This window comes from Mesocricetus auratus, unplaced genomic scaffold, assembly GCF_017639785.1.
Source record: "Mesocricetus auratus isolate SY011 unplaced genomic scaffold, BCM_Maur_2.0 Super-Scaffold_100676, whole genome shotgun sequence".
Lineage (NCBI taxonomy): Eukaryota > Metazoa > Chordata > Mammalia > Rodentia > Cricetidae > Mesocricetus > Mesocricetus auratus.
The window spans coordinates 28,923,196-29,067,374 of record NW_024429266.1 but is presented as its reverse complement, the minus strand read 5'-3'; the positions used below and the strand labels follow the sequence as shown (position 1 = coordinate 29,067,374).

The window sequence follows — 144,179 nt, the reverse complement described above, 5'->3', positions numbered from 1 at the left end:
TTTTTTTTGGTTTTTCAAGACAGGGTTTCTCTGTGTAGCTTTAGAGCCTATCCTGGCACTCACCCTGTAGACCAGACTGGCCTCAAATTCATAGAGATCCGCCTGCCTCTGCCTCTCGAGTGCTGGGATTAAAGGCATGCGCCGCCAATGCCCGGCAGACAGACATTCTTTTTTTTTTTTTTTTTTTTTTTTTACGAGACAGGGTTTCTCTGTAATGTTTTGGAGGCAGTCAGTCCAGCCTGGCTTCGAACTCACAGAGATCCGCCTGCCTCTGCCTCCCGAGTGCTGGGATTTAAGGCGTATGCCACCACCGCCCGGCCCTCAGCAGACATTCTTTAAGTTATGATTGCAACATCATCACCATAAACACCACCATCAACATTACTGTGTTTTTTAAAGACAATATTTCACTGTGTAGCCATTCTAACCTGGAACTCATTACACAGTTCAGCTATCATGGAGCTTGCACTGTCCTGTGATAGCCTCATGATGCTGGGATTATAGGCATGAACCATGAGTCAGCACTTTAAAACATTTTCTTTGTGGGCTGAAGAGATGACTCAGTGGTTAAGAGCACTAGGATGCCCTACCAGAGGATTCAGATTCAATTCCCAGCCCTCACATTGCAGCTCATAACCTTCTGTAATGCTAGTCCTAAGGGAAGCTGATACCCTCTTCTGGCCTCCATAGGGTACCAGGCATGTACATGACCCACAGACATACATACAGATAAAATACTCATTCACCTAAAATTAACAGATATTAAAAACACATTATTTTCCACATTAGAGTAAGTTTCTCTGTCTACAATCTGAGTTATAAAATATAGTTTTGAAAGTACGTTTTTCAATAGCAGTGATACTTAGAAAAAATGACCGAATAATTCAATAACAGTGAAGTCATCTGTTAAAAAACACGTTGTATACCTAAATAAATACTTCATAGAGATAGATTTATGTCTTCCAGTGCTCTTGCCCTAGCTTGATCTAGACACCACAATTTGTACAAAGATCTCCAGCTAGCTTATTACATCAACCACAGCATCAAATCTCCTGTAAGTAAATTGAATGGCATGGAAAAGACTTCCTTGGAAGAAAACTAATGGTGCTTAAAAGAATTTTGTTTTTGAGACAGAATCTGACTATATAGCCCTGGTGGGCACCAAATTCACAGAGCTCCTCCTGCCTCTGCCTCCTCCTCATGATTTAAGGTGCTTGGCGCCACTCTCAGGTTTAAAACGTTATATATAATATTAGAGCTCCATGAGTTTTACAAACTTCTTGAAAGCATGTAGAGCTTTTATTGTAAAATGTTACCATGACCCACCAAGGAATGAAGCAAGTTCCCTAGGCATAGGTTATAATCTACAGTGGATGCTGCAAGACACTTAATCTTCAACAGCTATCTCATATTGCCTGAGGCACTTACCCTGTGCATGGTTACTGCCACCAAGTCCCACTGGTCCCTTGGTAGTGCTGCTGAGATATTTACTGTACAGCTGATTTTGTCCTTCAGCTTCACCAAATGAGGCAAAATGTCAAGGGACACTAATTGTTTTTTCTCAGAGCACAGTTATGAAGTGCTACTCTCCATACCCAGTGTGTTCTTATTTTGTCCTGCTGGAGTGTTAATATATCTTTATTTTCTTTAAGCATACCTGTCTACTTGACATTACTTTGATGCCTTGATTATTAAAAAGTATAATGCAGTGTGATACTTAAATCTTGATTATATCAGAAGTCAAGTAAAGCACTTATCCAGGGAGGTCTGGTCTATGAGGACATTTCAAACCAGGATTGGCTTTGGGGAGAGACACCTCTTTGGGGTAGTTCAAACATAAAGAGGGTCCACGAAAGATCCGTGTTTAGTCCAAATGCAATGGTAAATTCAATTTCTGGGACACAAGTTTTATTGAGATTGTAAAAAAATGTTGCTAGTGGGGCACGCGAACTTGATTGAAAAGCAGTGATTGGAGACAAGCGGCCAAACAATCAAGATTTTCATAAGAAAAAGGAAACCAGTCCTTCTTTAATGTTGTTTATTCACCTCCAGCAAGACTGCCTCTACTCTTCTATTAACTAGTTTGAAAGGGTACATAGTCCATCATGGCAGGGATGTGTGTGTGTGTGTGTGTGTGTGTGTTTGAGCATGTGAATGCAGGTCCCTGACAAAATCAGAGGTGTTGGGTCCCCCTTGGAGTTGGAGTTACAAGCAATTTTGAGCTACCCCATGTAGATACGGGGAATTGGATTCATATCCTCTGGAAAAGCAGTTTATGTTCTCAACCATTGGGTTGTCTCTCCAGTCCAGCTATGATTACTTTTGATTGTTCATTGGGAGTTGAAATTAAAAATAAGTAGTCACATGATTTTTTTTATTTTATAACTAGGTAAGTTTGGAAAATACTTCCTCCATCTGTACCTGAGTGAAGTCAGGTGAATATAACAACAAACAGTCTCATAGAAACACCTGAAGTCAAAGACTGTGGGCAGAGGAATTCCTAGTGGCAGGAAAAGACCTTAGTGTTGTGGACAGGTTAGATAACTAAGAATCAATTGTCCTAATCACCATGTGTCAGAACTGCTCCTGCTTCAGTGAATCACTGTGCAGGCAGTGAGAGGATGAAATAGATGTGCCAGAATAATCTAATTCTCTTTCTGGGCTGCATATATCTTTGGAAAATCCTGCCAAGCTTTGCTTCGGAGAATGACAACCTCAGCACTGTGCAGCATCTGTTGATGCTCCTGATGTGAACTCAGTCTATATCAGAGTCACTACTGGCTCCTGGATTCAATGAAAAATGCTTGTTAAAATTTCCAGGAGTCATCAGTCAACTTAAACTCACTTCTTGTGAATGTCTTGGATGTGGTCTCACAGGGAATACTGTGAGACCTCCAAGGAGCACCTTCGATGACGTAAACAAACTGCAGTCATGGGAATACCTTTGCAGCAATTCATTAGTGAGCTGCTGCTCCTTCTCCAGAAGGTAACACTGCTGAGAGGTGGGGAAGAAGACTTCGTGGCAAGCAGCGATGTTCTTCTACAGGCAGCAGAAAGAGAAAAGTATGTGGCCAGTTGGTGGTGCTTTAAAAACGAGTTTTCTCCATCTGAAGCTGACTTGGAACATTGCTACTCTGGAGATATTCCTGCCTCAGTCTCCTGAGTGCTGAGATGACAAGTTTGCACCACCATGCCTATCTGGCATGTCTTTATTTAGTAAGTATTTATTGACCTCTATTATGTTCTAGACATGGTGTATATAACCCCCCAAGAATGTTCTGATCTTTCATTATGGTGTAGGAAACATACTAGAAAAGTGAATGTGTACAGAGATATTTTAAGATGGCGGTGTACAAAGTGCCAAGCAGGCCTTATTACAAACATAGTGACATCCCTTTGTGTCTGTGGGTTTTGCACCTGTGGATTTAGCCAACATGGGATCAAAAATATTGGAAGAAAAAATGCATTTGTATTGAACATGTACAAGCGTTGCCCCTTTCCATCATTACTTAAAGTGCACAACACAGTGCCTACTTACATAACATTTATATTGTATTGAATAGAAGACACAATCAAGGGTTGACTGAGAATATAAGGGAGAATGCACAGGTTATATGTGAATGCTATACCACTTTATTATATAAGGTACTTGAGCAGTCACAGATATCCCCAAGGGTTCTTGGACTCTGAGAGGTGGCTGTACTTATGATTATTTGCATTCTTTTCAAGATTCCTATTGATGCTGAGGCAACAGTTTGCTTCAATTATGTTCTTATCTATGAAAGTAAAATTTACAAAAAAACTTAAATTTCAATTACTTTTGAAAGTTCATTTCTTTCTTAAAGAATGAGAAAATATGAATGTTCATGTGCAAACAGCTCACAGTGTCAGTAAAGAATATGCCATCACGTTGGGCGTTGGTGGCACAGGCCTTTAATCCCAGCACTTGGGAGGCAGAGGCAGGTGGATCTCTGTGAGTTCGAGGCCAGCCTGGTCTACAGAGCTAGTTCCAGGACAGCCTCCAAAACAATACAGAGAAACCCTGTCTCGAAAAAAAAAACCAAACAACCAAACAACCAACCAAACAAACAAAAGAATATGCCATCAATACTTAGTACCACAACTTTTACACAAGAGCAGGTCTCAACCGGGTGAGGGTCTAATAGTTTTGGATATTCTTGCATCCCTAAATAACTTAAAACTTCATCCATGATTTCTTGAATTGTTTTTTATCTACTTGCTCATTATTTTCATCCCTTATAAGGGAGTTGGAGGTGAGAGGATGATGATGATGATGATGATGTGATTATGTGTGTCCGGTGGGTTATTTGTATATAAAAATGGCATGCTGAGAGTGTAAGGATGGGTGTTGTGTCTAAGTTGAAGGTAGCATCAGATGTATGAGTGGCTGTGAATGTGAATGAGAGTATGAGTGTGTATGTGAATGTGTGTGTATGTGTGTGTTGTGAGTGTATTTTCCTACAGGAGTTGACACATAAGAGGAAAATCAGTATGACATCCATCAACTATTGTCCAGTGCGTGCATCTCTTTCTGCTCCTGTCACAAAATCCCAAGGGGCCATGAGAAAACGGTCCTGTTAGCTTGAAGCAATTGCCCTAGAAACTCATTAAAATAAAAAGGGTTCTTGGGGAAATGGATCAGCTCTTAGAGGTTAGGCTCACAACCAAAACATCAAGGATGGATTCTCAAACTGTTACTTCTTCAAAGATTTATTTATTCAGGCTGGGTTTTATTGTTTTTTTTTGTTTGTTTGCTTTTGCTTTGTTTTCCTTAAAGGAAGCTGGGAGAAAAGCTGTTTACAGCTAAGATAATTTAAATCCCTCAATAAAAAATTTAAATGTTGAAAGGGAAAACCTTTTAAAGAAAAGTTAAACTTTACCATTAGTTATACAGTTAGTTTCAAGTTAAACACACTTTGTTGCAGGATATTTTATCACACTGTGAAACCCAAGATTGTGTTATTTACCTGTTTCTAGTTGTGTGTGGTTCAGCCCTAGCACACACCTTTAATCCAAGAGTCTTCTGATTACTGTAAACAAGATTAAATAAAATCAACAATAGGTCAAGAGGCAGAACAAGCAACTAAATTGACAGGAAAAAAAAAACAGAGAGTAAGAGGGAGGCAGGAGTGTGGATAGAGAGACACAGAGGAAGTAGAAGGGAGGGATATTGATTTTGAGGAGTCTTGCTTGAGATGGTGAAGGAGGAGGATTGGGATGTTAGCAAAGGAGGAAGGTCAGCGGATGCCTTCTCTGCTTCTCTGAGCTAGCAGGTTTTCATCCCAGCATCCGGTTCCTGATTCTCTATAGGTAAAATTGAATGATTGAGATTTTGATAAAAACAACAGTGTTCACTCCCAGTATTGCTTTAAAGTGTGATTTTAAGACAAATAGTTGACACAATTTTCTTTTTCATTTTTTTGAAGTACTGATGGGCCTCTGAAAGAAATCAAAAGTTAATTTCGCATATTTTAGTTCATAACAATTTTTAGGGTAATGTTTTTATGCCTTTCTATTCTCTCTTTTTTTTTTTTTACGAGACAGGGTTTCTCTGTATTGTTTCGGAGGCTATCGGTCCAGCCTGGCCTCGAACGCACAAAGATCCGCCTGCCTCTGCCTCCCGAGTGCTGGGATTAAAGGCGTGCGCCACCATCGCCCGGCCGCCTTTCTATTCTCTTAATTTGTTAATTGAGTGTGCCACCCTTTTACATTGTTTGATTTTTACCTACATGAGACTATTAATCAAATAATCTATTTCTTGAGATAAACAGTAGTTTTCACTGAGTTTTACCTTAATGAAATTTGACACTCTAAGAAACAGACATCTGTGACCTCTTGAGTGAAATTTGTAGGACATTTTCTTCTGAAAAACTTGGAAAAGCTTTTAGGAACCAGGATCATTTAAAACTGAGTATTATTTCACTAAGAGGAACATCAGAAGTTACATTTGTTATGCTAGCAAGTGTGTAATCAAGCTGGGGGCCTTAGGAAGGAGTATTGTTCAAGGCCGGCATGGACTACACAATGGACTGTCTAAAAAAATACTGTGAGTCTGGAAATCTCCATATCGATATTGTCAGTTGACACAAACACCCTGGGTGACATTTATGATACTGAAATGTGAAGTGTGTAGACTTTAGTATTCTACTTATGTTCTTGCTACAACTCTCCTTCTATTTCCTTTTTCTAAACTCCACAGAATTGAAGTCATTTAGTTCATCTAGTGTTTCTGTGTGCATGGATTGTAGCAGAGCCACCAAATTCTAAGAAATGAGTAAACAAAATTACCTTAGCCCCAAATGGACTTTACAAGACACATGCAGGTTCAGGATTGGCATTGAGGCTGACCTATTTTAACTCCATAGTTCTCTACCCCAGTCATCTAGACTTGATTTTCAGTTTTTACTGAAAGGTCAGAGGTTTCCCTCTCAGATAACAAATGTGCCAGTTAGCATTCTGGAGCTTTGAAACACTGATGGACATTATCTAAATATTATCCAGGGTAGCATCACTCACACTAGAAACAGCCACAATCATTTACCTCTTATTATAAGACCAGGAGGACATGTCACTGCTGCAGTCGTTACAAATGACATTGAGATCACGACACAGCTCTCCTTTACTTTGCTTCTAACATTTTGGCCCTCTTGACATGGTGTCTTCAAGAAGTAGCTATACAGTTGAAAATGCCTGGCTCCCGAATGCTGATTACTGCCTAGTGTCTCTCTGAACACAAGTGAAACATCTGACAGAGTTGTGGGCTAAGGGAGTTTCACTTACTTCTTCCTTAGTCTTTGGTGGCGCTGGTACAATGCTTGGCACGCAGAAGCAGATGATTAAATATTTGTTACATGAGAAAGCAAATGTGTGAAGTTACATTCACTTGTGCTTAGCTGAGTCAGGCGACCTAAATAACTGTGAAGAATCCCAACAGATGGAAGAGGAAGCAAGTTAAGCTAGGAAATTTGCATATGAGTTATGCATGCTGCTTGATGAGCTCATTAGATGATTCAGAAACTGTTTTCTCAGTGTTCCTATACTGAGTCAGATGTCGGTAAGGGCAAAACTTATCTCTTTCCAGCAATTTTCTTTAAAGAAAAAAAGAAACAATCATGAAAATAGAGTGTGCTCACTTCAGAAAAATCTGAGCACTCCTCACAGCTATGCTTAAAGACTACTTAAGTCCCTGTGATCTCACCAACTAGTGATGTCACAATACAGTGGGAACATCTCTGTAGTGTCATCAATGATTGTCTAAAAGTGACTTTAGTGATGTGATTGTTCTCTTGGCACACACACCAATGTCCCTTCATTAAGCTGATGATCTTCTGTCATTGGACATGCAAACAGTTTCCAAATGTTCCCTTTGATTTTATAAGCATAACTTTAAATGCATCCCTAACACGTTCCATACTCAAAAGTCCTAAATATAGTCCTTCATAAGGATATAAAAAGGCCAGAAAAGATATACCACATTTATATAAAATAGCTTACAAGTAGAAATCTCTACGTTATTCTAAAAGTAACATATAGTCACAATATATTTTCAAAATTCCACGGGAATTTTGAGAGCTGTGAGAAACAGTTTGTAATACATACAAAGAATAGCAGATATTTTGAGCTCTGCTACACCCCATAAGTTGCAAAGTTAATTGCAACCTGAGACATAACCTCTGACACTAAGAGACACATGAAAGGGAACCATTGTGTACTTGGCATAGATAAGGTATTAGGGAGGGCAGTCTGAAAAGCACACTGTCAGTACAGAAACTTATAGGTTTAAAACATAAAGACAGACATTTGTTTTTTTCAAAGAAGACTGTCATAAAGCTAGTTGACAGGAAACAGCTAAGTAGAGGATATGCCAGCCTGGAATGATAGCACACTTTGGAGAGGGGGGATGGAAGACCAGGGATTTGAGGTTACCCTGGGATACAAAGCAAGGTCTAGGCCAGCCTGAGTTATAGGAGAGCTTGTCTCAGAAAAAAAGCTTGTCTGTCATCTCTAACGTTCTAGAGGTATACAGAAAATACAGAGAATTTCTGTAAATTAATAAATAAAAGACAGGTCAGGTGGTGGTGGTACACACCTTTAATCCCAGCACTCAGGAGGCAGAGGCAGACAGATCTCTAAGCCTTAACGAGGCACATGAAGGTTCAGGATTTGGCTTTTAGGCTGACCTATTTTAACTCCGTATTTCTCTACCCCAGTCACCTTAGACTTGGTTTTTACTTTTCTCTGGCTGCCTCTAACTTGGAATTCGTTCCCCTGTGTTGCCACCTATAAAACTGCTTTTTACTCCTCACCACTTTTGAGAACTTCTCTGATTCCCTTACTTCCTCTAACATCTTGTAGCATAGACTTGATACAACCTTACTGCTGTCTTTGTTTTTTTAAGTCATTTCTTGCAGAGGTTAAGATGGTATCTTGGTTGCTGCCTATACTAAATACTGTATTTCTGGCCTCACTGGATAGGAAAAAATGTAATTTAAAGCACCCAGGTTCTGAAAAACACAGTACTACACTTTCACTCACCTACTCTGTCCACTTGGAGAAAGCTAGTTTTCTTTTTTTGGTTTCTTGAGACAGGCTTTCTCTGTGTAGCCCTGCCTGTCCTGAAACTTGCTTTGTGGATCAGGCTGGCCTTAAACTCAGAGATCCTCCTCTGCCTCTTGAGTGCTGGGGTCAAAGGCATGTGCCACTACTGCTTGCAAGAAAGCTGATTTTATTAATTCCCATGATGTCTTTCAGTCATCAAGCTTTGCATCTCAGGCTAGGCTCCCCTCTGAATCTGCCTGTTCCTACAGGGTACCCTAAGAAACAGCACAGTGTCTGTTTTAAAAGGACAGGGAAGTCAAGGCCTAGAATTACCTAGTAAAGCTTCTGGGCATGCTCATGAGGAACTATTTAGATTAGATTAGTGGAGATGGGAAGACCCACCAGAATGTGGGTGGTATCATTTCATGCTTTGGAGTCCCAGATGGAATAAACTGACTACAAGTGCTCATCTCTCTCTGCTTCTGGACTGCAGATGCAGTGTGACCATCACTATGTCTACCATGATGGCCTCTTCCTTTGACTAGGAGCTGAAATACACCCTTCCTTCCTTAAGTTCCTTTGATGGTGTTTTAATGACAGCATCAAGACAAGTAACTTACTATTATGAGGAGGAGGGGAAAGCTTGATCGGTTTAACTCTAAGGAGTCTGAGATTCATTGTTAGTGGGAGGGGAAGCTAATGCAATGTTTTGAACAGGGAAATGTATGTTTTTGGTAGTATGGGTTTTGAAGGGAGTGTGGATTTCAAGTGGGCAAGGGTAGAAGCAAGGAGACAGATGCCTTAGCTCAAGTGGGATCTGAGTGTGGAGATCTGTTTCTGTCAGCATGTTATGAAATCTGGAGATCTTGTATTATATGGGAGGTGAATAAAGAAAGGGACTAAGGATGTATTAGGTTTTATCTTGAGAAACTCAATGGGTAAGATGACTCTAGCCCTGATGAACTCCTGGGAGAACACGAATAATCACTTTACATGTAGCTTGTTCTTTGGTTTGAATTCCTAGGAAATTTGTTGTGTTTGGATTTTTGCTTTATTTTTGTGATTATAATATAGTTACAAATTTCTGCTATCCCCTTCCTCCCTCGAATCCATCCCCCCCATGCACCCCTCCTTTCTTCCTCTCAAATACATGGCTCCTTTCTCCCCTAATTGTTGGCACATGCATATATATGTGTATATGCTATAAACACATTCCTAAATATAACCTGTTCAGTCTGTTTAGTGTTACTAATACATATATTTTCAGAGATTTTGAAGAGATAGTTTCACTAAGAGCTCTGGAAAAGGCTTTTTTCTGCTTTTAGGGGCCTCCTGATGTTCTCTAGAGCAAATGATACCCTCTTACCTCCCATACCTCATCACCCTCTGCTGTTACATCCTACTTATCAGTGTTGTTTTTAGAATGCTTCTTAGAATAGACATGGTATTCTGAGTGTGGGTGGGAATGACAGTGCCCTTAAGCTGTTACCTTTTTTGATGTAGAAGCTGCTCTTATTTGTGTTTCTCAGTTTGTGGTAAGATAATAATTCTGGAACATTTCCCCTCTTGGGGTGATATTGTGACAATTCTTCCTACAATTTTATACTCACAGAATTGTATATTTATTGAGTATGACTGGTCTATAATGCTACAATATCATTCAGACTAACATTTTGTAGATAGGAAACTCAGTTCCAATTATAATGTTATACTCTATCTATATAGAATGTTATAAATGTAATAATATTTTATTTATCATTAGTATCTTCATGCATTTGTATGCAAGGCTGTGTATGTTTCTAGGGGCACATGTACATGTGTGTTTACACACACACACACACACACACAAGCATGAGAAGGCTAGAGGTTGATGTTAGATGTGGTTCTCCTTTGCACTCCACCTTAGTTTTTGAGATGTCTCACCCAAAACTTACCAATTCAGCTAGATAAGCTGGACAGAGAGCTTCAGGAGTCTGCTTGTCTCCATCCTACCCAGTGCTGGGGTTACAGACATGTGCTACTCCACTCATATTTGTTGCTTTACATGGACACCAGGAGTCTAAACTCAGGTTCTCATGTTTTTTTAGCAAGTCTGATATCTCCCCCATCTCATTTGTTATTTAAAATTAAATATTGGGCCTGTTTAGAAAAGCTAAAGGCTAATGAGATCATTTGCAACTAAGTCATTTATGGCAGTAACTATAACCCTCCCATTCCTTCTCAAGTTTGAACAATTCTAGGGCAAAAGGACATTCTCCTCTTACTTTTGAGGGTGAGGATGTGTATTTACATAGGACTTTACTTAATGCTTCATAGTCAAGAGCCTTGCCTGGGCCTGGGTCTAGACCCTCTGGAGCTGATCTATTGTGACATTTGCTTTATTTTTTTCACTATTACATTTTTATCTGAACCTACTAGGTCATCCTAGAGTTCATTCCATCTTCTAAAAACTGTTCCAGTCTGATGGGAGCTGTCATTCTGTAAATCTGTCTCTTATTGGTTGTTGAATAAAGCGCTGTTGGACAATAGGGAAGCAAGATAGGTGGGACTAGGAGTCAAGGAGGATGCTGGAAAAGAGAGACACAGGCAGACACAATGTAGCCACCAGAAGAGTAGAAGGTTCAGACCCTTTCTCCGGTAAGAGGAATACTTAGATTAACAATTATGGGTTAAATACTTAAGTCAGAGCTAGCCAGTAAGAAACAAGCAAATGACCAACAGCTTCATAATTAATATAGTGTTCTGTGTGTTATTTGGGGGTTCAGACAGTGCAGCAAGGCCTAGGTGACTGGCGAGGAAGACTACACTCTACACCAGTCCACAAAGTACTTATTTTTATATCTAACACAATTTTAAAAAAGATTTATTTATTTATTACATACACAGAATTCTGTCTGCATATATGCCTGCACACATGAAGAGAGCACCAGATCTCATTGTAGATGGTTATGAGCCATCATGTGGCTGCTGGGAACCAAACTCAGGACCTCTGGAAGAGCAGTCAGTGCTCTTAACTGCTGAGCCACCTCTCCAGCCCTATATCTAACACAATTTACAGTTTGATTCTATATACATTATATGTATGAATTTCATCAGATAGATTCTGAGGATTTACCTCATCTTTTGTCCCAACACCTAACTCTCATAATCTGACATGGTCACTCCAGATTTGGTTAAAGCCAATAGCTTATAGCTAGCTGCTGCTTGCAAGACCATAAATCCAAGCCACTTACCTTTCATAATGGCAAATAAACACCAAGCTGAAAATAAATAACTAAAACAAGCTTAATGCAATCAGTGCCAATATCCTCTCTCACTATAACACCAGAAGAGCAATCTATTTTCTAATTATAGCTTGAAACTAAATTGGGATATTTGTGGTAGGAGTATGAACATTTTTATGAAACTATTGTTAACTTAGGGTAATTTATTGAGTTTGCCTTTGGTTGTTCAAGGGGTGGGGTGAGAACACACACACACACACACACACACACACACACACCACTCACACAGGCACACACTAAACAAAAATGAAACAATCTATTTACTAAGTATCAGCTTCCTAAACACCACAACTGTAGGATGATTCTTATACCTAGTCAGGTCTTCTAGTCAGGTCTAAATACTGCTTCCTCCCATTTCTCTCTAGATAAATTAACACATTATCTCATTTCTGTTTCATCTCTTTGTTACAGATGGTGACAACCTTCTGATCTAACAAGTTACTCATGCCTCCCAACCTGTTTCCTGCTTTGAGTTGGAAGAGTCAAACAGTTAAGACCACAAACTGTGGAATCAGCTGGATTTAGATTTGAACCATGGTATGCTACACACACATGTTTTAAGTCACCTAACTTCTTTGGAACTTTATTTTCATGTCTGTATATGGGGACCACAGAACTTATTATAATACTCTGGCTTGAATGAAACTCTGGAAGTATGGACTCAATGCACAATCCTGTATCCTATTTGATTAGAATTACAGCAGTAGATGGAAATAAATGGGGAAATCCAACTCCAATCCTGTCTGTCCCAGAAGCTGAAACCCTTCTTTCAGATAGCATGTCCCAATAAATAAATGTGTGGTAGAAATCTTCTGTCTATAGGCCTCTAGGACATTTGAAAAGGCTTGTGGAATAATGGTTTCTAGTTTGTAGCACTTGGCTTGTGCTTTTATTCTGTTAACACAGGACCTAAGTGTGATCTCTGCTCTCTTTTAAAGGCCAGTTTTCCATTGTCACAAACCACAGACCCTTTATTTATTAGCTATTGAATTTAGAATTCTTGCTAGTAAGTTTGTGCCTGGATAAATTTCAGCTGAGGTCTCTCTGGTAAATTTCAGGACAAACAGGAGAGATGTAGATATATTGAGCATGGCTGCACCCACTTGTCACCTGATGAAATCACATAGCTAGCAAGGACAAAACATTGAGGCTTTGGATCTTTTCTTGGCCTTTACCTCTGTGCTCAGGGATCTATTTTGAATGCACATGCTTAGATTAACATAACCCCCAGAGCTCATGAAGCTAATGTAGAACCTGACCTTAATAGCATCATGTAAGTCAGAGTCAAAGATAGTTTATTTAAAGTAAAATATTGTGTGATGTAGTCTATACTTCTCTCTTAAAGTAGCCATTTCATGGGTTTACCTATCAGCTCTCTCAACAATGCACATGAATGTTGCAATCATGATTTTTATTTTAGGAACCACTACTGCCTAGCTACTATAATCTCTTACTGCATTTAATTTCTTACTGCATTTTTCTTACTGTAAAAAAGAATGTCTTGGCTGGGCAGTGGTGGTGCACGCCTGTAATCCCAGCACTCTGGAGGCAGAGGTAGGCGGATCTCTGTGAGTTCGAGGCCGGGCTGGACTGACAGCAAAACAATGCAGAGAAACCATGTCTCGTAAAACCAGAAAAAAAAGAATGTCTTAGACCAGTTTTAGAGCATTGGCTAACACTGTTGTGTGTGTTCATGGAAAGGAACTATATTAAGGATGACATTTCAAAAATCAGTGGCTTTTCAGACCAATGGGGAACAATGAGATGTCCAAAAATGCTTTTAACACCTTTTTATTTATAGAAAGAAAGAGTTCATTCCTATCTCACATAATGAATTACACTAATTTCAAGTTAGTTAGAGTCTAAGTATAAAAATTCATACAATAGGTGCTAGAGAAATAACTTAGTGGTTAAGAACAAGCACTACTCTTTCAGAAGACCTAAATTTGATTCCCAGCACTTGTGTTGGATAGCTCACAACTGCTTGTAACTCCAGTTCTAGGGGATCTGATGCTTCTGGACTCTGCTTGCACCTGCACTCATCTGCAAATACCTCACCTCCATACATGCAATTAAAAATAATAAAAATAAATATTTTAAAGAGTTAAAAATCCATGCCATAATGTACCAAATTAAAACAAGTCTTATGTCTTAGTTAGGGTTTCTATTGCTGTGAAGAGACACCATGACCATGGCAACTCTAATAAAGAAGAACATTTCATTGACATAGCAGCTTACAGTTCCAGAGGTTCAGTTCATTATCACGATGATGGGACATGGTGTTGGAGAGGTCTCTGAGAGTTATCTTGCAGGCAACAGGAAGTGGACTGTCTCACTGGGAGTGGCTTGAGCATATAGGAGACTTTAAAACTTGCCACCACAGTGACACACTTCCTCCAACAAGAGCAGACCTACTCCAAAAAGGCCACTCCCTTTGGCAGACATTTTCTTCCAAACCACCACATTTTACCTTAGTCATTTCCTGGGAAAGAATATGGGAAGTGAGACACAAGCAAGACACCACACCTAGAAGCCATGAGAAAAGTGGGCTCACTAAAAACCGAGGGTTACAGTGGTGAAAATGACCATAAACAAAGCTGGGCACATCCAAAATCCAGCTCCTAGAGGCTGCTGTAAAGGTTACACAGGACCTTATATATAGGTGTTAGGAACTTACCCCAGAGAAGAATATGTCCACATACTATCTAAATATGGCAGCCTTACTCACAATAGCCAATGTCTGCAGACAACCCAGGTGCTCATCAGCTGGTGAATGGAATCAGCGTGTCTTATGTGTACCACGAGATGCCTTTCAATAGTAAAGCTTGGGAAATTATCAGGGCACCCTGCAACACTGATGGCACTCACAACTAACCAACCAGATACAAAGGTCTACATAACGTAGAACTCTATTTAGATGAAATTCTAGAAAAGGCAAACGATGGTACCTTAGTCTGTTTTCAGTTACTATAACAGGACACCTGAGAATACACACCTTACACAGAAAGAGACCCTTCTAGGCTCATAGTTCTGGAGATTCAAGAGCAGGGCACCATTATCTGTTTCTTTCAATGAAGACCTCCCGATAGATGGCAGCATAATAGTGGAAATGTGTGCCAGTGAGAGGGTAGTTGGTGAGACAGATAGCAGGAGACCAGGGAGGACCAAGTTTATTTCTTTGTAACAACCTCCTGTGACTTATAACCCACTCCTATCAGACCTGATCCACTGCTGAGACCCAGCATTAACAGATTCACAGAGGCACAGTCCTCATGACCTATTACCTCCTACTAGACCAACCTTGGAAACATTTCAACACTTCAACACTCCCACACTGGGACCAGACAAACCACTTCCAGGCCCTATCTATGGAGTTAGAAATCAAATCAGTGGTTGCTTTGGGTGAGAGGTAAGAAAACAAAGGTGCCCAGGATACCAGGGCACATTTTGAGGTGACAAACTGATGCTTGACAACCACATAAATTAATAAAAAATGTCAAACTGTATGCTTAAGTTGCACCATAACTAAATAATAATTTAGTATGATGTTAAAAAGTCCATGTAGTTTAAAATTTTAGAAATATTAAGTCATTACTTTTAGATTTAGGCCAAATCAGAAACACTAACCATGGCCTCTAAAGTTTTGATTTATTTGACTCTAACCTGGGGTCTTCTGATGTCCATCATCTTGTCCCCTCAGCAATGTGATAACACCATCTTTTGCTCAGGGACTTCTTACTGTCCTTGATTTGTAACCCCCTACTCCTCCACTTGGTATCCAAAGAGCAACTATGTCTCCTTTGTCTCCCTTTAAAGGCTCACTTCCCCGAATGCATTCCTCCATACACCCTTTCACTAAATGAGGTCCCTGGGTCAGTCCCTACTGTACTGCCCCTTCAAAACCTATGGTTTGTTTAATTTTTATCTTTCTACTTGAACATAAGCACTAGGACACTAGGGCTTATTACATACATTCATCTCCAGTGTGTGCCTGTCTACTGAAATAGTTTACATAAAATGAACAAGCAGGATAGTTTATTTACTCAGAATTTCTATAGGTGGAAACTAGAATATTTAAAAGAGTTCCCCACAAAATACTTGACTACTAACATAAAAATGAGAACACTTTACAGAAATGGTTGTCTCTTCTCCCTTTCTCATCCTCTCCCTCCTCTTCCTTTAATTCTTAGTAGCTGAACAAATTGAGATCCTGAGCTCAGAGACTCTTCCAGGCTTAAGCTATTTCAGGAAAGCATATAGGAGAGAAATTGGGCTCCATTGTTCTCCAAATGCTTGTGTATATGCTGTGAAACTGATTGTCAAAGTGTACATATCCTCCTTTAACTGCCCATTTCTCCATAGGGAACAAACTCTTCCCCAAAACTCCCCGAAGAGGAGTAACTTTCAGGGATGATCTCTTTCTGCAGTTTGTTCTTGTGCCTGTGTGAGTTTGTGTACCACATGCATGCAGGAGCCAGCAGAGGCCAGAAGAGGGCGTTGGATTCCCTGAAATTGGAGTCTCAGACAGTTGTGAGACACTGTGTGGGTACTGGGAACTGAACTCTAGTTCTCTTTAAGAGCAGGAAGCACTCTTAACGGTCTCCAGCTCCCTAGGTAGACTTCTAAACTCTCTGAAGCTGTCCTTCCATCAGGAGCCTGTTTACTCACATGGGGCTCCTTTGGTCCCTCCTAGAACCACTTTTAATGACTTGTATCATAAGCTAACACACAGAGCCACATTTCAAGACACACGCTGTTATGGATTTATTGTAGTCACACGTGATGTAAACTCACCCTTGCTTTCTTTATGAGTATTCACTTTCTCTCAATGGTCCCCATGCTTGAATATTCAGCTACCTACTGTCTATCTGAAGTTGGATGATAAATTACCAGAGTGAGAGTAAGCAAGATGGCTGACTCTACCACTGACTCATGGAATTCTTTTATATTAGAGTTTATAGGAATGATGACTTACACATTTTTAGCACAGTATAGTTTTTTTCCAACAAACTACTAGTAGATGGATGCAGAGTACCCTTAGTATGTGCAGAACATCTGCCCCAAACAATCCATGTCTTGCCTTATGTAGTAAAAGATGCCAAAGTAGCCTTTCTGAAGTTAACTCCTTAAGGTGACTTCATCTTGGAACAACCAATTTGCTAATCCAGCATGATCTGATATAGCTTCACATGGCCAACGGTCTTCAGAAGGCAGAGTAGATTTTCCCCTCAGATACTAAGGAGATAGCAATACAGCCTTCTGTGGTAGTCATGTACTGTGGATAAACATGGTCTGTGGACAGAACAGTTATTTTTCTCTTGAGGAGTCATCCAGTGTTCTTCTGGCTTGTCCATTAATCCCATCTCAGGACTTTTCAAGAGCATCATTAAAAACCAGGTCAGGAGATCTTGCCCCATTCCCCTTCTCTGGGGTATCTTAGGAGCACGGGGCGGGGGAGGTGAGAAGGAGCTGGAAAAAAGAGAAGGGGAGAAGAGGAGGGGAGAGGGGAAGATGGGGAGCAGGAAGGTTGAGTTGGGGGAAGAATAGAGGAGAGCAGTACGAGAGATACCATAATAGAGGAAGTCATTATAGGTTTGAGGAGAGACCTGGCACTAGTGAGATTTCCAGAGATCTACAAGGATGACACCAACTAGCAAACTAAGCAACAGTGGAGAGACTACCTTAAATGCCCTTCCCTGATAATGAGTTTGACTTCTTCCTTGTATGCCAGCCTAGAACCTTCAACCAATGGAAGCAGAGGCAGCATCCCACAGCTAAACACTGAACTGAACTCCTGGAACCTAGTGACAGAGAGGGAGGACTGATGAGCAAAGGGGTCAAGACTGGGCTAGTTTAACCCACAGAAACATCTGCCCTGAACAAGGGGGGGCTCTTGGACCCCAGATTGATGACTGGGATGCCAGCATGGGACTGATCTAGACCCCCTGAATGTGGATGTTAGTGAGGAGGCCTAGGCAATCTATGGGGCCTTGGGTAGTAGATCAATATTTATCTCTGTCATACAAATAAACTTTGGGTGCCTGTCCCACGATGAGGGATGCTCTCTCAGCCTGGACTCTTGGAGGAGGGCCTAGGCCCTGCCCTGAACGAAATGACAGACTATGGATATCGCCCATGGAGGGCCTCACTCTCCCTGGGGAACGGAGTGGGGATTGAGTGGAGGGCTGGGGGTGGTGGTGGGAGGGCGTGGGAGGAGGAGAGGGAGAAGGAGCTGGAACTGACATGTGAAGCAACCTTGTTTCTAATTTAAATAAAAAAATATGAAAAAAACGAGTCAGTAGGGGGAGCTGTTTGCTAATGTTCATTTGTCCCAAGTGGGGCCATTTGCCGCTTTCCTTCAGCATGGCTAGTGTGCTAATATTAAAATCTGGGCAGAGCTAAAAATTCATTCTTTCCTCATCACCTAACGTTTACCCTTTCTTGTTTTCCATTCTATGTCTGTATGTACGTGGGTATATTGTGTGTTATAGGATAGGATCCAAATATGTAAGAGAATATGTATGCACACACACACACACACAAACACACACACACACACACACACACACACACACACACACACACACACACACACACGCAATCTCGACAGCCCTGAGCACTGACCAGTCTTTCTGCTGGGATTGTGGGAAGAAGTATATGGAAACAAAGCCAAATGCTGGCCCAGCCTCACTGTGTAGTCTCCATTGTCCAAGTGTGGGATTTCAGGTATCAGTGATTGCTCCTGCACAGCTCTTCATAAGTTATTTCATTTGTGTTTTGGCTTCAAATACTTTTCATATGCAAATATCTCCCAACTCACACCCCCAACCCCAACTTCTCTGAGCTGGACTCTTCTATGTCTTTGCATGATAGCTCACTATTGCTTGTAACAGGACATGTAAGCTTCACATGTCTGAAAGAGAACTCCAGTGTGCTTGAGACTTTTCTCACTTTCTATTTGATGCAGTGAGCTCTTGCAATCTAAGCCTTCAGTTTTCTTGGGAAGATATATTTTTTCTTTGATATTTTATCCTGATTGTTCTTTCTGAAGTCCTCTTATTCAGACATCCAGTTTCCAAGGAAATCTAATGCAAGGTAGAATGCTTGGCCATCATGAGTGAGACTTTAGACTTGATCCTCATTATAGACAAAAGCAATAACAAAATGAAGCAGACAAACCAGAAACCATGTTCTGCTTCCTAGAAGCATATCCCCATTCTTAGTTTTCTTATGATTCATCATTTTATCTTTGGTCTCACTTTCTGTAGAATCCCTGAACTTTTCTTTCAGTCCCATTTTTATATTCTATAGGCTCCTTTGTGTTGTTCTTAAATAATAGTCAGTTCTTGTTTCGTGGATGCAATGATATGTTACCCCCGGGAATACATAGATCATAGTTCTTTTGGTGTTCACGATGCACTGTTTTCATTTGTTTGCCCTTTCACCCAGAATTTCGTGTAATCCAGACTAGCCTCATGTTCACTATGTAGTCTTGGTTGGCCTTGTACTGCTCGCCTTTCTGTCTCTACCTCCCAAGTGCTAGAATCGCAGGTATGCACTAGTCCACCTGACTTCAGCCATAGTTTTTGCTGATAGGTTTCTCAAGTATTATCAAGAGTGGTTTATTTCTCCTGTGTGACTAAGGCATCTCTGCTGTCTTAGCTGGAGTCTTGGCTTCTCTCTGTCTTCCCTCTTGGCTGCTCCTCTTCTCTGATCTTGCATACTAGGATATTTTTTGCTGTTGCCAGTGGGTCATTCTACCTTTTGTACAATTTGTCACACTCCAGGTAAGATTCTTTGAGGTGGCTGAAGGAGACATCTTTGCTACAAGTTAAATGACCTCAGGCGTAAATGTGTATATATTTTTGGGTCTCTTCTGCAGAGTTAATGGCTGCACTATGACTATCACTATGGAGGCTTACCCTGAACACATCTACTGAGCCCAGTTTGGAAGGTTGAGGTGTTAGAACACATATGTGTATGCAGAAGAAAATAAAAACTAAGAATGAGGGTACCCTTCTAGGAAGAAGAACATGGTTTTTGATTTATCTGTTTCATTTTGTTATTACTTTTTATTGTTCTTATATAATATTCAGTTCTTATCTCATGAATGCAATATTTTACCCCTCAGAATACATAGATCATAGTCCTTTTGGTGTTAACGATGCCTTGAACTCCTAGTCTTTCTGCATCTACCTTGTTATTATATGCACTTTTGTTAAAGCAAAAATGCAATATTTGAAGCTTAGCATTTTTAAGAAAATGAATTTTCCCTTCACTTGAAGGGTTTTCTTTAGAGCAGATACGTTTTCAGAAATTGTGCAGGGAGGGTGTGTAATAAGTACAATGCCGAGCTTTGTGGTAGTAGTATGATATTGAGCAGGAGATTTTTTTACAATGGTTTAATTTTAATTTCCATGGGTGTGATCTTGCGAGGTTTGGTTTGGCTCCATTCCTTGATAGTGCATGATTTCATTTGAACTGTGTTTATGCTGAACTCCGTGTGGATTCTGATTACTGACAGGAGACAAAGTGATTTTAATAATGTAATGGGTTTCTAGATTATCCTGGGAGTCTTCATCCTCAGTGAGGAAGTAGAAACATTCACAGCTTCTTTTCTAATCCTTTATAAATGTCTGTGATCAGGCTCAGGCTCAGACTGGATAATAACCTCTTGCCATGACTGTACATACTGCACCCATGTCTGATTGACCCTTTTCTGACTCCATGGTGTGTGGAGAAATACTTGATCAGTCAAGGTCAACTGAAGTGGAGTAGAGTTTCTCTAAGAAGACTGTAATAATAATTTCTCAGTTATTAGGATTAAAGGATTCCAGAAATTGGATCCTAAGCTCATCCCAAGCTTAAGTTGACAGCATATGGCCTGCAGGCCACACTTCACTTGTCACTGTGGTAAATGGTTGAAACTGAAAAATCTGCCAGGAGAATTTCAAACCCCATGCTTCACTCCCTGCTTTGCACATAGATGATGGGCATGCATACTGAATCAACCTGTCATTCCAATTTTTACCATTATTTTAGCATATGGGTGCATGTGTGTGCTCAGATATACATGTACAGATGTGGATATGTTTATGGGGGTCAGGGAACAACCTTGAGTGGTGTTTATGAGCTATCATCTACTTCTCTTTAAGACAGAGTCCCTTACTGGCCTGAAGCTTGGTAAGCAGGCTAAGTGGCCTACTAGCCAGACCCATGGCTTCACCAGTCTCCACCTTCCCAGTGGGCATGTTACAAACATTCACCACTACTGGATTTCTAAACGTGATTTCTGGGGATCAAACTCCGTTCCTCATTCTTGCAAGGTAGGCACTTTACAAACTGAGCCATCTCCCTGACCCTCATGCTGATTATTTTTATTTAAGGTTCTTATTTTGTTTCAGTATTGGAACCCCGGGTCTTACATCTTGTTTAGGACAGAATCTATGCAAGAATTCTGTCATAGAGTAACAACCTCCGCCTATTTGAACTTCCCCCTCTGTCTGATTTTTGTATGTTAAAGTCAATTACCTAAAGAGATATGGCTAGGGAGATGTCTCCAGTTCTTAGTCAATAATAAAAAAGCATCTCACATATGAGAATCAATTTCATGTTTTAAAATCCACTCTCAGAAAAAAATGTGTGAAGGTAATGATGAGGCTAATCCTATGAGAAAATATTTGTAGTTAAATGATAACTGTTTTTTTTGTGTGTGTGTGAAGAGTTGAGCTGTGTAAATGTTATAATTACAAGACAGAAAGGTTGAAGGGCAAATGCAAGCATGAAAAAGTAATGAAACAAGAGGCGGCCTTGCTTTATGACAATCCATCCTATGGAGACTGATTCAAACTATTCTGTAAGTTGGACAGAGGCATTATGTGTCAGTGGTGGTGTGAACTCCATGCAGAAGAAAACAGCAGGTCTGAGCCTTAAAGTAAACCCTGGAGAACTATCTTCATTTCAGAGGCTGACTTTCAAGGTGTAAATAGCAAGCTGTCACTCAGTTGAAACAGCAGCAAGCACTAGGACATCTGGTTCATTAATGACTGCCACCAAGGGGAAATCTGCCCCTTTAGTGTAGTTTCCAGTCACCAGAAAATACACATTTTTTCTTCCACAAAATTCCATTTTGATGATCTTTGTGAAGAGTTTAAGGGAGAGGTAAAAACATAGTGCAGCTGGGCATGGTGGTGCATGCTTTTGCACTTGGGAGGCAAAGGCAGGTGATCTCTGACAGTTCTGAGTTCAAGGCCAGCCCTGTCTATATAGTGAGTTTCAGGTTAGCTAGCCAGTATTACATAGCCAGACCTTGCCTTAAAAAACAGTTTAGTGAAGTTTGGAAGAGAGACAAAAATCTAGCTCCACTTGTCCATCCATCCACCTGAAAATCACTCATTCACTCCCCCACCTACCAGCTTGCCTGTCATACATCTTCAGCTGCACATTTTCTTTAATAATTCAACACATATTTATTGAATTTCATCTTTGTAAACTGAATCAAATTCTGATAATGTATCAGGAAGAAGACAGACACAGTCTTTGTCTTAGTGGCACTTTATAGCCTATTAGTTGTGATAAAGATTAAGTAACTGATGACTATAAATTAGTACAAGAAGGGTTTTGATGCAAAGTCACAGAGTACAATGAGAAAAAATAATGGAACACTGGACCTAGTCTGTGAATTAGGACAACTCTCATTAAAAGAGTTCCCCATAGCATTCACATTTATTAAGCATTAGAAACAATGTAGAGGTGCTTTAAAGTATATGGGACAGTATGTACCGATTATAGACAAATTCCATGCCATTTATTTTGTGTAAGATACTAATGTGGCCACAGATTTTGGTACTTAATATCTCATCAATCATCTGTGTCTGATTGCATGGTAATGCAGACCATGTAATGGAAACTGGTGACAAAGTGCCATTGCATAGCTTGCAAAATGGGAAGGCTTTCACAAAATTGATGACGTTGACATTGGAGAAATGCTAAGCCATTGGTAAATTTGAATCTAGCAAAATTAAGCCAGATAAGAAAATTTTTCCATGTTTTCTTTTATTTAAAATAGATTCTTTTTGTCTTACAATATATCCAGATTATAGTTTCCCCTCCCTCTTTTCCTCCCCACCTCTTCCCACCTCCTCTCCCCTCCAGATTCACTCCTTAGAAAAGATCAGTCTTCTACAAGATAACAACCCAACATGACAAAATAAATATAATAAAATGAAGCAAAAACTATTGTATCAAAGTTGGACATGGCAACCCAACAGGAGGTGAAGAGTCCCACCAAGAGCAGGCACAGGGACCAGAGATTCATTTGTTTCCATAGTCAGATGCCCCATAAAAATACTCATCTAATATGCAGAGGGCCTGGCGCAGTTCTATGTAGGCCCTGTGCTTGCTGCTTCAGTCTCTGGGAGTTCATATGTGACGTGCTTAGTTGATTTAGAGGGTCTTGTTTTCCTGGGGTTCTCCATCCCCTCTGACTCTAACAATCTTTCCACCTCCTCTTCCACAAGATTCCCTGCGTTCTGAGGGGAGGGATTTGATGGAGACCTCCACTGTAGACTGTCTCTCCATGTAATGTCTGGGCTGTGGGGCTCTGCATCTATTGCCATCTGCTGCTAGGAGAAGCCTCTCTGGTGATGACCCCAGGCTGCTTGATAGTAGAGTATCATTAGGAATCATTTTATTGATACATTTTTTAGACTAGTAGTAATGTTTGGTTTTTACCCTATGTCTCTGGTTCTTGTTAGGGTGGAGTACCCTTTGGGTATATGCCCAAGAATGGTATAGCTGGATTTTGACCTAAATCAATTCCACAAGTAAATGAGTTCAAAGCTATTCCTCTCTCCCCTCTTCTTTCAGGTTCAGTGTATCTGGTTTTATGTTGAGGTCTTTGATCCATTTGGAGTTGAGTTTTGTGCAGGGTGTTTGGGTCTGTTTGTGTTCGTCTACAGGCTGACATCCAGTATGACTAGCACCATTTGTTGAAGAGGCTATCCTTTTTCCAGTATGTGATTCAGGCTTATTTATCAAAAATCAGATGTCCATATGTGTTTGGACTTATATTTGGGTCTTTAATTTGATTCTATTGATTCATGTGCTTCATGGCATGCACATGTACACATACAATAAATAGTTTTTAAATACTCATTTATCTTATATTCTAGTCTTGAAAGTAGTGTGAAAGTTGCTGTCATATACATTCTCACACAGGTACTCCCTGCTGTCCTACAATACCAGTTATAATCAATATTTTGTTAAATAAAAGGCAAAGCACACTTATTTTCAATTTAATTTCTGATGTTGAAGTCTTGGTCACACCTATTATTACTATGAGATTTTGATTCTCATTTAAACATGGTTCAGTTGTGATGGCCATTTCCTGGTATCATCTGTCCTTTGAGCATTGAAGTCATGACATGTGGTACCCACGGAAAATTTAGAGAGTTGTTCAAAGTGTAGAGTTAGCAAGGAGGAGTGAGTAAGCAGGGAAGGCTCCCTGGAAGAGGCAGTGCTAAGGAGTTCAGGTTGGGGCTTCAGTGACAGATAAACAGAGGTGGCTAGAAGCAAAGCCCCTCAAGGCAGCCAGTGAGATAGCCTGAGCTTTAGGGATTCAGATCCCTGGGTTCTCTCCTTCTTGCTGTGTGAACCAGGAAAAGTTACTTCTCTGACTCTTTGATTTCTTCTTTGAAAATTTTATCTAAGTTCTGATAAGCTAATCAAGACATCTCCTTTCTTGTTCCCTCCTCGGGGACTTGCAGAGAGACAGCAATAGCATAGGTAAAGACCTTTATTGGTGGTGGATCAGCTTTGGCTGGGTTTGAAGTTGCCCCTTGTACTGGGGAGTTGTCAGTAAGAACCTAGACACATTAACCAATCATAAAATAAGGGCCACTTCAAACACTTGAAAATACATTCTTATATAACACAAAATAGCACCAGGGAACACAAAGTAGTTTTCTAATCTTTTAATTCAGAGAATGGAGAATAACTTTGCAACAATCAGCAGTTAGTTTGCTGTGAATCACACATTCTGCCTATTGTCAGTACCACCATTTTCTGGATGATGACACTGAGGCTAAGGAATTTGGCCAAGGCTTCAGAGCTCACAAGGGAGCTGAGACCGAAATCCAGGTCTCATTCCCACTCCTTCTAGTTAGCTCAGATTCCTCCTGCTTAGTCATCTTAGGCAGTACATTTGTTTCACAGTGACCAAGCAGTTACAGTTCTTCTAATTGCCGCATGGATTGTCCTTTATGTAAAGAGTAATCATTGGTAGCATGTCCTTGCTTATTTAAAAAAATTAGTTAATTTGAGGTGAGGCATTTATGTTGGCAGAAGGATGAGGATAGATGAAGACAGGTGAAAAATGTCAGTCAGTGAAGTCACTGTTTATTCGTCAAATACTCATATATTTATTTAGAAATGTTTTGTATTGAGCAATGCTTGGAATAAAAAAGGATTCATCATTTATTATGAGATATAAAATGTCAAGTGATAGCTGGAGTTGGTGGCATATTTTTTAAATTGCATCCATCAGGCAGACTGCTGGATGAGTTCAAGGCAAGCCTATTCTGCATTGTGAGTTCCATAATAAAAAACAAAACCAAAAAGACTCCCCAAACACCAGGCTCCACAAAAAAACAAAAACTTCCCCAAACAAAAAGACATGTGATTTTATGTATGATAAGTGTTCACAGTTGTCTCTTTACAGAACTTAAAATCACCTTGAAATAGAATTTCAGTGGGGAATTGGCCTATGCATATCTGTGAGGGATTTTTATTAATTATATAGTGAGGTGGGAAGACCCACTCTGAATGTAGTTAGCACAATTCCATGGGCTGGGCCATGATCTGTATAAAAGTAGAGAAATCTAGCTAAACGCTAAACATGCATGCATTAATTTCTCTCTGCACCTGCTGTGGATGTGACCATTTTAAGTTCCTGAAAACTTGACTTTTCTGTTATAAATTGTAATGTGGAATTGTGAGTAAACACTCCCCTAAATTGCTTTCTGGTAGTGTCTTTTATCACAGGAACAGAAATGAAACTTGGATACCATAGTAAGAAAAGAGAAAGAATAGTATGTGAGGTGTGGTCACTGCACAGGGATGATTCGCTGTGTCTCGAGTTTCAGAAAAGTCCAAGAACACAGCAGGATAACCATACGAGATTGTTAAGCAATATTAGTGGGAGGACTTTCCCTCTGGGTTTTGGTTGGATTCAGCAAACAAGGAACATTGCCAAGGGATTGATTAGCAAAGAAAGAGACTTTATTTCCCCAGGTTTTGCCTTTTTTGGGGTCATCTTGTTTTGTCTTTATTGCCTGGTTGAAGAGTACTGCAAGTGTTAGGCAGCTCTTTCTATTTTTTTTCATTTTAATGATTTATTTCTTCCTTTGCTTCTTCAGGTTCTTGGATAGTAAAGTCATTGTTACCAGTCTTAGAGGGAAGGTATTTCATTATAATTTCCCTCCACTGCCCATATATTTTATCGTGATTTCTGTATTAAAACTTCACAGACTGGTGAGATGGCTCGGCAGGAAAAGGCACTTACCTTGAAAGCCTGGCATGTACTATATTCAATCCCTTGAACCCACATAAAAGCAGGAGATAATCCACTTTGCAAAGCTGTCTGTTGACCTTAACACAAGTGCCATGGCACACATAAGCCCTTTCCACATTATGCACACACACATACACACAATAATAAAAATAAATAATTCACAAAAAAGCCAATTGGAGTTCCATCTTGTTTCTACCAGGACCTTGTTAGAAATATTAACCATATGTTTGTTTGGAGCAACTTTAGATAGAGGGAAGACTCTGCATTAGAAAGCGATATGAGAATGAAGGTACTGAGACCAAAGCAGAAAACCCTGGGATTTGGGTAAGAGAAGGCTGGACCTGAACTTGGAAGATGTGATGGGAAAGAGAGGAGGCATACACAAGGCATTTGAGGCACTTTGATGCAGCCCTTACAACCCGTCCTACTAATACTCGGCAACCAGACCTCCCAGACCATTTACCATCACCACAACAGAATACATGAAATGGGTAAAATAAAAGAAGTTTATTCTGTTCATGGAATTGGGGTCGGAGAGTTCAAGGACATAGTGGCAGGTTCTAGTGAGAGATTTGTACTACGTCCATATGTGGTAGAAAGGGCAAATAGATGCACAAAAAAGTGATGAAACAAGAGGCAGCCTTGTTTTAAGGCAACCCACCCTATAGAGACTGATTCAGTATGTGAGAGCAGAACCAATGTATTTACAAGGGTGCCCCCAGATACTTCCTCCATTGCCACACTGAAGACCAACTCATGGGTTCTGGGGAATGAACCATAGTATACGGTTAGGGAAAACTCTTCCTTGTAGTTTATTTTGCACCAGTTTAAGAAAAAGTGAAGATTTATAGAAAAGTATAAGAGAGGCGAGTAGAAGAGGTGTCCCCCAAACTTTTAGATAATGTGACAGAGAGGCAGGCTTAGAGGACTCAGGAACAATTCGAGTTTTCATTGGTTTTATGGTCCTGTCCCACTGGGTCAGGATGGCATTTCTGGCTCCATCCCATTTTCCAGGGCCCATTAGGCGATATTGGTAAGGGGAACATGGTCCAAAAAAAACTTCCCAAGCTAGCCTTGGATCCTTGATGAACAGAAGTGGAATGTTAGGTTTTGAGCCTATGCACTGAGCAAGCTCATCCATGTAGGAAATGAAGTCGAGTTTGTCTTGACTGGTATCTTTAATCACACCCCTATGGGCAAAAAATATAAATGATATTCATTAACCACCCCCTGTTCTGCATTTCCTGATTTATAAGATTTTCTCCTTGCCCTACCATTTTGTTACTACTATGTTAGAATCAAACTTGATTTTGGGAAAGGTTTTCTATGTTGGAAAGAAAAAGTATGGGGCGTTTATTTAGCAAGCACATCTTCGAGGGCAAATTTGTTATAGGAAGTAGAAAGGAAAGCAGTTAGGAAGCAAGCCTGTGGTGTTGAGCATGATGAGAACCTTAAGCCCGGTCTGTCCAAATAAGATGTTGTTAACGAGTGAACATAATCAGAAAGCATTTCATATATGGACAGGGAAAGGAATAATCCCAGTTACGGGGGAGGTCGAGGCAGGAGGATTAGTTGAGTTCAGGAGTTGAAGCCCAGCCTAAGCCACATAACAAAAAAGTTCATGTATAGACTATAGACATAGTTATCTGATAGGCCAGGATGCGGCCATCCAGGAGTGGGATCTAATTTTGTGACTCGTCAAGTTTAAGGAGTGAGGAAGATGAGACAGAGCAAATGCAGACGAATATTTGTATATTCACGCATTTGAGGTGGAGAGTAAATGCATACAGAATGGATTTTCTGGGAAGACAGGGTCAGATGCACTGAGTCATAGGTAGTCAAATAGAACTTTTGAGTATTTCCCATATAGCAAGCTACTTCTCCATACCTTTTAATGAGCTGCTCCTTTTTAGTGGCTTCGGCCATCAGTTTCTGGGGTGGAGGTATGTTACAGAGTCCTGTGAGGAAGAGCAGAACAACAATAAACACATTAGCTTTTCTTTTCCTTAAATTCTGCATCCTCTCATTTCTGGCCTCCCTCTGCTCCTGCCCCAGAACTTAGTGTGGAACTACACCACACAGGGAACTTCCTGGAGGTGAAATCCTATTAACTAGGGAACTTCATTGCCAGGCTCTCAGCTGTGGCCACCCAAGGCAAACATCACATCTGCTCCAGCAGTTGCTGGAGTTCTATCCATTGTCATGGTTCCCCTTCTCCCTCTAAACACGATCTATATCTTATTGTGTAACCCTCCTGTATGATTCGCCTGTGTGTGTGTGTGTGTGTGTGTGTGTGTGTGTTAAAGCCATTAGCTGTTTAAAGAGAAACATGTAGAGCACCACTTTTGTAACCCCGTGAAGTCAGATGTGTCATAGGAGATAGTTTTGTTATTGGAAGTCTCATGGGCTCAGTCTCAGCCTCAGAGGAGCTCTCTCTTATGAGGACAACCTCTGTAGGATCATGGTCTGGGAATGGAGTAGTATATGGAGAATTCTGAGTTCTTGGGAGAACACTCCAAGAAAACAGGAGTCTTGTGACCTTTGTTTCTTCAAGACATGGAACTATTCTTGGGCATAGTTTCATGCTCCTCCCAGGTGATAGGAGTGAGTTTACTTCAGATTACTCATTATTGCTTGCTGCTGTTATTCAATTAAATGTTTAAATGATCCTTTATATGCCTCTATGGAAAAATTAATTTTTGTCACTTGTGGCTCATCCTTGTGATGTCATCCAGCTTCAACTCACAAGAACTTTACTCACGTGACTCTCTCTCTCTCTCTCTCTCTCTCTCTCTCTCTCTCTCTCTCTCTCTCTCTCTCTCTCTCTGTTCTTGAGATAGGGTTTCTCTGCATAGCCTTGGCTATCCTAGAACTCACTCTAGACCAGGTTGTCCTCACACTCAGAGATCTGCCTGCCACCACTGCCCAGCATATGTGACCTTTCTTAACCCTCAGAGCATAAACTGTCTGAGGCTTTGAATAAAGCTGGTATGGGAGTTAGTCCACCTTATTTATCGGCTCCATTCTCCCAGGTCCCATCACTTCTAGAGCAGTGACAAACTTCCTTCTTAGGACAGTGACAGAACTTGACCTCTGCCCCTACTCATTCTAATTTTAGCCTATCCAAATGGACTCTGACCTTTCTCTCTCTAGTGGCTCAGCTCCCAATGTCTAAAATCTCATTCTGTCCCTTTGGTTTTCTGGAACATTACCTTTACCCACTTTATATAAACCTACTCCTCCCACCCTCACCCGCAGCTTCCCTAACTTGCCCCAGGCTACTTGTGACCTTGAGAATCCACCCTGTCCCCCATCCTATTCTGGCCAGTCCTGCCCTGCCTGGTACCAAGTGGCAGCCCTAGGGTGTGGTGTAATATTCTCAGAGTAAGTTCTGACACAACTCTGTGCTTTGTTTTCTGCCAGGGTTTTGTTATCTTGTAAAAAACTAGCAAGACTGTTTGCTTAGGCGCCTCTTGGAAGCGCTCTGGTGGACTACGCAATTACTTATGTGGTCTGAGCCAATCAAGCTGTGTCTTGCCAATTGTATTGTTTTAATAAGTATTTACAGCTCATTAAACATAAACAACACTAGGTATTAAAGGGTCTTCTGTGGTTTTAATGCAATTGGATAGTGCTGTGAAAGCAGTTTAATTGGCTTTAAGGAAATACAAATTTTTGATAATTTAATGAAGGGTTGAGATTATTTTCCTGTAATATAGGATATTCTAAACTGGCCTTATCCTCTCCTTTCATTCAAATAGCATGTTTGCAGTTGGGCCTTGTGGTGCAGGCTTGTAATTTGAGTTGCTCAACAGTTTGAGGCAGGAAGATCACAAGTTCGAGGTCAGCTTGGAAATTTTAGTAAAAGCCTGTGTCAAAAAAAAAATACTGAGAGTGTAGCTCAGGGGTAGAGTGTTTGCATGGCACGTGCAAGACTCTGTGTCTAAACTCCAGCACTACAAAACCATATTAAACAAACCCACATAAAAAACCAAATAAATAAATACATAAAAATTGAATATTAATTAACTTAGGAGAGCACAGGATGCTGTAAAATATTTATTCTTTTGTGTGTATGAGTGTCTTGGCTACATGCATGTGCTAGATTCCTTGAAATTGGTCATAAGCTGCCATATAGGTATTGAGAAATGAACCTGTGTTCTTTGCAAGAACATATAGTTCTCTTAGCCTCTGAGCTATCTCAAGTAAGGTGGGTGTCCTATTGCAATTACAGTGTGAGGTTACTCGTGGTGATTTTTATTTGTTAAGGATGCTATCTAGATGAAGGACCTGAGATCTTGAGAGGTCTTTACAAGGCTAATAAGTTTCAGTGCTGAGACTGGACCCTACAAGCTGCGTCTCCAGGACCCTTAAATTCTTGAAGCTATAATGGACAGCGACTAATGCTCAGGGTCAAATATTTTGATAAGCATGTGTGAACAGTTATGAGGACGGATAGGAAAACGGAAACTTATGGGGACATGGGATCTGGTAGAGGCCTCTCACCAGATGAGAATCAAGAATTACTGCACAATTAACAATTGCTATGAAAGTTGCCCACATAGACACAGAATTCCTTTTACACAGAAAAGAATGTTAAAATAGAAACAAACCGTGCTTTAAAGTCTAAACCTATATCACTTTGAAGTATGGCTTTGCTCCTTTCTGAGATATTTTCTGGGAAGATCAAAGACAAGACAGTTAAAATATCCCCCATGCATCTTCGGACCTGGAGCTTTTCCTCATTAGCTGTAATTCTTCTATCCAAGGCATAGGTCCCACCCTTTGAGTTCATTCAGACTCCCCTGCAACCCTTCAAGATGAAACTTAGCAAGCCAACTCCCCACCATATATGACTACCGTAAAGGTACTTTTCTGAGAAGCCAAGATGTGCCTTACTTTGTTCCCAAAATCCCTGTTTAATCAACTCCAGGCCAGCATTGGACTGGCTCGCCCTGGAATTCTTTTCTGTGGTGAAGCCAAGGATATTTCAGTCCCTGATTGGTGGTCTCTGGGATTGAGGGAAGAGCTGAAGCTATAGGCTGGAGTGTGGAGCAGTGTCTCTGCTGTGCTACAACTGATAGTCACTTTCTTAAGCTCTCCATTTTATTCACAGGATGCATTATCTCAATATCATTCTTTAGAAGCAATACAGAATTCTGCCTTTAGTGACAAGTGATAAGACTTAACTAGAGTAGAATGGCATTTCTAAACTTCAGTTAATCTAAAATATTTGATCAACTCTGTTGTGTAATGTCATGCTGTCAGCATAGCTCACTCAGTCAGGTGGAGTAACATAAGCACATCTCTAATAATGCCACACACATGTATAGTTAATGCTCACTAAGTTGGCATCTAGTATTTTATATTACTTTAGCTCGTGTCTGTTTGACTAGGTAAATGACAGGTCACAATTTTAAGATTGATGACAATTACGTTTAAATAGAGCAAACACACCTTTGAATACTCTTGTAGCCCATCGTGCTTGGAGTTCTGTGCCTGCTAAGATAGATCCCGTAAGGCTGATGAGGCCAATTATGGCCAGTGTTGTTCTCTCCAAACCTGGGGGAAAGACTTGCTTGTATAGCATGATCTTCTTTGAACAAAGGCTTTTGAGAGGTTCTTCAAAAAAGGGAAAAGAAAATTCATATCCTGTAGCAAAGATCACCACATCAATGTTGGTTTCTATTGTCCCATCTTCAAAGATGATGGAGGATTCTGTAAAATCCTTGATGCTAGCTTTCATAGTGACTTTCCCGCAAAGGATGCAGGTTGGTAGCTCATCATTCACGATAAACTTTTGTTTTTGCCTTTGAAAGAGGAGAAAAATAATCACTATAGGTATTTATAAGGGACTTGAGCAAATGATTTCTTCAGTCAGTTGAATTAAATTATCTACCAAGTCAAGGAAGTGAGTTGACCAGTGTCTAATTTGAAGTTGGCAATCTGATAAACAATCACTGTGTTTATAAAACATGCTGTCTCCATGCTCTCTGTAGAAAGGCATGTGGAAAAAGACTCTTTTTAACTTGGTTTACAATTCCATTTTAAAAAATTACACACACACACACACACATGGGGAGAGGGAGAGAGAGAGAGAGAGAGAGAGAGAGAGAGAGAGAGAGAGAGAGAGAGAGAGAGAGAGAGAGAGAGAGAGAGAAACTGGTCATTTCTATTGTGTGTTCTGGGGACTGCACTCAGGTTCTCAGCCTTTGTAGCAGGCGACTTTACTCCAAACAATGTCATCAGCACTTTATCCATTGGAATTCACTTCTAGAACAGTGATTTTGTTTCTTTTTCTTCCTTTTTTCCCCTTTTCTACTTTGGAGATTGAACCAGGGGCCTTACACATGCCAGGCAAGTGGCTTACCACTAAGTTATATCTGTAGCATAGAAATGTTTAGAGTAAAGGTAGAATATGTAACTAATGATTTAATGATCAATTTGGGGTTTCTTATCATCCAAATCCCCAGAAATTATAATAGGTCAAGGGGAAATCTGAAAGAAACTATTTGTCTAAAAGTAAAAACTATTAATATATTTACACAAATGGCTATTTTCATCATTTTACAATCACATCATATATATGGTCTTTATAAAATTGATAAGGCGTATCATAATCTGCCACTTGTTTTTCTTATACTTTAAAAATAGATGTGCTAAAGAATGTTTGTGTTTGGTATATAGTATAATCACATTTAGTGACATTACATGAAACTCAAAGTTTTTTTCCCTTAATATATAATTCCATAGAGTAGTATGTTAAAAACATTATTTCAGGAACTCCTGTTAAGAATTCACACTTCTAATTACAGTTAGACTAGACATTTATTACCCATACATAGTGAGAGTCAATCGTCTGTGTTTGCTGATGCTGTAAGAATTGTATTAATAGCTGATTGTCATTTCAAGATGTCTCAAAGCCAATTTAAATTTCCTTTCAAATTGGAAATAAAGTTTTCATCCTTGACTTTATTCTAGCATTGTGAATTTACTACTGTTGTTACTAGACAGAGAATATGCCTACTTCAAGAACTGCTGTGGAACTTTATGGACAATGTCTCAGGAAAATAAGTTTATAACAGGAAATACAGTGCTGCAGTTACTGAGCATGTAAAGTTCTGAATACAGAGTGAGGAATGTTGATTTATAATTTCCCATCAAAAATCCAAATTAAACTGATAAGATGCTATCTCACTCCAGTTAGAATGACTATTTTTTTCAAAAGAGAATGTGAGTGAAGATATGGGAAAAGAGGAATACTTGCGTCCTTAGTGGGAATGTAAATTATTCTCCAGCCTATATGGAGAATAGCATAGAGAGGTTCTAAAACAACAAGAAAAAATAACCAAACAACAAACAAATTAAGACTAGATCTATTGTATGATCTATCTATCTCAATTCTGGGCATATATCTAAAAGTAATAAAGTCAGCATTCCAAAGAGATCTCTGCATGCCCATTTTAACTGCGGCATTATTCACAATAGCTAGTCAGCCTCAATGTTCATTGTTCATGAACAAATGCATGGATAAAAGTTTCTCTGTGTTTCTGTCTCTGTCTCTCTGACACACACACACACACACACACACACACACACACACACACACTCACACAGGGCTATTTTCAGTCTAAAGAAGAATGGAATCTTCCAGCTATAGAAAAATTGAGAGACTCAAAGTATATGTTACACGAAATACATAAAAAAGGTAAGTGTTGAACTTTCATTTCCATATGTGGAAGCTAAGAGCAGAATAGTGACTATTAGAGATGGGAAAGATATCTGGGAGAAGAAGGATGGAGAAAAAAAGAAGGTTGGCTTTGAATAGTAGATGCTATAAGCACGTATGGAACTCCACTAATATGTGAAATTTACACTAACGTAAAAATAGTTAAAATGAACTGAAGACTTCGCATGAAATAAAAACTTAAGTACCCTTTTGCAATTTTTAATCCATAATTCTCATGGTTAAGTTGCGGGTTTTTATCCAAGTTTATAAAATATGAAGGCAGAACTCGTGCAATAAAATTATACCATCTTCTTGTTATCATCATATTGAAAGGGTAGCCACCACCTGAAGAGCGACTTAGAATCCAGGTGCCAGTTCTAGTGCTGAGAAACACCTGAAAAGAAAAGTGAGAAGGAAAACACCTTGAAGTATTTTTCTTTGATGTGTTTCAAATTATATTCTGATTTTACTAACACAGATTTACATGTGACCATATGTTCTTGCTGCTATAATTATCCTAAAAACATATCGCTTAATTTATATGTTAAGTTTCTTCATTATATTATTTATGGAATTAGGAAAATAGGATTGTAATATTTTCAGTTATATATTTGTCTGGCGATTCTATGTGTGTTTGTGGTATACATGGGTGCAGTTATGTGTGAATGTGTGTGTACATATGTGCAGAGGTCAATCTCTGGTGTCATTTCTTTTTTTATTTATTTAAATTTGATACAAGCTTGCTTCACATGTCAATCCCAGCTCCCTTTCCCTTTCCTCCTCCTCTCCTCTCCTGCCCCCCCCCCCACCCCCATCCAATCCCCACTCTACTCTCCAGGGAGGATTAGGCCCTTCATGGGGGATCTCCAAAGTATGTCATATCATCTGGGGCAGGGACTAGGCTGAGAGAGCATTCCTTCATGTGGAATGGGCATCCAAAGTCCATTTGGATGCCAGGGATAAATACTGATGTAGTACCTGAGGCCCCAAAGACTGCTGAGGCCTCCTCACTGACACCCACATTCAGGCGGTCTGCATCAGTCCCATGCTGGCCTCTCAGCTATCAGTCTGGGGTCCATGAGCTCCCCCCTTGCTCAGGTCAGCTGTCTCTGTGAGTTTCACCAGTCTGGTCTTGACCCCTTTGTTCATCAGTCTTCCCTCTCTGCAACTGGTTTCCAGGAGTTCAGTTCTGGTGTCATTTCTTAAGAGCCATCTAACATTTTTTTTTTTTGAGTCTGGATCTCTCACTTGCAACTTGGGCTCAAATATTAGATTAGACTGGCTATCCAGTGAGCTCCAGGAACCTGTTTCCCACACATGCTGAATTTTTATGTGGGCCCTGAGTATGGAACTCTGATTCTCATACTTTTGTAGCAAGCATTTATTTGTATGACTGAGCTAGCTCTTCAGGCTCCAGTGTGGCAATATTTTTTAACATATGAATAATACAAAATTAAAAGATTTAGAACCAAGATCGTAACCAAATTAACTATAAATCTATTCTTTTGAGATCTAATAATTTTCTTATAATATATACATGTGAAATAGGTCTCTAACTTGTGAGTTGTTTAGAATTTCTAAAATCATGTATATGTACACATTGAAGATTGATTTTATATTAAAACAAAGAACAGATCTGATTTCTAGTGCAAGAGTTGGAGTCTGTGGTAATTTGAATGTAACTGGCCCCCATAAGCCATAAGGAGTGGCACTATCAGGATATGTGGCCTTGTTGGAGTAAGTGTGGGGGTGGGCTTTGAGGTCTCCTATGCTCAAGCTAGCTACACCCAGTATGGGCACAGACTACTTCTGCTTCCTGTGGATCAAGATGTAGAATTCCTAGCTCCTTCTCAAGCACCATGTCTGCCTGCATGCCTCCATGTCCCCCAGGATAATAGAAGAAACCTATGAAAATGTAAGCCACCCCAATTAAATGTTTCCTTTATAAGAGTTTGTTGTGGTCGTGGTGTCTCTTCATAGCAATAGAAACCCGTAACTAATACAGAAACATTTGGCAAATGGGGTTTTGACAGAATTACAGTTTATGTAAACGAAAGAGTTTGGGAGTCTGAAGCAATAGTTTAATTAAGGTTTGATGGTGCTATAGTAAGATCCTATTTCAATAGAGAAACAGTTGTAGGGAGATGGAAAGAGAGTATGTGTGCAGAATGGGGGAGATGAAGGCAAGGAGGCAGAGAGGGAGGGGAGAAAAACAGGGAACTAGGAAGAAAGGATATGAGTGAGAGCTTTGCCTTCTGTTGAACAGTTTGCCTAATTGGTCATATTCCTTAAAATCACTTTTGAACAATGTCTGTGATTAGGTGTTCATGTAGTTTTCTTGAGTCTTCTGGATACAGTAAAGTTCTATAAAGCATATCTCCTGGCACAGCAGACCAAGAGTAGTTTTGGGGATTTTCCTCACTTACTTCATGTCAGCTTAATTTGCCAATTGGGAAGGGGTTTATCATCTTGACAACTTCTCTGTAGCCATTATCCATGCTGCTAAGAGTGGAGACACAGATTTACAAATAGGGTACCTGAGCAGCTGTTCTACTAAGCTCCACTGCAATGTCTCCTCCAGTGTTCCCAAGACCAACCACCACAATGCGCTTGCCCTGAAAGGCATCTGGAATCCTGTACTCTTGACTATGTAGGACCTGTCCTTTAAACTTATGGATTCCTAAGGGAATGGAAGGAAAAAATGAAATGTTTAAGCCATAATTCTGCAGTACACAATGGTAGGGAAGTCCCAGAGACATAGAAGCACATTGCTTTTCTCACTACTTAAGGAAGGAGAAGCATGAAGAACAAGTCTTCAGGAATTCAGTGAGCCCAAGTGCAGATCTCTTACAAGCTTCTTTGTTAAAAATCCTGATCAGGACAAGAGAGATGGCTTAAGATGGGTGAAGGTTCTTGCTGATAAACCAATAACCTGGGTTTGATTCACAGAAACCAAATGGTGGAAGGCAAAAACTGATTTTTGCAATTTGTCCTCTGATTTCTGTATGGACACTATAGTATGCACACTGTGAGTATACATGGATATAATCAAGTTAGTATAAAATAAGCCCATGGGTAACAAACATCATATAAAATAGGAAGAAAACTGAAAGCATTCCCATACATCTGGGACAGAGCACAAGTGCCTGTAATTTCTACTTTTCAGTGTACTACTGGAATTCCTAGCTAGAGCAATACAGCAAGAGAGAAAGGATAAGAGCATTCAGTTTGGAAAGAAGAAGTTTTCACTGTTTGCACACAGGATGATTTTACATACAGAAAATTCCATAGATTCCCCAAGTCCCCATAAGACTAATTAAGCAAAATTGTAGGATACTAAACCAACATACAAAAAACCAGTATTATTGCTATATATTGATGGAAAAGGATCAGGTATAGAAATAAATAAAACAATTCCGTACATAGTAGCTACCACAGAATAGCCTGAAATAAGTTTAATCAAAGAAGAAAATGTATGAAAACTTTGATGTGGAGTCATTAGAGGTTGCAGTGGGTTAAGGGACCAGCCATCAAAACTGATGATCTGTGTTCAATTCCTGAGTTCAAACCTAGACACTATTAAGAATAATATTGCTTCCTGAGAAATTGTGGGCTTAATTCTCACTCAATTCCTATTCCTAAACACAGATTTTGAATAGTATAGTTTATTTATTTGTGATTGATTTTTATAAAATTTCCTAGAGATGGCTTGTTATGCAACCATGATGACTTGAGTTTGGATCCCAGCATCTGTAGAAAGCTGGATGTGGCCTCACCTATGCCTGGAACCCAGACGCTGTTGGAGTCGAAGCAGGATGCTTTCTGGGCCTTGCTGGCTATCAACCTAGTGGAAGGGCCAGCGAGAGACCCCATGTCAAAGGAACAAGGAGGAGGGTGATAGAGCAGGACACTGAACATCCTCCTCTCACCTCTGTGCGTCTGCACACGGCACCTGTACACATGTGTATATGCTATACAACAAATACCACGATCACATGCACATAGGACGAAGCAACAGAAAAAAACCAAAACTTTACTTATTCGCTGCTTTCAGGGTCACTAAGAACTGACAGAATAGGAGCAGTAATCCTTACTTCCATATTTTCATTTGTCACACTTGAATTTGAGTGGATATCAGATTTCTAAATAACTAATTAGACCTCAAAGACGAAGGTTTGCCAATCATGAGTAAATTAAAAAGAACTGTTTTCAAAGTGGATTTCAAAACTCCCTGATCTGAGAGGTGTCATAGGCAATTTTAAAGAGTGAACTTATTCATTTAAATATATAATTTCTGACTTGTTTACTTTGAAGACTACCTGTCAAGCTTCTGTATTATTTTACTTCAAGTTTTTGAATCAGAGACCAGCACTGATTCAAATGACCTATAACCTAACCCCCTGCATTAAAGCCTTTTTTAAAAATGACAGATCTGATACTTTAAGTCTTATTTGATTGTTGTACTGAAGTGGACATGTATGATAAGGCTTCAACCACAGTATTTATATTAATACAGAAATAGTAAAACTGCATACTGAAACAGTAATTTTTACTATTCAAAGTAATTTTCAACATGTAATTTCCAAGCAAATATAACATTGCCCATAAGCCTGCAGAAGTATTTTCAATTACGAGAAAGTCATTTTTCTTCTAGAAGAACCCAAAAGAGTATTGATGGTCTCAGTTAGAATCTACTCACCAGAATAGGACTCCAGAGGTAAATGGGGGCTCAGGAATTGCCCAGTACAAACCATGACAGCATCAAATACAGCTCTGTCCTGTTTGCCCTCTGTCTCTGTGACAACATCCCACTGGCCAGTTTCAGAGAAGTCTGGGCGTTTTGTTACACTGCACACATTAGTCTATAAGCACAAGACAAACACTTCCTTTGACTCTCACAGTGTGACTGGTATAATAATCCATCTGCTATTTTAAGTAGACCAACTGATGATATAAACAAGGTTTGTAAATATCAGTTATCTCATTCTTAGAGAAGTTAACATGTAAGTTCTCACAGGTGCACCTATGTGAACCAGGACTTAGGACAACTGAATCCTTTCATTGAAATGACAAAGCGGGAATTTTTTTCTTGGTGAGAAGAAAATGAGTTATAATTCCTGATGGGTTGGGAAAATCCAGGAAAGCAAACTCTCCTCTACCATACTCATTTTTTAAAAAAGTATTTATTTATTTATTTTTATTTAAATTAGAAACAAACTTCTTTTACATGTTAATCCCACTTCTCTCTTCTTCCCCTCCTTCCCATCGACCCCCTATCCCATCCCTTTCTACTCCCCAGGGAGGGTGAAGCCTTCCATGCGGGATCTTAAAAGTCTGTCATATCATTTGGAACTGGGCCTAGACCCCCCCATGTGTTTAGGCTGAGAGAGTATCCCTCTATATGGATTGGGCTCCCAAAGTCCATTTGTGTACTAAGGATAAATACCAGATGTCCCATAGATTAACCAGACCTCCAACCTGACATTCTCATTCAGGGGGTCTGGAACAGTCCTATGCTGGTTTCCCAGCTATCAGTCTGGGGTCCATAAACTCCCCCTTGTTCAGGCCAGCTGTTTCTGTTCTACCATACTTTCTGTGTTGAAAGTTGTAGTTATTTCTTCCCAATGGGTTTCATAAATAGAATTACTCTTACTTTATTCTCAGGAAAAAAATTCTGAATCTTATCCTAAATGAAAGTGTGGTAGTTTGAATAGGAATGGCCTCCATAGACCAGCGTTTGAATGCTTGGGCCACAGGGAGTGATATTATTAGGGGGTGTTGGAGTAAGTGTGGTCTTGTTGGAAAGAGTGTGTCACCATGGAGGCAGGCTTTGAGGTCTTATATGCTCAAGCTATGCCCACTATGACACACAGTCTCCTGCTGCCTGAGGATCAAGATGTAAAACTCTCAGCTACATGTCTAGCACCATGTCTGCCTTCATGCCACCGTTTCCCTCCATGATCCACTAGGATGGTAATGGACTAAAACTCTGAAATTGTAAGCCAGCTCCAATGAAAAGTTTTCCTTTAAAAGGGTTGTCATGGTCATGGGGTCTCTTCACAGCAATAGAAGCCCTAAGACAGAGAGTTTGACATTTAGTGAAGGAATCAGGAAATTCAGTATTTTAATGATTTGAGTAAGGAACAGTGAGGTAATTACCCATCTTATTTCTATCAAGATGAAAATGAAAGAAAAGTTTAATCATCTCATTTCCATTAGATCACTGCTAGGCTAGCTTCCATTCCTGAACTTTCCATAACCCAAACCATCTTACCTTAAACCGAATATATTTCAGGAGGTCAAAGTGCTCAGCAAATTCTCTGAGATACTCCCAGAATTTCTCATGGTCCATGAAATTGGGATAATCTTCTTGGTATGGGAAGTCACTGTAACATGACATTTCTTTGCAGACATTTGTCACTAGGGACCTGTAGACCCTGGTCATCCCATCCTTGGGAGTTTCCTGTAGTGGAGGTATAATTAGTATGGAGGAAAGAAGGAATAAATTGGAAGAGAACTTCAGTTGCCCTCGTGCTTCATGGGTGTCCAGCTGAAAGGGGTTCAGAGCAATTAGCATTCTATTTTTAACTTTAAAGAGTTCTTGTATACCCAGCATTGGGTGCCCATGCTGTCATGATAAGATATCCTTATTGGGACTGGAATAATTAAGTGCAGTATCTTTTCCCCATCATAAACAAAGAAGCTGATGACAGCACAAAATTGTCTTTAAATGATTCCATAGTCATAAGTCTCATGGTCAGTCTTAGCTGGCTGTTCCTTCTTCACCTGTAGTAGTGACTCCTTCCATTCACTCTGGACATTTCTCTCCTTGCCTTTCTCCAGGGAACTGTTTGACAGTTTTCCTCATTACCCTATGTGCATATTTACTGCTTATATTCTTTCCATTAGCATAAAATATCAACAATTCTAATTTTAGGAACAAAACCCAGCTCCCTGCCCCCCTCCTCCATTAGCCTTTTCTTGACCCCTCCCTTCTCAACCTTCAGGAAAGATTCATCATGTGCTAGGAACCTCTGTTTACTCCTGTATTCCTTAACCCATTCTCTGGTCTAGATCTCTATCACTAAAAAACAGAACAACAGAAGCATCTATAGTCTAGGTACCAACGAACTTCGTATGTCTGAAACCAATCTCCATTTCTCTTTCAAGTTTCTTTCTCTTAGAGGCTTCTGGGACTCAGGGGTTTGCAGACAGTAACTGTTGGGCCTCTTACAGATTCTCATGCTACAAGACAAGGACCGCTTTACTGTTTCTGTCCTCTCAACTATGTGGAGGGTGGTGGGGTCCCTGCCTGCTTTGTGCACCGCTGCATCCTGGCAGAGGGACATGATAAGTGCATATTGAATGAATGATGCCTTCATAATATCTGAGCAGTGTCTGGGAGTTGGATCACCACTACTTTACTCCAACTTCATCCTCACAAGTGTGCAGTCCTCTCTTTATTCCCCAATACGATCCAGCTTGCAGGATGTGACACTCCTACCGTTAGAATTTGTAAGTCCAGAATTAATCACAAACTTACAAACTACATTGATATTATCAAATCATATTGCACTCTTTTTTCCATGTTCTTGCCCATGCCTTGCCCATTTCAAAGGCTCCTTACATCTCAGACTACATCCAACGCAGTGTTTATCATGGTACCACACACATATATAACTTGATGCAAGGAACTCCTGTTTTGATCACCAAAGCAAGCTCATGCTGCCACAATTAAGCAGAAGCATGTGACTGGATTATGATTGCTGAGCTAGGGAGATGTGTACTACGCACAGCAAACTTCCATAGTCCTCCGAAGTCATTACTTCTCTCAAAGCAGGTGGGTTCCAGGTCCTCATCCAAGCAGCACTTGAGAGATGACAGGCCACTCACGCCGGCTCCAATTACTGCAACTTTCTTGACCATGGTATGCTCTGTATGAAGGTCAAGGAAATCTTGGTATGGCAATCAGAAGAGAACCCTTGACATAAGGCTCAACCTCTGTAGTGTTAGAAGTATTCTTATTTACTCTTTGGTTGGAAGTTGAATCATAGTTTGATTGAAAATTGCAGGTTCTGGAATTGGACTGTTTTGATTTAAGTAATGGCCTTATCTCTGTTTAGTTGTGTGACCTTGGAGTAGCTTGACAGCTACTCTTCTGCGTGCCTTGCTTTTCTCATCAGGAAAATAGGGGGGATGATGAGGATCACTAGAGTTTTTGTGAAGGTTAAATGACTGGTATTTGCTGGAAGGGTTCAGAAGTACACATGTTACTAGTAAGTGCTCAATTAAATCCAGTTTTTGTTTTTATTACTGAGTGTAGCTAGTACATTTTACCCCATGGGACTCCTACAACCTTTCAGCAATAATGGGACGTTTCACTATCATGTTGCTTTTCCAAATATTCTCTTAGAGAGATGGCTCAGTGGTTAAGAATACTGGTTCTTCCAGGGAACCTGGGTTCAATTCCCAGCACCCACATGATCCCTCACAACTGTCTGCAACTCCAGTCCTGGATGATCTATGTCCTCTTTTGACTTCCTGGGAAGCCTGTCATGCACATACTTCACATACATAAATGCAGACAAAATGTTCCGCTCATATATATAAAATAAACTTCTAAAAATAAAATAAGGTTAATAACCTAAAGAAATATTTGGAAAATACACAAAATACTCCTATGCTTAATATGTAAAATAAACTTATAAATAATAGAAAAGAAAATTTATATGAGAAAAGAATCTACTTTCAGTAAAAAGGAAAAAATAATAAAATACCAATCAGGAAAATTGACATGGATGGACAATGTATACAAGAAATGAATAGCATTATTCAAGAAGTACATGAAAACCTGTTCGATCACATTAATAATAGCAAGCCTGAGGTAATGTTTTCTAGCATTCAAATATGAAGTTTGGAGAACAGGGCTATGTTCAGTAAATTAATACATACTACAGTAGAGCAACTCTGTATGCATGCACCATTCATCACAGTGGAATTTGTCTTGGGCAATCATGAAAGTATGTGTATATGTTACCTACAGGTCCAGCAAAAGCATGAGTGGTCCTCACTGTTGATATCTGCACCACTCTGAGAGGTAGAGTCTGACCACAGGTGTGTTGCTGGTGCTTGAACCAATGTGGGTATGCTGCTGAGCTGAGGGCTTGAGGTGTCCTGTGACCATGTCCTTGAGGCTCTCTCTTCCCCTCTGCTCAGGTTTGAGGGATTTCTCAGGGTTTCCTGTTCCAAACGTACTGGTGTTCAGCCTTCCGTGAGGTTGGGTGTCTCCATACCTGGCTCATTGTGTATTTCCAAATCATTTCAACTAAGAGAGTCTTTTATTTAGAGAGAATTAAGGTGAAAGGAGAATGGACATCAGAAGCAGCAAGATAAGATTTGAGCTTTGCTGCTGAATAAGAATGGACCCAAACTGACTGCTGAGAGGACAGCATGGAACTGATCCAGACCCCCTAAATGTGGGTGTCAGTGAAGAGGCCTCAGCAATCTATGGGGCCTGGGGTAGTAGATCTATATTTATCCCTGGCTTAAAAATGGACTTGGGGAGCCCATTCTACATGGAGGTATGCTCTCTCAGCCTGGGCACATGGGGAAGGGCACAGGCCCTGCCCAGGATGATATGGCTGACTTTGGAGATCTCCCATGGAGGGCCTCACCCTCCCTGGGGAGCAGAGTGGGGATTGGTGGGGGCATGGGAGGGCTGGGGGGGCAGGGGATGAGGGGAGGGTGAGGGAGCTGGGATTGACATGTGAAGCAAGCTTATTTCTAATTTAAATAAAAATTAATAATAATAAAAAGAGAATGGACCAAGGGAGGAAGTGTGTAGCTGGGGATGACTTTGAGGTTTCAAAAGCCCATGCCAAGCCCAGAGTCTCTCTCTCTGCTTGTTGATAAGGATGTAGCTCTCAGCTACTGCTCCAACACTTGCCTGCATGATATTATGACAATAATGGACTAAACCTTTGAAACTGTGGCAAACCCTCAATTTAAATACTTTCTCTTAAAAGAGTTGTATTGGCTGACCTTTAATCCCAGCACTCAGGGAAGCAGGACTCTGTATGTTCCAGGCCAGCCAAAGCAACAGAGAGAAATCCTGTAAAAAGAGTTGCCTTGGAGAGGGAGCATGGTGACAGCCCCAGTCTGGCCCAGAAGTGTGTGTGTGTGTGTGTGTGTGTGTGTGTGTGTGTGTGTGTTTGAGAGAGAGGGAGAGAGAGAGAGAGAGAGAGAGAGAGAGAGAGAGAGAGAGAGAGAGAGAGAACAGAGGTAGCCATGGCAGCGTGGAAGCATTGACAGCAGCAGCTTCCAGAAGCTGTATTAAGAAGTCCCTTTGGGAAAAACACCTGTGTCCCAGCCAGCATCCAATGCCATCCTCTGTATGAGATACCCCACTGCATCAGCGACCACCGGAGCCACAGACCTGCCTACACCTGGAGGCATGAAGCTCTGCCCTGCTTGCTTCTGGAGGAGCACAGCCACTAACTGCACCAGTTGGAGGAAGAGGGACCCCCTGAAGCATAGGTTCCACCTGTACAATTGGAGGAAGAGATGAGTAGACAACAATGCAAGAATACACTCAACAACACAAAGACCAACATGGCACCACTGGAAACTAGTGGTTCTACAACAGCAAGATCTGAACATCTAACACTGATAAAGCAGAAGAAAATGACCTTAAAAATAATTTTATGAGGATGATTGAGGCTTTCAAAGAGGAAATAAAAAATTCCTTTAAAGAAATTGAGGAAAAGACAAACAAAAAATTGGAAGAAATCGACAAATCCTGTAAAGAAAACCAAGAACAAGCAACCAGACAAGTGAAGGAAATGATTCAAGACTTGAAATCTGAAATACACACAATAGAGAAAACACAAACTGTGGAAATTCTTAAATGGAAAACTTGGATAAATGATCAGGAACTACAGAGGCAAGCATAAACAACATAATATAAGAGAGACTTGTAGGTGTTGAAGATCCTATAGAGGGAATAGATTCATTGGTCAAAGAAAATGTTAAAAATCAACAAATTCTTAACACAAAGTATCCAGGAAATATGGGACCCATGAGAAGACTGAACCTAAAAATAAAAGGCATAGAAGGAGAAGTCCAGCTCAAAGGCACAGAAAATATATTCAACAAAATCATAGAAGAAAACTTTCCCAACCTAAAGAAGGACATGCCTATGAAAGTACAAGAAGCTTACAGAACACCAAATAGATGAGACAAAAAAGGAAGTCCTGTACCTTTTCCACATAATAATCAAAACACTAAGATACAGAATAAAGAAAGAATATTAAGAGCTTCAAAGGAAAAAGACCAAGTAATATATAAAGGCAAACCTATCAGAATTACACCCAACTTCTCAATGGAAACAATGAAGCCAGAAAGTCTGGGACAGGCATTATGCAGACACTAAGAGTCCACGGATGTCAGCTCAGACTGCTATACCAGCATAGCTTTCAATCACCATAGCTATTCCAATACAAAACCAGATTTAAAAACTACCTAGCCACAAATCCAGCCCTACAAAAAGTAAAGGAAAACTCCAACCCAAGGAAGTAAGCTATACCAACAAAACACAGGCAATAGATAATCCCACACTAGCAAATCCCAAAGAAGGTAAACACATACATAATAGGATCACCACCAACAAAAACAAAAATAACAGAAACTAGCAATCACTGGTCATTAATAACCCTTAATATCAATGGACTCAATTCACTTATAAAAAGACACAGGCTAACAGATTGGATACACCAACAAAATCCATCCTTCTGCTGCATACAAGAAACACACCTCACCCTGCTGCAAAAAAACAAAAAAAAAGAGAAAAAAGAAAAAAAAAAAGAGAAACATACCTCAACTTCAAAGACAGACATTACCTCAGAGTAAAGGGTTGGGAAAAGATTATCCAATTAAATGGACCTAAGAAACAAGCTGGTGTAGCTATCTTAATATCTAACAAATTAAACTTCAAACTAAAAGAAGTCAAAAGAGATGAAGCACGCCATTTCATATTCATAGCAGAAAAAATCCATTAAGATGAAGTCTTAATTCTGAACATCTTTGCCCCAAATACAAGAACACACACATTTGCAAAAGAAACATTGCTAAAGCTTAAATCACACACCAAAGTACACACACTAAAAGTGGGAGACTTCAACACTCTACTCTCACCACTGGACAGATCTGCCAGGCAGAAACTTAACAGAGAAATAAAGGAACTAACAGATATTATGACTCAAATGGACTTAACGGACATCTATAGACCATTCCACCCAAATACAAAAGAATATTCCTTCTTCTCTGCACCTCATGGCACCTTCTCTAAAATTGACCACATGCTTGATAACAAAGAAAACCTCAACAGATGCAAAAAAATTGGAGTAATCCCCTGTATCTTATTGGGTCACTATGGCTTAAAGTTAGAATTCAACAACAACACAGATTCCAGAAAGCTTACAAACTCACGGAAACTGAATAACATCCAACTGAATCACCACTGTGTTAAGAAAGAAATAAAGAAATTAAAGACTTTCTAGAATTCAATGAAAATGAATGTACAACATATCTAAACTTATGGGGCACTATGAAAGCAGTACTAAGAGGAAAGTTCGTAGCACACAAATGGGAGAAATTCCATAGTTGGGAATTAACAGAACGCCAGAAAGCTCTAGAACAAAAAGAAGCAAGGAGGAGTAGATATCAGGAAATAATCAAATTGAGGGCTGAAATCAATGAAATAGAAATAAAGAGAACAATCGAAAGAATCAATGAAACAAAGTGTTGGTTCCTCAAGAAAATCAACAAGACAGAGAAACCTTTATGCAAACCATATGCAAACCAATCAAAAGGCATGGAGAGAATATCCAAATTAATAAAATCAGAAACATAAAGGACACATAACTAGAGGCACTCAAATGGCCAAAAGACATTTAAGGAATTGACCAACATCCTTAATCATCAGGGAGGTGCAAATCAAAACGACTCTGAGATACCATCATATACCTATTAGAAATACCAAGAACAGTTCATGCTGTAGAGGATGTGGAGTAAGGGGGAACACTCCTCCACTGGTGATGGTAGTGCAAACTTGTATGTACAGCCATTCTGGAAATCAGTATGGTGATTTCTCAGAAAATTGGGAACCAATCTATCTCAAGACCTAGTGATACCACTCTTTGGCATATAGCCAAAGGATGCTCAATCATACTACAAGGATACTTGCTCAACAATATTCATAGCAGCATTATTTGTAATAGCCAGAACATGGAAACAACTTAGATGCCCCTCAACTGAAGAATGGATACAGAAAATGTGCTACATTTACACACGGAATATTAGCTATAAAAAACAATGATATTATGAAATGCAGGCAAATGGATGGAACTAGAAAAAAGCATCCTGAGTGAGGTAACCCAGACTCAGAAAGACAAACATGGTATGTACTCACTCATAAGTAGATATTAGATATAAAACAAAGGATAACCAGACTACAATCCATAGCTCCAGAGAAGCTAGAGCCTTCTTTCTTCAGTAATTGATGGAACCAGATGCAGAGATCAACAACCAAGTACCAGCCCCAACTCTTGAAATCCAGTCAAAGAGAGGGAGGAAGGAATACATGAACAAGGAAGATCAAAATAATGACTGAGAAATCTACAGATAGCTGATTCTTGGGAATTCATGAACTCTGGACTGTCAGCAATGGAACCTCCATGGGACCGAACCAGGCCCTCTGTATTCAGAAGACAGCTGTGAAGCTTGGGCTATTTGAGGAGTCCCTGGCAGTAGGACCAGGATCTATCCCTGTTGCATGAGCTAGCTTGCTAGAGCTCATTCCCTATGAGGGGATACCATGCTCAGACTTAATGCAGAGGGGAAGAGCTTGGTCCTTCCCCAACTTAATGTGCCAAACTGTGTTGATTCCCCATGGGAGCCCTTACTGTTAGGAGGAGTGGATGGGAGTGGGCTAGGGGTTGGCAGGGGATGGGTGGATGAAGGGGAAGATCAGGAGGAGGTGTGGGATTGAGAGAACTTTGGAATGTAAAGTGAAATTTAAAAAATATATAAAGAGTTGCCTTTGTTATGTAGTCTACTCATAGCAATAGAACAGTGAATATAAAAGTTACTGGCAAGTTATTGGACTCACACCCCCAAACAACAACAACAAAACTGACCAAAACACTCTCAGATATACTGCTGGTAAAATAAGAAAAATATCTATGTTAATGGACTGTGTAAGCAATATACATAAAAGGATTCTTCAGAAAATATTTACATGCTGTTCATTCTGTACATGACAATTTCCTTCCTTTTGCTCTTTCTCCCTTGGAGAGATAGTCCCTGTGGACAAATTTCACCAACAGGTTTGGAAACATGCAAACATGGCGAATGTACCTGTGGATTCTCTTGAGTCAAGAAGAACACCTGTACTGCTTCTAACCAGGAACAAAAGGCCTTCACCAAGAAGAACACTTGAATTTCTAGGCCACTAAGTGAAGGTCTGAAGTTGTCCGATCTCTGCTCTGCTCTGTCTTGCAAAGACATAGAAGTGCTTGTTGGTTAAGTTGTTAAAGTGACGTATATGCAAGTGGAATAGACTAGCAGCAAAGGAATCAACCCACTGGGGCACCCTGGGGGATCTCTCAGAGGGGGACTGAGCTGAGAGTGGAAATCCAAATATGACAGAGACTCAGTGACTACATCTGAGAAATAAGATCTTAGAAATAATAAAAGCACTGAGCCAGTGACATGACACTAGAAGGAGAGAGGCAGACATGCACATGTCACACTTGGTAGGTTCTGCAACAGCACCTGGCCCTGGTAAAATCCTGGCAGAGTGTCCTTCAGTCTAGAGTGGACCATGCGATAAAACTGGACTGCAGTACCAATCTTTTCAGGGCTGATTATTAGCACTGGCAACAGAGACACATTTGTACACTTCAATATCATTATTTAAATACCTTGATCTTCTGTTGGGGGTAGCCATTAGAAAATGTGCTTTATATCAGTAAGAGAAGGTCATGAGGAAGATGGAAATGGCAAGACCTTAATTCTATTTCTGTTTCTGCCTCTAACAAGGTATGTGACCTTGGCCAAAATTCTTGAAAAGTACAGTTAAAGTAGCTTTCTCTTTCTATAAAGCTTGGAGTGCCTGAGACCAAATAACTCATAAAATAAAAACAAATCTACAAGAAAGAAAGAAGGTAAGAAAGAAAGAATCAGTACAACCCCCCAGGCAAAAACACAACAAACAGCCAAGCAAAATCCAGAGCTAAACAATCGGCTGTGAACTCAAACTTGAAGGGCTAAGAAAATGCAGGTGTGCCATCTCTGTCAATTATAAAGAACACTAAAACATGAGAAATGCCATGTTGCTCTCTAGCTAATAAAGGAGACCAGAGTTTCTGAACTTGGACCTTTGTGCAACAGCAGAACCCCACCTCATATCTGATTGGCCGGCAATCTCTCCAGGGATACGGAAAGACACATGCAATTAGCAGATTGTGAATCAACTAGGGTTTCTGGGAGAGGGCCAATTCGATTTACCCTCATTGTGCTCTGTTGTGTTTTTGCTTATTTGGGCTCACTATTGTATCGTTCTGAGATCAAGCCTAGGCAGAGTAGGAGGACTGAAGGCCCCATGGCTGTGACTGAAGGCTTATTTGTCCTGCTTTCTGTCTCCTTAACTCTATCGCACTAAACCCAGTCAACAGGTTTCAGGAGTAAAACACACTCCTACAAGAACACACTCTCCATTCACCCTCTGCAAGAGTGGTTTCTGGAAAAATTTCTTCTTAAAGACAAAACAATCCAGGAGACTTACCTTGCAAGCATACAGCAGATTATTTGACTTAAAGTCAAAGGTGAGAAGTCAAAGGTAGTGTTTGTTTTAGGACGCAGGAAGAAGTTTCTATCTCGGAGCCCTGCTTTAAGAAGAAAACCAAGGGTGCTGAATTTGATCAAACTCTTCTTAGCTTGACACAAAAACCAGTTGCTTCTTCTACCATGGTGTTGTATTAATACAAACTTGACACTTCCGCTATCTCCTGGGAGGGCTGAGTGACGACTAAGAGCAACTTTCAGATTGGAAAGAAAGGAGTCCTGCCCCTTTCTCCACACCCTTTTCAGGTCTTGAGCCAAAACTTCCCTTCACTGAAAGGTCGTGCTGTTATCACTGCTGCCTTTAGAGGGCGCCAAACTCTCATCCTTCTCGGGGACACCCTGACTTCATTATCTGTCTTAATTATGTATTTTTATTTTTGGAGATTTTTTTTTACAAACATTCAAATGAAATATAATCATATTTGCCTACTAATCCCCACCAACTCCCCACATCCTCCCAACACATTCCAACATAATGGCTTCATTTTTTTTGATATTATGAATTTCTTTTTTTTCTTTTTTATTATTTATTTTTAAGTTTAAATTTAGATTAGAAACAAGGTTGCTTCACAAGTCAGTTCCAGGTCCCTCTCCGTTTCCCTCCCCTCCTCCCGTGCCCTCCCCCCAGTCCCCACCAATATCCCATCATTTCCCAGGGAGGGTGAGGCCCTCCATGGGGGTGTCCATAGTCTGCCATTTCATATAGGGCAGGGCCTAGACCCTCCCCAACAGTTCAGGGTGAGAGTGCATCTCACATTGTTGGATGGGAGTCCAAAGTCCATGTGTATACTCAGGATGAATACTGATCTACTGCCCAAGGCTCAATAGATTACCTAGGCCTTCTCACTGACACCCCCATTCAGGGGGTCTTGATCAGTCCCATGCTGGATTCCCAGGCATCAGCCTGGGATTCAAGAGTTAACCTTTGTCAGGTCAGCTGTTTCTGGGGGGTTAAACCACCCAGACTTAATCTCTTTGGTCATCAGTCCTCCCTCTCTGTTACTGGCTTTCTTGAGTTCAGCTCAGTGCTTAGCCATGGGAGTCTGCCTCTTCTTCAATCAGCCACTGAATGAAGGTTCTGTTTCCCAGACTCTCTGGCCATGGGACTGTAGGCTGGCACTCCCCAGATCTACGTCTAAAATCCATATATGAGAGAGTACATAATGGCTTCATTTTTAGTTTGATAACTAAGTATGCTTAGTACTGTCCATATGTAGATGATTAGATGATATGGGTTCATTGATTGGAGCATGGGAAACCTACCAGTGGCTACACTTTCAAAGAATTATTCTCCTTTTAAACCAACACAGGAACTATGAAAAAAGTAAAAGAAGTAAAATAAAAAGGAAAAAAATAATCCAGGCAGTTTCTCTGTCTCTGTCTCTCTGTCTGTCTCTGTCTCTGTCTCTCTCCTTTCAATCTTTTTTTTTCTTTTTCTTCAAGACAGGGTTTTTCCAGTCCTGGCTGTCTTGAAACTCGGTCTGCAGACCAGGCTGGCCTCGAACTCACAAAGATCTGCCTGCCTCTGCCTCCGGAGTACGCCACCACTGCCTGATGCTTGTTGTTTTCTAACTCCAGGTCTGTGGTCTTGACTTTCAGGGTTCACAAGTGGGTGTGCCCCTTAGATTGGGTCAGCCCAGAGGTCTGGTAAAAACTGAGGACATAAAATCCTTTTTAGACATTCACCTGGTTTCAGGAAGGGCAACTGATGAAGTAGAAGCAGTAGCAATGCCAAGGAGTAAAGGCTCATTCTCACTTCCTCTCAATGCTTGGAAGTAACCATAGTGATGTTGGTCCATATAGGCTTGTTGAAGGATGGCAACATGAATAAAGATGAACAGGCAAGACCTGACTGGGAATCTCAGTGGTCTGCTCAGTTTAGCTAAATGCTAAATCGGGAGCAAGCGTCTAATATCTCAAGGCTCTAGGCCCTTTCTTTCTTCTTTTTGAGACAGGGTCTCTCTCTGTGTTCTGTCTTTTTAGCCTTTCAAATTGGCTATCCTTTTGTGTGAACTTCCCAAGTGCTGAGATTACAGTTACACAACACCATCCCTGGTTTGCAGGTAAAATATGTTTTAGCAGCAGGATCTAGCTGTACACCCCTCGGTGATTTCTGTATGCAAGCGCTACTTATCACAGTGGAATTTACCTGGGGAAACTAGGAGAGCATGTGCGCATTGTGCCCATGAGCCCAGCAAGAGCAGTGTAGCATGGACATTCCTCATTCTGATATCTGCCATGCTCTGAGAGTCTGCCTACAGCTAGCTGCACCTATGGTGTGGGATCCAGCATGTCGTGCTGCTGAATGGAAGGCTTGAGGTGTCCTGCGACTCTGTCTCTGAGGCTCTCCTTTCTCCTCTGCTCAGGCTTGCTGTTGCACCATTAGGTGGGCTTGGGGCTTTACAACTTGCCCCACAATCATGTCAGAAGCACCAAGTACAGAAGCAAAGTGGATTTACTGAGTAAAAGGAGCAAGGAGAGAATCTGAGTCCTGAACGTCCCAGACTCCGGTGGCTGCAGTGAGGAATTTCTTAGGACTTTCTGTTCCAAAGTTACTGGTGTTCAGTCCTTTGTGAGGTTAGGGTGGCAGGGTGGAGGGTCTCCTGGCCCATTGTGTATTTCCAAATCTATAGTTCTTCTATTTCAACTGAGTTTATTTGGAAGTCTCTTAGTTTAGAGTGAGCTAGGGTGAAAGACGAATGTACCTCAGAAGTAGCAAACAGCATTTGAACTTTGATACTGACTAATCTTTGGACCCAAAGAAAACTAGAAAAACACTCTGAGATGCAGTACTTGCATAAGAAAAATTCCGTTGCTGAGAGTGATGATGTAGAACTGTCATTCCTGCACACAGTTGTTTTGGACTATGGGGTTGTAGCACATTTGAGACCAGTGTGGATGACAAAACTAGTATCAAGCTACATAGCAAGACCCTGTCTCAAAAAAACAAAAACAAAAACAAACCAAAAAACAAAGAACAGTGAAATAGGAAAAGAAGAAAAAACCACACTCAAAGGTTACGTATTAAACAAAGTACTGATCACAAGAATGTTTACTTGGTGTCCATTCTTTGGTCGCTCAAGCCCTACCTCCTCTCTAGGCAGGGTACTTTACAGACTTACAGTTAACAAGGAATGGCAACACAAGCAGGCAAACACAACTGCAGATTCCCTTCAGGTGAGAAGGAGACGCAGATCACTTCTGTGCTGGCTGGGTCAACTTTATACAAGTTAGAACCATCAGAGAGCTAGGATCCTCAATTGAGGAAATGGCCTCCATGAGATCCAGCTGTAAGGCATTTTTCTCATTTAGTGATCAATGGGGGAAGGTCCAGTCCATGGTGGGTGGGACCATCCCTGAGCTCATGGTCCTAGGTTCTATAAGAAAGCAGCCTGAGCAAGCCCGGGGAGCAAGCCAATAAGCAGCTCCCCTCCACGGCCTCTGCATCAGCTTCTGCCTCCAGGATCCTGTCCTGTTTTAGTTCCTGTCCTGACTTCCTTCAGTGATGAACAGTGATATAAAAGCATAAGCCAAATAAATCCTTTCCTCCCCACCTTGCTTTTTGGTCATGGTGTTTGGTCTCAGCGTTAGAAAAGCTAGCTAAGAGAGCTTTTAAACCAGGAACAAGTGGCCTTCACCAAGAAGAACACTTGAATTGCTAGGCCACTCAGTGAAGATCTGAAGCTGTCGATCTTTGCTCTGTCTTTCAAAGATAAAAGAGAGGTGGTTGTTGGTTAAATTGGTAAAGTGGAAAGAATATGAGGGGAATATAATAGCATCAAAAGAATCCATCTACTATTGTGCACCGTGGACCTCTTGGTGCAGGGAGTGAGTGTGGGTTCAGAGATGACTGAGACTCAGTGGGTAAATAAAACTATTCATATCTAAGTGAGGCAACACCCTTGGGAGCAAACTGTATTAAGTCACCAAGTACCAGGTTCTGGCTGCTACTAAATCCTCTCTGAGAGAAGAAAGTATGCATGCCCAAAGCATTTCTTTTATCTTCGTGATGTAAACTATAGTCTTAGTTGGGGTTTTTATTGCTGTGAAGAGATATCATGACCTTATAAAGGAAAACATTTACTTGGGGTGGCTTACAGTTCAGAAGTTTAGTCCATTATTGTCATGGCAGGAAGCATGACAGTATGCAGGCAGACATGGTGCTGGAGAGGAACTGAGCATTCCCCATCTTGATGCACAAGCAACAGGAAAAGAGATGTGATCCACTAGGCCTGGTTTTGTGCTTCTGAGATCTCAAAACCTGCTACTAGTGACGCACTTCCTCCAAAAGAGCTACACCTACTCCAACAAGGTCACACCTCCTAGTAGTGCCCCTCTCTATGGACCAAGAATTCAAACACAAGAGTTTATGGGGGGACATTACTATTTATATCACTGCACTAATCATGGCCCAAGTGTCACCATCAATTATTTTTCCTTGTTGAACTATGGCCTTCAACTAAATATTCTCAGAAGCATACAGTTTGAATTGAACATGCCTGGGAATGGGCTGACCACCAATGTGCTTTCCTACATGACTCTGTCATGACTCCTTGAATAAAATCCTCATTTTCTTTGTTGGAGGAAGACATTGTGTTGAAGCAACTTCCATGTTTTCCTTACCTGCTACAGCTAATAAAGCCTTTTCCTGTTCTTTTATTTCTTGGCTGCCTTTGTTTTAGCTTTGAACTCATCCAGGTGTGAGCCTGGTTACAAGAACGGTAACATATGGAGACAAAGCAAAAGATTTTAAGCTGTATGGAGAGAGCCTGACCTGAAAATGATGATGTGGAAACCCTATAGAGTCAGTGCACCCTGGGTATGAATGTTGTCAAACTCTCTTTGCCCCTGTTTAAAGAGTTGTGGAATAAATGGGTCTATTTTTTTTAATCCAAAATGTGTTTGTTGAGGTAGTTTCCTGCTCTCCTTGATTCAGGGTGCTTTTAGTTTGCTTCTTCCTAAAGAGCCAGTCTTTTTATAAGCCTTGCTTTTCTTCCTGAAGACTGGCAAAGGGCAGGGAAACAATAAAAAACAAGGCTACTATCTTGTTTTCTGTTCTATTACTGTGAAAAGACACCATGACCAAGGCAACTCTTATAAAAAACATTTAACTGGGCTTGCTTACATTTTCAGAGGCTTAGTCCATTATCATTATAGTGGGGAGCATGGTAGTACATAGGCAGACATAGTGCTGGAGAAGTCCTGAGACTTCTACGTCTGGATCCACAGGCAGCAGGAAAAGAGTGGCAGTGGACCTGATTTTGGTTTTTGAAGCCATCCCCAGTTACAAACTCTCTCCAACAAGATCACACCTCCTGTTCCTTCTCAAATAGTGTCACTCCCTAATGACTAAGCATTCAAACAAATGAGCCTATGGGGGCCATTTTGTTTTGTTTTGTTTCTGTTTGAGACAAGGTTTTCCTGTGTAGCCCTGGCTGTCCTGAAACTCTCTCTGTAGACCAGATCACAGAGATCCTTCTACCTCTGCCTCCTGAGTGCTGGGTTTAAAGATGTGAGCCACTACTGCCCTGCTTGCCACTTTTTTTCAAACTTCCACAACTACTGTTTGTGTATGACTAAAGATTGTGGGGATTGTATAGCATCCTAGACATTTCATATTCACGAAGTAGGAATTGGAACTTTTCTGGAGAAAGATGTAGGAGATCCTTTGTGGGAGGCATGTTCTCATAGGTAGGCATTCACCATTGGAAAAGCTCTTTTGTTCTTGTAATGCTGGAGATTGAGCCCAGGCTCTCACACATGCTGGATGGAGACTGCCACTATGATACATAACTAGCCCTTTAAACAATTATTTAGAGACATAGTCTCACTGTGTTACTCATTCCGGCCTCTGGCTTCAACCTCCTAAATAGTTGGGATTACAGGCATGTGCCTCTACACTTAGAACACTTTGTGTTCTCTGTGTGTTTATGTTTGAAAGCCAGAAGACAGCCTTGGGTGGCATTCCTTAGTCACTGTCTTCACTTACCTTCTCCAGTCCTCTAGTGCAAGCCACACCCCTACTCCCACTCCACCCCCAAGATTGGATCTCTCACTGGTCTGGAATTTGTCAGATAAACTAGGCTAGCTGGAACATACAAAGCATTGGTAAACTTTCCTTGCTGTCTTTAGAGGGAGCCAAACTCCCAATCTTCTTAGTGACAGGTACCTTGTTGACCCACCCAGTCTTTTACTGTGCATTTTAAAAGCTGTCAAAAGGCTTCCTCTCTGGGATCTCCTGGCCTGGGAAGTGCCACCAGGTTGACTCACCACCCGAGGACCAAGCAACCAGGAGCCTGCTGAGAGTGCAGGTCTACCCTCACCCCTACTCAGGGCAGAGGTGAGGGAGTGCCTCAGACCCACCTGCATCCACCGTGGGACCCATCAGAGTATTGAACCTGCTTGCACCCACTGGAAGAGAGACTTGGGCCCGTACCCACCAGGAAAGGAAGAGACCTCCTGTACCCACTGGAAGAAGGGATGGGAAGACGAAAATATAAGAACACATTCAACAACAGAAAAACCAATATGATGCCACCAGAGTCTAGGGACTGTACACCAGCAAGACATGAACATTCCAATACAGATGAAGCAGAAGAAAATGACCTTAAAAACAACTTCAAGAAGATGATAGAGACCCTCAAAGAGGAAATGAGAAAATCCTTTAAAGAAATGGAAGAAAAGACAAACCAAAAATTGCAAGAAACAATTCAAACAGTGCAAGGTTTGAAGCTGAAATAGAGACAATAATAATAAAAAAACCAGTCTGAAGTTCCCAGCTGTTGTAGCTATCTCAGTATAGAACAAATTAGACTTTAAACTAAAATCAATCAAAAGAGATGAATAAGGTAATTTCATATTCATTACAGGAAAAATTCATCAGGAAGAAGTCTCAATTCTGAATATCTATGCCCCAAATACAAAGGGCATGTTTGTAAAAGAAGCATTACTAAAACTCAAATCACACATAAGATCTCATACAGTTGTAGTGAGACACTTTAATACCCCACTCTCACCACTAGACAGGATCACCAGACAGAAATTTAACAAAGAAACAAAGGAACTAACAGAAGTTATGATTCAATTGGGCTTAACAGACATGTATAGAATATTCCATCCAAACACAAAAGAATATACCTTCTTCTCAGCACCACATGGGACCTTCTCTAAAATCGACCACATACTTGGCAACATAACAAACCTCAACAGGTATGAAAAATTGGAATAACCCTGTGTGTCTTATAAGACTACCATGCTTTAAAGTTAGAACTCAACAACAATACCAATTGCAGAAAACCTACAAACTCATGGAAATTGAACAAGGCACAATTGCCCCATTCCTGGGTCAAGGAAGAAATAAAGAAATTAAAGACTTCCTAGAATTCAATCAGACTGAAGAGACAACATACTCAAACTTATGGGACACTTTGAAAGCAGTGCTAAGAGGAAAGTTCATAGCACTAGGTGTTCATATGAAGAAACTGGAGAATAGTCACATTAGAGAATTAACAGCACAACTGAAAGCTCTAGAACAGAAAGAAGCAAGGGAGTAGATGCCAGGAAATATTCAAATTGAGGACTGAAATCAATAAAGTCGAAACAAAGAAAACAATACAAAGAATCAATGTAACAAAGAGTTGGTTCTTTTTGAGAAAATCAAGATAGACAAACCTTTATCCAAACTAAACAAAAGGCAGAGAGAGAACATGCAAATTAACAAAATCAGGAATGGAAGGGGAACATAGCAATGGAAACGGAGGAAATCCAGAGAATTATCAGGCCATACTTTGAAAACCTGTACTCCACAAAATTTGAAAATTTAAAGATAATGAACACTTTTCTGGATAGCTATCACTTACCAAAATTAAATCAAGAGCAGATAAGCAATTTAAACAGACTTATAACCCCTAATGAAATAGAAGCAGTCATCAAAATCTCCCAACCAAAAAAGTCCAGGCCCAGGTGACTTCAGTGCAGAGTTCTACCAGAAATTCAAAGAAGAGCTAATTTCAATACTCCTCAAAGTGTTCTACACAACAGAAGCAGAAAGTTCGTTGCCTCTTTTTACGAGGCTACAATTATCTTGGTACCCAAGCCACACAAAGGCACAACTAAGAAAGAGAACTACAGACCAATATTGCTCATGAACATTGATGCAAAAATACTTAATAAAACACTGGCAAATTGAATCCAAGACTACATCAGAGATATCATACACCATGATCAAGTAGGCTTCATCCCAGAAATGCTGGGATGGTTCAACATACGAAAATCTATCAATGTAATCTATCATATAAACAAACTGGAAAAGAAAAACTACATGATCATCTCACTTGATGCTGAAAAAAACCTTTGACAAAATCCAACACTCTTCATGATAAAGGTCCTGGAGAGATCAGGGATAACAGGAACATACATGAGCATAATAAAAGCAATATACAGTAAAGCAACAGTCAACATCAAACTAAATGGAGAGAAACTCAACACGAGTCCTCTAAAATCAGAAACAAGATAAGGCTGTTCACTCTCTCCTTATCTCTTCAGTATTGTACTTGAAGTTCTAGCTAGAGCAATAAAACAACAAAAGGAAATCAAGGGGATATAAACTAGAAAGGAAGAAGTTAAACTTTCACTATTTGCAGATGATATGATAGTTTACATAAGTGACCTGAAAAGCTCTACCAGGGAACTCCTACAGCTGATAAACATCTTCAGCAAAGTGGCAGGATGCAAGATTAACACAAATCATCAGTAGCTCTGTTATATACAGTTGATAAATGGACTGAGAAAGAAATCCGAGAAGCATCACCCTTTACAATAGCCACAAACAACATAAAATATCAGTATAGCAAGAATTTGAGTCTTTAAAGAAAGAAATTAAAGAAGATACCAGAAAATGGAAAGATATCCCATGCTCTTGGACAGGTAGGATCAACATAGTAAAAATGTCAATCTTGCCAAAAGCAATCTACAGATTCAATGTCATCACCATCAAAATACTGGTACAATCTTTCACAGTCCTTGAAAGAACAATAATCAACTTTATATGAAAAAAATAAAAGACTCAGGATAGCCAAAACAACCCTGCACAAAGGAACTTCCGGAGGCATTACTATTCCTGATGTTAAGCTCTATTATAGAGCTATAGTCCTGAAAACAGCTTGGTATTGGCACAAAAATAGACAGGTAGACAAATGGAACCAAATTGAGAACCCTGATTTTAACTCCCACACCTATGGACACTTGATTTTTGACAAAGAAGCTAGAATTATACAATGGAAAAAAGAAAGCATCTTCAACAAATGGTGCTGGCATAACTGGATATTGGCATGCAGAAGACTGCAGATAGATCCATGTCTACTGCTTTGCACAAAACTTAAGTCCAAATGGATCAAAGACCTCAACATAAATCCAACCGCACTTAAACTCTTAGAAGAGAAAGTGGGAGATGCTCTTCAACGAATTGGTACGGGAGACCACTTCCTGAACATAACACCAGTAGCACAGACACTGAGATTGACAATTAACAAATGGGACCTCCTGAAACTAAGAAGCTTCTGTAAGGCAAAGGACACAGTCAACAAGACAAAAAGGCACCCCAAGGATTGGGAAAAGATATTCACTAACCCTACATCTGACAGAGGGCTGATCTCCAAAATTTACAAAGAACTCAAGAAGCAAGTCTCCAAAACACCAAAGGATCCAATTAAAAAGTGGGGTACAGAACTAAATAGAGAATTCTCAGTAGAGGAGGCTAAAATGGCCAAGAGACACTTAAGAAAGTGCTCAACATCCTTAGCCATCAGGGAAATGCAAATCAAAACAACTTTGAGATACCATCTTACTCCTGTCAGAATGGCTAAAATCAAAAACACTGAAGACAATTTATGCTGGAGAGGATGTGGAGAGAGGGGAACACTCCTCCACTGCTGGTGGAAGTGCCAACTCATACAGCCTCTTTGGAAATCAGTATGGAGATTCCTCAGGAAAATGGGAATCAATCTACCACAAGACCCAGCAGTTCCTCTGTTAGGCATATATCTAAACGATGCAAATTCATATAACAAGGACATCTGTCCCACTATGTTCATAGCAGCAGTATTTGTAATAGCCAGAACCTGGAAGCAACCTAGATGCCCCTCAATTGAAGAGTGGATAGAGAAAATGTGGTACATTTACATAATGCAGTACTACTCAGCAGAAAAAAACCAATGGAATCTTGCAATTCATAGGTAAATGGATGGTACTAGAAGAAACCATCCTGAGTGAGGTAACCCAGCCACAAAAAAGACAAACATGGTATGTACTCACTCATATATGGATTTTAGACATGTATTAGGATAGTGCCAGTCTGCACTTCCACTGATAGAGAGTCTGAGAAACAGGAAAGAACCTAAGAGAGATACACATAGTACCCCAGAGAAGAGGAATGAGGCAAGATATCCTGAACAACTGGGAACACAGCAAGAGGTGGGGGGAGAGTGGGAGCTGGGAAGAAGAGAGGGGGAGAAGAGGAAGAGAGAGTAGGTCATGGGGGAACAGGAAGGTTGAGTGGGGGGTAGAATAGGAGGAAAACAGGATGAGAAATACGATAATAGAGGGAGTCATAGGTTAGAAGAGAGATCTGGCACCACTGAGATCTCTAGTGATCTAAAAGGATGACACCAACTGGCAAGCTAAGCAATAGTGGAGAGATGACCTTAAATGCCCATTCCTGATAATGAACTTGACATCTACCATATATGCCATCCTAGAACCTTCATCCAGTGACTGATGGAAGCAGAGGCAAACACCTACAGTTAAACACTGAACTGAACCCATGGAGCCCAGTGACAGAGAGGAGCAATAGGCAAATTGGCAAAGAATGGGCTGGCGAAACCAGCAGAGACAGCTGATATGAACAAGGGGGAGCTCTTGGACCTCAGACCGACAGCTGGGAGGCCAGCATGGGACTGATCCAGACCCCCTGAGTGTGAGAGTCAGTGAGGAGGCCTGGGCAACCTATGGGGTCCTGGGCAGTAGATCAGTGTTTATCCCTGGCATACAAAAGGACTTCATGTGTCCATAACACAAAGAGGGATTCTCTTTCAGCCTGGACTCTTAGGGGAGTCCCTGGACCCTGCCCTGAGTGAAATGACAGACTCTTGATATCCCCTATGTGGAAGGAAGTGGGGATAGGTGTTGGGGAAGTCTTATGCTAATAAAGCACTGTCTGGCCAATAGGAATCTAGATAGGTGGGGCTAGGAATCCAGGAAGATTCTGGGTAGGAGAAACACAGGAGAGTCAACATGTAACCGCCATGGGGGTAGGAGCCCAGAACTATTCTCCGGTAAGAGACATACTTAGATTAACAATTATGGGGTAATTACTTAAAGCAGAGCTAGCCAGTAAGAGACAAGCAAGGCCAACAGCTTCATAATGAATATAGCCTCCTGTGTGTTTATTTGGGACTCATGCGGATCTCGAAACAGGCTGGCGCGGCAGAGCCCAGGCGACTGGCGGGGGATAAACCAAAGCGGCTAGCAAGGAAAAAGCTTCTCTTAACATAATGGTGATCAGGAGTGGGATCATAAATTTCCGTGAAAAATAACAGAAGATTTAAAGGAATTTTAAAAACAGAAGAACAGAGAGAAGCACAGATTTTGGTAGCAGCATTTTTCTCAGGTGTGCTCTGTTTTGCTAACAACAAGCCGAGATTCACGCGGCTCATTTACTGGAGTCTTCCTGACTCGGCATAAAAAGAAAAAGAAAAAAAAAAACCAACAAGGTCCTTTTAAGAGACTCTGCTAACTTTTGAAAGGTGTGTACGTACAGCTGGAAGTGGCAGCTTTTGCTGGATGTCAGCAAGGACTGAGGCGGTAAGCTGGAGTCATGCTTACGCCCGCCATCTTGACGAAAAAAAAAAAAAAAAAACTGGCAGTTTAAAACAGCCGCAGTTTTACAGATAAGACACGTGGCCAGAAAAACATAAAGATTTACAGTAAAGTCAGACTCGGATAAAGACAAACCTTTAACGGTTTACAGTGTGTTTAAACATATATGTGAGATTGAGAGAGAAAATGAAACGACAAAGTGGTAAATAAATACAAAAGCTGGCTGTGGTGGCGCACGCCGGTAGGAATTGCTCCAGAGGCAGAGGCAGGCAGGTTTCCAAAGAGAAACCCTGTCTCAGAGAAAAAGAAATAAAAGTGAAAGAAATAAAGTAATAATAAATAAATAAGCCACACAAAGATGGAAAATACACAGAGAGTCTGGATACTGTACACTATTGTGTTTTTCAGTTTTTTGCTTGCTCAGGAAGGAACTGCTGCTAAAGTACACTTGATTATAAATGCTGCTGAATTAATCCAACTTCTATCTTTTAAAAATGCCTTGACTTCAAAATTTAAGTGTAAGGATATGTTACTCGGAAATGGAGTTTTTATTTATGTTTCTACAGAAAATGAAAAGCTGAGAATTCCTTCCAGGCTTCTGTGGTTTCACGAACCAAGACCCCCGGAAGCAGTGGACCAGGTGTTTCAACAACTGAGACAGCTAAGATGATACAGCTCTACAGACCATAAAAATAAGGACTTATACAGGCTTCTGGGTTTTGTCATGATCCCCATGGTATAAACAGCGCCCCCTTCCAGCAGGAAGCAGTTTGGAATGAGCGACGTCCCAATTCCCATCTTGTTTATAAATCTTTGTTTTCATTTAAATGGGATTGTTTATAATTGGCTAGTGATCACAGCCAATCTTTTTTAATGGTAAAAAAGGGGAATTATGATATGGGTATTGTTTTTCATTTATTGATACAAATTCAAGGTCAATTTTGTGATGTGTATATTTCTCCTCTTGATTAAGTATTGTGCTTATACTGATCTTTTAAAACGTAATGCATAATTGAATACAGACTATAGATAGTTACTTATAATAGAATTTATAGTTAGGTAAGTTAGGTTTTCTAGATATACAGAAATATATTTGAGATAGATAAACAGTCTTCAAACCTCTCAAAGACCTTCAGAAAATGGCATTTAATATGGTTTAGGGTTTTTCTTGACAATGAGAAATGTCTGCTCCTGGCAGCACCAATTACGTCTGAGAGGAAGATGGGCATCGAAGAAACTTGTTATGGAGTTTGCTTTCAACATGGCAAGATTAGGCATTTGGGCAAGAAACTGCTCTTGCCTAGACTGTTTTACTGTTGCTGTATAAACTGGACAGGCAGGACCCACAGGAAAGTGACTACTGAACTCAGTCTTACAGGGTTCCTGCTTCATGAAAGAGTCTACGAGACTTTCTACAGGACAAAGAAAAGTGACTGACAGACTGCCAATGCAGATGGACAGTTTGAAATTTCCTGCTTTGCTGAGAAGTGTTCCAGACACACTGTGGCCTATGGGCTGAGATGGATGCCCAGAGGAACTTCGGGTGACTGTCCAGATAGCAAGATGTCTCTGTCAATCCTGGTGTTTATATATTATCCTTCTGTGGTCTTTGATGGAGTTGAAGACAGATAGTTATAATTATAGTTTTCCTTAGTTATGATAAGAGATAAGCTACATATAGAACTTTAGACTCACAAGGATGGGATGGATGATATTTTCTTTAGATCTTACTAAATGTTAATAGACAAAATGTTGTAACTGTGTTCTTACTTGATAACTGTTCTGTCATATACAATTTGACTATGTTAAAGTTAAGACCTTTCTTTTTGTTTAAACAGAAAAGAGGAGATGTTGGGGAAGTCTTATGCTAATAAAGCACTGTCTGGCCAATAGGAATCTAGATAGGTGGGGCTAGGAATCCAGGAAGATTCTGGGTAGGAGAAACACAGGAGAGTCAACATGTAACCGCCATGGGGGTAGGAGCCCAGAACTATTCTCCGGTAAGAGACATACTTAGATTAACAATTATGGGGTAATTACTTAAAGCAGAGCTAGCCAGTAAGAGACAAGCAAGGCCAACAGCTTCATAATGAATATAGCCTCCTGTGTGTTTATTTGGGACTCATGCGGATCTCGAAACAGGCTGGCGCGGCAGAGCCCAGGCGACTGGCGGGGGATAAACCAAAGCGGCTAGCAAGGAAAAAGCTTCTCTTAACAGATAGGGTGGAAGGGTGCGGGAGGAGGGGAGGGAGAGGGAACTGGGATTGACATATGAAGCAAGCTATTTAAAATTAAAGTAATAAAAAAGTTAAAAAAAGAATGGAGTAACTAGTTGAGAGTATGGCTTGGTGATAAAATGATATGTTTGACTACTGCATTCCAACAGTCCTAGGAAATGAGGCAGAGAGGGGGGAGGGAGAGAGGAAAAGAGGGAGGGAAAGTGAAAATTAAAGTATAACCGGATTTTAAAAAAGTGGAGAACAAAAGTAAATAGAGAATTTTCAATGGAGAAATCTAAAATGGCTGGGAGACAATTAAGAAAGTGCTCAACTTCCTTAGCCATCAGGGAAATGCAAATCAAAACAATCTCACTCCTGTCAGAATGGCTAAGATCAAAAACACTAATTACAGTTTATACTGGAGAGGATGTGGAGAGAGGGTAACACTCCTCCACTGCTGGTGGGAGTGCCAACTCGTACAGCCACTTTGGAGATCACTATGGAGATTCCTCAGGAAAATAGGAATCAGTCTACCACAAGATCCAGCAATTCCACTCTTAGCCATATACTCAAAAGATGTACATTCATACAACAAGGACATCTGTCCCACTATGTTCATAACAGCATTATTTGTAATAGCCAGAACCTGGAATTATCTAGATGCCCCTCAACTGAAGAGTAGATAGAGAAATGTGGTACATTTACACAATGGAGTACTATTCAGTGGGAAAACCCAAACAATGGGATCTTGAAATGTGCAGACAAATGGGCATTAGAAGAAACCATCCTGCGTGAAGTAACCCAGTCACAAAAAGACAAACAAGGTATGTACTCACTCATATTTGGATTTAGGCATGGATCAGGGGATTGCCAGCCTACAACTGCACCTCCAGAGCATCAGGGAACCAGGGAGGACCCTAAGAGAAATATGCATGGTACTCCAGAGGAGTGGAATGGAACAGGATCTCCTGAGTGGACTGGGACATGGGGGGAGGGGAGAGGGAGCTGGGGAAAAGTGAGAGGGAAAAGAGAAGGGGAGAGGAGGACATGGGGGAGCAGGAAGGTTGAGTTGGGGGAAGAATAGAGGAGAGCAGGATGAGAGATACCATAATAGAGGGAGTCATTATAGGTTTGAGGAGAGATCTGGCAATAATGAGATTTCCAGATATGTACAAGGATAACACCAACTGGCAATCTAAGCAATAGTGGAGAGGCTACCTTAAATCCCCTTTCCTGATAATGAGATTGACTACCTTACATGTCATCCTAGAGCCTTCATCCAGTGGCTGATGGAAGCAAAAGCAGACACCCACAGCTAAACACTGAACTCAACTCCTGGAAACCAGTTGCAGAGAGGGAGGAGTGATATGCAAAGGGGTCATGACCAGGCCAGTGAAACCCACAGAAACAACTGACCTGAATGAGGGAGAGCTCATGGTCTCCAGACTGGTAATTGGGAACCCAGAATGGGACTGATCTGGATCCCCTGAACATGGGTGTCAGCGAGGAGGCCTCTGCAATCTTTTGGGTACTAGATCAGTATTTGTCCCTGGCATCCGAATGGACTTTGGGAGCCCATTCTACATGGAGGGATGCTCTCTCAGCCTGGACACATGGGGAAAGGCCTAGGCCCTGCTCTGGATGATGTGACAGACTTTGGAAATACCACATGAAAGGCCTCACCCTCCCTGGAGAGTCATTTGGTGGGGGTTTGGGTGGTTGGTGGGGAGATGGGAAAGGAGGGGAGGGAGAGAGATACGTGAAGCAAGCTTGTTTCTAATTTAAATAAAAAATAAAGTAAAATAAAAATATATTAAAAACCTGTCAAAAAGGGAGAAAATAGTTCCAACCACCACACTCTTCCATTCTTTTCTATTACCAGGAATGTAACTTTGATTTTCAGTATTCACAAGAAATTGAAATGCGTGTGTCCTTCAACTTGGGTCAGCAGAGGGAGCTGATAAACAGTGTTTGAGAAGGCTTAAAAAATCTTTTTTCTCTAGACAGTCATCTGGTTGCTGGAAGAATGACTAGGAAGTAGTCACAGTTGTAATTCCTGGGAACCAGGACTTGTTCTTATTTTCCCTCAATACTTGGAAGTCACCATGTTGATGGTGCCCCATCTAGGATTGTTGTTGCTAAGGGATTTTCTTCACCATGGTTCACTGACCATTTTCTACCAGAAGTCAGAAATGCAGACTCAATAAACAAAAGATGGGTGAAGAAACTGTCAGGGAAGTCAGGCAGGCAATGTGAATAAAGATGAACAAGTAAGACCCGAATGGGAAGCCCAGTGGTGTGCTCAATTTAACCAAATGCTGCCATTTGGGAATAGAAGCCTGGTTAGTCTCAGCATACCCTTCTTCTTCCCCTTTCCCTCCCTTCCTTGACCCCCTCTTCTCCTAGGTCTTGCTCTGTAGCCCAAGCTAGCCTGAGATTACTGGGATCCTTTTGCCTTGTGTGAGTGCCTGTAGAGGTGTGCACCACTACTTTTGGCTAGGATTCTCTTCTCAGTAGAAGCTGCAAGGCCATGCTTTAATATGGAATGTTTTCTGAGCAACAGATTAATTAAAAATATCAAGAAAAGATAAACAGTTTTTATCAATGAAATGTATGAAATCAAACAAATGTATCCCTCATCCATGTTCTCAATACTAAAATAATTAAGTCTTCTCTCTAATGCAGGTTTTTGCTATGAGATCCAGGTTGGCCTTGGACTTACTCTGTATCATTTTTGCTCACCTTTCAGAGTGCTAATATTACAGGCATGAACCACCAGGCTAAATTTCATTAACCTTTTGATGTATTTCTCTCTCTCTCAAACACAGGCGCGCGCGTGCGCACACACACACACACACACACACAAACTACCATATAGTAAACCACTTAAAAATAATTTGTCAACCTCAGGATGGCACTAGGACATCTCAGTGTGTATCCTACAAGAACAGGAACCCCCTGACACATCTCTGTTACTGTCTTGAGAAAGTCCACATACATTCAACAATATATTGTGTACTTTAAAATCTCTCCAAAATGTTTTGATGGTATATTGGAACTGGCTTGCCTAGAGAATGTGTGCGCATTTATTCCAGCTCTGAATTCAACATCACAAGACATTAGTCACAATGGGAATATTTACACTAAGTAAACTGACAGGTGATAAAGTCAGCTTCCTTCACTCCGGGCCAGTTGTTCTTTACCAGAATATCGCTACTTTAAAAGTACCTTTAATGAAATATGGTTAATAAAAACTGCACACATGTAATGTAGGCAGTTGGATGAATCCTAATGCCCCCCCATGAAGCCACTGCCACAATGAAGGTAAAAAACATCTATTGTCTCCGACAGTTTCCTCACCCATCTTTTGTTTATTGAGTCTGTATGTAGGGAAGGCACAAACATGTAATATGAGCTACACTATCTTAATTTTTCAGGGAACAGAATAGGATTAGTAACTGTAGGGACTGTTTACAGAAGATTTATCCAGTTTTTTCTCTTACATAATTGAAACTTCATACCCATTGTATAATAACTATTCTTTCCTAAGGTTTCCCCTAGCAACTACCATTGTGCTATTTGCTTCTATAAATTATAAAATTATAGATGTTTCATGTGAATAGAATCATATGACATTTGTCTTTTTATGTCAAGTTTATTTCACTTAGCATAATATCCTATAGGTTCATCTAATTTTGTAGCAGAATTTCCTTTTTTTTCTTTTTGTAGATAGGGTCTTACTATGTAGCTCTGGATGGCCTTGAACTTGCTATGTAGACCCTGCTTGCTAAGGAAAAGTAAGTGACTTGGTCAACATTACACAGCTAGTAAGCGATAGAGCCCACAGTCCTAAGATTTGAGCTTGCTTCTCTAAGCATCCCTCCAAGATTAGGCACATAGAAAGACAAACAACATTGGTATAGGAGATGGACATTTCAGTTTAAGAATTGTCCAACAAGGGTGCTCAGAGAGTATATTATAAACACTTTCAGAAACTATAAAATGACCTCAAGAGGCTGAATACTTCAGAAGCTCTTCTTATTTGCAGAGTAATAGAGCCAGAATGTTGTGCCACTGTGATCTAGGGAGTCTGGCTGGTCCTGTCTCATGCCGGCCACTAATCATCACCTCCCTGGTCCTCATTAGATTACTGAAGGATGCTAAATTATCAACTCCACTGCAGGGCGTTTCAGAAGTCACCAAGGATGTTCTTGGTGTGGACAGTCTGTTGCCTAATGACATGGATCGGGAGGGATATTAGAACTAACCCTGGGAGATATCAGGGCAGGCTAGAGTGAAACAATCTTTATTAAAGTTGGCCCCAGAGTCCACTCTTTCCTGACACCAGAGTTCTCCTCCAGCAATCTCAGCACTCTCTTTTGAGGTGAGGCTCTGTATATAAGCCTATTAACTAGGTGAAGGAGGCCAAGCTCGCCCTTGGCAGGGCATCACACTTTCACCCGATATGATTGTGAGATGAACTGGCTCTACTCTGGCCAAATACTACTCTTGAGATGGTGTTTGCATTGGTTTCTCTTTTCTTTCTATTAGAGGTGTCTTGGATGTGTTCTCTCTCTAATGAATTCCAGTGAAATGGGTTGACTCTTAAGACGAGGCAGTCCCTCATCTCCCATTGCCTCCTAAAGCAGCATGGTAAAAGACATTTGGAGCAGGAGGTCTATACCCCCTTGAAAACTGTGTAACTCACTGACCTACCCATCTTCTATTTGAAAATTATTTAGTTTTATTTCCTGTACACTAGTGTTTTGCCTGCATGTATGTTAGGCATCAGATCCCCTGGAACTGGAGATATAGACAGTTGTGAGCTGCCATGTGGGTGCTGGGAATTGAACTCAGGTCTTCTGAAAGAGCAGCCATAGCTTTTAACTGATAAGGTATTTCTCCAGCTCCCCTCCACCCCCACCTTCTTAGGGACTTTATTCATAGTTACCCATATCCTTTTTTCTTCTAGCCCACAAAAAAGTGAACAAAAGACCACTTGGTACAAGTAGTTTCTTCCATTTTATTTGTAGTCAATCAATACACAGAGAATCATTTTAGTGCAAATCAATATTCTGTGAGGCAGGGGTTTTCATTAAGATTTAGGAAAAGAGTTTTTAGGGGACAGAGTACTTAGAGAGTTCTCTGGGGAAGCCCCTACTTAAAAACGTGCCTGCCTTCTTCTAGCTCTTTAAATAAACAAAATGTTGGCCATTATCTTTTGGAATTAAACTTAATGGAGCTGTTAGAGGCTCAGAAATTCCAGGGTGCCAGTGGGGTAAGCTGGGAAGTGAGGGGCTTGGGTTTCATTCTCTGGCCATGGTTTATGATTATGAAGGCATAATAGTTACATTAGAGGGATTAGAGTGTTATACTCCATGCATCTGAAAGGCCAATTGGAGCTTTCGCTTACAGGAAAACCAAGAAAATAGCCACAAGCAAAGCCAGAAAACTGAAGAGTTTCAACAAAGTTTCAAAGGAAGATGGGGATTCTTGTACAATTCGAGTTTTGGTGACTTTCACTGCCCGGTCCCACTGGGTCAAGATGGCATTTCTGGCTCCTTCCCATTTTCCTGGACCAGTTAGGCGGAAATGGTAAGGGGTACATGGGCCAAAGAAGATGCTCAGAGCCAGGCGTGGGTCGGTCAGGAGCATGGCCCGCAGATCTGGTTTTGCCTTGATAGAGGTCAGGAGGTCATCGATGTATGTTATATAATCTGATTGCAAAGCCTTGCAGTAGCACAAGCCAAACCTTTTCAATAGGAAGAATGGGAAGAAAAGGAATGATAGTCACAATGATAGTAACCCTACAACAAGGAAATGGAATCTTTGTCCAAAGCAAACACTGTCACAAGATTGGGAACCACCTGATGTATTCTTCCTTTATTTCCATGGGCATCTAAAATGGCCTCTTCCTATTTCTTTTGTTAACTTCTTTGGGACAGGGTCTCAAACTGTTGCCCAGGCTGGTCTCTTACTCATGGCAATCTTCCTGTCTCAACTTCCCTAGTGTTGAGATCACAGTCACGAGTTACCATACTTGGGTTCATTCTTTCTTAAAACTCAGTTGTTTCTTCATTTGTATAATATGATGATCCACAAAATTCCACAGAGTGAAATTCTCATACCTCTAATATTAGTCCTTAGACTCACTGTCTTAACTTTTTGTGGCAGGAAGATTCTACATTATCCAAGAGTTCTAATTATTTATCCATTATACTGGTGTCCTATAATGTGGCAAGACCATATTCTAGACTGAGAATAAAGACAAAACACCAGGGCTGGAGAGATAGATTTATAGCAAAGAGTTCTAAGGAGTACAGCCTACAATCTACACATCCAGAGATGCTAGGATACAAGGAGGACCCTAAGAGAGACATACATGGTCCTCTAGAGAAGGGGAAAGGGACAAGATCTCCTGAACTAATTGGGAGCATGGGGGGGAGGGGAGAGGGAGTTAGAAGAAAGAGAAAGGGAGAAGATGAAGGGAGAGGAGGACATGAGACAGCAGGAAAATGAGTTAGGGGAAGAATAGAGGAGAGCAAGAAAAGAGATACCATAATAGAGGGAGCCATTATAGGTTTGAAGAGAAATATGGCACCGGGGAAATGTCCAGAGATCTACAAGGATGACCCTAACTAACAATCAAGCCATAGTGGAGAGGTTACCTTAAATGCCCTTCTCCGATAATGACATTGATGACTACCTTATATTTCATCCTAGAGCCTTTCTCCAGTAGCTGATGGAAGCAGAAGGAGATACCCTCAGATAAACACTGAGCTGAACTCTGGAATCCAGTTGCGGATAGAGAGGAGTGATGAGGAAAGGGGTCAAGACTAGGCTGGAGAAACCCACAGAAACAGCTGACCTGAACAAGAGGGAGCTCATTGACCCCAGACTGACAGCTGGGAAACCAGATTAGGACTGTTCCAGAACCTCTGAATGAGGGTATTCCTTCTGGTTAATCTATGGGGCCTCTGGTAGTGGATCAATATTTATTCCTAGTACATGAATGGATTTTTGGAGCCTACTCCACACAGAGGGATATTCTCTCAGCCTAGACGCATCGGGGAGGGTCTAGGCTCTGCTCCAAATGATATGACAGACTTTGAAGATCCCCCATGAAAGGCCTCACCCTCCCTGGGGAACAGAAAGGAGATAGGATAGGGGGTCAGTGGGGGACAGGAGAGGAGTGGAGGGAAAGAGAACTGGGATTACATGTAAAACAAGCTTGTTTCTAATTTAAATAAAAAAAGGAAAAAAAGAAAAATAGTAAAGAGTTCTTACTGTTCTTGTAGAGGACATATGTTTCATTCCAGCACCCACATGGGGGCTCATAACTGCCTGTAACTCTAGTTCCAGGGATTGGATGCTCTCTTGTGGCCTCTGAAGGCCTCTACATGCCAGAGATGCAGGCGCACACATACACAGACACCCAATCCACATTTTAGAGAAGAAACATCTATAGTGATTTTGTCGTTTTGGACATTAATGCTTAGACAAAGCTATAGCAACATTTGAAATATGAGAACATGTGACTGATAAAAGTCAGTTATTAACATGGAGAAATAAAATGAGCCCCATTTTTAATCTTAAACTGGCCATAGTTGCTGGCTTCAGACTTGCAACAGTACTCCTGCCAAAACCTCTCAAGCACTGAGGTTATAGGTATAAACCAATTAATTTGACTAATTTCTTGGTGTGTGTATGCACATATGTGAATTTTCATACGTGTGTGACTGCATTTGTACATATAGGTGCATATGTTCTTGTGTATATATATGTGTGTAGAGGCAAGAAGACAACCTGGGGTGTTGTTCCTCAGGCCCTTTTTTTGAAAACAGAGCCTTTTTGTAAATTTTTAAGTATGCTAGGCTGGGCAGTTAGTGAGCCTCTTCAGCACTTGGATTGCAAGCATTTGCTGGTACAGATGGCTTTTCTTTAGTGTATTCTGGGGACCAAACTCAGGTCTTTTTTTTTTAAACGAGACAGGGTTTCTCTGTATTGTTTTGGAGGCTATCGGTCCAGCCTGGCCTCGAACTCACAGAGATCCACCTGCCTCTGCCTCCCAAGTGCTGGGATTAAAGGCATGCGCCACCACCGCCCGGCTCCAAACTCAGGTCTTGATGCTCACAAAGCAGTTTACAAATGTAGTTATCCTCCTAACTCATTTTAAGAAATGCTTCCCTCTTTAAAAAATTCTCCATGGAACCCTTTAGATTTTTGAAGTGAAGATTTGCTTGACAGACAGTGAAACAGGTATTTTTGCTTCTTGGGACCCATAGTGGATGATGGCCATGGGTGTCTTCTTTGTTGCCTGCATCCCTTCCATTCCCTCTGGCTCTTGAGTAGGCATGAAGAGCAGAGCATAAGCAGAATAAGCAACAGCCACCTCTGAAGAAGGCCCACTGGAAATGCTAACAGCTTTCAGGACTATTACAGAGCTTCTGTGTCTACTACAGGGTGTTTCTATGGTAACACAAAGGCAGCCATTGACAATGCACAATGAATGAGCCTGGCTGCATTGCAACGAAACTATGTGCAGTCACCTTGGTTTAAATTTTATCTAACAAAATTGCAAAATTTTTTATCTTCAACAACTATTTGAAAATGAAAATGAAAAACTAGGTCAGTGGGTCTGTCCCAAAGAGCAAGGTCAACTGACTCTTGCTTTAGAGTAACAACTTGTATGAAAAAATAAAACCAGTAGAGACCTCTTGAATGAATGAATGAACAGATATTCCCAGGAAACATATGCTCTGCCTGCTGACTGTGGATAAAGCATGAGATAACGTGCCTGGTGTGAGAAGTTTCTTTACATAGGTCTAGATGTATACTAGGATACTAGATGATTCTGGGAATTTAAAGATGACTCAGTTTAACCTTTTGCCTCCTCCCTCCATTTTTCTTCAGTCTCAAACACCTTTCTTTGCAGTGTAAAGCTCATCTCCACTTAACTCTTTCACCAACTGTACTGCCATTCATAAAGGACACTCACCCGTTATGCTTGTTTTTCTTCCTTTCATTAACTTCTGTCATCATGACACTTGGTGGCGGTACTGTAGTTGCACCTATAAAATAAACATATGATAGTGCAATTTAGCTTTAACTCTGTGTTTTGACCGAGGGATATGGCTGCTTTCTCATTGCTTATCTTTCATCTTTCTGGTACCCAACTATTTACCTGCCCTTCTGTAAAAGTGTCACCTGCCTGAGCTGCCTGGTGCTGTTTTCTTGGCATCAATACTGCTGACTGACAAGATGAATGTTTGGCCATCTCAATAACTACTTAATGTGACAGAATCTCAAACCTGGTTTGATTCAATGATACCATGTAATTGATTGAACCTTTCATTTTGTCTGAATCAGTTGATTCAGTCAAAATAATAAGGAGGCACATGTCTTTTTAATCCCTGATTCATCATTTGTGCTGGGGTGACATAAGTTACTATGGCAGAATAATTCTTATTGAATGGATTTCATTTTTAATTTCCAGTATTAAAGTTCACATAGCAAACAACTTAATAGATGTGTCCAGCTATTTCTCACACAGTTACCTTTTAGGACCTGAACGACCCATCGAGCTTGTGTTTCTCCTGTGGGTACCATGGAGCCCAGGGGTTTGATGAGGCCAATCACAGCCAAAGTTGGTTTTGGCAGATGTGCAGGGAAGATGTACTTGTACAGTGATGCCTGGCCATCCTCAACTTTCACTATAGATTCATCGAGGAAGGGGAAAGCAAAGGTGTATCCAGTGGCAAAGACGATGATGTCAATAGGCTCTTCCTTTGGGGTGTTGTTAAACACGACAGAGTTTTCCTTCACCTCCTTGATGCTTGACTTGATCAACACTTTCCCAGTGATGATACGGCCTGGGAGCTCGTCATTTAGCACGGGCTCTCTCATCTGAGTCCTAAACAAAAACATGAGCAGAGAGCTCTGCAGATCAACAGTGGAGCCAGTACCCTCTTTACTCTCCTCTTGGCTAGACCAGAGCTTCCAGTCTTTGGAGGGGATGGACCACATCCAGGAGTTAAGAAATGTGTTTATCACTCACTAGAGTTTGAAAGCTGAGGAGGTGGCCAGAGTCTTCTGCAGCCTCTCTGCCTCTTGCTGATTTTCAGCATTCAGCTACTGCTATCACTCTAGAGACAACAGAATGCTGAAGGACCACAAGGGAAACTGGGAAGCCCATATCTGGCATGGATTTCTGTCCCTCTATTTAGTTTCCACTCCTCATAGAAAATATTTGTGTAAAGAAATCACCGTCATGTGCCAAGGGAGCACAAACAGCATCATATTTTTCTCATATACTCCTTTCTCAACAGAGAAAAATATTTTTGTTGAGTTGCTTTGCTATGAGTTGAATGTTTTTATGAATTGTGGTGAATCCACAGAAAGAGATAGCAAGATGGAAACTGTAAGAGATTAGGAGTCAGTGAGAATAGTTTCTTTTATAGCGTGTACTTAACAGAGCTTGGGCAAGTCAAATGGTCCTTAGGGACTTTCCTCTGTTCATTTGAAAAGTACAGATACTGACACTGGGTAGAGTAAAAAAGCATATGAAAAAGTTGTATGTGGGGATTTTGGAGATGGAAAAGGGCTGACTACATCAAAGAGGTCCAGCTGAGGCATTCAACCTTGTAGACTGAATAACTTTTGTGTTTTTGGCCTTTCCACCAGTAGACAGCCATTGTTGCACTAGCAGGACCACAGGCTGTAAGCTACTCAAATAAATCTCCATAAATACAAATGAATGAAAAAATCTATCAGTTCTGTTCCTCTAGGAAACCCTAATACAAGTCTAAACTTAATGAATGATAAAGTTCACTTGGTTCTTTCTACTGGGAAAAGCTACAGGTTTTAATTAAAGGTTAGACTGAAATAAAAATGGTCACAAAGGCAACAAGACACTGTTACTACAGAGATGCCTTAGAGTGACTGTTAGATTCATCTCCCACCCCCACAAGTGAAACAATCCAAGTTGCTTTTGTCAACAGTCACAGCCAGATTATTATCTTCTGTCTGCTGCATTTGAGGCAGCCTCTTACTAAATGAGCTACTAGAATTTTCTGTCTTAGTTTTCCCACACTAATAAAGAGAATATAATAATATTTACCTTGAGGAGTTGTTGGCAAAGTGGAATACAGAAACCTGCCTACTGAGCACTTGCTAGTTCACTCCTATTAGTGAGTAAACTTGGTTTTTGGTTTTGTTTTGTTTTTAGTACCTTTTTGTTTATTGTAGCATTACTTACATTAACCGTGTCCTGGCAATAACTTAAATTTCCAAGAAAAAAGTTACTAAACAAAGAAAATGTGATTTATGCATACAATGGGGTATTATTTTTCTATAATCATAAGGAAATCCTCCAATAAGTCAGTCAGAGAAGGGTAAGCACTACATGTTACCACTTATATGAAGCATCTAAAACAACTCATCCAAGCAGAGAACAGAACATTGCCAGCAGGTGGAGAGAGGAGGACTGGAAATTACTGCCCCCGTGGTGTCATTTCTCTGTTATACGAGAGAAACACATTCTAGAGATTTGTCAGTGAAGGGTGTTGTTATGCTTTGTTTTTGGGATTGTAATTACAACATCTCTCCCTTCCCTTTCTTCACTCCAAAACCCCCCTCACACCCCTCCCACTCTCCATCAAATTCATGGCCTCTTTTTTCACTAACTGCTATCACATACCTGTATGTATATGTAAATGTATGTGTTTATACATAATAGTCTTTTTAAAAATGTGTTTACTGTATTTTTTATTTATTTTACATCCCAACTGCAGTTTCCCTTCACTTCACTCCTCCAGGCCCTCCCCCTCCCCTCCTCTGCTTCCACTCCCCAATCTACTCCTCTGTTTATGGAGTAAACTTGTATGAAGTCTTTTTTTTTCTTTTTTAGTATTCAACTTTCTCACTGCTATTGGAATGGTCAACACTTCCTCTTCTTAGTACCCTCTGTCAGATATACTTACTTGTCTTCAGGAGCCACACCGTAATTCACATGATTGAACCAGCTGTTCATCTTTTTTGATATCAGCCAACTCACAATTGGAGTTGGAAGTAAATTTCTGAACATGTTCTGAAATCGTGTCATGAATATCATGTCCCATGGGTAACCTGAATCAAAGACTCGGCTGATCACCCATGCCCCTCCGGTGGTGCTGAGGAACACCTAGAATCAACCAGAGTTTCAGGGGATGAACACTGAAAATGCATCTGTTACTGTGAAGATACATGACTGATAAGATAGTCTTGGTTCTTGTAATAGTATCAATATTCAGAGTATAAAAACACCAAGGGTGTATATTATACTCACTGTTAACCAGGCTTGAGAGGCTTGAGAGACAATATCAACTTACAGAGAGCTCTAAGTTTCATATGAGAAGGCAAGCAGACATTTGGTTGTAATTTTATGTACTCACTGGAGGTGTCAGCAATAAGAACAGGGCATGGTAGGAATTGGGAGTTGTCTACAAAGGTGGTATCAATACAAGCACTAGCTTGACTGGCAGTCCAAGTCATTAGGGTATTAATTTGGGTGTTTGTTTTCTTCCCCTCTCTCTCCCTCCTTCCCGTCCTCCCTCCTTTCTCTTTGTCTTTTTTTCCCAGCCATATTTTTTGTTTGACCATTTTAATTTATCAGCTAGCTGATTAAGCTAAGAAAATAGTGTTTTGATATACATACAGTAAGTAATTTTCTGGATAACTGTTCAGAAAGCAAAACATTTTTGGCTGCCCAATCTGTTGTTTGCTGATACAACAGACTGAACAAATGGCATTTTCTCCAATCTAAGTGAGGAAGGAAGGCCACAGCTAATGTTATTTTTGTTTAACTTTATAACATCATGGACCAGTGGACACAGTCCTGGAAATGTGATAAGAGCCTGACTGATGCTGCCTCTTTTCATGGTATAGAATAGTAGACACCAATTCTGCTGGAAAACAAGGGGGAGGTAATTTCTTTGTTGCTTCAAAAATGACAAGATAAATGTCAAAGCATGTTTTCCTTTTGATTACAGGAATTTCCAGATAATTACAGAAATAGATTCAATGTTACCACAGGTGGAGATCATAGTGGTTCAATCCATTCTAAGTTTTGTTTTCAGAAGTTCCTTTCATTTTCTTCAGGACAATGTAACCAAGTCTCTTCAAATCAATTAACCAGTGCTTTAGTGAATGAACCATCCATCCATTCCTTTGTCTAAATTAACATGGGGGGGAATCTCAAAGTCACATGCCCTCGATATTCTTTCTTTATGAGTTTTTCATTTATTTATCCTGCATCTGTTTCCCATATAACTTCATGCTCCAAGAGAGTGGATCTTGATTTTGTTGGTTTGGGTCCTATAAAGTGTTTGACACATCCTGAATAGGGAAAACTCACTATGTACCAAATGTAAATGTATTTTACAATATAAAAGAATGTAAATGTATTTTACAATATAAAAGAAAGATCACTGAAGTAGGAGGGAGACGGTATGGCAAAGAGGAAATAAAGACAAGGAAGTGGAAAGGTCAAAATCAGCCCTTCAGTAAGAATATACAGATTTGAACCAGATTATGGAGTGCTCTCCATAATCATGACATTTATTATAATGTAAAACAGTTTGACTGAGACATATATGTTAAGGTGAAGGTTTCATTAGGTAACAATGAGAGGGGTACCTTTATTTGCTCTAGGATGAGGGGCTAGTGCATCTACAATTTATTATTTCTTTCAGAAAAGGTGAGTTACTAGGTTTCCAAACTGAGAATGTCATGTGAAGGCAGATGTATGCAGGTTGGTTTCTGTTGTCAAGTTGACACAATCTAGAGGCATCTGAGAAGAGAGAACCTCAACTGAAGACCTGCCTCAATCAGAATGGCCTGTCTTGACTGATGATCAATGTGGGAGGTCCCAGCCCATTGTGGGCAGCAGCAGTCCTGGACAGGCAGGCCTAGGTTGTATAAGAAAGCTAGTTGAGCATGAATCAGAGCAATTCAGGAAGCAGTGTCCCTATGTGGTGTCTGCCTTGACTTCCTTTGCTGACCTGGAAGCATAAGCCAAATGACCCTTTCTCCCCTAAAATTGCTTTTAATCATCAGAAAGCAAACTATCACAGTGGTTATTCAGAGGATTCATTTGTTGATAATTTGGAGTCTGCATGGTTTGTTATGAGTGGGAGAGAGGACTGTGGGTGGGGCGGTCAGGATGAAGGGCAGAGTTTCATCGACTTTGGCTTGGGTTTGAGGACTGCCTTTAATAGCAGGTAGTGGCATGACTTTAGGCTTAGTATTTCTCTAATTCTTGGTTTAGTGGTCTGTAATCAGAGGTATGAACAATATCTATCTCAGTGGCTTGTCTTGGTCACTGCAGCCATGGATCAAGAAGAATCTAGTACAGAATTTGGTAATGAGTAATCCAGATAAATATGAACTGTCTCTCCATTTTTGTTAGGAGACAAGGAAGCAGGCTCAGTATGAGGTGGTAGGGGCCTGGGAGAGCAATGACTAAAGAAAGAGAAGGTAAATGAGAGCTGTTAGCAAGAAATCGTTGCCAGGGTTGAGGGACCCATGGGACTGAGTGAAGAAACATGTGTCTTGTAGCTCTGGTTAGAAGCTAAGAAAAGTGACAAAATTAAGTGTTAGAGAGGTTAGCTTTGGAGAGAAGGTGGCCACGGGGATTCACAGTAGAGTATGCGATCCTCAGCATAAGCACTTAGCTGGGCTTGATGATACATGCCTTTAATTATAGAACTAGAGTGAAAAGGAGAATGGGAGTTCAAGGCCATTGTCATCTAGACAGCATGCTCCAGGGTAGCCTGAACTACATGAAACCTTGCCTTCAAACAAACCAAAAGTCCTTCAAAAATCTGCTGTTAGCTGAATCTGGTAGCTTAAGTCAGCACTCTGGAGGCAGAAGCAGGAGGATTATTACAATTTCAAGGTGAGCCTGATCTACACGTTGAGTTTTAGGTCCACTAGGGTGACATAGTAAGACCCTATCTCAAACAAAAAAGTTTTCTGTTGGGCATTTTTAGTCTTTTGACATTCATTACAAGCACTGTTTGGTGAGTCATACATGTTAAGATGAAGGTTTCATTAGGTAACATCGACAGGGATACCTTTTTTGCTAAGTGGCTGGCCTCCACGGCAATATCTGTGCCAGAATTTCCCATCCCGACCACAAGAACTCGCTTGTCCTTAAATATGTCTGGATGTTTATACTGTCGGCTGTGGAAGTACTGTCCTTTAAAATTTTTTATGCCTACAGAGAAAACAAAAGCACATAGAGAACTTACAAAATTGGTAAACGAACCATAAATATTTTTCCCTACATAATACCTTGAAAGATGATTTAGGCTGCTTTTTATTAATACTAGGGTACTCTTGTTTGAGAAAACTTGGAATACAAATATACAACTTTACAAAATGTTATCTGGAAATTATTTGATCAACCACTTATGTGATTATGGGCAAAGGGGTTAATTATCTCACTAGACAGGGTTCTCATTTTATTACTAAATGATTAAGCACTAAGCTGAAACACTGTGGCATAAGACATACTGCACAAAGGTGTGAGGTATTGTCACCACACCAAGGAAGATGGATGTCCATGGGAGGGTGATGTTCTAGTTGGCAGGTGATTTATATTGTGTAGCTTTTCATAAACAGGAGCCAGAGCAGAGAATCACTGATTTAATTCATCAGACTTTCTGGGAACACTGGCTGTGTGCCAGGCATTGTACTAGATGAGGATATGGGGGGATAAGACCAATGAACCATGGTCCCCATTCACAGAGGTTCTCATAAAATGGAGATGTTTGCAGACAGTCCACAGTTCAGGTTAAGTTTGCTGAGTCAGAGTTAACTCAGAGAAAAAAGGGTTGTTTGTGTGACACCAGGACATCTCCTGGGCTCATAGATAGTGCAGGCATTTGGTGCCAAATCCCACTGAGAAATCCAATGCAAACAGAAAGCTTTTGGAAAATCCTCTCAAGGCCGAGTTACACAATCAGAAGTATACCTGCTCAAATAGAGACCTAGATTATCACTGCAGAACAATGATAAGACACCTAGGCTCTCAGGACAAACACATGTGACTGCAGGAAGTGGTTTGTTAAGATCAGGTGACTCTGCAGTGCACACTGAATCATTGGCACTCTGGCACGAATCCTGGTCAAAACTTAACCACAATTAAGATCACTTAGTATTTGGTACAGATTTTTGACCATATTCAAGCATTAACTCAGTTTAGGAACTCCATATATTTCAGAGATCTTTCAGGAAAGGACAACTGGAAAAATCCAAGATGGACCATAGCATTGTCTCTAGACCTATAAGTTACCATAGAATATCCCTGACTAAGCCTGTTTGGGTTATACATATGGACAAGTATGAGACTACATGAGTCTCCAATGGATCAATACCTTTCCCTCTTACCTCACAGGATGACAGAGTAAGAAGTTACAATAGGTAAATATGACTGTTAACAAATGCCAAAATGCGTATAACTAAAGAAATAAAACTACTTATTTTGGGGGAATGCTACACTAATTCTAACTATGATACTCATTATTTTTATAGACTCTTGAGAACTACCCCTCCTCCCCATTTTGGAATTGCTTTTGGAACCTGTGCTAAATTTTTGGATATATTCACTGAATTTAAATTTTTGTCCTTGTTCACAACCACCCCAAAGCAGGGAGGAGACAGCAGAGCTAAGAAGTCTCCATTTAAAGTCAGAATCAGAGTCTTGGAGCTCAGAGCCTCTTTGAGAGTCATAGAGCTAAGTGTTTCAAATGGGTAGTACCTGATGAGGATGCCATCAAGGGCTGCAGCCTGTGTGCAGCCCTCTTCACCTGATTTATGATACACGCATTTGGGCAAAGTGAACTAACTCCCTCAATTTATCAGCAACTCCCCACCCCTGGAGGCTTTGAAAGGTGAGGGAAGAGGCAAAACCGTTATGTGGTGAGCCATGGGTTTAGCTTGTGCTTTTCAGATTGGCAGCTCATCCAGTTCAAACCGAGCACAGGGGCTTTCAAGCATTCATAGTCTTCTCGATTCCAACCAAATATAGAAACACAGGAGTCTCTGAGTTTGGAGTACTGGTATTACTCTAGGTGTTATGTAGGTTGAGTCCTATACCAAACCAGTAAAAACTCTATTCATGTCTTTCATACTAGTTACATGCTGTATTCACTTCTGTGTTGTAAGCACTGTGTAATGTATTGAGAGGACTGAGTACATTTTTTTCTATACTATGGAACTTCCTGGGTTCTTGAGGGTGATCCTATATACCAGGAGCTCCTTTAGAGAGATTTGAGCGGCTGACTGACTTTTCAAGGCTTTGATCTGCAGGCAAGAATGCCAAGTGTTATGTTGCCTTAAGGACTGATGAGAGTCTGTTACTGAATGTGTTCAGGTAGAAGCTTGGAGATCTTTGCTTATTTGTGTGTGTGTGTGTGTGTGTGTGTGTGTGTGTGTGTGTGTGTGTATGTGTGCCCACATGCTCATGCATATGTGTGTACACTTGGGTGATATCACATATGCACAGAAAGCACCTTTCACGGCTGAGCCATCTTACTGGTCTATGCTTGAATTGCTCAGGGAAGCTTCCTACACTGGAAAGAGGTAGATCTACCTTGATTTTTCTTCAATTTAGCGATTCTGTTGTAGGGTAGTTTTCAGGTTCTACTTATTCTGATATGACCTGAGCTGAGTGAGTTCTGGGGTAGACCTGGGCTCACTGGAAGTAAGTATGATAGTGTAAGATGGATCTTGGGATCATTTCAGGTCATGTCAAGATGATCTGTAGAAAAATTTCCTTGTCTAACTTTTGAAAGCTTACTGCAGGTGAAATAAACTTTAAAGCCACTGAATTTTCTGTTTCCTTGAGTTGATATAGAACTGAAGTTTGGCACAGAGTAACGTGAGTTATGGTTACAAAAGCTAAGGAAAGGAACTGAGACCTGACAATGTCTTAACTTGTATGGTAAAACTGATTTCCCTTTTGACTATTGCTCCAGTGCCAGGAAGCTCTCATTTGCTCTCTGAAGGAGGCAAGCAAGAACAAACCAAGTTTCTCATTCCATTGTTCCAAGACTGCCTTTTGTGTTCTTTAGAACCAAATTTAGCAGTGAGCAGCAGCTGCTGCTGAGGTGAACAAGTTGTGTAAGCACCCCACATTTCCAAAGACTAAGTACTGCCTGTCACATGAGGAACATTGAACCATGGTGAAGCAGAAACCTGCTTAGTGTGTTATCTGCTATTCTCATCTGCATTCATAATTTGTTTGAAAGCCAAAAACTGTCTGGTTAGGAAAAGTTCTGCTTGGAAAAAAGTTGCTACATAAGAATTCATCCCGAGACCAACCACATATGAGGATGGGTCCCTTGAGACAATTCAAGGTAACTGGTAGGAACTTCTGTACCTGGAAAGGAATCCAGGGGCAAGTGAGGGTTAGTTAGAAAACCAGTGCAGACCATAACAGCGTCAAATGTGGCTGAGCTTTGCTTCCCGTCATGGAGAGTGACAACTTCCCACTGTCCAGAGATAGCAAAATCTGGGCGTTTTGTTACACTGCAGACTTTGGTCTGAAAAGAATCACAGACATGATTAGTAACTGTCAAGTTTTTTTTCCATAGCTACTGATACACTAGTGGACATTTCAAAAGGTCTGTAATAGAGATATCAAGAAGCATACATAATGAACAGAACCCTAGAATCCTAGTCAGGCTATCAAATCCAACATGGTATATTAGATAGAAAGATTTCAAGTTTGAAATAGGGAAAACCAAATAATCTATTTTTGTTTGTTTTTATTGAACTCACATATGCAAATGAGTATCAAGTTTTAATTCATTGATTGTGTTCTAGGGATCAAACCCAGGTCTTCAAATGTGACATGCTAGGTAAGCACTCTATTCCAAGCCCCAATCTTATAACCCATGCTTCTGATGAGGTTTGAAAATTGTTCTTTCTGTTGTATAACCTTGTCTTTCATAGAGAAATTTCTTTAACAACAGTCCCTTTAACAAAAGCAATGATTATATATCATTGAAAATAAGAATTTGATCAGTTATCTTAGCTCACAAAAAGTCTTAGAAAAAACACTGATGAAATTTATCCATACCTAGAAACGGACTGCTAACCTATGGCCTGAATTATTTGGGAGTATTCCAATGTACAAATAATCTATTTTTCTCATTGAATACACATATGCAAATGAGTATTGAGTTCTGATTTATTGATCGTGTGCTGGGAAGCAAACCTAGGTCTTTGTACATGGCATGCTAGCTAAGTACTCTACTTCCAATCCCAAGATGTTTATAAAACAATTAATACAGGTCGAACATCAAAGTAAAAATTGTTCACTAAAGTAAAAATTGTTCACTAACCAAGAGGCTTTGCTGTCTTTCTTTTTTAAAACACTCAGAGAAGTTGTGTTTCTTAAGTCCTTCCCACAGATGCTATTGTTTGCTTTATAATACTCAAAATGCCTTTGGGATTCTATATTTTTAATTCTGTCTTGTGAAAATGTCTCATTACTCATACCAGGTCACCATCTCATCCTTAGAGGCCAGGGTTATGTTACAGATGTGTGATAAGAGACAAGTCAAAGAAAACTTTCTGACTGCTAATTGATGTTCATATCTTACCTTGAACTGAATACATTTCAGAAGGTTGAACCGGCTTGCATACAGTTTGAGATATTCCAGGAATAGAGAATTTGGTACAAAGTTTGGGTAGTCTTCTGGGAATGGAAAATCTGCATAACAAGACATCTCCTTGCTACTGTTAGAAACCACAGACTTGTAAAGACTGGCCCTTCCTTCTTCAACATGTTCCTGTGTAAACAGTGCACAGACAATGAGCATGCATGCATGCATGCACACACATACACACACACACAATGGTTGTTAACATTTTTGAAATCTGAAACATTGGTTGAGTTTGAGCTAATCAAGATAATATGAATATGTGCTACCTGTCACTTTTAAAATAGGATTTGCATTTGGGAAGTGATGAACATTGGATCTCATTGTAAACTGCTTGATCATAGTCACTATTTCAGTCATGACATGGCACCAAATAAATCTGGGAGGAACTCATATCCTGCAGCATTGCAGCAAAGTATAGGAGATTATATAAACACACAGGCAAAATCCCAGACATAGGCTTGGATAAAGAAGAATTTCTAGGTACTTTAGTACTCTTGGAATGATACAGAGGAACAGAATTTGAATTATGAAGACTTTGCATACAAAACTCAGACTTTTGGATTTTTATAGGAAGTTCTTGGAAACATATAAGTGATTCATATGAAACTCTACTAAAGATGTATCAGCGATTATAGGATGTGAGGATGACAATAAAGGAAGCCAGGTAAGAACCTAAGACACAAATCTTCTTGATTGGTAATGAGGATCTGAACAGAGATAATGGCAGTTGGGACTGAGAGAGATGGAAGTAAGGCAAATCTCACAGGATTATGAGAGTAATTTGAGTTAGGAAGATGATAGATCAGAGTTTCAAGACTGGGCAACTGTGTGCATAGCCCTAACCAATTTCCTACCTCAATTTGTACTCAAGCAGTTAGTAGCAGTAATATATCACTTAACTCCTGCAAGACTGAGGGATACGTTTTAGTAATCTTTGACTATATGCTACCTTTGTCTTGTGGGTGGTATTATGGAGGACTATTGATTTCAAAGGGAAAGTCCTTAGTACTATAACACTATTTGTAATCACACACAATTTCTTTGTACAGAAATATAAGTAATTTTATTTTTATGAGTAAATGAAAACATGAACACAAGACTTTCGTACGGACAGACTAACTCTGTTCCCAGAAAGAATAAGAATCTAAGTATAAACCGGGCATTGGTGGCACATGCCTTCAATCCCAGCACTCAGGAGGCAGAGGTAAGTGGATCTCTGTGAGTTCAAGGCCAGCCTGGTCTACAGAATAAGTGCCAGGACACACTCCAAAGCAATATGAGAAACTCTGTCTCGAAAAACAAAAAAAAGTATCTAAGTATAAACAAAATGTACAGCAATCATAGAGAATATAATTAAATATGATTAAAAGCAAATATTACTGATTTAAATTAGCAGAATTGGTCTATATCAATTTATATGAGTTGATTGCAACCTGGTATGTGGTCCCACATCTGACAGCTGCCTGAAACAAGACTTGAACAACAATATCAATAGATCTGCTAATGCAGAAGGGAGAAATCTCAGGGTGTCCCATCCCAGACAAAGAACTACAGGCACTGATGACTGCGGAGAGAGAAAGGGATAAGACCCTTAACTGGTTAATCAATACAAAGTGATAAGTCACACTAAATGGACTCAATAGGTTGTATTGGTATACTTATGTATTTGTATTATATTTAGCAGTAATAAAAAAGGCTATCAATTTGAGAGGGAGTGAGGGAGGACATGGGAAGGGCTGGAGAAAGGAGAGAGATGGTATAGTGATGTAATTATATTTTAAAACTATAACACCCTTTGCTTCATTTTGGATAGCAGTTTTAAAGTAGAATACTTTGAACTTATACGGCTTTAAAGTCTTCCACTTCAGTCAACACACCTTTGTGACCTTTGTTTCTCTACTTAGAATGCTGCTAAGCAATACTTATGAATAGTCTACATTTACTTTATCCTAATGAGAAGGATATTATCGTCCATGGAATCCAAACTAGGTACATTGATAAGCAAGAAGCAAGCTTAATTGTCATAACCAAAACCTTGGATATTGGGTTGGGGTATATCAGTGTGAGAGTACTTGCTGATCATGCTTAAGGCCCTGGATTCCATCCTTAGTACCACAAGCAAAACAAAACACCCTTCGACATAAATGTAGCATCATATAGTCAAAGTGTGCCTGTAGTTGTTTAAGATGCATAACTGTTGTTACACACAAAATATTTTGTTCAGCTAAAAGTTACAAGTGTAGTAGTGATACTGTCTATGTGTACTTTTCAAATAAAAATACATCTTTTTCTAACTGTTACGTTTAATGGCATCTACTGAAATTAATTTTATAATTTCTAACTCAATATAAATTATTATATTTTGCACAGTTTTCACTTTCATTTTCTTATGCTTTTTTAAATTAAAAAGACCCAGTTGTTCTAAGTTTGGATAACACTGCTCTCTACAGTTACTTAAGAATTAAGGTTGCTATGAGATCTCACCAGCATGTAGACTCTGTTTCTGGGTGGGCCTGAGATTCTAGGTTTCTAGATGAGCTTATTCATACGATGTGTTTATGTGCTGCTGTGCCATGGACCACATTTAAGTAACAAGGCTTTACAAGAGCGCTACTCAATAGGAATGTGATAGAAGCTATATTTACAACTTCTTTTGAGTAGTCATACTTTAGGGGCAAGTGAAAGTTATTAAAAATATACTTTACCTAATTAAAAATATAAATATTATTTCAGCATGTAACCAACCTAAAATAATTAATGAAGTGATTTGTGTTATTTTATATATTAAGCTTTCAAAATTATCTCTCTATTATCTATCTCTGTATATCTATCTATCAGTTAAATTTTCTTAGTATTGTCTCTGCCAGTTGCCCTGATACTGTGAGATCCCATGCTTCCTGAGAATTGATGGGACCATTTAGGAGAAAAGTTTTGATTTTATAAAGAGAGAGGCAAGGTAGAGCTGGGCGATAGAGAAGAGGAAACTGCCTTCGTGTATCTAGGTTGATATAATAGGCTTAGAAATTCTCCCAGAACTAATCGAATTTAGAATTGAAAGTAAAGTGAACTAAAAATTCAGTTCTTTATTCATCCCAGCTACCACTGAAGTGCTTCCTAGCTGTGTGTGGATGGCAAGAGTGTGGGACGGTCTCTAAGGCTGCAGGTGAACATGGACAAACAGTGATGAGCTCTGAGCTCCAGGAGTAAGAACATAGCATGAGGAGCTAAAGTCCTGATGAGTGAGAACAAACTACCCAGAGAAGAAGCTGCACTATCAGAAGCAAAACATGATGGTAGACATTTGGGGATCAATTTGTGTAGTGCCCAAATTCTCTCAAGTTTCTCCGGCTTCCAGGATCTTCACTATTAATGCTAGTTCAGACAATTTTTAGTAAAGATAAATCACACACACACACACACACACACACACACACACAGAGAAAGAGAGAGAGAGAGAGTTCATGATTTCATGGCATGTTTACACACCAGGGAGTAATGAGGGCCCACTGAACTAAATAAGCCAAGCTACCCTGTATTTCATGAACTCTGATTGCAAGCGAACAAACAAAAAAGAGAGTGGGAGTGTAGAAGCCCTCTATTTTGCAAAACTTAGAAAATTCTTGGAAACGCAGAAGGAGAGCTTCCAGGAAACTCTGAAGCCTGTTGTGAAATAATGTACCACAGATGTTAGCCGCAGAGAGACCACTTAGCCCTTAGGGTGGAATCCACGGGGACCTCTGCTCCCTTCTCTCATTTCTCCCACCAATTGCTTCTCCTGCATAAACACCGAGTCTTGAGTATTGAGCACATGTGTAGTGAACACGTGTCCATGTTACCACCCGATGCTATTTGTGGGTCCTGGAGCAGCTTTTGCTTCAGTAACTCCCAGTCTACCCCAATGGTTCCCAGACCCTCTGGGTCTATCTCCAGACAACCCCTCCCTGCTTGCTGCAGTCAGTCCTGGGTGCCTCTGCTATTTGCCCTGGCACACAATGTGGGAGTACATGCTGCTGAGAATTGACAGGGGCCATTTAGGGGAACAGTTTAGTCCTCATGAAGTAAAAAAAAGTGAATGAAAACAATCATGGGGATAGGAGTTTTAGAGAAAGGGACAAGTTAAGAGAATGAACGGGAGGGTTTGGGGCTCCTGATCCACTTTAGTTCTGCAATACAGTGGGATTGGGGTGATTTGTGGGACCCTGCACATCTCAGGGTTTGCCTGACCTCTGAACTGTGAAACAGACTACAACTGCACAGCACGTCTCCACAGCACAGGGGCAGACTGCCTAGGTCCACATGTGAACCTCCTTGTTTCTACTGGGTGATCTTCGGAATTTTCTTAACTGCTCTCAGTTTCTCCATTCACATAGAGGGACAGAGGAATGCACCCCCCCTGGTCTAAATGGAAACGGTAGGGGCAAGCTACTTGAAACTGCACTGCTAAGCTTTTCATTAAAGTTAACTATTAGCTGTGATATCAGGGGGACAGCTCAGAAGAGCTGCTGGCAGCAGAAGTGCTGTGGGTCAAAGGTCTTTTCTACCTTATTCTGAGAAAGAACTTAAAATTGGGTGTGTAGAGAGGGTGAGAGGACTTGGGGGAAGGGAAGAATATGATTAAAATATACTTAAATCTAAAAGTTTCTTTGAATAATAAAAATTTTTTAAAAAGGCAAAAAATGGGTCATGGAACTAAACAGCAAATTCACAAAAGGGCAAATACAAATATCTGAGAAACATTAAAAAAAACTGCCAGCATCCTTAGGCATCAGGGAAATGAAATTAAAACAACTTTGAGATTTCATCTTACCCCAATCAAAATGGCAAATATTAAAAACAAAAGTAAAACAAATTACAGAGATGTTGGCAAAATAGGAACACTACTGATTGTTAGTGGCAATGCACACTGGTGCAGAAACTATGGGAATCAATGTAGAGGTTCCTCAAAAAGCTGGAAATAGATTCACCACATTATCCAGCTATACCACTCTTGGGCGTGTATCCAAAGGATTCCAGTCATCTACATTCACTGATGCTCTAGTCTTTACAGCCAGGAAGTGGAAGTGAGCTAGATGTTGATCAACTGATGAATCGAAAATGAAAATGTGATACATTTACAGAATGGAATTCATTTCTTAAACAGAAGTATGACATTCACAGGTAAATGGATGGAGCTGAAAATACTTATTCTGAATGAGGTAATCCAGACTGAGAAAGACATGTCACATTTTTTCCACTCACTTTTGGATATTTACTTTTAATCTTCAAATAGTGTATTTCATAAAGGTCATGGAATTAGTAAGGCACCATGGGGGTACAGTTTTCAAGAGAGGGGAAATAGTATTCAATGGTATAAAAGGATAAAGGGGAATAATAGAACAGGATGGGTTAAATTGGGGTGATGAGTGTGTAGGAAAGGTAGAGGTAGAAATATTGGGAGGGATGGCTATCTTTAAAGAACTTTCAAAGAAGTCATATGGAAACTTACTACTCTAAAAGCATCCTAAAATAAGTACATATAAACACATAATAAGTTACCCCATAATGAGTGGATAACACCTCTACTAGACAGCATAGACTTACAAATAAAAAGCCCAGTGCCAGACGTGGGTTATCTCTTTTGAAGTTTTTTGCCTTTGTGGACCCACAGACCCACAAACATTACAGGCCATTGCCAGTACTGTTATTTTCCCTCCAGCACTAGATAGTAAGATCCGATAGTAAGACAGCACCACATACTTAAGTCACAGAACATGGAGAAATCAAACTGGTATTGCCCCAGAAGCTTCATTCATACAGACTAAATTTCAGAGTGCTAGAAGGTACTATGTATGCTACTGCAGGAGAAAAGAAGTCAATCATCAATCATACCCAATTGTGAACCCTGTGAGCTATAATAATGGCTGGACTAGCAATGCATGCTCACTGTCTTGCAATAGTGGCACAAGCATCATGGTGGTAACTACTACTTTCTGATTGGGCTTAAGTCCAACTCTACAAGATGAAACCTATATCTTACACCTTAAAGAGCAAGAACCAGAAATAGAGAGTGATGAATGCTCATCCCTCAATTGTACATCGATATCACACCCCTTCCCAGTTTTCAGGGATCATTGTGGAAGGAAGGGTGGATATATTGTTTTTTGTTTGTTTGTTTGTTTTACGAGACAGGGTTTCTATGTATTGTTTTGGAGGCTGTCAATCCAGCCTGGCCTCGAACTCACAGAGATCCGCCTGCCTCTGCCTCCCAAGTGCTGGGATTAAAGGCGTGCGCCACCACCGCCTGGCGGGTGGAGATATTGTAAAAGATAGGGGTAGTGTTTTCAAGACACACGAAGGCAGTTACATTTACGAACTCACAGGTGTTGTGACAACATGTACAGAAACCACTCTAGCTCAAGCCAGCAAAACCCCAGCATGGAAAAGAAAGGTGGGCATGAAGTCCAACCCCTTGGGAGAGGGTAAGTCAGTTTTCATTAAAGGTCTAGCCCTGGTAGGTTGACCACAGCCCAGTAAAAGGTCACACAATCAATAGTATATGGGCAGCACAAGTGGACTTGATTGCTAAAAACTGAGGACATAGGGTGGGTAGGACAGGGGGAGTAGATCTGAAAGAGTTGTAGGAGAGTGGTAAATATGATCAAAACATATTGTGTAAAATACTTAAAGTATAATGAAAATGAGGAAAACCCCTGAAAGTATGAAGTAAAAATATAAAGATATTCTTTTGTAATGATATTTTATTAATTCTTTGAGAATTTTATACAATGTACCTTAATTTTATATTATTTGTTAAAATTATAATTAAACCATGAAAACGAAAAAATGTGCCAATAACATCCCTAATAACTGAGATGCAGCTGTGAATGTGTCACCATTTCCCACACTGCTTCCTAGTGACAGTTGCTCTCCCTGAAAGACCCATTTTTATACTTTACCTTTTCCCTTATTGAAAATAAAGATAGATGGAAAGTGTACAGTAGGCTATCAATAAATGTTTGCTGAATAAATGAAAGGATGTATATGAGGATCTTGATATACTGACAGGAAGGTATCATTCTTTGGGCGGTGGTTAAGCCCTGAGATCAGTTACAGGGTGTGTGTCAGTCAGAACTGTTAATCCCCTCTAGGCAATGCTGGTGTGGTTTTACTCAAAGACTACTTCCCAAGTTCTCTTCCTACTATCAAGTTCTGTAATAGAAAAATTCATTGTTAGTGGCAAGGCAATCCCTCGAATTCTTTTCCTTCAACTATTTTATTGTTTTGGGAGACAGGGTGACAAGTAGCCCAGGCTGGCCCCTTACTGTGTAGCTGAAGATGACCTTGACCTTCCTTCTAATCTTCCTACCTTTATCAATTGAAGGTTGAAATAACAGGCGTGGACCACTCTGCTGGTTTCTGGGGTTTTACGTGTCCTGTCATCTAGCAACTGAGTTCCAATCCCAGCTGTTATTTTACAACTGAGTCCATCAATCAATAGAGCTACTGGTGTGAGCCCTTCCTCTCCCTCAGCCACCACAGAGACTCACTGTGACAAAGGTTTTCCATATACATGCTCTCTGTCCACATGAGTGGCAGATAGTCAGAAATTATCTTTATTAGTGTGTTGTTCTTTTTTAAATTAGTGATTTCCGTCCAGACCTTCCTTGGTCTATGATGCCCTTATCTTTTCACAGCAACTTTTGTTTGCTGTGGTAGCTAAGAGGACCAGAATCATGATCTTGGGAGTGGCCAAGGAATTAATTTGTAATCTTTATAACATTTGTGCTCTCTTCCTATTTGGAAATGGAAGGTGTCTGAATTCTTTGGCTTTGGATGGGACACCTTACCAACTCTGAATCCCATGATGTTTTTGAACTGATCTTTGCTGTTGGTGGTGGTAGTTGGTGGTGTGTGTGTTGGAGAAAAGGGGTGAATGAAGATCTCAGGGGACTCATAGTTTGTTGGAGCTGGAAGACCCCTTTGAGGTTGCCTAGTGGAGGGACTTTCAAAGTATTGCAGAGGTGCACCCAGGCTGAGATCCTAGACGATGATGGGGAAGATTTCCCTAATCCTAACCCTTGGAAATTTAGCATTAATCCAGTTTTCAAATTTGGTTTCATTTTATAAATGAAGTCATAGAGATAAAATGTCTTGGTATCTGGGTGCCATTTTAACTTGGCAGCTGCTAGTTAATCCTGTTAGTCTTTTTTTCCTCTGATGGCTTATTACATTTCCTGTGTGTGTGTGTGTGTGTGTGTGTGTGTGTGTGTGTGTGTGTGTGTGTGGTGTTACCCCTGTGGAGGACACAGCTCAATGTTCAGTATCTTCTATCATGTTCCTATTTATTTATTTATTCATTTATTTATGTTTATTTATTTATTTAGACATGGTCTGTCACTGAATTCAGAGCTCACTGATTGCCTAGGCTGGCTGACCAGCAAGCTACCAAGATCCTCCTGTCTTTGCCTTCTGCCCTAGGATTACAGGCTTGAGCTACCACACCCAGGTTTTTCAGTGGCTGCTGGGGATCTAAACTCAGCATGCACTTTATCCACCTGGCTTGCTCCCAGCCCCCTGCCACATACTTCTTTTTTTAAAATGACGGTGTTCATTTTCTTATCCTCCAGGTCCCTTTACCATCACTGCACCCTCCTCACCCCACAAAACTGCCACATTTCCCAGTACACAGCGAGGCCTCTCATATTGGTGCTCCTCTGTCTTCTCACCTCTCTGCATCAGTGTGGCTGCCTGGGCTCCCTCTCCTGTACTCCCTTGCCCATTTGCCCACTCTCCTCTGTGCTCACTCTCCTATTCCTCAGGTCTTTGGGGAAGAGTACACCTTACTTCTTTGTCTTTCTGGGACTAACTCCCTTTCTTGTGCCTACAATCCCAATCCCTTCTTTTTCTGTCAGGATGGTGTCTCAGTTTGAACTTGCATACTCAATCACTCCTGTTATCAGGGACTTTCGGTCTTCAATTACAATCGTCTTTGAGTCTTCCTGTCATGCATAAATTCAAATATAACACTACCACCACCAGCAACAGCAGCAAAAGTAGCAGCAAAGAATTTCCTAAATTTTGTTCTCCCGTATTGCTGTTAAAGTTGCCCAGACATTTCATCTACTCATTTCCCTTCTATTACCCCTCTTACATATACTGCATGCATCAATAAGTAACCTTTTTAAAAATTTTTTCTGAGATTGTCTCTTCTGTTATTGGACTCCTCTGACGCACGCCCATCACAGGCTGTCCATAGTATATAGCTTTTCTGGTTTCCCAGAAGTGGCTGTAATCCTGCCCTCATTTCAATTCCTACAACATCAAGATCATTCGCCTTCTCTCTTCTGCCAGCAGTTCTCCAGAGCAGGGGGTTTCTTCTCATTTTTGCATCCCCTACAGTGCTCTTTGAGTAGATGTTTGATCTGCTCATATCAACTGGGCACAACTGGATCAAGACTAATGTCTTTTGATTCTTAGGAAAATGAATTTTGGGGATAATAGTTACATGACCTCCTTGAGCAATTTTGTCTAGTGTTTCAAGGGGCTAAGTACAGCTTTTGATCTTTGATCTTTGACTAAAATTTACTCACCTAGCATACTGACAGTCATTGCGGAAAGGTCAACCGTTTGATTAGTAATGCCTACAATGAATGTGGAAGAGGAATTTTAGCACTCAAGGATTTGCCATCCTCTCAGAACATATGCAGTTTAAATCATGGGGATGGGAGAGCTCCTTTATCAGACCCCCTTGGAAAATTTCTATACATAGAAGATCATGTCTGGTAGCCAAGCACACCTTAAGGCAGACACATATTTTTATATGAACCTGCTCAAATTGGGGAACTGTGCCTAAACAGGCAGTGTTGACTTCTCTGGAGTTTTACTCTGTGATTCAGGAAAGAATTAGTTTGCTTCAGTTCCAAGTTCCTGGCTTCTATAATGCGGAATGAGGCCAGGCTATTTGACACTCGTTCCTTTCCCCAGTTCCTCACAGCTTGCCTAAATTTTGTGGAAAAACACTTTCTTCTTGAAGCTGCAGAGAATTAAAACAAAACAATACAACAACAACAAAACAACAACAACAAAAACCTCTTCCCTGGCTGAATGCTGGAGGCTGGAGTCCAAAGAACATTTTCTTTTCTGGCTTTTAGATTTCACTGACTCGAAGTAGGATTGTTGTGAACCCCACTAGGGCTCCAGGTCAGCCAAGGGTGGGTTTTCCAGACCATTGACCCGTTTACACTAGCTCCCTGCTTAGATTCTAGACTGACATCCTCTACTGCTAGCTCATCGTGTGGATGACCTTTGTCCAGGCATCGGATCTTGGTTATGGAACTCCTGAATCCTGTGTCACTGTGTCACAGCTGAAGCAGGACCGGGAAACTATGAGACTAGAGGCAGCTCTACTTCTTTGTAGCCTCTGTTCTGTGCAGACAATCCCCACCCCCCACCCCAGCTCCTGGTCCCGCAGTGCTGCCCCAGTCAGACCCAGACATTGCATTTTCCTTTCCACTTTGAGGGCTTCTCTGGGGGGCATTTCTTCCTCTTCACCCTAGACAGCTAGAACTCCCCTCTAGACTCTATAGTATAGAGCTTTGCCTTGTCTCTTTTCACCATTCACAAATTCAAGGTTCCTCCTGAATGGTCTCCATTTGGCAGACATCCAGTCTTTCCAAGTCACTCTCCAATAGGCAGACAAAAGCGTGCGAACCCTCTACTTACAGTGAATCTCCAAAGTCCTCCCAGGTCATCGCTCCTCTCGAAGCAGGTGGGCTCCAGCCCCTCCTCCAGGCAGCACTTGATGGAGGCCAGGCCACTGACCCCGGCTCCCACAATTGCAACTCGCTTCACCATGTTCCTCGGTGGAGGGAAAATGAAGGAGAGCCGTTTTATTCACAAAAGCCCCACCCAAGCCTTGGCTACTCAACAAACCAGGAAAAGAATTTGGAAGATTAAGAGATTTTCTCTGTTTGAGTCTCTGTAGACTGTCTGTGGTGTGTGAATGTGAGAAAGAAAATATACAGGTCACTGGGTTAACCCCTGTGCTGGGCTATGTCCCCACCCCTTGGCCAGACCTAGAGCTCAGTCTGCTCACTCGTGGTCTTTAATGCAATTGCAGCTTCTGGCAGAGTGGCTGAAACTAGACCCTGTGGTGGGCAGAGTCTTGTATTCTGCACTGGCTCGCCTCCATCCTCCCGGTTCCAACCCCGGAGCAGGTTGGAGCAGCAGACAGAACAGGGTGGCTTTCTAACCCACTTTTTAACATTACATTAACGTTGACACTCCGATTGGTTTGGGGACATCACAGAAAACTGCACAGCAGCTGAGAGGGTGGGGTTGGGACTAGGAGCCAAGACACTTGTGGCCATCACAGGTGCCACAGCACTGCCCCCATGGGCTCTCTCCTGGCATTCCGCCAAGACTACAACAGTGCTGCTGAAACGTAATTCACCACTAGTCACCAATGGAGGAGAGGAGATGGCTGCAGGAGGATTTGGGTGGAAGGGCAGGATAGAGTTCACCTTTTGGGAGCACAGTCAGCACTGGAGCAGCTGTGAGAATTTTCTGGCCATGTGTTAACAGCATGGGCTTGTAAGAACACTGTGAGGCAATATTGCACGTTGAGTAAGCAACCAGCTCTGTCAGTTAAAACTGTGTGATCTGAATCATTTATTTCCTCTGGGCTTCGTGTAAACAGAGAAAACCTTGTAGCTTCTTTTCTGAGGCCCAATGAAGTTTATCAAGTGTCAAGTCTGAGAAATAGGTCCTGGCACACAGTAAATGCTCAATAGTGTAAGCTATTTCCAAAGTTGGTGTCTTCTTTTCTATAATTTCTCTGACTTTCTGATCAAGAGTGTGCACATTCAGCATACACTAAATCAAATATCAGACATCATTTCCTTATATGTTCCTGGGATAATTTTTATCTACACACACACACACACACACACACACTCACATACACACATATTTTAAGACAGGTTGGCCTCAAACTCATTATGTAGCCAAGGGTGATTTTGAACTTCTCATCCTCCTGCCTTTACCTCCTGAGTGCTGGGTTGGCAGGCATGTGCCAGCCACCATACCCTGTTTTTGTGGTCCTTGGTTTTGTACATACTAGGCATTCACAGTATCATATAAACCAGAACTCTACCCCTCAAGCACAAGGAAGTCCCCAGTGATGATATTTTCCTGAACATTTCCTATTCTCTTGTTTTCCACATGATCTGTCCACAGGACTGTGTATGTATCATTTGTGATTTTAGGACTAGAAACCCAAAAGAAGTAGTTCAGCCACGGAGGCTGAGGCAGTTTTGTTTTCTGCTGTGTGCTCTTTCTAAGGAATACTGAGGACTTGGTGTAATGAATACAGAATTGTCTCTTTAAACAACCCCCCCATGTGTCTGTAAAGACTAGTTATTTTCAGCCGGGCAGTGGTGGCGCACGCCTTTAATTCCAGCACTCGGGAGGCAGAGGCAGGCGGATCTCTGTGAGTTCAAGGCCGGGCTGGGCCGATAAGCCTCCATAACAATACAGAGAAATCCTGTCTCGTAAAAACCAAAAAAAAAAAAAAAAAAAAAAGACTAGTTATTTTCTAGAGCAAGTGGTTATGAATTACCAGGGACACCTAGAAGAGTCCTCTCAGAAGATCCAGCTTTAAACCACGGTGGATCCTGCAGAGTGGCGGACTTACTGTTTTCCATCTTCTGGATGCTGTGACCAACATTGACAGAGGGAGCTGGGATGTAGGCGCTGTATCAGAATGCGTCTGTTTTGAGACCCTGCACTTGGTGACATGGGAAAACTGCTCATCTCCTTTGGCTACCAGTTTCCTCATTGTGACACAGAGCATAATGTTTATTTTTTTGTGTGTGTGTGTGTGACTTGATAGCCATCCAATGAAAATAAACTTTTATGAAAAAAAGACTCTAGGGGAAAAAAGAGGGACTCGTGTATAAAAGTTGACGTTGAAAGCTGTGTGCAGAAGTATGTTGGCTTAGAAAGAGTGTGAGCAGGGTAGCTGGAAGCAATGCAGGCAGCAATTTACTCTCTGGGAAGGTGAGGAGCCCTTTATATGAGCTGGGTTAAGAAAGAGGGGAGGTAATTCCCCTATGGCTTCACTGAAACTAGAGAGGAGGTCAACAGGGGGAGTGTGGCTGCCTTGGAGAAAGAAGAAAGACTAGTTAGTAGGGCTCACCCTTCCTCAGTACTCAGAAGAGTGCGCACTCAGATGCAGAGACCACCTGGTCTGTTTCCTTGTCTAGTGTGTTGCTGATGGAAGGAAATAGGATCACATCCTTTCTATTGTTAAGACAAGTGGAAGGAAGAAGTCAAGGACTGGTTCTGCTGTGAGATAATGGAGTCTTGGGACAAGGAATTGAACTGTCCCAGGTTCACTTTCAAAAGAGCACATACACAGTGACTTTTTTTTATAGACAGTGTCTTACTATGCAGTCCTGGCTGTCCTGGAACTCACTCTGTAGACCTGGCCTCAAACTCACGGAGATCTGCCTGCCTCTGCCTTCTGAGTGCTGGGATTAAAGGTGTGCACTGCCACCGCCAGACACATAGAGACTATTAACTGGAGGGTTGATACAACGCTGTAAACATTTGCTGTTACCTTACAGGGAAAATAATTAGAAGCACGACTAATGGTGTAATGGAAAGGTAACCGGTTCAGTATACACATTTACCAATATTTCAAGCTCTGAGACTGACTTTGCCCAAGTGGAGTTGAGATGACAAAGGTTTTGAGTCAGTCTAAGTAGGAGAAGAATAGTTCATGTAGACGGTGGAATCAGATGCCCTCCAATTTCTGAAGGTCATTCTTTGATTACTTCAGGCATCAAACAGTCACTGAGTGGCTTCTTTGTTGGTAACACCAGTATTTTAGGTTTTTACTGAAGCTTTGTCTAGAGTAGTGATCAGTTTAGTGGGAAAGGTGAACTTGAAAATGTTTTGTCTTCAAATTGTTGTCAGCACAGGAAAGAGGAGATGAAATGCTGACCTTGGAGTGGCAGGAAAGTGACAGAGGGCAGTGGTAGTTGCTTAGATTTTGAGGGGTGACTAGGACTTTAGCAGTCAGAGGAAGGAGGCAATGGGCTCCAGAGTCAGGGAGCTCAGTGATGGCAATGGTCCCATGAGACTTATGTGGCTTTCTGACTACATGGTGAGTTTATTTCCCTCTTTATTCCTAGGGAAACTACAGCATGCACTCACATGAGCATACTACATTTTATTATTGATTGAGTTGATCACATCTGTGGGTCTCCTTTCTGCACAAGACTATGCTTCCCCAAAGTAGGGTATTTTCCTTGATATGTATGCCTAAGTTCCTAGCATGATAACAGCTGTTGAATAAATATTTGGCAATGGATTGATTTCTTGTTGGGTAGAATGAATTCATCATCTTGCATGATTTTTGATTAAAAAATTAACAGAGCAAATATTTACTGGAAGTTAATATCCTGAATCAGAGATTGATGGCTTAAAACTACCTTTTAGCAACTATACGATATGTAGAACCCCTCTCTCCACCGTCTGTCACTGTAACCCATGGTGAACCAGATTTACTCAGCCACCACTGAGCAGTACATTTCCTTGTGACTTTGTTTATGGGGTCACAAATTGGAGACCTGGGTTTGAATTTCAGTGCTGGATAGTTATCAGTAGGCAGATAGTTTAATATTTCTGTGTTTCCATTTCCTTATCTCTAATATGAAGCTAGAGGTATACCTGGCCTCAGGTACTGTATGAATCACTCAATGTACAAGTAGCCCTTAGCGTAACTCTTGAGGTGTACCAGGCCTGAGAGAAAGTTACTGGTGTCAAACATGTATGTTGCCATATGCCTGTAATTCAAGCACTGGTGGGGTGACTAAGAACACAGTAAGATATTTTATTAATGGAAGTATCACACTAATGTTACTAATTATTTGGGTACTATTTTACATCTTGATGGAAAATAACATTTAAAGTATTATTAATCTTTATTCAGTATCATGAAGAAAATCTTGACAAGGTTAACTGACTATGGAAGAAATAAGTCACACCAATTAAGGGTTCATAGTGAACTTGCTAAGTTTGTGCTACCGAGGGAATAGGAATTTAACAAAGATAACAAAGCAATTAGGCCAAATCAGATTTCAAAGTGAGTTGGGAAATCACTGTTGCTTGCACAAAAGTCACTAATGTTTAACAGCAAAATCAGAGACTATTGCATTTTCCTATGGATTTTGTACTGTGTCCTACAAGGAAGGAAAACACAAATACTTAAATGAGGTCAGATTGAGTGTGTGCCTTCATTATTGAGATAATATTTGGGTATGGAAGTCTCCTTCCCAAACACAGATGGGCCTAGAGTTCTTTGAGAATGTCATAGAGAACCCTGTGATCCTCAGTGTTTGAATGTTATTTAAGCTGTCTCAGGTGTGGGTGGATTTTCTTCTCTTTTTCTTTGAGACAGGGTTTCCTCCCATAGCTTAGACTGACCAGGACTCACAGTGCAACCCAGGCTGGCCTGAGGCTTCTGCCAATCTCCCAAATCAAGCTTCAGAGTGCTGGGATGCTAACTGGAGCCGGGGGCATGTCACACAATGTTAACACGGTACAGGGCTGTGTGTTCCGTTCAATAATATCTCGTGGAGGTTTGCAAAGCAGGTGTGTAGGCAGCAAAATTGAGGTGGAAACTGAGATGGAGCAACAAATGAGGAGGTCATGCCTTAGCTGATTATAAGCTTTGAAAATTTACAGTGTCCGGCAGCCCCATAATCCATTCCTGAGATGGTTAGCAGTGCCCCTTTCTAAACAGAAACAGAGGAGTGGATGGGGGAAGGTGGGAGAGGGGGAGCAGGAGGGGAGGAGGGAGGGGAAACTTCAGTCAGGATGTAAAATAAATGAAAAAGTTAAAAAAGAGTAAAATAAAAATGCCATATCCTTTTAATTTCTTTATTATTTGTACAGCCAACTTCAGTGGTTAGAAGAAACATACTGAGTCAGTTGGCCTTGACTACTTGATAAGAGTGTCTTAAAGCCTGGGGGCGCTGTGAAGGAATTGCTGTTGCATGAATCATACCTTAAACCTAGGACATTTGGGAACCTCCAGACAAAGTCTTCCCTTTTGAGTATGTTTCAAATTGACTTGAAGCCTTATTGATTGTTTCAGGAAATTATCCTGTAACTGATCTCAGCACTGGATCAGCTAAGCAGCTCGACTCACTTATGCATTTACTAGGCACTCACCTTTATCCATGCAGGCAGGTACTCACACACGTAGTACTGACAGGTCTAGACTGTCTAATAAGAGCACATCCCTAAATGGACTGTGTCATTTCAAGTGTTATCCATTGTGGTAGATTCAGATGGATAACTAGGGGTGGGTAAAGGCACCCATACATAGGCTAACATAGAGCAGTCATAACACCCAGAGCCTAGCAGAGAGAATAACACAGAGAAGAGGCTGCTGAGACCTAGGTTAGAACAAGAGTACTTTTGGGGATTTGTATCCTCTTAACAGTAGCCACTCACTTCCTCAAGCCTAATCCTGACCCAACCACCACACAACACAAATTTTGCCTCTTAGTAGGTTTTTGTCAAGTTCCCTAAGAGATCAGAGACTAAGAAAAAAGCAGGCACCAAGACTCAGTTTTTCGAACCATAAAAGGTATAAAATTAAACTGGCTGCCCAGAAGTGACTCTCAAACCCTTGATATTAATACTTGTAGATTTAGGATTATCAGAAAAGATCTAGAAGCAGTATAAAAATCAAGAAATTTTAATCCTATACACAGAATAAGGCAGGAAACACAGCAACAGAAAGTTGATGATGGTCAAATCCCAAGTCAGCCAAATTTCCAGAATGGCTTGCTTTTTGTTTCTGTTTGTGCAAAACACCAATACTTGGTGGGTAAACCTTCCAAACCATTAACTCACCCTATGCTAGAGGCTGCTGAGGAAGCGTTCAGTAACTCATTCAGCAGAGAACTTACCAGCGAACACAGAAGTTTAGTAATCTGACTTTATGATCCGGTGACAAGGACTCAAGCTGTATGCCTTTCTGTGGAGCCAGAGATGGCAGCACAGTTCCACCAGGGTCACTGGCAGAGGGAGCTGTGTTCTGCCGAGATTAGGCAATTCTTCTCTGATGTACAATAACAAAACAGGAAGACCTCAGGGGCTCCACCTACTGTATCCAGAGGGGGCAGTCAGATTTTTATCAGGCCACTTACTTTAAGTAGCTATAACGGTTCATTCTAATGGCCCTGACACAATTAGGATTCCAGAGCTGGTAAAAATCAAAATAGTGTATATGATCCAGTGTTTGGAAGTTCCCAGCACACAGGATGAGCCTGGTTTAAGAGATAAGTAATGTTACAGGGGGGGGGGATTGGGATCCAAGGCTAGCTGTTGTTTGCATTTTAAATTGATTAGTTCCAACAGTGGTATGCCTGGTGATATGTACTTAAAACTTGTACTTTGTTTGCAAACTATAAATGGGGGCGCTTAAAAATTTTACTGTTCAAGGGGCTAAGGGCAACATTAACAGCCTCTACCTAAAAACACAGCCAACAGCTGCTAGATCAAACAGCACTTCTAAGATTTGGTCCTTTTCTCATCTAGAGAACATTATTATTTCTAAAATAATATATCACTCACATTTTAAAGACAAGTTTTAAAGCTCTTTTAAGTGTTGACGATTGCCCAGGTGTTTGGGCAACACAAGATAGATGTATGAAAAGAACACAGTCTTTGAAGTCTTAAGTCCTGGGTTCAATGTCTTCACCAGCTCTGTTATCAACATAGCCTTTGAAACAATTGTGTGGTTTTCCACAGCTCCAGCTTCATCAATTTAAAATAGTCACTGTAATGCCTGCTTCAAATAGTTATTGTGGAATTAGATGAGACAATCTATGTGAAAGGCCACGCGCACAGAAAACTCCTGTGCATGATGGTATTGATAATGTGATGCCCACCTAAAAATTGCTGTTTGATTCTCAATATTGAAGTGACTCCTACAGACACTGAGAAAATTCCAAGTGATACTGGCAGACTGAGGCAGTGAAAGTTTCTTGGCAGGTTGAATCTTTTCTTTTGGTTTTAATACTTTTTCAGCGCAACCTCTAACCTCCCTTCTGGAGGACCTTGTACATACCACATATACTGCTCATTTATTGGACTCAGCTCTGCTCTTCATGACTCATTATGTACTTGGCAAGGATCCAACATTGCTAGCTATTAGTTCTTAGTTCAGCTACCCTCCTGCAGCTCTGAAGATGATAGTAATTGGATGACTTAAAACTTAAATTTCACCATCAGGTAAGCCTTCAAGACTACTGTTCAGTCAATTGTGTCTTTGAATATCTAAATACATGTGGTCTTACCTCAGAGGCATCTTGAGAGTTAGGACTATGTTACTGGCCCAAAGTTTAGTACTCAAACAAGTTACCTTGATATGGCATGGAGAGCACTAAAGGGGTCCCTAGGCCCTGGTGAGGACACATTGCATATAAGGGACATTGGGTTGCTGACTGAGCATAAACACAATCATTTTATTATACTGTCTCATTTCCATAATTATCCAGAGACTGTATTAATTATGAATGATTGAGGCATCTGACCTTCATTGGTAGTTTCCATTTTTGCTGCTTTTAGGGCTTATTGTTAAGTAGCAATAGTTAAGGATGCAGGATGAAGGAAAGCTCTTTAGCCTGTTGTTCTAGAGGACCTGGACCCTCAGAAGCCAGATTGGTAGCCAATAATTCTCTTCAGGAAATAATCTGGGCTTTCACTGTATGGTCCCCCCAGTGGCTGGTTGGAAAGATGATTAGTCTGCTGTGAGCCAAAGTTAACATATGTCCGTCCTTCTGGCCCAGGGAACTAAAGTGACAAAACAAGCTTCCCTATGACTTCTTTTGTCTTCAGCATGGTGACTATCAACTTTCAAGAAAGATGTTCTTCTGTTTTGGGTAGTCTAGTGACTAACAAGTTCGGAGACATTTCCAAAAGATCTCCAATGTCTAAGAAAAATTCTGCTTTGTTTTCAAGTATGGACATTTGGTGATTTTGGTTAATGAATTATGCCCTGCCACCACTAACCAAAGCACTAGAAGGTTGTTTACTGGATCATTTATTATATGTCAAAACCATCTTCAATTAAAATTATTTTTAATTATGTAAGTGGGTATGTGCATATTCGAGTGCAGGTGTCTGCAGTGTCTAGAGGAGAGACTCAATCCCCAAGAGCTGGAGCTACCAGAGGTTGTGAGTTATCCTGTGTGGGTGTTAGGAACTGGATTCAGGTCCTCTGCATGATCGGTACTTGCTTTTACCTGCTGAGCCATTTCTCCAGCCCCATTGTCTTAAATCTCCCTTTCTTCTTCCACTTTGATTCATTCTTAGAGCCATAGTATTTTAGGGTTGTAAAGCACTTAAGGCAGAGCTAGCCAGTAAGAGACAAGCAAGGCCAACAGCTTCATAATTAATACAGCGTCCTGTGTGTTTATTTGGGACTGATGCGGCTCTAGAACCAGGCTGGCGGAACAGCTCCTCTCAAAGAAAAAGCTTCTCTTAACATAATGGTTGTCAGGAGTGGGATTGAACTTCCACGCAAAATAACAAAAGCTTTAAAGGACTTTTAGAAACAGAAGAACGGAGAGAAGCACAGATTTTGGTAGCAGCATTTTTCTCAGCTGTGCTCTGTTTTGCTAGCCACAAGCCGAGATTCACGCTGCTCGTTTACGGGAGTCTTTCTGACTCGGCATAAAAAGAAAAAAAAAAAAAAACCAGCAAGGTTGTCTTAAGAGACTCTGCTAACGATTAAAAGGGGGTGTACGTACAGCTGGAAGTGGCAGCTTTTGCTGGATGTCAGCATGGACTGAGGCGGTAAGCTGGAATCACGCTTACGCCCGCCATCTTGAAATGGCAGTTTAAAACAGCCGAGGTTTTACAGATAAGACACGTGGCCAGAAAAACATAAAGATTTACAGTAAAGTCAGACTTGGATGAAGAAAATCTCTAAAGGTTTACAGTGTGTTTAAAAATATACGTGAGATTGAGAGAGAAAATGAAACGACAAAGTGGTAAATAAATAAAAAAGCCGACATTGTGGTGGCGCACGCCGGTAGGATTTACTCCAGAGGCAGAGGCAGGCGGATTTCCAAAGAGAAACCCTGTCTCAGAGAAAAATAAGTAAAAGTAAAATAAATAAAGTAATAATAGATAAATAAATAAGCCACGCAAAGATGGAAAATACACAGAGAGTCTAGATACTGTATGCTATTATGTTTTTCAGTTTTTTTATTGCTCAGGAAGCCACAGCTACTAAAGTACACTTGATTATAAATGCTGCTGAATTAATCCAACTTCTACCTTTTGAAAATGCCTTGACTTCAAAATTTAAGTATAAGAATATGTTACTCGGAAAAGGAGTTTTTGCTTATGTTTCTACAGAAAATGAAAAGCTGAGGATTCCTTCCAGGCTTCTGTGGTTTGACGAACCAAGACCCCCGGAAGCAGTGGACAAGGTGTTCCAAAAATTGAGACAGTTAAGATGATGCAGCTTTACAGACCCCAAAAATATGGACTTATACAGGTTTCTGAGTTTTGTCATGATCCCCATGGTAAAAACAGCGCCCCCTTCCAGCAGGAAGCAGTTTGGAATGAGCGACGTCCCAATTCCCATCTTGTTTATAAATCTTTGTTTTCATTTAAATGGGATTGTTTATAATTGGTTAGTGATCACAGCCAATCTCTTTTTAATGGTAAAAAGGGGAATTATGGTATGGGTATTGTTTTTCATTTATTGATACAAATTCAAGGTCAATTTTGTGATGTTTATATTTCTCCTCTTGATTAAGTATTGTGCTTATACTGATCTTTTACAACGTAATGCATAATTGAATACAGATTATAGATAGTTACTTATAATAGTCAGAACTTATAGTTAGGTAAGTTAGGTTTTCTAGATATACAGAAATATATTTGACATAAACAGTCTTCAAACCTCTCAAAGACCTTCAGAAAATGGCATTTAAAATGGTTTAGGGTTTTTCTTGACAATGAGAAATGTCTGCTCCTGGCAGCACCAATTACGTCTGAGAGGAAGATGGGCATCGAAGAAACTCGTTATGGAGTTTGCTTTCAACATGGCAAGATTAGCCATTTGGGCAAGAAACTGCTCTTGCCTAGACTGACTGTTGCTGTATAAACTGAACATGCAGGACCCACAGGAAAGTGACTGCTGAACTCAGTCTTACAGGGTTCCTGCTTCATGGAAGAGTCTACCAGACTTTCTGCAGGACACAGAAAAATGACTGACAGACTGCTGATGCAGATGGACAGTTTGAAATTTCCTGCTTTGCTGAGAAGTGTTCCAGACACATTGTGGCCTCCTATGGGCTGAAGATGGATGCCCCAACGTTACAGAGGAACTTCGGGTGACTGTCCAGGCAGTAAGATATCTTTGTCAATCCTAGTGTTTATATATTATCCTTCTGTGGTCTTTGATGGAGTTGAAGACAGATAGTTATAATTATAGTTTTCCTTAGTTATGATAAAGATAAGCTACATACATGACTTTGGACTCACAAGGATGGGATGCATGATATTTTCTTTAGATCTTGCTAAATGTTAATAGACAAAATGTTGTAACTGTGTTCTTACTTGATAACTGTTCTGTCATATACAATTTGACTATGTTAAAGTTAAGACCTTTCTTTTTGTTTAAACAGAAAAGAGGAGATGTTGGGGAAGTTCTGTGTATATGTCAATAAATTACTGCTGGCCAATAGGAATCTAGATAGGTGGGGCTAGGAGTCCAGGAGGATTCTGGGAAGGAGAAACACGAGAGAGTCGACATGTAACGCCATGGGGTAGGAGCCCAGAACTATTCTCCGGTAAGAGACATACTTAGATTAACAATTATGGGATAATTACTTAAGGCAGAGCTAGCCAGTAAGAGACAAGCAAGGCCAACAGCTTCATAATTAATACAGCGTCCTGTGTGTTTATTTGGGACTGATGCGGCTCTAGAACCAGGCTGGCGGAACAGCTCCTCTCAAAGAAAAAGCTTCTCTTAACATAAAGCCGCACAGGGATAGTTTTAGCCCTAGTTGTAAATTAGAGGTACCCATGATACCCCTTTCCTTTTGAGCCATGCAAAAATCACTGTTAAAAACTATACATCTCTCCATTCCTCAACTCCTCCAAAGTACCTTTTTTTGTGCCTTCCTAAGAAAGCATGTACCTTTAACAAGAGTCAATTCTCTAAGGCTCTTACACATGGGATTTATTCTTTGCTTATCCTGTGAGAACATGTCTGCAGAATGCAGGCACTGAAGATGGAGGGGGAGCCCCAGGGCTACTTGATGCTAATTATGGCATTTAAGTATGTCTCTGCCAGAACTGGTGAGCAGGTGATGCAAGCCTTTAGTCTGTGAGAATGGCACAGATAACAGCCACCTTTTAAATAAGGATTTCTTTGGATGTCTTTACAGCTCAATGAAAAATTTCTGGGAAAGTATCCAGTTGTGATTTAGACACTCACAGCCACAGCATTCTATACTGTGTCACTGGATGACTTTGTGGTCAGTTGGAATTACTTACTTGTATTTAGAATAATATACCACAGCACATGCAGCAGAGAGAAGGACCTACTGAGTCATCAGAGTTCCTCTCAATTATTATAATTGTTTGTAGCACGGGTATGTGCATGCACGTGTATGTGTGTGTGTGTGTGTGTGTGTGTGTGTGTGTGTGTGTGTGTGTGTGTGTGTGCACATGTCATTGGGTCCCTTGCAGCTGAAGTTAAAGTCACGTGTGAGCTACGCAGTTGTGGGTGCTGGGATTTGAACTCAGGTCCTCTGATAGAGCAATAAGTCCTCTTAAAGGTTGAGCCATCCCTCCAGCCCCAATATACAGCATTTTCTCCCCCTGACTATTTTCAAGTAAAAACAAGGCTAGTAATATAGCTCAGTGTTCAAGAGCTTGCCTTGTAACTCAGTGAACTTCAAAAGTTGACATGTTGATATCACCAGGCATAGCATATGTGCCTGATACAGAGTAGTGTTAACCAAGTGTTAAATGAATGAATGGATTGCTCTTGTTTGTGGGGGTTGTGTAGGTTTTCCTATGGCGTTATGAAGAATTCAGGAGCCTAAGCTGGTCTCCGTATGAGGAATAGACTCCTTTAAGAAACCTCTCTAAGGAATTGGAGAGATGGCTCAGAGGTTAAGAGCACTGAATGCTCTTCCAGAGGTCTTGAGTTCAATTCTCCCCAACAACATGGTGGCTCACAACCATCTGTGGTGAGATCTTGTGCTTTTTCCTGGCCTGCAGACAGAACACTGTATACATAACAAATAAGTAAACCTTAGACCCCCCCAACCTCTAAGTTTAGACAACCAGAGAACTCATTTGAAGTATATGTAACTGAATAGTAGCTGGTATCCTCCTATCCCCAGACACGTGGTCCTGACTTGACACTGTCCCCAAGGCCTCTGTCTACTGCTCTGCAATGTTCGTGTTAGTTGCATCTCATTGATCTCTGACTCTGCTCCTGTTGTTTGCTCCACATCAGCCTGTGTTTGGAGATCAGCTTCTGTAATTTTCAGAAAGTCCACTTTCATTAGCTACTTATGTTAATCACTTTACTGACTGCTCATAAGGTCATAGGCCAGTGTCACTGACTTCTACACAGCATTCGGCATCCTACCAGCTTTATTTTTCCCTATTTCTAGTTCTTTATTTCAGAAGTAACTTGAGTACTTTCCCTTTTAACCCAGAAGCTTCTCAAAGTCTTGCTTTTATTTCCTCTAGCACTTGGGAAACTATCACTCTTACAACAATGCAGTTCCCATTCTTATTTAGATACTGTAATAGTTAAAATAATTTAATATTTATTGCTATGTGCACCAGTACAATTTTATTCTATGGTATCTGTCATATTAAAGACATTTAAAATTTTCTTGACAACCTGCACTTCATTTCCATCTTTGATGCATAGAGATGAAATATACTGATTCATATGATATGTTAGTTTTGGATTTTAGACAGTTATTGGAAAATACAAAGATATAATGTCTTTGCTATTCTGTGTACCTTCCCATAGTAAAGACTTGAGAATACAAATGCACTTTGGGTGTCCATCCAACAATGAGAGATGCACTCTCACCCTGGACTCTCAGGGGAGGGTCTAGGCCCTGCCCCGGATGAAATGACAGACTATGGACAACCCCATGGAGGGCCTCACCCTCCCTGGGGAAAGGAGGGGATATTGGAGGGGTTGGTGGGAATGGGTGGTCCTGGCTGTGAAAACGAAGGAGCCTATACAGGTCACGTGACTTGGATGAAGGGATTTACTTTGATGGCAGTCTTAAGACAGGCTGCTGTAACTAAATATAATTAAGTAAAACAGAGGCCTTTATGACATACAATGGGTCTGAGTGTTTTACCCATGTCACAAAGGTCGATGGACCTTGAAATAGCTCAACCCCGAGAGAAACTGATTCATTTATACAGTCATCCACCTTCTACCTGCCAACGCTCCAGCTCAAAGATATTTAGCAATAAAATTCCTCATTGATTGCAAACAGAATCCTGCCCCAGAAATTGTAGTGTTTACAGTTAAGTATCTAACTAAGTCACATATGATAAGCTTTAGAAGTACACTTGCCACCCACACAGTAGGGGGGCCAGTCCTCATGATGCTTTGTTTGGATTCATAGGGCAGAAATACCAGCTCCCCTGGACCTCTATGACAACTTGACAGCTTTATGGCCTCTCCTTACATTGTACAACAGTCTGCACTGTTTGCACTCCATCTTTCTTCCTTCTCTCCTTCACAGAGGATGGGCCTTGCACTGTGGGTTGATGACCCTTGCAGCCATCCCAGTCTCTCTTCTTGTTCAAACTTCGCCATCTGACCTGGATTGAGTAGAATCTTATCCTAAGAGACCTTGCATTAGCTGCTTTGATCTATTCCTGGGTCATAGGGCAGGGTGAACAAGTGAGTCTTGCTTGGTGTCAGCATGTTGTACCTCTTGGAAGCAGGCCAAAGCTGTTTTAGCCAGCCTCCAGGGTGAAAGACTTGCTTCAAAGAAAACTATTCCTCTGGGTTAAACTTTCAAACCCTTAATGTTTTGGGATGGTTGTTTGAAATTCTTTTATATGTCATGGCCTGGGTAGTTCACTTGAACAATATCTTTGCTTTTCTGTACAGAGCAAATGTGACACATATGGTTTTGATAGAGGAAAGCAAGGAGCTCTCGTGAAGAGGAGGGTTATAGGAAAGGTTAGTAAGGAGAATCCTTCTGGGGAGAGATTTGGGGGGGAGTGGAACTGGCCCACATCTGTTCAGAAGAGCAAATATTTCAGACTGCAGCAGGAGCACCAAATGGAGGAGGAATTTGGCTCAAGGAGAGGCCAGGCCAGGGACTCAGCACTGAAAGGAAGACTTTTCTTCCCTTCCCTCCCCTCCCCTCCTCCTCCTTTCCCCCTCCCCTCCCCTCCCTTTTTCCTCTTCTCCTCTCCTCTCCTATCCTCCCTTTCCCCCTCCCCTTTCCTCCTCTCCCTTTTCTTTTCTTCTTCTGAGTCAGGGTCTTGATATGTATCCCAGACTGACCTCAAGCACGTTATCTCCCTGTCTAAGCCTTGAGAGTCCCAGGACCACAGGAGTGTACTACCACCACCTGGTTAAGGCAACCAGCCTGCCTTTTCCCTCAATCTCCCCCTCACTACTCTCTTGCTCTCTCTGTCTCTCTCTGTCTCTGTCTCTCTCTCTCTCTCTCTCCATACACACACACACACACACACACACACACACACACACACACACCCCAAACGCTCATTTCCACACTCACCGCTCTCAAGTCTAAGCACACAGGAGCTTTGGAAGCAGCAGAGATTCTGATGGAGCAGAATATTGTTAGCTTTATGCTCAAGCAGTTACAATGTCATATCTACGTCCAGCGCAAGGGTCTCTGACTAGGTGGTCTCTGGACTGTGGCCTGCAGCAAACTCCCTAGAAGTCATCAAGCATGGGGCAAGTTCCTCTACCTGCTGAGCCATCTTGCCTGGCACAAATAATCTGCTTTTCATTAAGAAATAAGAATATATATTTCATTTTTAATTTTTTGTCTGAGAACATATATGCATACTATGTACTTCATTTGTAGTTTTGAAAGGAATTTACTTATAAGTATGGTAAAAAGTCTTAGGTGCAAATGTAGTGAAATGGCATCATTTCTGTGAATTTTTGTATGTGTGTGTACGTATATACATATTTGTGTATGTTCAAGAATGTGCAGTTGCATATGTGTGAGCAGGGGTGCATGCACGTGTATTTGTGCATGTGTATATAGGACAGAGGTCAGGCTCTAGTGTCGTTCCTCAGGCCCACTTTTGTTTTTTTGAGACAGGGTCGCTCACTGACCGGGAACCCACTAAAACAGACTAGGCTGGCTGGCCAGGGATCCGCAGCAATCTGTCTTCATCTTCTTTCCCACCGCTGGGATTAGAAGTGTATGCCGTCATCCCTGACTTTTAAAAGGTGGCTTCTGGGGCTCAAGCTCAGATTCTTATGCTTCCAAGGCAAGTACTTTACCAGCTGGGCTGATTCTGCAGCCTAGTTCAGTGGACTTTAAAGAAAGATGTTTCCGCTGGGAGAGATTGCCATTGGACTGAGAAAGCAGGGGTGGGTATGGTGGGTGGGAGCAGGGAACGTGCTTGGTTGAGTTTTAAGAGTAGCATTCACAGAGGCTTTGTAGGGATAAAGAACCGTTTACCTAAACCTTCAATATCCCAACCTTCATCCTCTCTTCAGGGGCACTGGTCTGGCATCTGGGTGTGGCTCATCTCCAGCAGTGCGGTTCATGAAAAGAGTTGCTGTCAGGAGTGTCCATAACCTGCTCTTTGTTATGTTGCTCAATGTTTGTGGGCATCAAATTGCTTGTGTCTCTTTTAGGTTTCAGTTCCAAGAAAATGTCTCTCACAACTGACACACCCCCTGTTATCAGATGGAAAAGACTGGCCATTATTGAGATCTGCCTTGCTTACCTATAATGCCAACGTTAGGCACAGGCTCAGTCACTGTGACATTTTTCATCTGCTTGGGAAATATATTTTACTTCAATTTTTATTTTTTTCAAAATGTGATGATTATTTTAAGTATTATTATGTAGGTATTTTAAATTTTAATCTCTTCAATTTTTTTCTTTTGAGACAGGGTATCACTATGTAGCTCTGGCTGGCCCAGAATTTGCTTTGTAGACCAGTCTGGTCTCAAGCTCACAGAGATCCACCTGGCTCCTCAGTACTGGGATTAAAGGTCTGTATCACTGCACCCAGCTCATGTGTTCTTTCATATCTAGCTGAAATTACAGACTTAATATTGTAAATGAAATTAGTCAGATTGTATTTGCAATTAAAGTGCCATTTTCTACAACAGTTTTAGAAAACTTATGGTAATGAATAGCACTATGGTCTAATCTTATAATGAATAAAATAATCTATTAGTAAGTACTTCATTAAGAGTGGAAGTTTTAGAGAACTTTATGGTAATGAATAGAACTATGGTCTAATCTTACAATGAATAAAATAATCTATTAGTAAGTACTTTATCAAGAGTGGAAGTTTTAATAAATAAGCATATTGCATGTGAGGTTACAACCTTTAGTTCCAGAGCTCAACAAACTAGGCTCCAGTAGAAGCTTCATCTCAAGACCAGTGGCTAAGGGCATGCTCCATAATTGTCCCTCAGTGTCATCTATCAAAGCTCTACCCATCTCATAATTTCTGTGAGAATTAAATAAAGTAATATACATGATGTACACATAGAACAATGTCCAATCTGTGAGATCCAATATCTATCTATATGTTGTAGCTAGGGCATATTATTTTCATTTTTGCATCAGTGTTTCTGTCAATATACAGGAACTGTGTCTATTAGCTTAGCTTGCAATGTGAGTCACTTAAAGTCGTTGCATTTGGTCTATCATCTCATTTTGGCTACAGGTATTTCTGAGTAACCTCATCGAGACAAAAGACCCTAAGACCTGGGAACTGTGAGCACAGTGTGCGTAGAAACAGCATGGAGCTCAGTGCATGGGATTTGAAACGTCTACCACGGTGTAAATTGTTCAGTTACCTAACCTATATAACTTGCTTTTCTTTTTGAGACAGGGTCTCTCTATGTAGTCTTGGCTGTCCTGGAACTTGCTATGTAGACCATGTTTGCTTCAAACTCACCAAGATCTGCCTGCCTTTGCCTCCCAAGTGCCATGACTAAAGGCATGAGCCAGCATGCCCAGCTATGACTTGTTTTTTATTCTGCATAATTTGTTTTTTCATATAATTCAAAACCGCTGTGTCTGGAAGCACTATCTATCTGTGTTGGTGTTATTGTATAATACTGTTTGGAGACTGATGAATTTCAGGAAAGAGTAGGATGATAAATATATTCCATGACCTTAATTTTAGTTTTATATCTAGACCCAATTCTTCTAATCTCCCTATAATTAGTTATCCTACTTGTTACCCTGAACTGTAAAAATTATAATATAGATGTAATTTCTTTAGTCTTTTTTCAAAGAGGCACTGATGAATGAGAGGCACTGATGGGAAAAAGTGTCATGCTGACAGGTTACAACCACTGAAGTTGGAAAAAGAAGGCCAGGATAATAGCCAAAAGCCCCAGGATTTTGAGCAGGAAGGATGCTGAGTTGTTGGATGAAGGCTTCAGACTTCGGGTCTTTAAGGGCTTCAGGATCCTCTGTTTCTGGGTGAGGATGGCATTCCTGGCTCCTTCCCACTGCCCAGGTCCAACCAGGCGGTACTGGTAGGAATTGCAGGGCCCAAAGTAGAGTTTCACAGCCAGTTTAGGGTCTTTGAAAAAGAGAGAGATGAGGTCTGGCTTCACACCTATCTCCAAGGCGAGTTCATCCAAGTAGTCAATGTAATTGGTCTGCAGTATCTGGCTCTGGCTTTTTCCAAACCTTAATGAAGTAAATAAAAAAGGACAGATTCACAAAAGGTTCCAAGTTATATCTTAATATGAGCCACTCAGTAGCTGTTTAAAGAATAAAAGAATGAATGCATGAAGGCATGAGTTTTGAATGAATGTCTGGGAGGCTCCATTAGGAGGCTCATATCTCAGATTGATGAGTAGGCCACAAAGTAAACAGACAAATTCACGGAGATTCTAGACATCTAATGATGTTAAGATGGTGACTATTATTTATTACTTATTAAGCTGCTGTAAGTCTCCAAGTAAGATTGTATGGCTCAGGATTTATACAAATATTCATGAGGTATCAGAGAGGTGGTGTCTTCCAGAGAAGAGACACACAGTATTCCCTTGTTAAACTGCTAAAGTACCCTGTAGTCCAGCTGGCATGTGGTAAATGCTCAACCTATGTTAGAATTAAAATTTGCAATGAGATAACTCTTTGTGTCTGTAAGGTCTCAAGTCAATGTTGCAAGAGTATTCATTACTGTCAAACTCAAAACTCAGTTCCACCTCAGCAAAACTGACAAATTAGGTAAGCCTCAGGTTACTGTCACCAGCACTGCCTCATGCCATTCCCTGAGTCTGGGTGGCATGAGCAGATATGGAATCTCACATGGGCATCATAGAAAAGAAAAATAAGATTAACCTAAGGAAATATATCTGAATTGGTACCCCTTCCTTCCCTCCTCCCTCCCTCCCTCCCTCCCTCCCTCCCTCTCTCCCTCTCTTTCTTCCTTCTTGAGTTTTGGGTCATTAAACCAGAATGTCTAAGAGTCATATGAAAAAAATAATCAACTTACAAATTTTCACTCTCATCTACAGAACAAATTTGTTTGGACTGGGCTGTGACTCAGGACAGTATCTTTAACAGCTAGCTGTCTCTCATGGGCAGTCAGAGCATGGTATTTGTGACACACCACTCTATGCAGACATTATTTTATAAGGGAAGTTCTTACAGGTCAATTCTTTTTTCATTTCTTTCAACAATGTCCACCTTCATGGTACTCTCTGAGGGCAAGCTACACAAGCCTAGAAAACAAAAACAAAAACAAATTTGCTTTGAATAGTGAGTTGATATGATATTGTTGATTTGCAGAGTAGTTGTTTTCTAAAATTAAGTGTTGGCCATCTAGTCATGTCATACCATGCAGGACCTCCATGCTTCCGAACTCCAGGCATGAGAATTCCCTAGTGAATCATAGCCAGTGGCATTAATTGCGAACTGGAGAGGCCAGAGAAAGGCCTGACGCAGGAGAGCACGCTTGAGAAACTATGTCAGGTGGGGGTGAGTTCTATCCTGGCACTGACAGGACCCTGTAGAAGACTTTCCTGTGTGAGGCAACAAGATTAGATTTACCCTTTGGAAGGATCCATCTGGCTCTTTGGTTGAGGAAAGAGGGTTCAAGGAAGGCGAACTTACAATTAAGGAGACCAGGTGAAAGACTGTTGAAGAAAATCTGGTGGTAATGAGAGTGGTCCCAACTAATGAGGGCAGTTGGGCTAGATCAAACAATGAACACTGTGTGTGGGAGCCTATCTCCTGTGCTCAAGGGTCCTGTGAGCTTCAGAGGGGAAACATGGCCAGCCTTCTAGCATCTCAGACTTAAGTAGTCTGAAGGCGAGTTTGTCCTTGAGACCCTCCTGTCTCTATTCTCATGCACAGCTGTCTATCCAGTCTCCAGTGCTAGGTCCTGTAAGCCATTCTTGATCCTTCTTTTCTGTGTTGAACCATACGGCATGCCCTACTGGCTTTGCTCCAGACTGTTTCTAATATGTATGTTCTCATTTCCATTTTGTCTCTCGACTCTGACCCAGGCTGCATGGTATTTTAGCACAGGTGAGTACTGGCTTTAAGTCTCTATCTCTGAGTTTTAAATATCTGTTCCAAACAACTGATGGAATTATGTTAAATGTAAAGTAGAAATTTCCTACTCTTTGAGTATAACCCCTCCCTGGTGTTCCTGGGTTAAGAACTTTCTAAGATGCAGATTCCAGGTTTTGAGGCCAGACTTAATCAATATGGCTCCTTAAGGATCAGCTAGACAATTCTGAGGTGCACTAGATTTGGGGAGAACCTATTTACATTTGTATTTTCCTTATCTTTCCCCTCCTTCTCCCTCTGTCCCTCCCTCCATCCCTTCCTCCCTCGGCCCCTCCCTCCCTCTTTTCCTTCCAAGAAAGTCTTTCTAGAAGTCCTAGCTAGACTGAACTCGCTATGTTGCCCAAGATGCTCTCAAACTCTCATCCATCCTCCCGATTCCAGAGAACTGAAATTACAGGCGTGAAAGCACTTGAAAAGTAGAACCAAGAGATCTGGAGTTCAAAGCTAGCCTTGACTACAAAGCAAGCTTGAGGATAGCCTTGATTACTTAGATTCTCACTCCTCTGCTGCAAAATAAAAATAAGAAAAAGAAAAAAAAAACCAAAATCTCATAGCTCATAGCTAGGATTTCTAGAAAGACTTTCTTGGAAGGAAAAGAGGGAGGGAGGGACCGAGGAAGGAAGGGATGTACATTTACATTTTATAATCCAGTATCCTTAACACAGTGTAAAAAACTTTTGCGTTCTTCTGTCCTCCTCTAAGATCAACCTGGCATCCTGTTCCACCTCACACATCAGTGATGTGGGGCTCACAGTTCTCCACAGGCATCCTGTCCCTGTGTCCTTTGCTCAGGCAAACCCTTCTCTGTACACCAGAAACTCAGACTTCAGGAAGCTTTCCTGGACCTCGTGTCATCCCACTTAGTTCCTTTCTCTGCCACCAAACCACCTGTCATGTTATTAAAACAGCTTGTTTACATTTCTTTCTTATTGACCAGATCTCAGCACAGGCTCAGTGGTCAATGAGGTTTTTGTTGAACATAATTGAGCCCCAGAAGCACGAAAAAATAGCCCTTCAAGGAAGGTGAAGTGCTGTACAAATGAGAAGAGACAAATCTTAAAAATAATTTAAAACTTTGTCCCAGTGAGACGGCCCAGCAGTGTGCAGGCCTGACAATCTGAGCTCTATCTCCGGGTTCCACGAGGTGGCAGCAGAGAACCACCTGCCCGTAGGGTAGCTGGCCTTTGATCACCACAGATCTGCCTCCCCTCCAATAAACACAGTTTTAATAATGAAGGATGAAGGAAAGAATGTAGAAAACTCCGCTAGGTTGAGCAGCTCACTCACCTTTGAAAACTCTCGTTGCCCAACGCGCCTGAAGCTCCACAGTTGGGAAGATGGATCCTAGAGGCTGGATGAGACCCATGCATGCAAGGGTTGGCTTCTCCAGGTGAGGGGGGAACATGGATTTGTACAGCGAGACCCTATTATCCTCCATTTTCACAAGCGAATCTTCAAGGAAAGGAAAAGAGAAAGTATAGCCCGTGGCAAAGACAATGACATCAATGTCCTCCTCCACTGTGCCATCGTCAAAAATCGCAGCCGTCTCCGTGAGCTCTTTGACTCTTGTTTTCACCTTGATGGCTCCATACAGCACTCGGCTGGGGAGATCGTCGTTTAGCACAGGTTCTTTCATAAGGTATCTGAGGCACAAAAGGAAAGAACACACTCAGCACGGGCTTTGACCGAGGAATCTTCAACCCACTTGACGGTTTTAGGGGTGGTTCTGAAAAATACAGGAATTTCCCAAATATCCATAAAATTCTAACTCAACTGTTTTGCCCACCCCAAACTTTGTCACTGACCTCATTCTAATATTGACAATATCTTCCCTTGATAAACAAAGAAAGGCAAGTAGATGACAAAGGTAAATGAGACAACCTGGAGATGAACTATCCCCAGGGGCTCGGTAAGATGTCAGCACCTATTGTTAATCTTTGAGTTTGCTGGTAACTGTTGCCCACTGGTACCTCGATCACTTTTTATGCTATCTACTTTTTATTATAGTTTCATTTAATCCTTACCCAATGATAAATAAAGGAAACCACACTATATTAGCACTGAGAGCTACTGTGGATAAGCATAAGAATCAATGTGTAAAATGAAAATTGCTGACATCTACTGGCCCTCATATCCATAGACACTCTGTTTGTGGTGGCTTGGAGGGTGGGGCAAAGTTTGCTTGTATTTCTGGAGTTGTTGGTTTGTAAACCATTCTCTTCTCTTTTAAAAATAAGGCAACATATGTGCTGGAGTCTTAATTCAGCACAATGGTGCATCTATTAAAAGACTCTAAATATCTTTCCCCCCTCCTCTGGGGAGGGAGACTGTTATCAAGTGAAGAAAGGTAAACATCCACAATGTTTACTTGTGCTTACAGTACTCAAGATGTGTGACTTTGATACCAGCAAATATTTGCCTTTTGGCCATGAAAAGGGATATGTTCTCATGGGAACAGCCTTCAGCGGATATGGACAGCAACGGTTGACTTACCAGATGAAGAGCTAGCTTTTCCTAACACAGTCTTCTTGAGGAGCCTTCTCCAAACTTTCTGACTGTTAGGCAATCAGTCCTAGCCTGCTGTCTGGAGCAGCTTCCAAGCTTCTACCCCATCTTCTTAAGTAACATTATAAAGACACAAAGTGCAAATTTGGAATTAAGACCCCAGGACCAAAACAACTACACATACTGTTGGGCCATAGCTTGAACTACCATGCTAACAAACTGGATCTTTGCAAAGAGAGTCAGCATCAGACAACCTTGCAGTAATAAGCATACCACAAAAAGAAAAATAACACTACTTGTTTTGAGGCACCAGACCATAATTTTCATGGTTGAACCATCGATTCATTTGCTGTTCCATCATCCACTTGACGACTGTGCGTGGCAGGACATTTCGGAGCATGCTGCTAAACCTAGTGTGGAACACCATGTCCCAAGGGTAGCCATCTTCAGAGATTCGGCTCATGACCCAGGCACCGTGTCTGGTGCTGATAAACACCTGGTGAACAGAAAGGAGTGCAACTGAAATATGGGCTTTGGCCCTCTCGCAGGAATCTCTTGTACAGGTGATATGATAGGTGTTTGGTGGCACAATTTGCTGAGTTCTATTTAGTTTATTAATTTGTGGGCAGCGTATGTGTGTTCGTGTGTGAAGGTTTATGAGAGTATGTGCATGTGTGCATGTGCATGTGTGTGCATGCATGCACGTGTGCTTATGCGTATGTATAAGGATGCCAGAGGTCAACCTTGAGTGTCATCCTTTTGGTTATCCATCTTGGTTTTTATTTGAGACAGGGTTTCTCATTGACCAGGAGCTCACCAATTTGGATAGGCTGTGTGTCCAGTACGTAGGAGTCTGCTTCTATTTGCCTCTCTAGAACTGGTAGTATGTACCATGAAACTTACCTTTTCCCTCCCTCCCTCCCTCCCTCTCTCCCTCCCTCTGTCTCTTCTTTGTTTCTCCTTTTCTCATCATTTAATAGTCTCATACGTTTATATAATAATGAATTTTAGTTATTTCCTTTGCCTCATTTCCCTCTCTGGTTCTGGGGTGTAGGTCAAGCCCAGGTCCTCTGCTTGTGAAGAAATCAGTTTGTCTGCTAAGATACATCTCCAGCTCTCAGGTTCCATTTGAAGAGTATTTGACCTCAAAGTAAGGTTCTCCTAGCCCTTTCATTACCCTTTGGTAACTATGTCCTGCCGAGAGCTATCCGGTAATGTTCATGGATAGAGGAGTGCACCAAAACCCTGATAATGTCCTGGAGATATGAGGAAGCCTTTGGACTAATTCTCATGGTTGGTTGTCCAGTCTCTCCTGTGTCCAGATGTGCCCGAGAAACATCTCTGTCCTTTCACTCTGCCTCCCCAAGGAGATCCGGTGAATAAGCAGAGGCCCTGCAAACATGTGCCTACTGTGTAATGACTGCAGGCAAGCATGTAGGGATCCAGTGTCTCTGGAAGAAGAGCAACCACCTCTTTCCAGACCTAAAAGTACATTATGAGTTTTGGTGGTTAACATCTCTCTCTGCCTGTATGCTGGGATTCTATTTCTCCTCAAGTACACAACTCTATAACATTATTTTTTAAGATTATAGATATGACACACCCCATCCCTTTCCTATCTCTAGTTCCTCGCATTCCCACCATGTACACTCTGATCCCATTCCCTTTCAAAGTGATGGCCTCTTTTTCATTAATTTCTGTTGTTGTGTGTTCTTTGCCTTGAACATTAAAATTTTTTTTGTTTTCAAAATATACACTTAAAAGTCTTGTCAAAGATGTATCCCCCCCCCCCCTTTTTACGCTGTCTTCCCACGGTCCAAATGAAGTGTTTCAGCTTCCCAGTTTTTTTTGTCTGATCTTATTAGATTTGTGCTGTTAACATTGTCTTCAGTGAATAAACAAGACTCATTTGCAAGGCATCCAGTTTATCAAGAGGTCTAGATCATGGACTCAGGGTCCAGACTGTTTAGATTTGAAACTCAGCCCCACTACCTAGCTGAGCTATTTGGGTTGCTCTATGCCCTAGTTTTGGTTTTTAAATTATTTTTTTAGAATGGGGCAGTGTAGCATCTGTCTAAGGACATTATTGTGTAGGCTAAATGATGTTATAGATATACTATGAAGTATAAGCACAAACTCACATTGTTTTGTAGATTGACCTTAATGAAGGCATTGGCAGTTTTTTTTTGGGAAGGACGCCAATCCTACCTAAGCTTGGGGAGTAGCACATACCCACGCATTGCTGTATTCTTGGTCTCTGTGTGGTCATATGCTTATGTTCCAATTTGTTCCTGTTGTTGCTCTTATGCAGGCTTGACAACATTTGGAGTAGGTACTGGATATTCTATTTGAATACTCTATCACCATTTCTTTCACTAATTTCCTGCTGTCTTTCTGTGGGACCAACATTGTATTTTCCATTTTATTTGTTTTCTTTCTGTTTTGACCCCCTTTGCTGCAGAAAAATCTAAGCTAGATGAAGACTGTGATCTGCATGAGGGTCAAGGTTCAGGCTGCCATCTCTGAGATACAAATTTCCAGTCCTAGATGTGAGCATATGAGAACTTACTGTTCTGTTTTAATTTTAAACTTGTGTGATTCATAAATATTGAAGAGGAGCTCTATGCAAAACACGAATGAGTTATAAGGCATAGGCATATCATTAAAGTAGCTGCTTGGTATCAAATTTGGCCAATACTTAGGCTTGTGAACATGGAATGACCTTATAAAGAAACGGCTCTTGAAATTCAATAATTGATTTTCTGGGACATGTGTTCTGAATCCAAATCACTGACCTGGCACATGCAGGGGCCTTGAATGACTATTTGTCTAATAGCAAAAGCAGTTCATTGTCTTTCCGCACTCTCTTCTCAAGTTTTAGAGGTGTTTCCAGCATGAGGGAAGCTGGTGACTGGTGGCTGCCACCCTTTTCTACTGTGTTTCAGATTTCCAGTTATTGCTTCTTGTTTTCTATGGCAAGGGCTGAAAGCTGTGAAAAGTGACAGTGATCTATCATCTATCTATCTATCTATCTGTCTGTCTGTCTGTCTGTCTGTCTGTCTATCTATCTATCTATCTATCTATCTATCTATCTATCTATCTATCATCTTATCTAGTATGTCTGTATGTATCTGTTTGAGACAATGTATCCCACAGGACTGGAGCTTGCCAAGTAGATAGGCTCCTGGCTAACAAACCTGTGGTATCTACTTGTGTCTACTTCTCCAACACTGGGATTACAACTATGTGTTATCATGCATGGTTTAAGATAACATTGGTTCTAGCCATGCTTGTGCACCAAGCACTTTGTAACTGAGCTATCTCCTGGTCCGTGCACTCAATTTCCAAAAGTTGGTTCTTAAAATATTAACAGGTCAGGCCATGTGTGTTGGTGAATGCCTTTAATCCCAGCACTTGGAAGGCAGAGGCAGGCAAGTCTTTGAGTTTGAGGCTAGCCTGGTCTATAGAATGAGTTTCAGGACAGCCAGGGCTACACAGAGAAACCCTGTCTCAAACAAATAAACAAACAAACAAGCATTAACAGACCAGTTTCTTATTAGGCCCCTTGGTAAAAACTAGGCCTTCTGAACCAGAAATATCTAATTGAAACATCTCATTAAAAGAAAAAAAGAAGGCACACCAGTTCCGAGAAGTGGAACAATTGACCCTCGGACACACATCTAGTTAGCGGCAGAGGTGGAAGTGAGACTCTGGTTTTGTGGCTTCCAGAGTTCCTATGTTGTCACAACAGACAGCCACCTATAAAGCAATGGACCTTTGCTGTACAGCTGGGTACTCCAGTTGTCTCTCTCCACCCTTTCCACACAGTACAAGATAAGCAAAAGCATCATACCTGCGAGGCCTTCTTACTCAGTTCTGAGGCAATGTCTGTGGCTGAGTTGCCTATTCCAACAACCAGGATGCGTTTCCCTTCAAACCCAGCTGGGTGCTTGTATTGGCGGCTATGGAAATACTGGCCTTTGAACTTCTCGATACCTTCAGGAAGAAGAAGGGGGAAACTGAACTTCCAAGTAAGCAACTATGACAAGTTAATTTCAATAAAACAGCATGGTCCATTTTCCCTTTTTGATTTCTCATGCCCTCTCTTACAGGAGTTACAATAGTCAATTATCAAACTCTAAGTAAAAACTCCATAAGAAATATTAGGTCCATGTGAGAGACTGAGTGGCTGGCCTGCTGCTGGCTTCTCACTAGCTATTCTGTTTTGGACACTCTATGACACTCTAGTTTCACATCATAGATGCATTTAAACTATTTTGAAATAGTGTTATTGTAATTGTACAATAATTAGAATAGTATTTATCCTTTTGCAAAAGCAAATAACCAGAAGACTAAACCCAGGCCTACAGAAGTTGCTCATTGAGTGACTCAATACCCATTTGATTGTTAACCATTTATGTGCCTCTTTGTGTCCTTCCAATGAACCCCTTTTATACTTCCCACTAGTAGATGGCTTTGTTAAAGTGTTCTTTGCTTTTAGTGTGGGAAACCCTCATATGAAGCCTTTTTCTAACCCACTGTGTCATATACTTTCACCAAGGACTCTGGGAAGGGAGTGTTCTTTGTGACTCCTTGTCTAGGGGATGATTCCTGATTGGGAAGTGACCTAAGAGGGAAGGATGGGGCATCAGGACAGATGGCTTCAGGGAACTACTCCTGCATTCCTCCTTCACCTCTGTCCTGCCTGAGTGGGCATTTCTAGGAATTCTCTCTAGCAACTCTTGGCTGGTAGAAAAGGCTCCAAAGATGTAGCACCTTTATGGGTGTGGCAGACAGAACATTCTGGGTAGGCATATGGCTAAAAGGTCCTTTTATAGAGAATGAATTTTGTGAGAATTCTTTCAGTTTCTGGGAAATTTGTAATGATGCTGGAGGAAGTTAGCTGAGCTATTTGAGAAGACCCAGAGAAGGCAATAGAAACAAGATGGTGCTGGCATTTTTCAGCTCTCCAGCTGTATCATTCCCATTTTATCATCCAATCTTACTATTATTCCCATTCATAGCAGCAAATCCTGCCTGTCCATCTAAACTTCATGCAAGATTCCTGAAAGCCTACTCCTACAGGCTGAGAAGCCCCGTAGATTCACCTGGAAACGACTTCAGTGGCAGGTGAGGTTGGATGTGATGGCCGCTGCAAACCATAACTGCGTCAAAGACAGCATGTTGCTCCTTGCCATTGCTCTGAGTAGAAACTTCCCATTGGCCAGAAGATGAAAAATCTGGGTGTTTTTTCACACTAACGACGGTTGTCTTGAAAAAACATAGAGAAGACCTCATTAATCACTCTGGCAGGGCCCTGAAAGTAAGGATGGGGTGAGTGTAATATATAACCCATGTTTTTCTTCAGTCCACTGCCAGCCTCTAAAGGCAAACTTTGCCAAGTGGGCACTTCTTATTCTTTGGCAGGCAAACACAGAGGATATTCTCAGAAGACTGTCATTCACAGGATGGCTCTACCAGGAATTGGAGGGGGAGCCATAGGAGGTAAAGCTGGACATTTTAACAGGATTTACAAATACAGATTTCCATGAAGATCATCTGTTAATGTTAACATAACACAAGCCTGATGCTTATAAAACTAATGTTTCTAAGAAAGTGAAATGCATTAAAAATGAGCCCCATTATAGCTAATAAACATAACCCTGTCCAATTTGTGGGCAACGTGAAATAAGCTATTTGATTTTCACATGCAAAATCTTACCAGGTGGGGATTTGTGATATTACTATTACTCCCCATTTTTAGTTTCGTAGTAGTTGCATTTTTAAGGAGCTATGAGCATATTCCACAACTCTCTGAGGACTGTAAGGAATACCTGTTGTGATTAATTTTTTATTGAGTATAAAATATCTGAATGCTTTATTTTAATATGCAGACCTATTGTCTGTGTTTTATCATTTTTTGAACTCCCATGCAAGCAAAACATCTAAAACAGTGATCCATCACATGCTTGGTAACACTCTCAGTTTGTGTGGTGAGAATCAAAGAACCTGAATGCGAATACCTATCAACTGCCATGTGTACAATTTGTCAAATTTTGAAACATTTGTCATAAATGATTAGGAAATAGGCCTCTAGGACTCATGTTTAAATTAGTTACATATAAATATTGTGGGCACACCTCATTGTTTGATGATTTTCTCAAGCAGTCTCTCTAGTTAGACCAAATTGCTTTTTTAAACCTTTGAAATTTTGATGATGAAATTTGACAACACTGTAGAGCTCTCTCCACCACAGTTAAAATGACCAACATTGTTAGTTTATCTGTTTACTCATTTCCCCTGGCAGGTGGGCTGGGAAGGTTTGAATGAACTCTTATGTTACCCACAAAACATGGCAATTGCATTTTGAATTTGTTTAAATAGTGTTTTAACCAGATCATTGTTATTTCCAATGTACTGAACTATCTTTATTATTTGAATAGCTTTAAAAACATAATGATTGTCAGTATACAATTAAATGTATCATTTACTGGAACTTGAAAAAAACATTGCAACAGCTCATAAGTGGAGTATCTGAGCTGAAGCCAGAGTTGTTCATTCTACACATTTCTTACCATCTATGCCATAAGCTTCTTTTTTATTAAAATATCCATTAGTAAAAACTAGTAAAAAAATGAGCCCCATTAAAGTTATTTATCCAGAAATGCATTTTAAAATTTAACAATGCTCCATGCTTAATGGCAACTTGTTCCTTTGCTGTTCCTCTTTGTAGAAAGTACAGGAAATGGTCATTTCAAGTATAACTCAAAATGATCTGCTCACCTTTCTCTTGCTGCAGATTACGTGCAGAAAAGAAAAGAAATTAGGAAAAAATAGTTACCATGTGCACCTGAGATAAGTGAAAAGTAGAAAGTATGTTTAATACATTTCTATGAAGAACTTAAAAAAGAACAGTTGACTCAACTTCATATAGCCTTCCGAGAGGTACGAGGCTGGAAGTCAGTGGCAGGAATGGTTTAAATATAGTTTAACATTATTTTTATCATCATTTAAATGTTTGATTTTAATGGATGGTTCCCCCCTCATTCATGTGTACCATCAAAAAGATCAGGAGCAATGGGACCACTTTTTGGGTGTAATACATGCCTCTACCTTTCAACAAACCCACCAAAAGTGTGAGAGTTTATTTGAATTGCCAGAGTCAGTTTTCTATTTCAGTGTGAATTGAGTTAAGGCAGAAAAATTCACTTCCAACCACACACACGGTACCTGAAACTGAATATACTTTAGAAGATCAAACTTCTTGGCAAAAATCCTGAAATACTCCAAGAGTTTAGAGTTGTGCAGGAAGTTGGGGAAGTCCTCGGGCATCGGGAAGTCACTGAAGCAGGACATTTCTTTGCTGGTGTTGGTGATGACAGAGTGATAGATGCTTGCTCGGCCATCTTCCACATTTTCCTAAAGGAGCAAGTGAAATAGTCAGTGGCAACGACTTTAATACTAGTCTTACTGGTGTTAAAAGTCTTCTTCCAGAATCTAAACCCTGAGTGATGTGACTCTCTTTCCCTGCACTATCACGACTAAAACACATGGGTGCAGAGGAGTAGCACATATAATTCATCATTCTTTGTGATGAACCTGTTTGTTGTCAACTTTTTTGGCACATTGCAGAATATTAGAATATTTAGCATCCCATCTTCCTACCATGTAACACCAAACTTTGTGAGCTAGTTGCCTTCTTAAATTCCCCTAGGGAGGCTTTATTTATCATCTCCCCTTTAAAGACTAATAATTCCTGGGACACTGAACACAGAATTTAAAATTAAATGAGTGATTTTTGGAGCAGGGAGCTTTACATCTTGATTTGACCCCATAGGTCTCTATTTTGTGCTTCATTCAATTTAGTCTTCCTTAAGTGATAAAGGGGTCAGTACTGTGATCTCTTCTTTGTTTTTCTTTTTTTTTTTTTTGGCTTTTACGAGACAGGGTTTCTCTGTATTGTTTTGGAGGCTGTTGGTCCAGCCCGGCCTCGAACTCACAGAGATCTGCCTGCCTCTGCCTCCCGAGTGCTGGAATTAAAGGCATGCGCCACCACCACCCGGCGTGATCTCTGCTTTGATTCCTGACTCCAGCATCCTGCCTGGCTCTCCATGATGATGGAGACAGTAAGTAACCTATAGGCTGAAATGAACCCGTACCTCCTGAAGTTGGTTTCAATCAGTGTTTTATCATAGAAACAGGAAGCAAACTAAGACATCAATCAGATCTCAAACCTTGCTAAGAATCCCATAAAACATTTGTTATGATTGTATTCTAAAGTCATAGGCTGCATGATATCCTTCATGTAAATTTATGTAAATAAATAACTATGACTGGTGATTAGAGACTGAATAAACCTATGACCAGACAGGCTTTTATTAGAAAATATAAATAATGGTGTCTAAGAAGTCTTCAGTGGATGTTTCTATGTATACAAAGACTAAGCTATAATCCAGAAAGAGTAATTGCCATTTTACTATGCAGTAGAATGTTTGTAAAGATAATAAAGATTGTAGAAATTCATCAACTGAATGTAATTACTTAACCTTATTGTATGGCACCATAGTGTTTTCTGTAGAGAAGTTTAAAAAGAAAAATATTCACTTGTAATATAACCAGCATTTTAAATAAAGTATGCATGTATCTTTATTGTATTTTTTTAATATAGAGAATTATTCCTTGCCTGCCATGTTTTTCAGTCTTTGACACCATCGAAAGTGGTCATCTGAGATGGGCATGAGTTTTATAATGAACATTAAGTCAGCCACAGATAGATAGCATGACTCCATCTCAGAAAGGCATACATAAAGAAATAAAACAAAGCCAAAAAATGAAAGAGGTAACCAGGACTAGAAGAAGATGAACTTAGTCTTCATAGTTAGATGTGGGTGTCAACACATCTCTTTCTCTATAAAGAGAGAAGTCTGGACCAATTTGTTCCTCTCATCTGTGAGGCCAGGATGTAAGAAATACTCCATAGTATGAAGAATGCCATTAAGTCCAAGCATTGATACTATTACAGCTTCCTAGGCATTGAAGGTTAATTTGGGTATCAGCTATTCTGATGATATAAAATAACTGGTGTAGTAGCTCACTATTACACGTGGGTATTCTGCAAGAGGTTGTACTTGGTCTCGGTGAGTAAAAAGGAGCAAGCTCTTGTGACTTACTGTCCTCGGGCTAAGTAGAAAGCACTCTATATATTGGGCCTCACTGGATCTTAGTATCAGGGTTTTCAACAACATATTACTCACTCTTAGAGCAGGTTATTTAAGAGACATATTCAGAATTATTGCTAAATACAGATTTGATTATAAATTTTTCTCCCTTATATTCCCTTCTTCTTTCTTCTTTTATCATTCACTCATCTGTTTATTCTCTCATGCCTATGCTTAGACTTGCCCCATTGAGTAGTGTGTTTATTTTTCCTGGACTAGAATCTAAACTTGATAAATAACTGTTCCAGCTGCAGGTGGCTTGGGCAAAGGCAGTCAGAACAGAGTCTGCAGCCTTTGCACTATGCTGGATCTCCAGAAAGGATTTATGATTCTGTTATTGTGAAATGTATATAATACAAAATTCATTTCATGGGATTGACATGTGAAGCAGGCTTATTTCTAATTTAAGTAAAAGTAAAAAAATGCATTTCAGTAAAATGAAGTGTTTTCTGACTTTCACACAGGGGTATGATGACTTGAGCATTGGAATTTATTTTCAAACACTAGCTTCAAATTGTGCAACACTGCAGTCATATGGATGTATAAACATTTTTCTGGTTATTTGGGCATAATTGAACACAATGTCCTTGGCAAGACTGAATACTTGGGTTTCCTATCCAAATAGAGTCTTAAAATAGGAAATACTTCATTAAGAAAAGAAATGTGTTTTCCTCCTCTCAACACTACCTGATTTTGAGTCGTGTTGAGTAAACATCGAGGGTTCTATGAATATTTCAGTGGGATTTGTCCCTCCTGACTATATTCATGCTTCTGCAAACATAGATAAGTTACACAATCCAGTTTCTTCATGTTCCTATGTCAAATGGGCTTCGTTCACAACCCAAACATTAAACAGCTGTTCTGAGGTTTACAGAGATTAGATAGGTGCTTAGCACAATGCTTGTCTCCAAATATGTGATAAGTCAATGCTTGCCTCTCTCATTATTGCTACAGATCACCAGGGTAACTTCACCAAGGCAGAAAAACATTACACCCATCTGAACCAAGACTGTTCCATGGTAGCTAAAACGTTAGGACTTTTCAAGAAGCATGATTGGACTCTCCGTCAGGATCTGAGGATGAGAAGGAGTCAATCTAATTTCTGATTCTTAACACAAATTTTAGGGTCAGGCTGAAATATTCACCAATAACGATAGCATCACAAATCTTTTTTTCTAAGGAGAAAGCGATAATCTATATTGACTTGATTGGTAGAAGTAGTTTCTTAACAAAAGCTGTGTGTGGTTGGGGGTAGCAGAATACTTATCTAGTATGTCTAAGGCCCCGTTTTCCTCTTTGAGACAGGGTATCTGTGCAGCCTTGGATGTCCTGGAGCTTACTTTGTACACCAGATTGTCCTTAAACTCACAGAGATCTTCATGCCTCTGCCTCCTGAGTGCTGGGAGTAAAGGTGTGTGCCCCAATGCCTGGCTGCCAAATTCTTTATGGGTGCTTCTTAATTTATTTAGTTGAGTGATGTAGAAGTCTATGTGTTTAGATAGGTAAAATTGGCATATTTTCATAGTTTCAAATGGACAATGATGAATACTGATTTAATAATGCTTTATTTGGCCTGGACTAAGCTGGGAGTTGGGGGCAGGAAATAAACAATACAAGAAATATTCTGTCTTTGTTAAGCTTCTTACTGTATTGAATTCAAATGCATATGGGCCTTGGAGCTGTAAAAGTGAAGATGGAGGGAGGAGAGATTTTCCTCCATGCTAGACAGAGACAGTATAGAGCATCTTCAAAGTGGTAAATCCTACTCCATGTTTACCAATATGACTGTGACTTAAAGTGGTATTTATGAAAAAAATAGTTTTATTATCACAAAATTTCACTTCCTATTCATTCACTAGTGAAGATCTAACTCTTAAAGGTATGAAGAAAAATAAGGCACGCCAAGTGCTTCTTTGCTGGTAGAAGTGCTAAAATGTATTTAATTAATCACACTTCCTGTATCCCAAAGATGACACCAGGGGGCGCTGCAGAACCTTCTGGAAGAATTCAGTATCACCTAAGTCAGGCAAGGCCCACAGATTTAAATATTTTTGGTTTTGTCTCTAAGTTAGCACTAGACGTACCAAGTGATGTCAGAGGATTCTGTGTCAATGAGGGAAACGGTAAAGAATCGATTTGCACTAGTTTAGGATGGTGTAGTTGTGAGGAGCAGTTTCCCTGGGAATGAGCATGGAAGCCCCCAGAATCCTTTTCCATAGTCTTCTCTCAGAAGTCCAATACCCAAGATGCTCATGGGGACTCAGTGGTAGCCTGTGCAATTTGCTTAGTGTTTCTCTCTACAGGAAGGAGGTCTTTGAGAGGAGAAAATTATTTATCACTCTCCATTGGATATAGTCTAAGAGAGGCTTGGCATATGTCACTATTATAGTCTCTAGGAAATTATGTATTTAATGTTATCCAGTAAGAATCAATTAATTCCCATTTTAATCTATTTTTTTCCAAAATACATAAGAAACTATATCTGATTTTAAAATGTGTTACACGGGGGTTGTGGAAATGCAATAGGAACCACCTTCTAGGAATGTATTAAACCATATCGTTGACAGACCATTCAAAGTAGGTTTTACCTCTTCAGATAACAAATTTGTGACAAATAAGGAGGACTTTGTATTCAGATATTAAGTCTTACTCATTAAATCTGCTACAGGTCCATTGAAATGGCTCACTGGGTCAAACTCTTACAGTACAAAACTGATGATGTGAATTCAATCCCTGCAACCATGTAAGGGTGGAAGGAGAGAACCAATTCTACAACGTTGTCCTCTGAGCTTCATACACATGTGACACTGGAGCACCCAAGCTCACATATCACACCCCCCCACACACACACAAAGTTAAATTTGCTGCAATTTAAACCTACTTAGATACAAATGAATACCCTGTATTTGAGCTGACAGTGGAGAAATTATCAATTAAGCAGGGATATATTACATTACTTTCTCAGGAAAAGTTGTAATTCTAGAAACCAGTGATTATTAAGATACAGGCGTGGTTCCTCTCTGTAAAGCCAGTCATCTTATATAAAGGTTCTCTGTCATTAACTCTGTGTTTTCTCGGTTGGATGAGTACATTTTCATTTGGCACCTGTCCACCATTTGCCAAGCTGTCTCATTATTGTAGGGTTCATTCCAGAATTGCATGTATCTTTTCAGGAGATTTCGATTCTACATGTCTGGTATTGAGTATATTTTCTGATTGAGGCAGAGTTTTGTCACATAGCCCAAGGTGATCTCAAGTTTCCAATCCTCCTGCTTCACCCTCTTTAATGGTGGAGATCTAGACATGTGCTACCTCTCTCGGGAAGAAATGCAAATATTTACATTCACAGGCCATAGCCTATATAGTTGTCTGTGAATCTGCCAATAAAAATTTGAATGACAGGTAGTAATGTGAAAATTTAGGTTGGATAATAGAATGACTTTAATTAAAAGAAAATGTCTAACAAAGAGGTTCACAGCAGCTATACTAGAATAGAGTATGACCAGAAAAGCTCAGTAAACAAGTGTGGTTTATTTCTAGAGAAAAACAAAGTCAGAAGTGATAAGGGCCTGTTCTCTGAAGAAGTATTTGGTTTAATTATTAGGATAGAAGTGATGTCTTAAAATAACTCTACTTCTGCTTTATGCTTCTTAATATTAATGCATTATCTAGTTAGTCTATTAAAAATGACAAAAATATGGACTGTTTTGAAATTAGCTAGATTTTAAAGGATTCCTTAATGCCCTGAGATGATCACATAGGTTGGCACAACATTAACCTGGGAGAGAGGCCAGCTTGAGTTCAGTGTCTGGTTGGCTACACAAATAAATAAAAATAAAATTAGATCAAAGCTGCTTAAGAAATCTTGCAAAGGCGCATCAGCTACCTTGAAATTGCAGTGTGCCCTCATCTGAGATAGAAAAGTCACACTTACTTTGAATCTCCACAGTCCTCCGATGTCTTCAGTCCTTTCAAAGCAAGTGGGCTCTAGACCCTCATCCACACAGCACTTCAGAGAGATCAGGCCACTAACACCTGCTCCAATCACCGCAACCTTCTTTGCCATTGTCTCCTGTCAATGAGTGATCAGTCATTACTGCTTAACTAGGACAAAGGTAAGAGAACCTCCCATGGGGTCACGTAACACTAGTGGTGGTAATTTAATAAGCAGCACTGATTAAATAAAATGCCTCACTAATCAAATCTTCATCTCTCTGTCCCCTAGGAGAAACTTGTCTGGTCATATGACCGTCATTGTAAACTTGCTTACCATGTCTTGGCTTATTATTAAAAAGGAATCCATTTAAGCAAGCAAAGTTATTCAACAAAAACAGTCCTGGGGTTGTGAACCAAAGCAGACTGGGCTCTGGAGTTCTGAGCACTTCATTCTCAGCCTCTCTCACCAGTTGTCATCCTTACCTTTGTTTGGGTCTTTTAGCACTGTCCCTTTGGCAGAAGAGCTTCCTCTGTGGGTGGTGTGCAGAGAGATGTGAGTTTTTAAGAGATGGAAGAGGCTGGGAGAAGTGGGAGGAGCTTTCCTCCTCCTTGAGCACTCTGCCAGCTGAATCTCCAAGGACATTATTAGTACTGAGATTAAGCAAGAAGTTCACTTGCTAAGGTCGAGAACACTGAAAACACAGCATACAGATGGTCTAAAGTTCAGTTTTATAGTCAGTATAGAAAATGTGCATTGACAAATTGAAAAGAGTAAATAAGAAAAAAGAAGTTAAAACTATCCCTACTGTTACTATCCAAATATACCTACAACCAGCATTAACATTTTTGAAAATTATTCCGCCTATGTAGTTTATGTGTGTATGTGCCCATGCACACACTTATACACAGAGGGTTTACATGAAGTATTTTTTTTCAATTACTCTTCACCTTACTCTTTGAGATAGGGTCTCTCATTAACTCACCAATTCAGCTAGACATTCTGGTTAGTGAGTCCCAGGAATCCTCCCATTCCCAATTACCTGGTGCTTGTTTCCAGGTGCATGCCACTGAGGCTGGATTTTTGTGTAGGTGTAGGGAACCTGAAATTAGATTTTTTTGTTGTTATTTTGTTTGTTCGTTTTTTATTTTTGAGACAGACTTTCTCTGTGTAGTCCTGGCTATCTTGGAACTTATTCTGTAGTCTAGGCTGGCCTCTAAGTCACATCTTTCTGTCTCTGCCTTCCAAGTGTTGGGATTAAAAGCGTGCATCACCACTGCCCAGCTGAATTTAGGTTTTTACGCTGGTGTAGTAAACACTTTTTTGAACTAGCCATCTTCTCAGCTCTGCTTTCACTTAGTTGTATGTAACACACTTAGCAAAGTAAATACGTGACCACACTCCAAGTGTAATTTCCAACTTAGTGTTTTACTCCACTCTACCAGAAAGTTTGTACAAGAGCATTTTTAATGGTTGCATGGGTTCCATTTGTCTGGTGGTGTCTAGTCATCCATCTAGTAGTTATTCATTTTTGTGTGCTCGGTATTATTTGTCATGGGTCACGGTGCCTGGTTGAGTAGACTATGTCCCTGACTTCATGATTTTTATTTCTAGTACTCATCTGGGTTCTCTTAGGGTCCATGACTTCTGGGTCTTAGCACTCTGTGGTTATCTGTTCCTAGCCAAGATCTGTTTCTCAATTGATTTCTCTGCCTGTATGTTTGCTGGCTCGGATGAACTACTGGGACTTCTAAGGTCTTCCCCCCCACCCCTTGACCTGCTATAGGTAGAACAAGATAAACTTTTTATTTAGTTCTTGGTCTTTTATTAGTGTTAACGTTTAACAGAAGGCTAAACCAGAAAGCTAAAAGGCTCTGTGTATCTTGAATGTAGTCAAAGCAGCAATGGCAAGGCCTCTACTGTCTGACTCTGAAGACCAGTCGCTGGAGGGCCCTGTGTTGCTTCACACATATTAACTAACCGGATTCCAAATGCTTTCCAGGTATCAGACACTCTGAAGTGCTACTGATACTGTAGGGAAACACAGCGAAACTTCTTGGACTTGTAGACCTTGGATGCTAGCGGAGGGGCCAGACTGACAATTAGTAAGATGAACTAGGCAGTGGGTTGGAGGAGAGCCACAGGGAAGGAAAGCACAGAGGGAGCTGTGCAGTGTCACAGTGAAGGGCAGCTGTACAATGTTAAGTGAAGTGTTCAGGGAATGTCAGTTTCTCTAAATGTCCCAACCTGAATTTAATCATGGTGCAGGCTCCTCTTCAATGCATTGAGTGACTGTATGACCCACAAAGGGGACGATCAGTGACTAGGTACAAAGGAACTGCACACATTTCTCCGCTAAAAAGAAAAGGGCACTCAGACTGCAGAGCTTGCTAATAGCCCATGACTAATAATGAAGAAGATGATCCCTCACTTGTGTATTCACCACCCTCCTTTAATTGATTGTATTTTAGAAGCCTATGGCTAATAATTGTACCTGACCATTATACTTAGGAGAAACACATAGATATGTTAGCAAAAAAATTAACTGACTGAAGCTTTGTGATTGGATAGAGGCCGATGGTGTGGTTCTGCCCCAGGTATAACTCATGGGGGGGGGACTAAAGCCATTTAGAGCTAAGCTAAACTGATACCTTTATTCACAGACAAAGCACTGGCAGCTTCTTGACAATAGTGCTAGCTTTATAGAGACAGTCCTGGCTGGCAAATGGTACAAAGGTGTGCCTTGTACCAACAAGCTCCCTGGGAGACTGCAGGTATACCCAGAGTGAATCAGTGAGTTCCCAGGCAAGTTTTCATTAGGAGACCTGTAATTGTTTCCAGTTTCTGCTGTTACCAAAGCACTGTGCACTTTTTATACATCTCTTCCACACTCAACTAATTATTTTCTCTGAATAAATATTTGAGGCAGGGATTGCTAAGTGAGCACATTTGAATTTTTGAGGTTAAGGCATTCCTCCAAGTTTGATGTACACAAGTAGCACTTGGAGATCTTGTTAACACACAGGCAAATTTTTTACAGCTATGACATTGGCACAGATTATTTCTAACAAGCTTCTTGGTAACTCCCGGTGTGTCCTTTTGATTTTTTAACCATATTTTTAGTTGTAACATTCTAATACCTTTAGTCAAGCTGCCTCCCAGGAAGCAGATATATCTTAACAGTTTTTTATAGTTAAAAAGTGCTCTGAATTGTAAAAATACTTTCCTAAACATTAATTCATTTTACTAGCCCAGGTCTATAGGCTTTACCACCCACCTCTACTTTATAGAAGTGGAAATGTATTTTGTATCACTAGGGAATTTAAGAAGAGCCAGGAGGGCAGTAAGTGTTTTAAAATATCATCATATTAGGAGCTCCCAAGAAGCATTGCGTTTAGTCAAGAAGCTACATTTGAAATTCCCTAGTCAAGAAGGCTGACTGATGGACAAGATCACACAAGGCAGTTTTAGGTAAGGTGAAAGTCTATCTAGGACCCCAAATGTAAATGCTCCAGAAAAATCGAGTTTACTCTGGTCTAAGGAAGAACTTTCTAGTTAACAATAATGTATAAATATAGAGGGGTATTCTGTAAGAGGATAATTCTTTATTACTATGCACATTCAAGCAGATAAGCCAATGAATTTTTCACCAATCACAAGGGTTGCAGGTGTGTATGGTATATATGTGGCTAAGTGTAGAACTGAGATTAGAAATCTCGCTGTTATCAGTCAATGCTCTAAATGCAAAGATGCTGGGAATGCTATTGACTGGAAAGTGTCCTGGCTATTGTGGTGGCTGGAAGGTCGTTTTCATAGATGCACATATTCAGGTGGCCTGGAGTGACCCTTACAGCATTCTTGAAAGAGTCCACATCCACTTCACTGAGAATTCCTGTCAGGAGAATATACTTATCAGCCATCTTTTCTTTCTCCTTTGTTTTTTACTGTTATTTATTTAATAGAAATACTCAAACACAGTTCCTCTTGCTGAGAAACAAAGAACTGGGAAGACAGGTTCTCTCACTAAATCACTTTAGACTTTGGATGAACCACAAATCAAACTAGTTTTTCTGTAGATGAGCTAGCTCATCCGTGTTTGCCTTATGATGTGTGTAGACCCATGACTTCCTGCATGCCCTGTGTTTTCTGGGGCAGTGCTTGAAAGAAATAATCCCTCTGGAGATGCAGGATCAGGAAAATGAACTGAGCAAGCTGTTTACTTCCTTTTGACACCAGCAGAGTGGCACGAGAAATCTGCAGAAGAACTTCTCCCACAGCACTGAGTAGTGCACCTATGACAACCCTGAATCAGGTAAACACTTTGAACCCAGGTTTAGAAAGCAGTTTTATTGAGATACAATTCAAGATATCCCATATTCCTCCAGTTTTAAGTGTCAAACTCAGTGGTTTTACTAAATTCAAAGTTGTGGAATACCAAACCAATTTTAGAAGAATTTCATGCCACCCCCAAAGAATTCCTGTGTCTATTAGCAGTCAGTTCTTATTTCCCACCAACCAGTGAGTTTTCTACCCCAGACCTAGGCACTAATTTACTTTCTAATTTTGTAGATTTGCAATTTTTTGAGAAAAGCTCTCATTTTGTAATCATGTCTGGACTGGACTTTACTAGAGTAGGTTAGTTTTGAATTCACAGAGATACATTTGCATCTGACCCGTTAGTACTAGGATTCAAGGTGTGCACCACTACACCTGGCTAGATTAGCCTATTTTGAACATTTCATATAATTGACTCATACAATTCATGCTTGTTGGTGCTGGCTTTTTTTCACTTACAAGGTTTATCCATGTTGTAGCATGTATTAAGACTTCACTGTTTTTGGTTTGTATTTTGTTTTGTTGTTGTTGAATAGTATTTTATTGTATGGATACTATCTTTTTATTTATTCATCCAATAATTGCTACAGCACAAAATGGAAGGTGATTTAAAAGAACTATAAAATTTGGGGACTAATGAGCTTCCCCCCATCCTTAATCCAGTGTTAAATACTTGAACTTTTCTAGTCCCTCAGAAGACTGCACCACTAGATGAGGTATCTAGTACAATATTCTACTACCATTAGGACAAAGAAGATGAAGGTGAGAGCTAAGTCCAGATAGATACATGAAAGGGAGGAAAAAGGGACTGGAGGAAGAGGAAACCAGACATGTGCTCTAGAAACTCTTGACACAGTAAACAACATGACAAGCATGAAGCCGTTTATGGCAGTAATGACAATATTACAAAGAAAACTCTAAATGCTCATCAGTGAAAAGTAGCTAAGTGTCTTGTAATGTATTTCTATCAAGAAAATTTTCACATGATGATGAAAAGTGAAATGCAATTATATGCAATAAAAAGCATGCATCTGATAGTAATAACATTGAGCAAGAAAAGCAAGCAGTTCTTGGAGAGGATGGTTGTGGTTCTTCCAGTTTCAAACAACAAGGATAACATAGGGAAAAGTTTGAAAATGATTTCTCTTAAAGCAAATGCAGTATGACCACTTACAAATGTGGCAGTGATCTTGAAGAGTATGCTCTTAGCAAAGAGATCCTCATTTAATTGTAATTCTTTTGGAGATATGTATTGTGTTGCCATAGTGACTGATTGCAGTTTGATTTTTTGAAGTAGGATAAATGTTCATTGTATTTATTGTTTTTTTTAATTTAAAAACAGAAGTCATAACTGTGGATCAGAAAAAGGGATCATTTCTTTCATGTCTTTTCCAAAGGATCACAGATTTGTATGACTTGATTGTTCTGAGATCAATACCTAAGGAATGAATGTAAACTCTCCATTTTCATAGATTTGGTAAAGAATGGACAGTCATGTGGAACTATGATTAGACGAAATGATAATTTCTAAGAATAATAGACAAAGGAGGGAGGAGCCAGCAGTGCCTGTCTGTCCAGATTCTTTTCGGTCTCTCTGTGCAACTATTCCTTGCCTTTTTTATTTTTTTTTTCATTCCTTCCCTCTCGACCTTGGATTGGACCCTTTCTGAGATGGGGGGTCTTCTGACCTTCTCTCAGATAAGATGAGGTCTGACTTTTCCTTATGATCAAATCTTAGACATGTGGGATAAAGATTGAGCAATATTTTAAAATTTTATGTCTGATTTTGTGGAAAGAGTTTGACTTTTATGATTTACCTTGGGGAAGGAGGGTTGTGTTTTCTAGAGTTTGCCTGGGAAGGATGAAGGGTAAAGGAAATGAGCACAAGAGGCAGTTGGTGCAAATGTTTCTTCTGAGGTCTTCACTTTTGGTTACCTAAGTTGACCCCAAACTCTAGCTCCATGTATGCATGATGCCATGACTTTTCCATCGGCATTTAGTGAGACTTAAGATGGTCAATATTTGTGTAAAGCTGGCTAGAAATTCATGCAGAGTTTCTTCTTACCTCTATCTTTCTTTAGCAATTTTTCTATCAGAAGGTAATGAGAAGGCTTTTAAGTGCTTTGAAGAGGCATATACTGTGGTCATACTTGTAGCAGTGTGGAGAAGAGCGAGGAAGTGGCTGGTGCAAAAGAAACCTGTGCCACCTTGTTCTCCATGGCAGCATTTATCTGGTGATCTATCTTGAAGCGTCTGTTATACAAGTTACTAGGAGCCTACATAATTTCATTACTTTAACCTTTGTTTCTTATGGGCAAAGCATTTTTTTCTCTATAAATCTGGGTATCTCTGGTCCCAGATATTTATTCACAGGGTGAGTGCTGTAGGTTTATTGATTACCCACAGGCTTGGTTTAACATTTTGTTCAAATACATTTGCTTTGTTTTGATAGAGTGCATTCCATTAGTACATAATTCACTAATCATAGCCTTCTCCAGCATATCATAATAACTTATATTATATAAAATTGATTAAAAACAAAACAAGACACCCCCCAAAAAGAAGAAAAAGACCATGCTAAACTTCTTCCTCATCCAAACAACACAAGGTTATGGTTGGTTGGTCACATTACAAGACATTTAGAAATGAAGAAAACAGTATTCAGTTCAGGGCAGATTTTGTGCATGATGTAAATTTCTGTTTCTCATCTCTTCCTGAAGAACAATCAAGCACATATATGTGCACACACACATGCACGCACGCATGCACACACGCGCGCACACACACACACAATGAATGATATGTCTTTTCAAAGTTAATTCTTAACTAACCAAACACAATGGACTGGGGTGATGGTTCTGTAGTTGAGAGAGTATACTGCTATTGAAGGGAACCCTGGTTTGGTTTCCAGCACCCACATCAGGTGGCTCACAACTGCCTGTAACTCCAGTTCCAGAGAATTGGTAGCCTCTGTCCTCTGCAGGCACCTGAACTCACATACACATTCCCAAACATGGATTCACATAATTAAAAATAAAATAAATCTTTAAAAAGCACAAATCACATGTGAAAACATTTTCATAGAAAAATTTCCAACCATGTCAAGGTAAACAGAAAAAAGAGTGTCAGCCCCTATGTGCCTCACCTCTTCCCAGTCCTAATCCAATCTTCAGAGAAAACAACTGATGACAATTGGCTTCGTATGTATATCTAACACTTACATAATTGTTATGTAATTATATAATTGGTATGTGACTATATAAATGTGCATATATACATTTTGTACATATATTGTACATGTTTGTACATATATATGTACAATTACACAAGTGGGAAAATGTGCAGTTATTTTGTTATTTCTCTCTTTTACTGAAAATATGCTTTGTCATGTTCCAAGTCTGTATGCACAGATTGATCTTAGATACTTTACTTTGTATTATTTTACATCATGATGTGTGTCAGGGCACTTTAAGTCTTTTAAATTAGAAGGGTAATGTCAATGGCTCACTCATTGTTTGCATATATGCATTTTAATGCTTAGGTAATTAGAATTCTAGTCTGGAATCAATTTGATGCTTTATTCCTTGTTGTTGAGCAGATAGCTGTGGCTCCTGCATTTAAACTTGACATTTACTAGGCTCTTATGGTGATAGCTGTGGCTCCTGCTTTTTAACCTGGCATTTACTAGGCTCTCATAGTTGCTCTGGGTTGATTTCTGTCTCTGTGAATGAATGATCACCACACTGGGAAAATGCTATGGATCACCAGTTAACCTAAGGCTTGAGAGGGTAATGAATGCTTGGTGTGTTCAAAGAATGGCTGAAGAGGAAACAAGGTAGCACAGGCAGGATATATCAACTATAGGTTGAATCAGGAGATATTTAAACTATATCTGTTTCAAGACAGATTTTAAATGTGCTTGGATTTTGAGCATTGCTGGAGTTAGAACACTGACTCCCTTCACACCTTCTTTGGACTCCTGATAAACTTTTTATTGTTTACTATATATAAATATACATACACATGTTCTGAACTAAATCAGCCAGTGTATTTCAAGAATGTAATGATCTCAGTTTGGAAACCAGGACATGTGTTACGTTGGGGAAGGGGTTTCGCCTTTGTTTCTTCAAGAAAGCTTTGGATTCCATTAGAATTGATCAAGATTCGATCTGAACAGGAGAAACCTTGGGAGGAAGAAAGATAACAGCTCATCCACAAAGTCATAATCTATGATGTGTAAGGAGAGTTCACAAAAGGAAAGGGAAGTGTTTTGTTTTGTCTTCACAGGAAAACCCATCTCCAAACAGTGAGAAAATACTGAATATATGGATACCTGAAGAAGAGAGGATGGCTGGCCAAAGGAACATCAAACAAACAAGAATCTAATGTTTGGTATTAATGTCTAATTCTCTTAACCTTGCACTTAGTATGTATTTCTCTTTACTTCCTAATGCTCTATTGGTTCCAATTCACTTAAACAGAAGCTGGCGTTGGAGTTGGATTTGGTTCTCCTCCTCTAAACCCAAGCATGTTGTTAAAATAAAATTCAGAGTTTCTGTATTACATCAAAGAACCAATTGATGTAAGATAGAAGAAAACAAAATCTAGGGACTGTCATCTGTCTATACTCAGTTCTTTCTCTGAAAGTCCAATTTCCCTCATATTTACTGTCTTCCTTATTGTTGCCTTTCCCTGTGTGCATACATATACAAGTTTAAATTTCTTTGTTGACATTAACGTTTGAGGTTTCCACAGAGAACAAGGAATTTCCTGGCAGCAATCTTCAAACACTTCTTAAAGAAAATCGGGCTCCACTTCATTGTCTCCATGTGATCTGACTTGAAGCCATCTGAACTGACAAATACCACCCTCAAACTGATTTGGGACTTAATCGCTCTACACAACTCCAGACTAATTAACTGATATGCTGCACCTTCTACACTCTGGCCAGAGCCTCAGACAAGAGCTTCAATCAAGATTAGAACTTCAGTTAAGAACTTCAATCAAGCGTCTCCTGCCAAACAGAGACTGGGTACAAATGTTGTAGTTAGTCCACTCGAGACTTTCACTATACTAACATTTTTCTTCCTACAGGATCCCATGAGGCTGTCATCATCCCATTTCAGCAGGAAGTAGTTCTGAGAATACTACGCCCCCTTTCCCTACTGTTGATATTACATGCTAATTTACACCTGTTTAGAGTTAGTTTTCAATTGTTTAGGGTTGAGATTAGAAGGAGATGTTCAGACTTGGGCATCTCAGATAAGTTTAGGTTTAGATGGAATAGATAAGCTTAGAATGGGATACAGGTAGATTATTATATCTTCTGGCGATTTATAATTTGTTTATCACAATTTGTCATACTATATAAAGTTTTCTTTCTATGCACAAATAGCCTTATCATTTTCTATGTATATATACTTTATATATGTTTGAGATATTTTGTATATTGACACAATTTATTTTTGTTTTAAGTTTAAATATCTTCTTTAGATTAAAAAGGGAATTGTAGGGAGGGATTTTAGATACCTGTGCCACTGACCACACTTGCTTTGGGCGTGGCTAGAGGCGCATAAGGATGTGGGAATAAAAGGCTGTTTAGGAGAGATTCATGCTCTCTTTCGGGCTTATGGTCCGGTCTTGGAAAGCTGCTGACCCACCTGGGTTGCCAGTTTCTCTTGTAAGTACCTTCCACAATAAATAGTTACCTATACCTGTGGGAACACCAGAGTTTTCTTTACATCGTTAAAAAAAAAAACTAGATTGCTTTACATATAGCCAAAAGGAACATCCAGCCAGTCTGTTAATGTTTTAACAGAAAAATTTAAGATGCAAACGAGGCCTTGTCAGCTAGTGAGAGCTCTACAGGTTAGATTGGGAAAGACTGCTCACAGACTTCAAATAATTTTCAAAAGTTATTTGGACACAGTATAGTTTACAATCTTTGAGTGATTTTCAGAAGTTTTTGGGAAATATTTAATGGATATGTCCTTTTTAATGGGCATCTACAAATAATCTAAATTTACCTAGATAGTCAACCAAGGAGGGTAGACAAATCCTTCTACTATTATGGTCCAGCTTCAACAGTTCAAAAAAAATTTTTTTTAGAAAATAAAAAAGGGGGAATAATGTCCCCAGTCCCCATAATGACTCATCAAATAATACACTCCTCATTTAAAAATTTTATAATGTGAATGCCAGTGAGTTTCAGACAGATTCTGGCATGATGGAACTTGAGCAACCATTGCTCAGGTCAAATGGAGACATCCATGCACTAAACAGTGGAGAAGACCCTAATTTGGGGTCGAGGGCATGTTTGTGTTTTCTTGTAGGAAAAGAATAAAAGCTTCAGCATGGAGCAGAGAAAAACTGGACCTGAGACCATGGGAGCCTACCTAAGCCAGTTTGAGTGAGATCTCCTAAATCAGTGTTCCTGAACCTTGCTGTCATCGAATCTAGAGCCCAAGAAAGAAAGAAAACAGTCGGTTCGAGATTTCCAGTTTCTCAACAGACCTGCTGCATCAACCTTCCGGACCCATGAGTTTTCATCGTGAAGCCAATAGAGAATAAAGGACCCATTTAAAACATTTGGACATTGGTATGGACTGTGATGAGGGGCAAAAGCCTCTTTTCAGTAATTGAACAGGACATGGTCATTTGAAATATCAGACTTGGTGGTTCCTGTTTCTGGAATCCTGCCTAGGCCAGTGTATTTTTCTGGAGAAATGCAACTTGTCCTAATGCGACAAAAAGGAGACTTTGACTCAAGTCGCATAATCAGCTGACGTTAAATCAACAAACTGCATCACCACAGGAACAAATTGGTGCTCTGTGGATAGTGCAACAAGCCTATTGTTCATATTTTTCATAATGCTACATGTGTAACATCAATGATTGTACCTAATGTATCTGTGCAAGTGCACTTTCTAAATGCTTTCCTGAGCAGATCTTGGAACAATTGTAAACTTTATCAAATTGTAAATGTAAATCACATGCGGGCTACCCTTGTAACAGAATGTAAATCACATGCATGTTACCTTTGTAACAGATGAAGGCTGGTAGAATGTTATGGCCCAGATCTGGTGATGGGTACGGTGATGGAGAGGCGCTATGTCAATGGAGGTCCTGGAAATGGTGGCAGTGGCGGTAGGCATTCTGGCTTTATGCCGAGCTCAAATGTGCCTTGTTCCAGAGGCAAGAGATCCGTAACCAAGTATTGCTTCGTTTAGCCCATGGCAATCCCGATAGCCATGAAGGTTGGTTACAGATGGTTTAAAGTTGGGGCGCTCTGTTGACGGACAACCTGTGGGGAAGACCCCCTCCCGCCTAAGACAGGGGTTCAAGGTCCCCCAAGGACGGGAAAGGGAGGGTGACCCTACTTGACCTAAGCCAGGAGTGCCTCATTTAAAAATAAAAAGGGGTGAATTGTGGGAACACCAGACCTTGAGCAGAGACCCACTTCCCCTTCTGCCTGGGAGTAGGCAGCTGTAAGACAATGTTTACTAAAAACATGTTTACTAAAAACAATACAATGCCCGGGGGCAATAAGTTCCTGGAAAAGGCCTGCCCACAGAAACCACCCTGAGCTCGACCTTGTCCAAAGACTAACCGCCTCTTCTGTCACGCTCAGATCAGTTTTTGGTGTCAGAGCAGAACCAGCCAGGGTAGAGGAGAGAGCAGAAGCTTTTCGGGAGGGAGCCTTTCTTAGGAAGTTTTCTTGAACCTTTTTGGGGCCTGCTTAAAGTTTTCTTTACATCATTGAACAAGTCTCTGTGTTGTCAATCCCCGACACCCTCCGCACGTTCTCGGACACAGGCCGCACAGCAGACGCGACATATACCCTCATCAAGCATGTGATTTATTTTATAGTGACAATAGTATGTGTACATAAATGCACATGTATCATTCTTTATATGTGAAATAGGAAGCACTTCTCATAGATGAGATTCAACCTACTTTATTTATATTAATAGTGTATATATAATGTATCTACACACGTAGATGTATACTGTAAGTACTATATATGTGTGTATGTGTATACATATGCAAGCATTACATGTGCATTTATCAATAAAACAGACACAATGCATTTAATCATATTTATGTAGAGTTTTACCTACTTCATACATGGGGGTTATGTTACTGTTCTGTTGGTTCTCAGTGTTTGAATGAGCTGTTTAGAGGAAGTGGTAGTCAAATCGCTTTTGGAAAGAACACTGGATCAAGGTATAAGAGGATTAGCTTTTCCTGTAATCCTTGGGCTGTCTGAAAGCTTTGATTTCCTCATTGTGAAGTAGGTCAGGATAATGGTGATAGTTAGAAACATGCCGGAGAGATTAATGAAGAGATGTTTGTAAATGATTCAGTCACGGCAGTATAAAAAAAAAGTAACCGAGGAAAGAGAATGAAAATCTAATTTCTATGACCTCAGTGATGAATATATTATTTTATTTAATATTAAGCATGTTAGTCTGTGCCAGTTTGTAGCCAAGTGTGACATTAAAGTTGAGGTTTCCTTTGTGTCAGTAGACACAGAGCAGAGAGTTTTACCTGTCTGACTCAGGTCCATAATGATCTGGTAAAGGCCTTTTTGTTTTTTACCATTAATGGTTTTGTTTGGTATAGTCCTTACATCAGATTTGATCATATACCCTGAATTCATACATACAACTAAATACAGATTTCACATTGATCAGACTAATGCTCCCAAATGCTAAGAATGAAATGTCTCTTTGGACAGCATGCTTCCTGGCCTGTGGCTACTCCTCAGTGATCCTTTGGTTTTATTTCCCTGCTTGATAAAAATGAAAAAGGCCATGATTGTGTCTGCTGTTACCTAGGACCAAGTATTGTAAAGCTACTTACACCCCTTGTTTACTGGGATAGACTGTTATGGATTTTTTTTTTGAAATCCAATTTTTTTCTTCAATGTTCTATACTGTTCTATATCTCCAAGCTGATAGTTTAGGATATTCATCTTGCTTTTATTATATGTAAAATTAGCAAAGCTGCCAAAGATATGTATATATTTGTTATTTCTTCCCAAGGGGGATATTGGAACTATTCTTAATCTTAATGGAGTCCAATTTATAATTTTAATGGAGTTTTTGCATTTTGTTTTGCATCTAAGATGCTTTAATTTAGCTCAAATGATATTCCCATTTTTAGTTTAGTTTATTAGTAAAGTGAATTATGTTAACTATGAAGCCAGCATTCTGTTCCTGAAATGTTTTACTTGATGATATGCTGTTCATTTTATACACTGTTGAATTACAATTTGCATCTACTAAGAATGTTTGCATGTATATATGCATACGAGGGATATTGATGTAGATTTTTTTGTTTTACGTTTCAGAGTGATAGCAGTCTCATAAAATTATTCAGAGACTAATCTGTCTTGCATTTTCTAGTAAAATTTTACAGAATTTGTATCACTGATTTCTCAAATATTTGATGGAATTCATGACTG

General features: G+C 40.5%; 3 protein-coding genes and 1 long non-coding RNA gene across 10 annotated transcripts; all 4 read right to left on the bottom strand.

Annotated features, from left to right (window-relative positions):
• Window positions 1-3,610: 3,610 nt before the first annotated feature.
• LOC121137174 lies at window positions 3,611-7,307 on the bottom strand. Its single transcript, XR_005874408.1, has 3 exons — window positions 6,802-7,307; window positions 4,989-5,051; window positions 3,611-3,776 (listed from the first exon to the last, which is right to left on the bottom strand). It is a non-coding gene; the product is annotated as an uncharacterized LOC121137174 (long non-coding RNA).
• A 19,596-nt stretch (window positions 7,308-26,903) lies between these two features.
• On the bottom strand, window positions 26,904-50,249 carry Fmo4 (flavin containing dimethylaniline monoxygenase 4). 7 transcript variants are annotated; one of them, XM_013114399.3, is made up of 10 exons: window positions 49,989-50,244; window positions 48,560-48,696; window positions 41,939-42,078; window positions 40,419-40,607; window positions 38,844-39,006; window positions 36,682-36,824; window positions 34,351-34,538; window positions 31,873-32,225; window positions 28,304-28,373; window positions 26,904-27,605 (listed from the first exon to the last, which is right to left on the bottom strand). In XM_013114399.3, exons 3-10 carry the CDS (start codon window positions 42,068-42,070, stop codon window positions 27,170-27,172), a joined length of 1,674 nt encoding a protein of 557 aa, XP_012969853.1. In that variant the 5' UTR covers window positions 42,071-42,078; window positions 48,560-48,696; window positions 49,989-50,244; the 3' UTR covers window positions 26,904-27,169. The 7 variants fall into 7 exon arrangements, 6 of the variants coding, with proteins under 6 accessions (XP_012969853.1, XP_040594583.1, XP_012969854.1 ...); XM_040738649.1 differs by having other exon boundaries at window positions 41,971-42,078; XM_013114400.3 differs by having other exon boundaries at window positions 48,560-48,692.
• An 18,894-nt stretch (window positions 50,250-69,143) lies between these two features.
• Window positions 69,144-100,967, bottom strand: Fmo1 (flavin containing dimethylaniline monoxygenase 1). The gene is made up of 9 exons (XM_013114322.3): window positions 100,823-100,967; window positions 94,557-94,692; window positions 83,793-83,981; window positions 82,565-82,727; window positions 79,254-79,396; window positions 76,122-76,321; window positions 73,698-74,053; window positions 73,139-73,211; window positions 69,144-69,892 (listed from the first exon to the last, which is right to left on the bottom strand). Exons 2-9 carry the CDS (start codon window positions 94,686-94,688, stop codon window positions 69,550-69,552), a joined length of 1,599 nt encoding a protein of 532 aa, XP_012969776.1. The 5' UTR covers window positions 94,689-94,692; window positions 100,823-100,967; the 3' UTR covers window positions 69,144-69,549.
• A 10,474-nt stretch (window positions 100,968-111,441) lies between these two features.
• On the bottom strand, window positions 111,442-131,014 carry Fmo2 (flavin containing dimethylaniline monoxygenase 2). The gene is made up of 9 exons (XM_005071356.4): window positions 130,861-131,014; window positions 130,376-130,513; window positions 124,454-124,642; window positions 122,332-122,494; window positions 121,077-121,219; window positions 117,520-117,719; window positions 116,006-116,361; window positions 113,793-113,865; window positions 111,442-112,822 (listed from the first exon to the last, which is right to left on the bottom strand). The coding sequence occupies exons 2-9, from the start codon at window positions 130,505-130,507 to the stop codon at window positions 112,471-112,473; spliced, it is 1,608 nt and encodes a 535-aa protein (XP_005071413.1). The 5' UTR covers window positions 130,508-130,513; window positions 130,861-131,014; the 3' UTR covers window positions 111,442-112,470.
• Between the last annotated feature and the right edge of the window lie 13,165 nt (window positions 131,015-144,179).

Coding starts and splice junctions, on each gene's coding strand:
- Fmo2 (XM_005071356.4), bottom strand. CDS start 130,507: ATGGCAAAGAAGGTTGCGGTGATTGGAGCAGGTGTTAGTGGCCTGATC. Junction 124,643..130,375: donor GAGGACTGTGGAGATTCAAA/GTAAGTGTGACT, acceptor TTGCTCCTTTAG/GAAAATGTGGAAGATGGCCG. Junction 116,362..117,519: donor GGTCTGGTGCCTCAAAACAA/GTAGTGTTATTT, acceptor TTTGTGCCTCAG/ATACCTTATGAAAGAACCTG.
- Fmo1 (XM_013114322.3), bottom strand. CDS start 94,688: ATGGTGAAGCGAGTTGCAATTGTGGGAGCCGGGGTCAGTGGCCTGGCC. Junction 79,397..82,564: donor GCCCCTGGATTCCTTTCCAG/GTACAGAAGTTC, acceptor TTTTCTCTGTAG/GCATAAAAAATTTTAAAGGA. Junction 76,322..79,253: donor CCAGCCACTTAGCAAAAAAG/GTATCCCTGTCG, acceptor GGTTGATTCTAG/GTGTTCCTCAGCACCACCGG.
- Fmo4 (XM_013114399.3), bottom strand. CDS start 42,070: ATGGTCAAGAAAGTTGCAGTAATTGGAGCCGGCGTGAGTGGCCTGTCA. Junction 39,007..40,418: donor TGAAATATATTCGGTTTAAG/GTAAGATGGTTT, acceptor TTGTGCTTATAG/ACTAATGTGTGCAGTGTAAC. Junction 34,539..36,681: donor TTAGTAGAACAGCTGCTCAG/GTACCCTATTTG, acceptor TTTTCTTTTCAG/GTGTTTCTCAGCACTAGAAC.